The sequence below is a fragment of the Diadema setosum genome, chromosome 18, assembly GCF_964275005.1.
Source record: "Diadema setosum chromosome 18, eeDiaSeto1, whole genome shotgun sequence".
NCBI classification, from domain to species: domain Eukaryota; kingdom Metazoa; phylum Echinodermata; class Echinoidea; order Diadematoida; family Diadematidae; genus Diadema; species Diadema setosum.
Window position 1 is genome coordinate 13,753,025 of NC_092702.1, and position 144,179 is coordinate 13,897,203.

General features: G+C 39.2%; 5 protein-coding genes across 5 annotated transcripts; 3 read left to right on the top strand and 2 right to left on the bottom strand.

Moving 5' to 3' along the window:
• The first annotated feature begins 1,050 nt into the window (after positions 1–1,050).
• Positions 1,051–28,163, top strand: LOC140241345 (probable ATP-dependent RNA helicase DDX56). The gene is made up of 13 exons (XM_072321079.1): positions 1,051–1,120; positions 9,587–9,748; positions 10,686–10,766; positions 11,673–11,746; positions 12,928–13,189; positions 16,103–16,272; positions 16,736–16,936; positions 19,680–19,802; positions 21,666–21,760; positions 23,018–23,091; positions 23,882–24,077; positions 24,288–24,406; positions 27,187–28,163. The coding sequence occupies exons 1-13, from the start codon at positions 1,061–1,063 to the stop codon at positions 27,238–27,240; spliced, it is 1,671 nt and encodes a 556-aa protein (XP_072177180.1). The 5' UTR covers positions 1,051–1,060; the 3' UTR covers positions 27,241–28,163.
• An 11,876-nt stretch (positions 28,164–40,039) lies between these two features.
• On the bottom strand, positions 40,040–62,803 carry LOC140241704 (E3 ubiquitin-protein ligase KCMF1-like). The gene is made up of 8 exons (XM_072321449.1): positions 62,626–62,803; positions 57,370–57,537; positions 54,937–55,076; positions 52,626–52,727; positions 49,172–49,334; positions 48,725–48,888; positions 42,183–42,358; positions 40,040–40,612 (listed from the first exon to the last, which is right to left on the bottom strand). The coding sequence occupies exons 1-8, from the start codon at positions 62,639–62,641 to the stop codon at positions 40,363–40,365; spliced, it is 1,179 nt and encodes a 392-aa protein (XP_072177550.1). The 5' UTR covers positions 62,642–62,803; the 3' UTR covers positions 40,040–40,362.
• Positions 62,804–63,015: 212 nt separating this feature from the next.
• LOC140241603 (dihydropteridine reductase-like) lies at positions 63,016–78,216 on the top strand. The gene is made up of 6 exons (XM_072321338.1): positions 63,016–63,102; positions 67,157–67,346; positions 70,046–70,186; positions 72,510–72,618; positions 74,952–75,035; positions 75,658–78,216. Exons 1-6 carry the CDS (start codon positions 63,016–63,018, stop codon positions 75,755–75,757), a joined length of 711 nt encoding a protein of 236 aa, XP_072177439.1. The 3' UTR covers positions 75,758–78,216.
• Positions 78,217–80,436: 2,220 nt separating this feature from the next.
• Positions 80,437–96,633, bottom strand: LOC140242004 (UV-stimulated scaffold protein A-like). The gene is made up of 14 exons (XM_072321748.1): positions 96,497–96,633; positions 95,379–95,469; positions 93,352–93,591; positions 92,304–92,424; positions 90,381–91,160; positions 89,839–89,951; positions 89,026–89,278; positions 87,181–87,367; positions 85,325–85,477; positions 84,846–84,906; positions 83,722–83,844; positions 82,970–83,066; positions 81,309–81,549; positions 80,437–80,800 (listed from the first exon to the last, which is right to left on the bottom strand). The coding sequence occupies exons 1-14, from the start codon at positions 96,631–96,633 to the stop codon at positions 80,701–80,703; spliced, it is 2,697 nt and encodes an 898-aa protein (XP_072177849.1). The 3' UTR covers positions 80,437–80,700.
• A 20,043-nt stretch (positions 96,634–116,676) lies between these two features.
• On the top strand, positions 116,677–131,905 carry LOC140242164 (protein-lysine N-trimethyltransferase SMYD5-like). Its single transcript, XM_072321928.1, has 12 exons — positions 116,677–116,775; positions 119,497–119,745; positions 121,646–121,767; positions 122,465–122,534; positions 123,194–123,298; positions 123,737–123,799; positions 124,447–124,517; positions 125,960–126,066; positions 126,520–126,576; positions 127,380–127,474; positions 128,712–128,782; positions 129,310–131,905. The coding sequence occupies exons 1-12, from the start codon at positions 116,719–116,721 to the stop codon at positions 129,524–129,526; spliced, it is 1,284 nt and encodes a 427-aa protein (XP_072178029.1). The 5' UTR covers positions 116,677–116,718; the 3' UTR covers positions 129,527–131,905.
• The last annotated feature ends 12,274 nt before the right edge of the window (positions 131,906–144,179 follow it).

A 144,179-nucleotide genomic window follows, 5' to 3' on the forward strand; every position in this document is an offset into this window, starting at 1 on the left:
CAAATGATATCATAAAAAAGAAACAATGCACTTTGCCATGGCAACAAAAATAGTAAATAATCACAATGATGGAAAACAGTGTTCCACTAAGAAAGCCAAGCTTGTAAGACGTGGAACACTGGGACAAAACAACAACAGCACCAATTTGTTATACCAATAAAACAATAACAATAACAATAATAACAATAATAAAATAAAACAATAACAATAACAAATCTTATTTCTTTTTTAATTTTTTATTTTTTTTTAGATCAACGAACCTTCAAAATATTGAATCATCAGAATATAGAACTGTACGTCATTTTTTTTTCGAATAATGGTTGAGATACTGTTTTTTATGAATCGAAACTTTTTTGTTTTTTCCTTTATTTATTTAGAATGACCCTGTCACAGTAACGGAAGTTCTGTCGTCTTGTTCCTCTATACTACGGGCAACAGATCGAAAGATCTGTTCCGCGCGCCCTCGATTCTTGTTCCTCAGCCGACAATAAATTGCTCCCATGAAATATCTGCATGCTAAGGCTAGCCAGGCATAAATTCTACCCACAGACATTACCCGAACACTAATCATAATCCTCACATCAAACTAAATCTAAAACCCCTATCACAACCCTCACCCTCACCCTATGCCACTGGAGAAAATAAAACCGAAACAATATTGTCGCAGAAGCAAATGTGTCACCCCTCCGAATATGACAGACTTAAAATTTTCGGTCTAACATGACAAATGCCATGAATATTACTCTGCAATGACAGAGGGTAAAAGGAAATTGGTTGAAAAAGAAAAACATCTGTTTATCACTATATTCATCTTATCTAAAACAAGTACATTGTGATTATGTGGTTACGCAAAAAAAAAAAGAAAAAAAAAAAAGAGTGTTTCCTTCTCTGGAAATCTGTACCACGATAGTTAATTTGGTCGACATGCCCAATCGCAAGGGTCGGGTTTTACCACCTCCCTGGTTTTACTGAGGTCGAGTTGTCTAGCTAGGAACAGCTGGTTTGTATGTTTCCGATATTGATGCTGGCCTACTCTACACGTGGGGGAAGACGAAAATCAATGGAAGACAAAAAGAAAACCAGATTCAGAGATATGGGTCTCGACGACCGTATTCTCAAAGTAAGTAAATGTTTTTTTTTTTTCATTCCGAAGTGATGTGGAGATTTGACTATTGATTAAAACCCGTGATTTGGACGTAAAAAGACGAAAGCGAGTGGAGCTGGAGTCAGCGATGCCGATGGGATGATGATGTGTAACGTTAGTGTAGTCCCACCCATACTAAACTGTGAAGCTGAAGTAAAGTTAACCCGTTCCATACAAATAAATGTAGAAAATCTATAATTTACTGAACCTGGTAGTGGTAGTGGTAGGATTTTTGGCAATTGTGCACTTTACGGCCCTATATTATCGGTACCTTATTCGCCGTATGCCAAGGACAGGTGACCCATCATGTGAACAGCCACGCACTATAAGCAGCTGGCGAGCTTTTCTTGCTGTATGGAACACCGTTTGACAAGTGATGGTAGGCCCTAGGGTCACTAAAAGCCCACCTCACTCACTGCGCTTCTGCGGAGCCGACACAGCGAACACTGTGCGATCGCGCGAAGCAGGGAGGTGGCATGGCGAGGCTCGTGTGTTTGTGTGTGTCCATGTAAAGTTTAATGGCTGCCCGTAAATCGGTATACACACTTCGCGCGGCGTCTATCTGGTTGGGCTCGACGAAATAAACACTAACAGACGGACGAATTGGGATAAGATTTTGAGGGTTTTTTATTATAATTTCACAGAATGATTTCGCCAAGGCCACGAGTGGACATATGTCCTCTGAAATAGGTTAATTAGCACTACGGTTAAGCCATAGGGTAAAGGCACCAGTATTCGGTCAGCCCCCGGTATTCAGTCACTTATCACTAGTCACCAGCCAGTAAGTTCAGCTGTCACAACACACGCAAATCACATTAATTCACATACTTGCACTCTCATTCAGAACAATAAACTCCCTTAGCCCCCTCCAAAAATCCATCCAAAATCCCAAATTTTACTGTCAAAAGTGCAGAATCGGCTCTACTTTCCAAAAGCGCGCGCGGATAAGGCCCAGTTTTAAGAGTACGGGTCGCCGAAAAAGCGCTAAAAATTGAGAAATACACCATTCTCTCGCGGGATTTTTCGCCTATCGCAAGCTTGGAGTGTAATGGTATCCTCAAAAACGCAAAAGAAAAACAAAATTTCCGTACGTGCCGATACAGTGTCCCAACGTACAGGGGTTGAATGCAAGTGCCGAGACCCCAGTATTCGGTCACCAACGGTCGCCGCAATGTCCCCGATGCAATTTTGCGCCAACAAGGTAGCACGCGCGCACATTTTTCAGCTGCTTTGAACACGCATTGACTTTGAACGCGCACATCGCGTGACCAAATACTGGAGCCGGTGACCGTATACTGGGGAATTTTCAAGGTGAAATATTTCTTGATTTTGCGCAATTCTGTGAGATACTTAACAAAATGAAAGTTGAGATTAAAGAAATTTGATATATTTCACATACATTGCTGTAGATATGATGTATACAACTATGTATTATTTTAGTTTGAAAAATATTGCAAAAAAGCTTAAGTGACCAAATACTGGGGATGTTACCCTACACAGTTTAAGCAGCGCCTCAGTCAACACAGCGCAAGCGCAGATCCCCGACATGCATAATTCATGTCACCCCAGAACCCACTGAGAATGCCTGCCGCTCCACCACTCAACTCCCGATTGCGTACAGAATATCGAAGTCTCGACTATCGGCTGTGCGATCACAGCAATGAGAGAGCTTAAAATATCTTGGCCCCTTCTCTCTCGGGCTCTCTCCGCTCCGCGATGCGCTTGCCAGGTCTTACCTCCTTGCTGATTGGCTGAGCCATGACTGCATTGGCCATGTGTATTGTGAGCACTGTGTCTCGCTTGCTGCATCGCTAGCATGCACAGCGTGTGTAGTCACTGCATGCTGTCCCGCTCTCGTAACCCGTTTGTATGTACCCTGCAGCCTCGCAGCGCACCGCAGAAGTATCGGGTAGGTCGCTCATTACGGAAATCTAACATTTTCAACATTGATATATGCACTTCAAACATCCTCGCACATACCTTGCACTAGCCCGACCAGACGCTGTCAATACGCTACGCGAATACAGCGTCTGACCAACGAGCGGGCACCTACAAAGTGGGGAACCACAACACAACTACAAAACTTATGAAAATTTATACGTTCTTTATAAACAATGTACACGTTACCAAACGTTACTCACCTTAAGTGCATGCTTGTATTACAGAAGGTTCGTAAGTCCATTGAGAGCCCTCGTGATAAGTCCGTGGAACCAAAAAATGATACTTTCTGGCGGATTCCCTAACACCGTCAGGGGTCATCGTTGCAGAATTCAAAATGGCGCCTTGATCTCTGCGGAAATCTTTTGCGTGCGTGCGATGCGCTGCTTGAGTGTTGGTGTAGCAGCACGGTCGACAGCGCGACCTTTTGAAAGGGCATTCAGATCATGTGACCTCCCGGATATTGGAAATGGCCTGGCGTGAAAGACGATGTACCGTTCGTGAACCGTTCACACATGCTGCATATAACCATCATTTTAGGTAAGTTATCAAATCTAAATTTCAATATTCATAGCATAGATATGAAGTCTCATTATCATTTTGTTCGTCAGATGAGTTTGAAGTGACAAAAAAATGATCTAAAGTATCAAAATTCAATCCGATCGCATGCTATCGTTGGACCCTCTTCGTGTTTGGAGCTTCGTTGGTACAGCCCTGTCGCGCTACGTATGTACAGCGGCGACTGGGCTGTGTATAGTTAACCTTGCACATACTTGCACACGGAAAAAGTAGTATCAAAACACAGATAAATCGCTCAAGAATTCATCAGAAAATACCACGAGGATGAAAAAAAATTGTATCTATGACCAAAACTACTCCTTTTATGACATATTCCTAGCACAGATTGCCGGAAAATTCCATGATAGAGGGTGAAATTATACGGAAAATCTACATCATTTTCCAGTAAGCCACGGAGGTGTACATGGTATCAACGTAAAGCTTATGAATGGAAGAAAACGATGATGTCACTTTCGGAAGGCATTGTGGGAGAGCAAGTCGACCAATGAGGGAAAACCTTTCATAGTTGAAAGCGATAGCAAGCCGATTATTAACCGATACTACCTTGCCGTCGTCTGCTATGGTAGGGATCAACGGCATGGTGTGTGCAGTGCGCTGAGCGAGACATGACGTCATCGCTCATGAATGATGGGAGTGCAAACCGCAGTGATTAGTGATCCCCTGCTTAAAGGTAGGGAATCCCATTTGCATGCCTTAAATGAAGAGTTGTATAAACACAGTGGTATGTTGAAGAGAGTATCATTTTAGAAACTCCCATAAAGTATTGAAAGTGGAAGGAAACATTTAGTACATTTTTATTGACTGTTAGATTTTGAATTGAATTCTTTTCGGGGCTCACCGTAAATTTCAGTATATTACTAGGCTACCTTTGCAGACCCATGCACTGCATGTGTGTCCATCATGTATATTTTGTGAATAAAGTTCATCAAAATTTACAAACATTTCTATATACATTCTTGCCACACACTCTATATGTTATTATACCCCCGCCAAACGAAGTTTGAAGGGGGTATATAGGAATCAGCGGACGGTCGGTCGGGCGGTTGGTCCGTTGCAAATCTTGCGTCGCAAACTACTTCCTCAGTTTTCAAGTGATTCCCATAAAACTTGGCACAGATGTGTGCCTTGGGTTGTAGATGTGCAAGACATATTTTTTGACAGTACCCAAAAGTACGTTGCCATGGTAACGGCATATTATGGGCAAAAATGGGTACAAATCTTGCGTCGCGAACTCCTCCCACAGTTTTTGATCAATTTTTATGAAATTAGGTACAGATGTTCATCTGAATATGTTAATGTGCAAGACACATATTTCCGCAGTGGCAAAAAGTGCGTTGCCATGGTAACGGCATGTTATTGGTAAAATATAAGGCAAAATGCTTCATGGCAAAACTGCTTCATCAGTGTTCTTCCAATTCTCATGGAATTCATATTGAATGTTTGTCTTAGGATATAGGTCAGCATGACACATTTCTTGACAGTTACAAAAAGTATGTTGCCATGGTAACACGCTCACATATTATGAGCCAAAATGATGGAAAATTTTGTGTTGCAAACTACTTCCTCAGTTTTTGCCCAATTTCCATGAAACTTGGTACAGATGTGTGCCTTTGGTTGTAGATGTGCAAGACGCATTTTTCGACAGTACCCGAAAGTACGTTGCCATGGTAACGGCATATTAATGGCAGAAGATCAAGGAAAGATCTTGCGGATTTAACTACTTCCTCAGTTTTTTGACCAAAGCTTATGAAATGTTGTTTGGCGGGGGTATAACCAGTCGCTGTAGCGACATTTCTAGTTACATCAGCTCTTATACTTTTAGATTTGTGTTTATAGATAAAAAAATACAGAAGACTGCAACAAAAAGGCTTAAGTGTGGCTGACATACAGAACTACTGAGTAGTTGAGTTTTGTGCATTATTCAAATTGTAGATAACTGTTGACTTCCAAATTTCTAAGCAGTGGCCTGAACAAGTCCCCTGAGGTTCATATTTAATGTTTTGCTGCAGTTTGGGAGTTCTGGAAAAGGTATCCCCTACCTTTAAGATATAACGCAGAATTAGAATCATGATTGAAGCATGGAAGTTTACCGTTGCGTTCCGTTGTGTGCCAATGCACAGCATCCTGTTTGTTGGGGTCTGCTCGCGCTCGATCACGCTGCGCCTCGCAGCGAAAGGCGATTATAGAGCAACTGTGTGGCGTACCGTAAGTGCTTTCATCACGCACACACACACTGCATCCCAATGCGAAATCTCACACACATGATATGTACACAGTACAGTGCCTATTATTCACTGCATCGCGCGTGCGGACATTTTGTTTTTCTTTTGTGTTTTTGAGGATACAGTATCATCACACTCTGAGCTTGCCATAAGGGAAAAATATTGCGACAGAATGGCGTAATTTTTCAATTTTTAGCGCTTTTTCGGCAACCCTGATTCTTTACACGAGACCTAATTCGCGCGTGCTTTGGAAAAGTTGTGGCGATTCTGCGTTCTTGACGGCAAAATTTGGGATTTTAGATGGGTTTTTGGAGGTGACTCTGGCACTTTCCTGTGGTGAACGAGTTTGCCAGTGGGTGAAACGATGCGATATGCGTGTGTTGTGACAGTAGAATTTGGTGGCTTGTGATAAGTGATGCGTCCGGATTTTGGAGGCCAGCCGAATATTGGGGCTTTTACTGTAGACCTCTAGATTCTATAGGTTCTAGAGTGAAAACCCCAGTTTTCGGCTGGCCTCCAGAATCCAGACACTTCTATCACTTATCACAAGCCAGCAAATTCTACTGTCACAACACATGCTTATCACATCGTTTCACATACTGGCACACTCATTCACCACAGGAAAGTGCCTGAGTCACCTCCAAAAATCCATCTAAAATTCCAAATTTTGCTTTCAAAAACACAGAATTTGCGCAACTTTTCCAAAGCACGCGCAAATTAGGTCCCGTGCCTTGTTAAGAACTGGGGTTGCCAAAAAATCGCTAAAAATTGAAAAATTATGCCGTTTTGTTGTGAGCTTTTTCACTTTGCAAGCTCAGAGTGTGATGGTATCCTCAAAAACATAAAAGAAAAACAAAATCTCTGTAGGTGCCGATGCAGTGAATAAATGTACAGGGCTGAATGCAAGTGCCGAGTCACCAGAATTTGGACACAAACGCCAACAAGGTATGGCGCACGCTTATTTTTCAGCGGCCTTGTATGCGTATGTCCGAATTTTGGAGAGGCTGTCTGAATTCTGGGGAATTATCAAGATGATAATAATATTTGGGGATTTTGTGAAATTTTATGATGTATTTAACAAGATCAATATTGAGAAAAAGTAGTTTGATATATTTAACATACATTGTTATAGATATAATTTTGTATGTATTATTTGAGTTGAACAAATATTGCAGAAAAGCTTACACTCAACAAGCTTTGCTTTTTAGTAGGTTCCATCGTATTTCTCTTTGCATCCTTTACTTTGATTGAAAATGACACATCAACCGCTGTGTATTATGTTTGTATTCCTATTTCTTTATGTATGTATCCAAGCTGGACATTCTGTATTGTCATATTTTGTTATATCATGTATTCTTCATCGAGAAATACAAAAAAAAAAAAAATTGAAATTGAAATGGAAAAGTGTCCGAAAACTGGTGGTTTTACTCTAGTCAGTAGTCTAGTCACGAGACCGGAGTGCTTGCATTCGTGGCCAAAATTCATATCAAAATAATTTATGTTGTGTTGCCCAGAAAATGACTTTGATAGAGAGATTAGAGTTTCATCTTGAAAGTGAATTGAATTGAATTGAATTGAATTGATTGCTTTATTGTCCACAATGCGAAAGTGGAAATGCGCCTTCCACCAGCGTTACACACAAGAGGTACAAACAGATAACAATTGTTCATTGAACATATACGTCACAGATTACAAATAAGATTAAACATAAATGTTTTGCATTACTTGTTGCAGAAAAATAAAATAATAACCATTATATTCATAATACATATTACATATATCTCATTCAATTCATTCATTTATATAAATTCTATAATCATTATACTTATTATCAAAAATTCAACTTTCAACAAATCTTTCACTTCTAATCAATTTTTTTTTTCACAAATATTATGCCTCAAAACCATAGAAAAAAAATATATATATATCTTGCATAACTACACCTATAAATCATCATATAATACCAATTTCAATAATTACTAAAATACTATGAGAATCATTCAATCCACAAAATTATAATAAGATTATAATTATCATAACAATGCTTTGCCCGACAAACACCCGGCAAAAATTATGTGTTGCACATCTCATACCTCAAAACCATGATACCTACCAAATTTAATTTCAATTGCTTCAGAACTGTTGAAGTTGTTCATTCCACAGATTTCAGAAAAAAAAAAAAAAAACCCAACAACAACAACAACAACAACAACATGCGGTTACCATGGCCAGGGGCGGATCCAGGAATTCTGTAAAGGGGGGGGGGGGGGGGGGCGTGACTAATATTTCTGGTGCCACTTCCGGGTTTCATTTCATTTTCTATTTTTGTTTTCTTTGTTTTTAACGAAAATCATTCTAATAAAATTCATATTTTATGCTTTCTTTCTGAATGAAAACTGCATGTATAAAAGTAGGTCCTATTTGCCTTTTCTCCAATGTAGTGTGCAATTGTCATAATTGTTTTACTGTCCACTCTCCATGATGAAAAGAAGAAAAAATTATGTGTAATTCTGTCTGTTCGTTTTCATGAGGGGGGAGAGAACTTTTTGAACAGGAACCTCCCTCATGAGCGGATTTCCCAGACTGATGTATCCCCAACCACTGAAGTAATTTCAAATTCACTACATTCCCTTACACTCTTAACACTGGTTAGATACAATCATGTAGATCTACACTGTGGTATTGTAGTAATAGTACTAAATACTAGATGCTATGCCTGTATGGGAAGGCATCCTTTAGACTTTGGCACAACACTTAATTCTGTGTATTATGTCATCCATCATGTGTCGGCTCCTCTCCTTGTACCTTGATCTAATTTTCATTCGCTGGTGTGCCTGTCTAGACAAACTATATAGTCTAGTCTGTAGTCATGTCTCCTGCCTTTGGCGCCCTTGTGACTGAAACTTGAATTTTGACAATACTGTAAAACCAGAAACATTGTGGCATGAAACTTTGCGAATTGGAGCAGATGGCCTTTCTCACAGCATGAACTTACTTTCAACTTTCATTTGCAAACAATGATGGTGTACAGCATTGTAATGAAATTCTTAATTCCATGCTTTATGTAGACAAAAACTTTCTTGTAATTTTAAATTTTACTTTTGTAAATCATGACTCCTGGTGAAGTTCAGGAAAGTTTCATGCATGCAAAAATTTCTGGTTTTATAGTAGAGCCGTAGAGGGCTGATACTTTTTTCCTGCACTAATTGTGGAGCTAGGTACCTAGCACTAGTCAACACTGTTAGTGTTAACTGTTCATAATATTAAAATAGAAATGAACAGAAAAGTTGTCTTCCTTCCTGCCCTTCTTTCTGCAAAGACATTCTGTCCAATAGTATCTGTATAACATGGCCATAGTGTTGCTTAATTTGGCAAGACTTCCTTAACCCATTGAGGACCAGTCCTGAGGATACTGGGGCAGGTGTATATGGGAAATGCGTGTTGTAGCAAAATCAGTCCATCCTCAGTTGGTTAACCACCCCTCCCCCATCCCCCCCCCCCCCCCCCATGAATACCCAACCACTTGCCAAATGCATGCATCCGTGTGTACGCTAACAAGGGCAGGGTAATGCAGAGTGGTATCGACATTTTTTGGGAGGTGGGGAACAAACACAAGTCTTTCCATATATCCTTCATTTTCAATTACTGCAGTATCCCAACTTTTCTTTTGTCATTGATACACTGCCCATTCCTTGTGCTGCAGGCTGTGGCCAGGCTTGGTTGGTCAGAACCCACACTTATTCAGGAGAAAGCCATCCCCCTGGCCCTCGAAGGCAAGGACATCCTTGCGAGGGCCAGGACAGGCTCAGGGAAGACGGCCGCATATGCAATACCTCTAATCCAGAAGATTCTCAGTACCAGACAAGTAAGTCCTGAAGACATTTACAAGGCCTCTCAAATATCTGCATTTTTTTTCCAACTGGCATTTACAGTAGCTTTGCCTCTGGCTATGCTGTGTCTTTCAGTATTAATGTTCCCTGTAGTGGATGCTCATTCTTGTATGTTGATTTTTTTTTTTCCTTTTACAAGGCTCACTTTACTGGTTTTTGCTTTGCTTGTGTTAGAAATTTTAGTGTCTAGTTTTAAGGATAAAATACTTTGAGATTTCTGTCTTTTCGTGTAGTGATAATAAAATCTAGAACCTACTGGCTGTCTTATTGTGGCAGATCAGTGAAATTCACTGTAAAATCTTATGAATAACTGAGAAGGTAGATGTGACCATCAGTGAGTTTCAGAATGGTAGAGCCAGTGGACCTTTCCTATGGATATCTGCAGTCACATGCATGCGTGAGGCATCTTGTATGTACTGCTCCTTCTTTTTTGTCCAAACTGATCATGAAGTGATTATCATATTTCAACACAACTTGATGATGTGTTATCATAAAGTGACTTTATGTGTTTGTGAATGTACAATGTAGTTCATTATGATGAAATATGTGATTTTGTCAGCGTATGAACAGAGGGGAGATAAGAGGAAATGTTTTCTCTTGTTGTCAAGTGGAACACCTGAGTTGATGTCTGTCTATCATAAATCTCTAAGTACCCAAACAACTAACTTATCATATCATTTAGCATTAAACACTTGTGTGTGCAGTTTTTCATTTATCCTTCATAGAAGGTTGACTTATTGTTCTTTAGGTTTCAGTCATTTTGTGGAAATGTGGGGATTAGGGAAGGTTTTGCTGAAGTTCCACTTCACTTATTTCTGTATGCCACAAGAAATGACAGTGAAGCTACCGTATGCAATTGCAGTGTACATACAAACTGTACCTGTCATATCATTTAATCTGTTCATATCACAGACTGCAAGGGAGCAGGCAACGAGGGCGCTGATCTTAGTCCCATCCAGAGAATTGTGCTCGCAGGCCTACAAGAACATTCAGGTATTGAACAGGTGTTTATCCTGTGTTTGTTTGTGAGCTATGCTGCTATTTGAGAAGATTGCTGGACAGGTACACCTGTCGTTGCCAGCTGGTAGCTTTGGATACCTGTGACATACACTGCATGTTATCCGATATATGGTTTGTATCTTCCCACTGATAGATGTGCCCATTATTTCCCGATTGTGTTATTTTTAATCTTTTAGATTCTAAGCTTTCTTATGGCATACAGGTTTTCTAAATGTATTTCCAGTTAACCTAGTGTATGTATCTTCTTGCTAGGTAAGACCAATAAAGCTACCCATTATTTCCCAATACTGTTAATTTCAATCTGAGAGATTAAAAGCTTTCTTATGGCATATGCATGTACGTTTCCAAATGTATATCCAGTTGACCTAGTGTAGATCTATTTCAGCTCGTACAGTATCTATACTGTACGAGCTGAAATTTTTGCCTTTGAACCGCGAAAATAACAACACGCGAAAATAACAACGCACAAATAACTAAGTACAGTTAAACCCTCGCAATCGTGAAATTAACAACACGCCAAAATGTCCTCCAAGTAGCAATTCGCAAAAATATCTGTACGCGAAAATTTCAGCTTGTACAGTACAGCCAATGCTAGCCAACTTTGAGCAGCAGGCAGTTGTATGTTCTAGAAGTTGAAAGGATGAGCATATATGCTTATAATGAAGAAGGGTTCCTTTCAGTTTTAGCAGGCGTGATACTCTGTAGATTCAATGATTTCCTCTTTTTTTTCCTTCTCAATTCTGTACGCATTTTACTATTTCTATGTATAGAAATCACCAGAAAATGATGAATTCCTAAAAAACACACACAAAAGAAAACACCTCTCAATATCTTTCCTGTTTAAGGAAATCTGTATTACTTGTGTGTTTTATTTTGCAGGATATTAGCAAATGCTGCTCCAAGGAAATTCAGTGTGCTGATGTTTCAGGCCAGGTTGACCTGTCGGCTCAGAGGTCTGTACATTGCCAAATAATGTTGGGATTACCATCTGTGCTACAAGCATATTTTCTGTAGAACATCTCCTATCATCTCACTGTCTACTATGATGACAAGTCTGATTTCTGTTGAGTGATTTAAGTTGAAGAAAAAGAAAATATTAAAAATGATTAAGGCAAAATAACTTCTAATTTCTCTTATCATTTTATATAGTATGTCTTTATGTGATAGAGATAGGGTGTTCAGAAGCTAGAAAAACTTGCAGTTTGATTTAGTTTAAGGTTCATTTTGTATAATAAATGCCTGTGGTTTGAATGTATACACATTGGTTCATGCCTTTCCAGCATAGTGAGGGCAGAATATGAGAATTCACAGTTAAGTTTTAATGGATTATTTCTCACATACTGTTGTTGGCAAGTGGGAAAGTATATTCTTGTGTTATGTGGGTTTTTTTTTTTTACTTTGTCATCACATTCTTACATATGCATTTTGCTGGTAAGACTTGCCTATTGATAAGAATTTAAGCATCCTAAAGCTAGGTGCCAATGAATGCAATGAAGAAAAAAGTTTGACACACACATGTCCCATAAATGTTTTCTTGCTTCTACAAGAGATGTGAATTGTGGTGTGTCAGCATACCACAGATCCATGATTTCTTGTGGGTTCACATTCTTTCAGAAGACTTCTGTAAAAGTGGTTTCTTTCGAGGTGGTTTTATTTTCGCGCTTTGAGGTTGAACCGCGAATTTAACATCACGCGAAAATGTTTTGAACTCGCCGCTTGTTACAACGCTATTGCACACATGTACACACGAAGTTTCTGCGCATTGAGTAATACACTCAACACACACACAGCGATACCGCGCAATTAATGTAGGTACAAGCATGTTATAAAGTACTCGAGAGACGGGATTTCAGGTAAGCCTGCATTTTATTTTAATTTCTATTTAATAAATCAAAGAATAATTGGATTATTGTTTTGGTTTTCATGTGCAAAATAGAACAGTTTTTGCCGACTGTGAAGTCACAGATTTTGCCGACCGCGAATTTAAACACATGCGAAAAAGTCAGCACCGATGGAAACCGCGAAAGTATCAGTACCCGAAAGAAACCACTTTTACAGTAAAAATGATGATAAATATACATTGTGATGATATCCCCTCATTCAGCTGAAATGTGTGCACCATTTCATTTTTCAGGCCCCTGTTGATGGAGAGGCCTGACATTGTGCTGGGCACTCCAAGTCGGATCCTGGCCCACATCCAGGCCAAGAATCTCTCCCTCCGAGACTCCCTTGAGATCCTGGTCATCGACGAGGCCGACCTGGTGTTCTCCTTTGGCCACGAGGCAGACATGAGGGCGCTATTGGCCCACCTGCCCAAAATCTACCAGGCCATTTTGATGTCCGCCACTCTAACAGAGGATGTCAAGGCTTTGAAGAAGCTGGTATTACATAACCCTGTGAGTCATCTGCCATCCTGTCATAATGAACAGTAACAGATTTTTTATGCCTCCGCCACGAAGTGGTGCCGGAGGCATTATGTTTTCAGGTTGTCCATCCGTCCGTCTGTCCGTCCGTCCGTAATGAATTTTGTGGACAGCGTAACTAAAAAACCTTTTGAGGTATCCTAATGAAACTTGACATGTATGTGTATTAGGGGGTGAAGTTGTGCCTATCAACTTTTGGGTGCACATGCTCAAGGTCAAAGGTCAAATACGTAAAATTTCACTATTTCCACCATATCTATGCAATGCCTGACGATATTTTCTTGAAACTTAGTGTATACATGTATTACCCAAGTAAGATTCTCTGGTGAAAGTTTGGGGTCATGAGGTCAAAGGTCAAAGGCCAAAGGCCAAAAGGTCAAGAAAAAATAATAAGACTTCACTTTTTATGCCTCCGCCACGAAGTGGTGCCGGAGGCATTATGTTTTCGGGTTGTCCGTCCGTCCGTCAGTCCGTCCGTCCTTCCGTCCGTCCGTCCGTCCTTCCGTCCGTCCGTAATGAATTTTGTGGACAAGGTAACTATCAAAACCTGTTGAGGTATCCTAATGAAACTTGGCATGTATGTGTATTAGGGGGTGAAGTTGTGCCTATCAACTTTTGGGTGCACATGCTCAAGGTCAAAGGTCAAAAGGTCAAGGTCAAATACATAAAATTTCACTATTTCCACCATATCTATTGAATGCCTGAAGATATTTTCTTGAAACTTAGTGTATACATGTATTACCCAATCAAGATTCTCTGGTGAAAGTTTGGGTCATGAGGTCAAAGGTCAAAGGTCAAAAGGTCAGGGTCAAATACATGAAATTTCACTATTTTCGCCATATCTATTGAATGCCTGAAGATATTTTCTTGAAACTTAGTGTATACATGTATTACCCAATCAAGATTCTCTGGTGAAAGTTTGGGTCATGAGGTCAAAGGTCAAAGGTCAAAAGGTCAAGTAAAAATATCAAAACTTCTTTTTTTTCCCCGTGCCTTGGAAAATTGTTCAAGGTATCTTCATGGAACATAGTATATACATGTACTGACTGGAAGTGATTATCTAGAGAATGTAGGGTTCATGGGGTCAAAGGTCAGGGGTCAAAGGTCAAGTGCAACACTTCAAAATTTTACTATTTCCCTCGTATTTATGCAATGCCAGCAGGGTTATTATTTTTTTACACTTGATGTATGCATGTGTAACCTAATAGAAATTCTTTGGAAAGATTTTTTTTTTCTTCTTTTTTTGCCTCAAAGGTCTGAAGGTCAAAGATCAAGTGAAAGTGCTGAACTAACTTTTTCCTCCATATCTCGAAGTGGCTCAAGTTATCTTGAAACTTAGTACATATTATGCATGTTCTACCTGAAAGTGATTATCTTATGAATTTTAGGGTCAAGGGCCAGATGAAAATGGTAACAATTTACTATTCAATTCAGAAATTGCACTTTTTCTCCACACCTGTACCTTGAAAATTACTCAATGCCTAAATGTATGAATGGGTCAAAGTCAAGTTAAAGTCCTTAAATCCCTAGATACATGCTCTCCTATTCATCCAATTAAACCTAGGTCAAGGAAGGTGAACATTCAACACATTTGTGACAAACTTGTCATTTCAATATTTTGCCAATTTTGTGAAAATGTAATCACACATTGTCCACATGTACTATCTAGACCTATTGGGAAAATCATGCATTATGGCGGAGGCATACCAGTCGCCAAAGCGACATTTCTAGTTTCTCCATACCTTGGAAATTGTTCAAGGTATCTTCATGGAACATAGTATTTATACATGTACTGACTGGCAGTGATTATCTAGAGAATTTAGGGTTCATGGGGTTAAAGGTCAATGGCAACACTTCAAAATTTTACTATTTTCCTCATATTTATGCAATGCCAGCAGGATTATTTTTTTTTTACACTTGGTGTATGCATGTATAACCTAATAGAGATTCTCTGAAAAGTTTTTTTTTTCTTCTTTTTTTTGCCTCAAAGGTCAAAAGGTCAAAGATCAAGTGAAAGTGCTGAACTAACTTTTTCCTCCATATCTCGGAAGTGGCTCAAGTTATTTTGAAACTTACTACATATTTATGCATGTTCTGCCTGACAGTGATTATCATATGAATTTTACAGTCAAAGGCCAGATGAAAATGGTAACAATTTACTATTCAATACAGAAATTGCACTGTTTCTCCATACAAAGTACCTTGAAAATTGCTCAATGCATAAACTTATGAATGGGTCAAAGTCAAGTTAAAGTCCGTAAATCCCCAAATACATGCTCTCCTATTCATCCAATTAAACCTAGGTCAAGGAAGGTGAACATTCAACACATTTGTGACAAACTTGTCATTTTAATATTTTGCCAATTTTGTGAAAATGTAATCACACATTGTCCACATGTACTATAGACCTATTAGGAGAATCATGTATTATGGCGGAGGCATACCAGTCGCCATAGCGACATTTCTAGTTTTTTCTTAACTTTTATGAGAAAAAAAAGAGAACAGTATAACGAAGTTGGTTTACTGTGCTTTTGCGTGTCGTATATCTATCATTTCAGCAATCAGTTGGTTCAATAATCAAATCTGGGAAGAATCGCAATGTAGTTTTTTTCAACTGTGTGAAGAAACAAGACAAAAAGACCAAAAAAACACACAAAACAATAACCCATGTCAGTGCATTCTTTTGTTTGTTGTTTCAGTGCTAAAAGCATAACAAGATATTGTTAATGTTAAGCCAGTTTTACTTCTCATTCCAATGATGTTTGTTATTGTATGCCAGCCCTTTGATATATTGTCAAATAAATTGGTTATCTTTCAATCAGTGTGGATGCATAGCTATGAGTTCCAAATATTTACAACGTGTGTGTTTTTCAATTGGCATTGCAGGTCACGCTCAAGCTAGCAGAGTCCCAGTTACCCGATGCAGACCGCCTGGCACAGTATCAAATTAGGTGCCTGGAGGAGGACAAATTTCTACTTATCTACACACTACTCAAGCTAAAGCTAATACGAGGGAAGACCATTATCTTTGTCAACTCCATTGACAGGTCATACAGGTGAGTGCAGGAAATGCATTCCAGTGTTAGGCCCTGTGTCTGAAATCATGTCTTGAAGAAGGCAAAATGACAAACAGGCAGGGAAAGCAATCTCACGTAAGGACTACGCACAACAAGCACAGTCACTGGAGGGCTAGGGACACAGAACAAAGAAAACAAAAGGGAAGGGCTGGAGGTCATGGGCAAGGAGCCCAACAAGTATGGAGGGGATTAAAGCAGGAAGGTGGACAGACAAAGGGCAGAGGTGGGTGAGTGAAGACCCCAAGGATCATACGGGGCAACCTTTGAAGAATAAGGATGAATAGGGAGGCAACATCAAACAAGATGAGGAACAACAGAGGGATAAAGAAAAGGGAAAGAGTAAAATAGCAACAGCATGAGTGGAGAGGTGGGGGGTAGTTGATTTAAGTCTATGTCTGATGTGCGTCGAGGTCCATGGTAACATGTTGGTTGATTTCGACAGGTTAAAACTCTTCCTTGAGCAGTTCTCGGTGGCAGCGTGTGTTCTCAACTCCGAGCTCCCCGTCAACTCCAGGTGCCACATCATCCACCAGTTCAACACCGGCCTCTATGACATCATCATCGCCTCGGAGGAGTCATCGTTGTTTGAGACGGGCGTTGCGGTGGATGTGGAGAAAAAAGTCAAAGGCGGGAAAGGTCAAAAGTAAGCCAGTTTTTAATTACAAGATTGGGAAATGATAAATGAAAAATAAAACTGATAAAATGTAAACAGAAAAACAAGCCATACTTGTACATTATTACATTTGAATGTATAATTGTGACAATGAAGATAATATATGTCGCACGACGCCAGCTGGGCAGTAGGAGCTTTTGACCTGAGGTCTTCCTCAGCTCTTTTGTCTGTTTATACAAACATGGATGGATTAGAAGTCTTGAGCATAACAAATCGTATGGAGTAATGAACATAATGAATAGAGTGTGATTTCAGCATAAGCTAATGACTTCAGGACATATTTTGCAACATGTTTTGCAACTACAAGACATGACACTATGAAGGATCGTTACTGTCAATGAACATGAATATAATGGCATGTGTAATATACAGACATATATAATGGAAAATAATTAACAGATAAACACAAAATTATATATGTATATATATATATATATATATATATATATATATATATATATATATATATATATATATATATATATATATATATATATATATAAAATGAGAGTAAGGAGGCGGTAGGCGTTCCTTTGAATCCTCACAAGTGATTTTACTTCAAGCTTTCGGGCTTTCTGCCCTTTATCAAGACTGAGGACAAATCGGACAAAATGCAAACCATGGATATCATATACAAAAAATAATGATGATCAAGACAATAGTGAAAATAATAACGACAGTGATAAAGGCAGAGACGGCAGAGAATAAATATACAAATGGGAGTGTATGTATGCATCAATTTTACATAATATAACTTGCATACATACAATCACAAACAGGCATACATAATATTATAAGCATTTACAAAATAATACGTATGACTAAAAATCTGCGCACACACATGTACATATAGATACGGATATGTACGCACAAACACACATGTGAATCTCCTTGCGTATGTCAAAGCAGGCAACCATATAAACAATAACGGCAATTAATAAAATCATAATAGTAAGGAGTGTATGTATAAATAAACGGAACATAGGCACACACAAAAAAGGAAGAACAGAGCACATAAGTAGCGTTCTTAACCGGAAATAAGTGTATAATAATGTGTTTGACATCATTCAAGGTTACAGGAAGGGAAGAACAGAATCTATAGATACGTACGGTGTGAGATGCACACTTCACATTTTGCCCAGTTACATGCCGGCAGTCAGTTCGCAGCCGGTTGTAGGGAACCGAAACGTTCTGGTGGTATTGGAGAAAAAAGAAAAACGGGGGTGGGCTAATGGACAACTAAACAAAGTGACAACACTGAATATTCGGAACACTAAGGGTTGTTCTAAATAAATGGTGAATATGAAAAAAGAGGTGCTGATTGTTACTGTGGTGGTGGTTGGAGTTAGGCCTGCTAAGGTGAGTTGTTGTGTGTGGGCTAGGAGGGCAGCTCAGTGAGGTTGTGAGGCTGGTGATGGAGTTATTAGAGCATGAGGTGGGGTTTAGTCGGGTTGTGGAGAGTGTCTGCATGTGCGTGTGTGTGTACCTGTTTGTTTGTATGTGTGTGTGTGTGTGTGTGTGTGGTTTCATCTGCCTGCATCCATTTTTTTAGCAGCAATTACCGCAGTGTGTGTCGCAATTCCGGGAGGATGAACAGGCCAATGATCAGCTGACGGTGAAAGAGTGGGGCAAGGCGAGTCGCGTCGGGGGCTAGGCGGACACAGTGGAGTGCCAGGGGGCCGCCAATTGATGGCGTGGAGGGTGGGGGGGGGGGGGAGAAGGGGGGCGGGGAAACAAGGCTGTGTGGGGGTGGCTATTCCTCTACATTGAGGCCATTGGGTTGGAGGGTTTTGAGTTTGTTAATCCAAAATGATTCACGTTTGAGAATTGTGGGCCTTTATCTGATGTGGATGACTTCGATGCCACTGATAGTGAGATCGTTGATGGTTTGATCTGGCATGTTATAGTGCACAGTGTATGGGAGTGTTTTGCGTTGGGGAGTGTGGAAGTTTTTTATTTCTGACCGGGTGTTAGAGAATCTTGTGTAGAGTGAGGTTTCGGTTTTGCATTTTTTGCAGGTTATTCGATAGATTGTCCATTCCAATTTACAGTGTATATGGGTGGTGATGGGGTAGTGTTGGCCTGTGATGGAACTTTTGAATACGTTGGTTTCTTTGATGTACTGGTGCATGATGCAGCGCGTGGATACATTTAAAAAAGCCCAGGGTCCAGCGGTGGCGGGGGTAGGTTGTGGGGGTGGGTCTCTTGCTCGTACAAGGAGGTCACAGAGGGATGCACTTCTTTTGTAGGACACTATGGGGGGTTCAGGGAAGATGGCTTGGAGTTCTTTCGATCCGTGGAGGGTGGGGAGGGAGTTTCTCAATATTTTGGGGATTTTTGCTGTTGCTTTGGTGTGGGTGATTACGAGGGGAGTACGTTGAAGGGTTGTTTGGACTTGTATGTGAGGAGGTCCTCTCTGGGGATTTGTTTGGCGTGGTCGATTTGGGTCTGGGTCTTGTTAGGGTCATATTATCGGTTTTCAAGGTGGCATTTGAGGTTGTTGAGGTGGTGTTCTTCAGTTTCTTGTGTGGAACAGATGCGTCTACCGCCTCCTTACTCTCGTTATACACACTCCTAAAAGGTGCGACGGCCCAGGGGTTCAGTAGCTGAAGATGTACGACTCACACTATATATATACTCATATGTCACCAAAAACAGCCTGATGATTACAGAGATCTAAAATAACTGATGATTATATTTTTATCTTTCCCAGGGGGAAGCAAAAGAAAGACAAGGAGTATGGGGTATCAAGAGGAATCGACTTCCAGAATGTCTCGAACGTCATTAACTTTGACTTCCCAGAGTCTGTCAAGGCCTATATTCATCGAGTGGGCAGGTACGCTGTGCTACAAAACTGTTTTGTTAACTTTGGCTTTATGCATTCACTACCACCATTTCTAAAGATTTTCTATCAAATTGTCCCAAACTTATGACTTGTGAACTCTGGATGAATCTCTCTCTTCTGTTTAGTCTGCTGTAATTCACCTTTCTTGACATTATTTGTGTGGAAGTAATTTTTTTGTGTGCTTCTCCTGCTGAATTTATTTGGTTTTTGCTGCTTGAGCATTTTCATATCTCTCATTGTGTGTGGTGTGTGTATGTATGAGGTTTAGCATACAAAAAGGGACTTAGCCTTTAAAAAAATGTAATGTTCTTGGACAATAGCATGCTGGTACTTGCAATACAACGTGACATTTTGTTATGCCTCCGCCACGAAGTGGTGCCAGAGGCATTATGTTTTTGGGTTGTCCGTCCGTCCGTCCGTCCGTACGTCCGTACGTACGTCCGTCCGCATTCGTTTACGCGATAACTTGAGTAATATTGACTGCAATTTTACCAAACTTGGTCCAAGTATAAAGTATGATGGGGCAATTAATTGATTAGATTTTGGGTGAAATCGGCCAAAGGTCAAAGGTCAAGGTCAAATCATTAAATTGTATCTGTTTACGCGATAACTCAAGACTGGATTCAGCAAATTTCACCAAAATTTGTCTGAGGATGATGTATGATGGGACAATTACTTGATTAGGTTTTGAGTGAAATTGGACAGAGGTCAAAGGTCAAAGATCAAGGTCAAATCCTAAAATTTATCTGTTTACGTGATAACTCTAAACTGGATGAAGCAGCTTTCACCAAACTTGGTCCAAGGATGATGTATGATGGGGCAATTAGTTGAGTAGATTTTAGTGACATTGGCAAGAGGTCAAAGGTCATAAGGTCAAGGTCAAATGCTAAAAACATTGCTATTTCCCCCATATCCATGCAATGCCCGAAGGTATTATCTTGAAACCCATTGTAGACATGTACTACTGCATGAAGATTCTCCAGAGAGAGTTTCATGTCATAAGGTCAAAGGTCAAAAGGTCAAAGGTTAGGTGAATATGTTACAATTTCACTTTTCTTGCAAATGGTTCAATGTATCTTCATGGAACTTGATACATACACATGTACTGACTGGGAGGGATTTTCTAGGGAATGTAGGGGTCATGGGTCACTAGTCAGGGGGTAAAAGGTCAAGGTCAACTCCTCAAAATGTTACTATTTCCCTCATATACTAGTATATGCAATGCTTACATTATTATTTTTAAAACTAAAACTTGATATATACATGTATTCCCGAATGGAGATTCTCTGAGAAATTTCCAGCCAGAAGGTCAAAGGTTAAGGGTCAAAGGTCAGGTTTAAATGCAAATGTATATATATTTTATACTGTAATTACACTCTTTCTTCATACCTTGAAAATTACTCAATGCATAAACTTATAAAAGGGTAGGTCAGAAGTCAAGTAAAAGTTCTCAATTCCCCAAATACAGGTACCTGCACTCTTAGACAATTATAGCAAACCTAGTTCAAGGAAAGTGAACATTCAAGATATTTCTGACAAACCTGTCATTTCAATATTTTGTCAGTTTTGTGAAACTGTCATAACACATTGTGAAGACATTGTACCATACACCTATTGGGAGAATCATGCATTATGGCGGAGGCATCAATCGCCATAGCGACATTTCTAGTTACTTATCAAATCATCGGTTCCCATCTTGTCAAAGGTAGCAATGTCCCGATACTTGAGTGTGTGTATATTATGTATGTTTGTATGCATGTATGTGTGTATGTATGCTGTAGCTATATGTATCTTACTGTGTGATCTCTTTAATTATGTTATAATTTATTCTCTTACCCCTGTTCCTATTTCTAGGACTGCTAGAGGAGAAAAGAGCGGAACTGCCCTGTCATTTGTCAGTGAAAAAGAACAAGATATTCTTGAAGAAGTCCAAGAACAGCTAATAGGGGGTAGGTACAGAATCCAAAAGTCATTCCATTCTAAACACATGTTTGAATTCATGGATACAATGAGTGTAGCTCAGACCCATGCCAGTATAGCCAAAATGTATTTTGCAAAATTTCCATTCTTCATTGCCAAATCCCTTGTTAAGTTTGAGGGCAATCATAGTCAATGTCAGAGTGAGAAATTTGAAAGATCTCATGTTTGGTGTAGTTACGGATCATGTACTGTAAAAGTGGTTTCTTTTGCGTACAGAAACTTTCGCAGTTTCCATGGGTATCGACTTTTTCACGTGCGTTTAAATTCGCGGTCGGTAATGATAGCGTTGTAACAAGCGACGAGTTCAAAACATTTTCGCGTGATGTTAAATTCGCGGTTCAACCTCAAAGCGCGAAAATAAAACCACCGCGAAAGAAACCACTTTTACAGTATCACTTACACAGCTGAGTCTTTAAAATCGGGAAGTCTGATTTCTATGAGAAAAAGTAGTGAGGATATATAGTGTGTGATAAAGAACTGGGGAAAATATCTGATTAAAGAAATAGCGGTGTATGCTAATGGTTTTACTGATTTCCTTAAACAGTTCAAAAGATCACCAAATTCAAGAGGCTGCAAACTACGAAGGTTTGATCATTTACTAAACCATTTGTAGTTATCCTGTATTACAACAGGATAAAACTGAAAGCAGCATCAAGTATTAAATGGATCTTGGTGTATCCATACATTACCACTTTAAGATAAACTGAGTAGATGAAAGTTCAAGCAGTAAAAGGTTCCAGGAGTCAAACTATCACATCCTGTTATACAGTAGTCTCCATATAGTCAAGTAGTCTTGTACAGAGCATTTCTTACCCAATTAAGCTGTGTACCTGACTAAATGGAGCGCATGTTTTATTCATGTCACAGATAACAAATTCTAATTATGCACCGAGCTGTTTTACTCACACAAAGCAAAGTATATCCCCACAGCTTGATATACCCACAGTTCATCTGTCTGACACTAGTAAAGATGGAAGTCACACAACAGCCTTCACATAAACCTCAATTTCCCATGTGCAAGAATTAGTTACCTGCTAGGTAGATTAAAGTCATGGATAGAAAGGACCAAACATTGTAAGCTCAGTCACTGATCTTTTGAAGTATCCTGTGCCAATGAAGATAGAACTGCTGTTAGTTTTAAACGTGATCATGGTGGAGACAACATTATATTATTATGTATGTCAGTCTTGTCAAATTTAGTCTTAATTATTGTTTCTTTTCTTAAGATGATGGCTCTCCACTCATCAGAACCTACCAGTTCAAGATGTCAGAAATTGAAGGGTTCAGATATCGTGCTAAGGTGAGAACTCTAATGTATATATAGGCACCCATCCTGGTATATCTGCAGTGTAATGCATTAATGTTTGATATTACTATGTTATGGGGGGGGGGGGGGGGTTCATGTCTGTAGAATGTAGAACATATTGATGCAGATATGATGATCTTATAGTGATCCAGTGTGGGTCTTGTGTCCTGATTTTCTTCTTTGCTACATTCAATAATACTTTTTGACAAACTCCCATTTGGGGGATGGGTTTTTTTTCACTTTCGTCTAGCATACCAGATTTAAGTATATGCCTCTTGTAGATGCAGGTAATCCTGTTAGGTTGCAACATGTGAAACAAATTGTTTATCTTATGTATATATAGGGTTTATGATGTGCTGCATTTGTATGCATCCACAGAATGTGTCATTTTGAGTACTGTCTTGTAAGTAGTAACTGTGACAAAAAGTTGTAGTACAGTTGAACTTTATATGACTATTGGTAAGCTCAAGATTAGAGTGTTCACAGTTGTAGTGTATCTACTATTACTGATTAGATGGAGCAATTCATGATTTTCAATATTTGGTTTCATTTTTTTTTTTCAAATTTTGCAATGTATGCATTATCAATGGCATGCTACAATAATGGAGTGTATATCATCTGTTGAATGGGAAATCACAAACTTTGCTTCATGAATCTGGATAATATTGCATGACTCACAAGTCTCAACTACAAAGTGAATTGCTTGATATGTTCAAGAGAGTAAAAAAAAAAAAAGAACTTGGCATTCCAATTTTAGTCTGACGTGAGTCTTCTTGTTGACCAGGATGCGATGCGTGCGGTCACCCAGGTGGCGGTGCGAGAGGCCCGCGTCAAGGAGATAAAGCATGAGATCTTCAACTCCAAGAAGCTGAAGGCCTACTTTGAGGACAACCCACGGGATCTGCAGCTGCTCCGCCACGACAAGGTGCTCCACCCGGCCAAGGTCCACTCGGACCTCAAGAACGTTCCTGATTACCTCGGTGGGTGGTACATTGCCATTACTTTGCACCGCAATACAATACAATACAATGATTACATTACCATAGCATTCCTACAAACTGTAAGTCATTTCATAGTGCTTTACAGCACATCGTCATCTATCGTGCAGCTGCTATGTGTGACCCTGCATCACAAAACCACCCAAAAGTTGCCAGACATTTATATTTTGCTCTTTTGTACATTGCTTCCAGTCCCGAAAGCGCTGAGGGGAACGATCCCGACTACAGTCAGGAGGAGAGGCTCCAAGAGATCAGCTGATGGGGCGAGCAGTGAGGGCCGGAGGAGAGAGACCAGAGTCGCCAAAATCAAGGTTAGGATAAGTGCTACATGCCTGTGGTGCCATTTATTAATATCCATCTGTGATTGTTCTTATATGTATATATTTAAGAGTTTCTACCAATATATGTGTACATACATTGTATGTGTGTATGTATGTTTGTATAATCATTTGTATATCTGTGTGTGTGTGTGTGTGCATGCATGTGTATGGCTTTGTATGTATGTTTGTATATATGTATATAATACAAGAGACATGCAAGGATGAATGGATGGACATACTGTACATTGTTCATATATTCTTTATGTTCTGAAAACATCTGGGATCAAGAGACATTTCATGGATTCTTTTGTCCAGTCTTGCATGAAATTGTCTGTGACCTATCACTATAGAAAAGATAGAATGACGATTGAAGTCCCCAAACCCTGAAATTTGGAGGGCATTTTATGAAGCACTTTGTCAGATATTTTTTCTGATAAACTGTTATGAGCTACTGAACTCCTTGCATCTGATTGGCTTAGAGCAAATATGTCAGAAAAATATATCTGACAAAACACTTCATGAAATGCCCCCTTATTGTGGAATATGCACCTTGATGCTACAGCTTTCAAATGATCTTTGATTTGTTCCACTTAATTTAGAAACAAACAAGCAAACACAAAACAAACCAAAGCAAAATATAATGACCTACCACAGTAGCAGTAAGAGAGTTGGCCCACAGCCATTCAGGACAAATCTGCTTTGATGATTAGCTAAACTGGGCATTTAAACACAAAATGTTAGGAAATCAATATACAGTGAGTATCAAAAAAAAAAGTAATCCAACTTTGGAGGACTACTATATTATAATTGTCAGCTATAGAGAGCGCAATGTTGGTTTTGCGGAAAGGGGAACTCTTCCTCTTTCCATTGATACTTAATTATGTGGGCAATTGTCATGCATGACTGAGCACATCAACTTTAAAGACAACAGGGACAAATTGCACTTTTTCCAAGTTTGCATGTTCTTGTGAAGGAACAATGCATGTCTTACTGCATGGATGAGATCAGTCAATGAAAGTGGTCATGTCATCAGGCCAGCATGCATGACTCATCATGACAAATTATGACAGATTTGTGTTTAGGGTTTCATCTAACGGGCTTTAATGGTTCATAATCTTCAACATGGTCACATTGGTCCTTCCCATTAAATATTCAAGACATGGTTTGTCACTGGGGGCTATGGGTTGAATATGAACAGAGAAAAATGGACTGTGTAGGTTGACCTCTGTGGGAGCGACCAAGTTACTGTACGAGCTGAAATTTTCGCAGTGGTTTTATTTTCGCGAATTTTGTGAATCGCCTTTGAACCGTGCAAATAACAACACACGAAAAAAAAAAACAACGTGCGAACAGATAAGCAGAGTTAGACTCTCAACCGCGAAATTAACAACTCGTGAAAATGTTCTCCTAGTAGCAATTCGCGAAAATATCTGTACGCAAAAATTTCAGCTCGTACACAGAATCAGACAGAAGGCCATATAAAAGGTTAAATAGACCATAAAAATGTTAGAAGAAAACCTAAACACAAACCCTAAACTCAAACCAGCATTCATACAGGCTGGCCTATTTGGCAACTTTCATTGACAGATCTTATCCATGCAGTGAGACATGCATTGTTCCTTCACAATAACATGCAAACTTGGAAAAAGTGCAATTTGTTATTGTCTTCAATAAAGATCATGTGGTCAGTCATGCATTGCAATTGTCAACATAATTAGGTATCAATGGAAGGACGAATTCTCCTTTCCTCACAACCGACATTGTGCTCTTCATAGCCGACAAGTATGAAGTGGTAGCCCTTCAAAGTTGGATTACCTTTTTTTTGATACGCTGTGTAGTTTGAATGGTATGTAACATCTGCAAAGTTTCAAAATTTCAAAATATTTTGAGATGTCAGGGCACATAATATTATGAGTATGTCAAGATGTCTGACAATTTACTGTCAGTTTTTTTTTTTTTAAGAGAGTTTTTACTTTGAAGATACAGTACAATGTATTTGTGATTTCCTTTTTTTTTCTCCTTGTTGTTAGAATATTACTAATATCTATTCTTCATGAATTCATTCATTAATTTAGTCATTTTTAAAGTGTTTTTGTTTCTCATCACTGATCCATAATACTTGAAAAAGTTACTTAATGTAGTGATGGCACGGTAAGTGAACATAACATCAGCCACCACACAGAACAGACAAGTGTTCATCACCATTAATATGACAGGCTTCTTACATAGTGGTTCAGAATTCCTGTGAACCAGACTACATTAATGTATTGAAGTGAGATAATGAATACACCAAATATTTTGCAAGGCTTTTATTTTTTGCCAATTTTGCGAGTTGGTCGCTATTCAAGAATTTAAAAATGTGCCAAAATATTAACTCTGATCCCAACGTGAATGTGATGTGCATGCATACAATTTTTCGTTCAGTACTGTACTCCACAATCAGAAATTTAACCACTTGCGAAACTGTTGGGAACTCTTGATTCACAAAAAATTAGAGTCGCTAAATTTATGGCTTATACAATACAACAAAACTGATGAGAATTTTCAATCAGTTAAATTTTTTTGTTGATCCGTTTGATGCTTTAATATTTGTCTGTGCAAGGTGTAGATTTATGTTTTGGTCTTCGGCTTTCTTTGTTAATTGTCAGTTGGTCCCAACATAAAATCCCCATATGTTGTCAGTGTATGCTATGTTGTGAATGTAAATGTGGTAATATTGTGAGTTGATTCTACTGATATTTCTTTTTATGTTGCCTTCTCCATGTCTGCAGAGAAAACGTGAAGAAGACCCGCTGAAAAGTTTCAAGTACAAGGGCAAGAAATAATGGAAGATTGGATTCATGTTGTGCCGTCTCTCAGAAGCATGGGACACCTGTGAGCAACAAACTCTGGATGCATAAAGTCACCAAAAAGGATGACGATGTGGTGTTTGCAAAGATGGACAGACTGCATTTAGATGAAGCCACCGTGATCAGTTTTGACCACGTAGTTCTTTCTGACCTCTGCAATAGATGAGAACATACAAATAGACGAAGAGTGCTGCATTCTGTGAAGCAGCATGGGATCCCTGAAAAAAAGAAATGTCTGGAATGAAGATGTGCTGTTTGCAAGAGTTTTTATAATAGAGATCTAATGTTGTAAAAACTTTTGAATGAAAAGTTTGAACCTCAACTGCAGATTGACTGGGATATTTCCCATACAAATGGTGAAATAGGACTGCAATAATGTGATGAAGTATGCATCACAGGAACATAGAGCTTCTGTTCATCGCTTTCTGCAAAGAACTTGAATATATTGGCTACCATTGGAAACTTGTGACATTTCTTGGACTGACCTGCGAAGGACATGATGCTTGTAAAGAGGTTTTTGCCTTTAATTAGGAACACCGAGATGAAGGCAACTGATCATTGTAATAATGGCAAAGAGACGAATAATAAGAAAAGTGATGTGAATGGAAATATGTCTCTCAATGTGGTAAGATTAATGCTTGTTGCTCCCCGTTGAATACTGGTGATATGATATCCTAAAAGGGCACTGTTTGTCATTTCTTGTCAGACCTCGCATTTACTAAGACTTTAACTACAGCTGTACAGTACAAGGTTTACTGCAACTGATTAGCAAATTGCCCTTCATTGACATAAATAAACACTGATTATTAAGCATTTGAGTGGTAGCCATGATAAAAAATCATGGGCATACACACACAAGTACCCCAAGTACATACCATAATATGTATGCCCTTGATTTTTTTTTTATGCCTCCGCCACGAAGTGGTGCCGGAGGCATTATGTTTTCGGGTTGTCCGTCCGTCCGTACGTACGTCCGTACGTCCGTACGTCTGTACGTCCGTACGTCTGTACGTCCGTACGTCCGTACGTCCGTACGTCCGTCCGCTTTCGTTTACGCGATAACTTGAGTAATATTTACTGGAATTTTTCCAAACTTGGTCCAAGTATGAAGTATGATGGGGCAACGATTTGATAAGATTTTGGGTGAAATCGGCTAAAGGTCAAAGGTCAAAGGTCAAGGTCAAATCATGAAATTGTATCCGTTTACGCGATAACTCAAGACTGTATGGAGCAAATTTCACCAAACTTTGTTGGAGGATGATGTATGATGGGACAATTACTTGATTAGTTTTTCAGTGAAATCAGACAGAGGTCAAAGGTCAAAGATCAAGGTCAAATCCTAAAATTTATCTGTTTATGTGATAACTCAAAACTGGATGAAGCAGCTTTCACCAAACTTGGTCAAACGATGATGTATGATGGGACAATTAGTTGAGTAGATTCTAGTGACATTGACAAGAGGTCAAAGGTCAAAAGGTCAAGGTCAAATGCTAAAAATGTTGCTATTTACCCATATCTATGCAATGCCCGCAGTTATTTTCTTGAAACTTAGTGTAGACATGTACTACTGCGTATTAAAGGATTCTCCAGAGAGAGTTTCATGTCATAAGGTCAAAGGTCAAAAGGTCAAAGGTTAGGTGAAAATGTTGCAATATCACTTTTCTCGCAAATGGTTCAATGTATCTTCATGGAACATGGTACATATGCATGTACTGACTGGCAGGGATTATCTAGGGAATTTAGGGGTCATGGGTCAATAGTCAGGGGTTCAAAGGTCAAGGTCAACTCCTCAAAATGTTACTACTGTATTTCCCTCATACATGTATACTAGTATATGCAATGATTGCATTATTAGTTTTAAAAGTGTTTAATATATGTACATGTATTACTTGATGGAGATTCTCTTGGAAATTTCCAGCCAGAAGGTCAAAGGTCAAAGGTTAAGGGTCAAAGGTCAGGTTTAAATGAAAAAAAAAAATATTTTGTACTGTAATTACACTCTTTCTTCATACCTTGAAAATTATACTCAATACATAAACTTATAATAAGGTCGGTCAGAAGTCAAGTAAAAATTTTCAATTCCCCAAATATGTGTACCTGCACTCTTTAATAGACAATTATAGCAAACCCAGTTCGTGGAAAGTGAACATTCAAGATATTTCTGACAAACCTGTTATTTCGATATTTTGCCAGTTATGTGAAACTGTCATCACACATTGTCAAGACATTGTACTATACACCTATTGGGAGAATCATGCATTATGGCGGAGGCATCAGTCGCCGTAGCGACATTTCTAGTTTCTTTATCTAATGGTTGTTTATTTACCTTGATGAAGGGCAATTTGTCAATCAGTTCCATTACAAACAGCTTGACGCAAAAAATTCTAATTTAAAGAAAGCCTACAAGGTTTTCAGCAAAGACAATTAAGAAGAGTCTGCTACAATTAAGAATTTCTTCCATTTTTAGCAGTGTTTAAATTCCATATATGACAGTAATTTCTTCCAGAAACAGTAAAATATGTATTTTACCCTTTCCATCCGACACACTGCATATGCAGCATCTTTCATATGCAGTAATTATAAAGAGATATTTAAGGCTTTACCAGAAGTACTTGCAGTGTTTTCTTGTCTTTTTGTCCCCGCCGAACGAGTTCGAGCAGGGGACTATGAAACGGGCTCCGTACGTGTGTGTGTCCGTGTGTCCGTCCGTCCGTCCGTGTGTCCGTCCGTGTGTCCGTCCGTGTGTCCGTGTGTGCGTCCGTGTGTGATCAAAATCTTCAATTTGCTACTTCTCTGTCATTTATGAGCCAATTTTGATTCTGTTTGCTTTATATGATAGCACTACATGGGAGCTTTGAAACTTCTACACAGAATTTCAGTCGTGACCTTTGACCTTGACCTTTGACCTATATTGTACATTTTGCTACAAAATGCTACTCCTTCGCCATTTCTAACCCGATTTCGATTCCGTTTGCTTTATGTGATGGCACTAGGTGAGGGCTTCAAAACTTCTACATAGAATTTTGACCTTTGACTTCTTTGACCTTTGACCTTGATTTTTGACCTATATTGTACATTTTGCTACGAAATGCTACTCCTTCGCCATTTTTAACCCGATTTCAATTCCGTTTGCTTTATATGATGGCACTAGTTGAGGGCTTCAAAACTTCTACACAGAATTTTGACCTTTGACTTCTTTGACTTTTGACCTTGATTTTTGACCTATATTGTGCATTTTGCTACAGAATGCTACTCCTTCGCCATTTCTAACCCGATTTCGATTCCGTTTGCTTTATGTGATAGCACTAGGTGAGGGCTTCAAAACTTCTACACAGAATTTTGACCTTTGTCTTCTTTGACCTTTGACCTTAATTTTTGACCTATATTGTACATTGGCTACAAAATGCTACTCCTTCGCCATTTCTAACCCAATTTCGATTCCATTTGCTTTATGTGATGGCACTAGGTGAGGGCTTCAAGACTTCTACACAGAATTTTGACCTTTGACTTCTTTGACCTTTGACCTTGATTTTTTACCTATATTGCACATTTTGTTACAAAATGCTACTTCCGGCGGGGACATATGTTACGCACCGCGTAATTTCTACTTTTCCTTGTTTGTCATTGATTTAATTACAGAAACTGTGTTGCTAATTGGGGAGACTATTAAAAGTGAATTAATGAAGTCAGACACACAAATACACACAAAAAATAGTACGTAATTTACTTTTATGTAAGGTCTGTTGTGGATAGTATAAACCTAGTGAGAATATAGGAAATGACTGCTATACGAGCACTTACCACAGAACAACAGAGAACATACAGTCTTCTCTTACAACCAAATGATTCACAAACACAACGTGTCATTTGTTTTGAATTTCATATCTTTTTATAACATATCTATTTAATGCAATGAACAATGGGACAGTTTTCTCATCAATTTTATACAGTACAGCTGACATATGGCTATAATACGTATCTCGCAAGAGTAATTGTATATGTCACTACTGGTTGAAAAGAGGAAAATAAAAAATGAACTACTTTTATAATATATCCCTTGCTAGCTGACTTTGACAAGATTAAATGTACACATAGTACATACATAGAATACCTAGTCTTAACAATGTTGTAGTGAAAGAGATTACAGTTGAATCATGTCAAGACTTCAGACTTGTGAGACTGCACAGCATCTGGAAATACATAGGCATTGGACTTCACTTATGTCTTTCTTTCCAAGCAATATTCATTCAGACGGAATCATTCAATTCTGAGACAACATTGGGTGAGGAGAAAAACATACACAAACTTTAAAAAGGGGTGGAGTAGTGGGGTACTGTACTGGGGTTAATTGAAGCCCAATACTTGCAACAAAGTCATGATGTTTCAAATTTGTTGAGTATCAGCCATGTGAAGGTGCACATGATGAGGATTTTGTGATCGATTCTTACACAAAAACATGTTCAATCCCTGGTAAAAGCCATATTTTCGATGTTTAAACTCTGAAATTCAGACTATGGTCTAGGACCGCCAGCTCACTTGCCAATTGCATTAACCGTTTTCATTGCGGTCGTGACGGAGAGATCCATCCATGTGGAGCTACATGGAATCATGATTGGTACATGTAGCTTTCCACACACTATCAAGAACTGCACCCCAAAGAGATTAATGTGAGAAGCAATGGATGGGTGAGGGAAAACAATCCAAAGACCACACACATATATGTGCTCTTCTGTTAGAGGACGGCAACTGCCATTTGTCAAATGCACAGTATGTGTGATAACCTTTCCCCTTTAGTTGTGGTCACAAAGATTTCAGTGAATATAACTCCACTTCTAAAAAAAGAAAGATCTCAAACATACTGTACCCACTGGCTGGTGACGGGCGACATACCGATGCAATAACATACGTGTACACTTCCCTCTGGGTTGTTCTTTTTCACACACATTACATGGTTGATATATCCTTGCCTTCCTCTCACAGATGAAATCATTTCACACTCCACACGAACCAAACAAACCATGAATGCTAGTTCAGGCAGTGAATATGCAGACCATAATCATCATCTAGCAACATACAACTGTATTTGTATGACCCCCACACTTTGAGGAGTAAACTGCAGTTCTTTCAGCATGACCGCTGCCTCTGCAACAGGGCCGTTTCAAGTGTATCACTTGGCACATTTTATGCTGACAAAATGCAGAGCAGCCTCACCTTAATTTACTTCTTTACATCTTCTGAGTAAAATTTTGGCCTTGTTGACAGCAAAATTTTGATCACTGTGGCTCAGTAGCCCCTGGAGGTGCAGCTGGCATTGCTCTTCTGGTTTTGAGAACTGGGGGGCATTTCATGAAGCATTTCGTCCAACAAACTTGTCGGACAAATTTGCTCTCAGCCAATCAGATACAAGGATTTCTGTAGCTTGTAACAGTTTGTCAGAAAAATATCCGACCAAAATGCTTCATGAAATGCCCCCCTGATCATCTTGCACTAGGAATGGTTACATAACGTGCAAGACACCAGAAGAGCAAGATGGGCCCCAAGTATTAAAGCAATCCTGAGATCTTTCAACTACTGAGAGCAACATACGCTGTCCTGCCGTTCAGTAATGAAATGTGTCTCTGCACATGTAAAACAGAGGCAGAACTGCTTTTTAAGTACGTCACAATAGGGGTCATGTTGGAGGTGGTACAGTGAAACCCCATTATAACGAGGTCCGTGGGACCGGCGATATAACCTCGTTATAACCAGTACCTCGTTATAACCGTACGCATCAAAAACAAAGAAAAACATAAGCATGACGTCATACCCGTCAATCAAACTTAAGAACATCCTTTGGGTTGTTATTACACAATTATGGATCATTATTATTGAGACAAAAAAGGGAAATTATTTGTGAATTGATACATAAAACTAGAAATGTCGCTACGGCGACTGATGCCTCCGCCATAATGCATGATTCTCCCAATAGGTGTATAGTACAATGTCTTGACAATGTGTGATGACAGTTTCACATAACTGGCATAATATCGAAATAACAGGTATGTCAGAAATATCTTGAATGTTCACTTTCCACGAACTGGGTTTGCTATAATTGTCTATTAAAGAGTGCAGGTACACATATTTGGGGAATTGAAAATTTTTACTTGACTTCTGACCGACCTTATTATAAGTTTATGCATTGAGTATAATTTTCAAGGTATGAAGAAAGAGTGTAATTACAGTACAAAATATTTTTTTTTCATTTAAACCTGACCTTTGACCCTTAACCTTTGACCTTTGACCTTCTGGCTGGAAATTTCCAAGAGAATCTCCATCAAGTAATACATGTACATATATTAAACACTTTTAAAACTAATAATGCAATCATTGCATATACTAGTATACATGTATGAGGGAAATACAGTAGTAACATTTTGAGGAGTTGACCTTGACCTTCCCCAGATAATCCCTGCCAGTCAGTACTTGCATATGTACCATGTTCCATGAAGATACATTGAACCATTTGCGACAAAAGTGATATTGCAACATTTTCACCTAACCTTTGACCTTTTGACCTTTGACCTTATGACAGGAAACTCTCTCTGGAGAATCCTTACGCAGTAGTACATGTCTACACTAAGTTTCAAGAAAATAACTGCGGGCATTGCATATAGATATGGGGGAAATAGCAACATTTTTAGCATTTGACCTTGACCTTTTGACCTTTGACCTCTTGTCAATGTCACTAGAATCTACTCAACTAATTTTCCCATCATACATCATCCTTGGACCAAGTTTGGTGAAAGCTGCTTCATCCAGTTTTGAGTTATCACATAAACAGATAAATTTTAGGATTTGACCTTGATCTTTGACCTTTGACCTCTGTCCGATTTCACTGAAAAACTAATCAAGTAATTGTCCCATCATACACCATCCTCCAACAAAGTTTGGTGAAATTTGCTCCATACAGTCTTGAGTTATCGCGTAAACGGATACAATTTCATTTGACCTTGACCTTTGACCTTTGACCTTTAGCCGATTTCACCCAAAATCTTATCAAATCGTTGCCCCATCATACTTCATACTTGGACCAAGTTTGGTAAAATTCCAGTAAATATTTCTCAAGTTATCGCGTAAACGAAAGCGGACGGACGTACGGACGTACGTACGGACGGACGGACAACCCGAAAACATAATGCCTCCGGCACCACTTCGTGGCGGAGGCATAAAAACGGAAAAAAGTAGGGGATGAAATGCATTTATTCTTTATATTTCTTCCAAAATCTCCTCGCATAATAGTTGTACATTACTGTATACACCATATATTTCGCGAGTCTAAATTTTCGCGAATCAGGAATTCCCGACGATGTCGCGAGTGGTTAAATTCGCAATTGTGGAGGCCTGTACTGAACAGGGAGAAGTGTACACGCGTACGTCATGTTCACCTCAGGATCAGAGTCAATAATATTTTCGCATGTCTTTAATTTCGCGAATAGCACCTGCCTCGCGAAATTCGCGAACATAAAAACACCACGAAACATTTGGTGTATACAGTATGTTCTTGAGAAGTAGGCCTACTTGGCAGATCATATTCGTGATTCTTTCTACACCTATCTCTTCCTCTTGTATCAAACCATTCTGAAAGAATGTTTTTTCGTTTGTGAAATACAGTGTAAAGTGTAAAATGACAATGAACAAAATCAGATTGTATAAAATGTGTTTAAGTTTTTCTAAACACCAGTGCAAATAGAGTAACATACATGCGTTTTTATCGTAACTTGCGTTGGTGCCCAGCGGGAATGCGATGATTTCATGAAACATTTCGGCTGTAATCCTATACAATGTATATATCGTTGTGCCCGAAGGGATTAAAAAATGCGTTATTTTCTTGAAATTAGGTCTTAACCAAAACTATACGAAATAACAGGAACATCGGAAGGTATTTCTGTGTCTTATAGCGGGTTTAGAAGAAAACATGAACTACTCTGCAGTACGGGAAGAGACATGGAAAGCGTGAATTTGGTTTTCAATGTTCCGTTTGTCACGTGTTTGAAAGCGGCAAGTCAAGAAATGGAACCTCGCAAAAAAGAAAATGGAATGATAATGATTATGTTATGTGGTTTAGAAGAAACATGGAAGGAACGGTACTCGGTTATTCGTCACTGATAATGGGCGGTAAGGCGGTAAAGAAGGATAATGGCGGGACTGAAACATGTTTGTTTCTGAGTCTTCCCGCTTCAGATAGTACACGTAGAGATTGAGACGAGACGGGCACTTGTGCAGTGTGTTACTGCATTCTACACAGACTATGTAAAACGGGGATAGCGTGAATTCGCTTTTCAATGTTTCGTTCGTCACGTGTTTCAAAGCGGCAGGTCAATAAATGGAACATCATTGTATCCGATCAAATTGCTTATGTTTTTCTTTATCTTGATGCACCGAAAATGTCCTCGTTGTGACTGGAATCTCTTTATAACCGATTCGTTCTGCCATAGGTTTACACGCAAAGGAAAACGGGACCCACGCGATCACCTCGGTATAAGCGTTTCCTCGTTATAACTGAACTTGTTATAACGGGGTTTCACTGTACATGTATTACACTTCCTCTTTAATGCATAAATTTGGAATTTTTTGTGTTGTTGCTCCTATATTCTTTCTGTACACAGTCTTCCTTACAATATTCTGGCATACACCTCTGATAGACATCAACATCAGTACCAATTTTCTCTTTATCTAAGTGCACACTTCTGACTATCCCATTAATTCCAGTGCCTCTTGCATCAAATACATGAACCAGTCTCCAGACTGATGATTAAAAAAATAACAAGAATAAGACAAAATTTGTGGACAAGATACGTTGTATGCTCATTGAAGACATTAAGAAGTGTATCAAATGAAAAACAAATGTCTTATGTGTGAATATCGATTAGCAAAGTCTGTTCTTTCATTCATTTCAGACATTCTTTGCAGCACTGAAACTGAATTGTAATACAACACACAAGGCAGGATAGTCAGATTGCTGTTCACAGCTGTCACATGAGCATTCTCTTGAATGTGTCGTATTTCTCTTCAATTTCCACTCCTAACACAAGTCTCATGTGAGAAGAAAAACAATCCATCTTGTGAACTTTACAGAAAGAAAATCGGTCATTTTTTTTTCACTCTGAACAAAACTTAGTAACAATACATTTGCTCAAGGAAAGAAAGTGACAAATCAGCTTTTTTCAATTCTGAACATTTGTGAGATTGTACTTGTTATGAGACTGCCAAGTGTTTTTAGTAATAACAATAATAGTAAAATCTGTCCTAGTACCAACCAAAAGGTATTTACATCAAAATTGCAACATTGCACTGATGTTAATGCAAATGACCAGACACATGTTACATGTATGCATGAAATGTCACTTGTGTCCCTTTTCTTCTTTTGCCTCAGGTGGCTACCAATGGCATAATCATTTCCTGACCCTTGCTCTCACAGCAAACTGGCCAATGGTAATACACCCCATCTGGAAATCTTCTATACCCATACAGGATAAGTCAAGACATACTATGCCCTATAAAACATAATGTGGGTACATGTAAATGGGACCTGTATCTGCTAGACAAGTGAATGTGTAGCCAGAGAGGCTAGAGTGGCCATTAAGGCCAGAAAATCTGACAAAACAACTGGAAGAGCAGCCTATTGAGGAACATTTCCCAGAGTGACTATATGCCTCTTTTCCACAAAACAGCATATTCCGATAAAATGTTCACAAAGTACGAATTGAGTGGCTAGGATAATAATGTATGTTATCATGGAAATAATGTATGTTTGTTTGAATCTAAATTTGTAAGGTGGAAAAAGAGACTTGGTGATTTGGGCAATGCAGTACATCCTTTCACAGAAATGGATTTGATGCGCATAGTTTAAATAATGATGATGATAGCAAATTGTTCTGCAGCGCATTCACAATCACGGGAGATGTCCATAGGCTCTAGAGACAGAATGACACAACCAACAAAGCAATCACTTATTCACAAAATTGTACAACACTTCTACGAGGAAAAGAGAGATCAACCAGCCTGAATGGGAGCGAGTCCCAACGCATCGACATTAGGGAGCTTTCAATTCGGGATGGTACGGCATACGGGACAGAGAGTTAACCCACTGTGCCCCTCTTGCTCCATCCTGGATTGTTGGCCGTTTTGATTTCTGGGGATGGGGATGCTTGCATCCATTGCACTATAAAGCTGTTACAGGTGTGCACGCTGTACCTAAACATACAACAGCTTGCCACTCCTTCCTTTTTATAGACCGAATGCTATTTCCATTGTGAACCATCCTAAAAATTAACATGAGAGATATTCAATTTTGTGCATGCACATATCAATTTTATGCTCTACCTACTGTCCTCCTTCCCTACCATCCTGAAATTGAAAGCTCCCTATTGCCTTGGATGGCACGATACTCAAAGGGAGAGGGAACAGTGCAAGAGAACACCCCTGTTGTCCCGAATGATTCTGCCATTGTTCATTTCTCCCATCTAGGAGGTTTTGCCACATAGAATAAAGGGATGCCCAGGGAGGCATGGTGCAAGAGGGAGTCCCACTCATAATGGGGATGTGTTCAATGGATTGCTGGAAATATCACAAGATTAACTCGCAGCCACTGTACTTCCTTGAGAGGGTGTATTGGTGGGGGGGGGGGGCAGGGAGGGAGGGGTTGTTAACGGAAAACTCACTGAGTATGCTCTACACTAACGTGAAGGACGAAAACTTTAGATGGGATGAGAACACGACGCCACTATATTTCACAAAGCCTTGTACACACTGAAGTTTGCATTGGAATATATACATAAATCAAACATCACACTTCTTAGTCTGTGCTTGTTCACAGTGTTAGCAAGATTGTTTTTCCCTATTGAATCAATTATGCACATAGTATTTGTTTAAATACACATGATGACATCAATTGCCATCAAATTTCTTCAACAGCAGCAGTCAGCTCAAAGGCCTGGGCAGTTTTCAAATGCCGAAAGGAATGTCATCAATTTAGTCTCTGTCACACGACATGTGAGCAGAAATCGAACAAAAAGTATTCTCATTGTTGACACTGCTTGATTTGTGGTATACTCATAACCTACCCTGGTCAATTGGATTTTGTTGACATTCCAACCTGAACAGGCATAAAAAAACAAAATAACCCTCAGTCTTTGAGCTAACTGAGCCTCGATCTAATTTAAAAAGTACTTTACTGAATGTTATGGTGCATAAAACACACCTTCAATCAATTTAGTATATTCATCTGCACATTAGACAACTCTTGTAAATTTCCATAATTTTCTCATCTTCTTTTTTTCCTCGTAAACATAACATCTCCATTCAAACAACTTCAAGGCATTTCCGTAATGTCAATATACAATACACAGGTAAACATGTATAACATTAGAAATGGTATCCTTTGTCAGGGAGACTTCAAAGTTGTGAAACACTGTATGCACAGTGCAGCACAAGTATATGCTAACTATGGACTATTGCAAGCAAAGGGAAATCTGGTCTGATACGTTGGTTAAGGAAAAAAAAAGTCAAATTTTTACTATCAATGTTGCACTTGCAAAAAATGGATAAAACCTCAGTATTTCAGGCTACAGGACTTAGTAATCAACTATGGAAAATTGAGGTTACTAACATAAGGACATTCTCTCCATTTTTGAAATGCAATGTTTTTACCACAGCCATTATTTGCAAAGAATATCCCCATTTTCTTTTGTGGGTCATTGTGTGTGTGTGCTCCGATACAAAACTGTAAAATGTAAGCTACTCATTGTGGAATTAGTTTATATCATAACTTGTTTAACCTGTATTCTCTTTTTTTATATCTCTATTTTATCTTATTTTATTTTTCTTGATACACAAATATCATATCATAAATATATTTTCATTTGGGGAAAGAGAGAGCAATCTCATCGACAATGAATTAACACGATTGCCTCCTGCCCTGCCCCTACCCCTCACTAACAAAACGGATAAAAGACTGCATCAGTGATATAGTCTTCACTGCTTTGTGACCGCAAAGACGTTGGCTTGTTCATGAACTCTGACAGCTGTGTCAGTACTATTTGCTCAAAATGACAGGTAAAAATAAGACAGAGATGATGGGATTGATATTCATCATCGGTTTTGATTCAGTCTGTGTGAAAGAGTCGACTGAGAGAGCGGGAATGGCATTCTTCTCATAAAGATGGAGATACCTCATTTATCCCAACAGGGGGCATAAACTTGATTGTCTCACATCCATAAAGAGAATGTGTTGTAGAGTGCAACACGAACCCAACAGATTTTCTTTGAGAGAGTACTAATCTCTTCGCTCCCCACCTCAAAAATCTCCATTGTGGTCTGACAGATAACATGGGTATATTCTGGCCTAGACTGAGATATACAGAGATTGCAATTAGGATGTTTGTGGGCCCAGATTAGCAAAAACATTTCTCTTGTGGCAGGTCTGCCAAGGATGGCTAAAAGATAAATGTAAAGGATTGAAATATGCATTTGCAGAAACAGAGTTACTATTCAGACCTAAATGAATGCTCCTTGACTAATTCTGAGCTAGTCTCGTGTATGCCCATGTCTTGGAAATTCGATTACAAAGTCATGCAGCAGACTTGAGATGAACAATATTTCTTGTGCCTGCTCTCTCTCTCTCTACATATCTTACTGTTGTCTGAGCTCTGTTTTCCCCTTGTTCTAGCAGCAACTCAAAACATTCTGCAAATATTGATAGCTTCATTTATCTAATTATTTTTTTTTTTTACAGCTTTGTTGCAAATCTCACCTTGATGTGGCCATGCACAAAATCACAAGAGGAAAGAGTCTACAGAGGAAATCATTTGGATTCTGCATAAAAAAGATACAAAATAAAACAGAACTATATCATTGCAAAATCTGTCAAAGTGCCACGCATCGCAGAATTCGCCTGTCTGTTTTCCCCTGTTAAGACTATGTAGTATTTCTACGATCAGATATGCTGTTTGTAAGTCATTAATATCAATATCATATACAAGAATGCACTGGTAATTGGTTTCTCATCTCCTTGTTTGCCTACTGTTTATTCACAAAACACACAAGACCTTTCACTATGTGCTATGCCGGCCCCTCCTTCTCTTTCAAATTTAAAGATCCTAACTTTAGAAGGGTCTGCGTTGCTATCGTGGCGCCGTCCGCTGGACTGCTACTGGCCAGGCTGCCCTCCACGTTTTCTAAGGAAGTGTCGGATTCCTTGTCAGATTCGTTGAGCGTGGAGAGGATCAGGTCCTGGATGAAGAAGCTGCGGTCGGCATTCTCTATCTCGGTGACTTGGAGGTCTGTTTCAGACAGGGAAGGCTCATTTATCCTGGAGGCAAAACCATCAAGAGTCACAAAGAGAAAGCAAGGATTTAGTTAAAGTGAAAACAAAGTTCTAGTAAGGGCCTGAGAACCCGTCTGGCATATTTCATATTTGCTTGCAATATATCGAAAGAGTCTACAAAGAAACTTACCTGGCTGACGCGGTTTGCCGGAATGATGAGTCGTTTTGGAGTATTTTGAGAAAAATAATAAAAGTCGGCCAGACTAACTCGGTCTCAGGGAAAACTCGACCCTATTTCAGACAATTTACAAACAGTTCGTGATCGCCATGTTCATCAGTACTCTATACTACGGGTACCAAACGAGGCCTTGATGAGCAGACAGGAAAGTGCGTGCTAATCCTGTACAAAACAAATGGACAGCGCGCGGTCCTCAAGCCTACTAGTATACGCACATCACCTCAGTTGCTGAGACGCACGGTCTTTGAAGTTTTTGTTGTTGTTTATCAGGCGTCTTTGATTGTTTTTAGAGGTGCTTGAGAGGCGCACACTAATTTTGCATGCGCGCCAAAGAGGTTTTTGATGCGGGCGTTGTAACAACTCGGACCACTACTGCGAGTAGCCAGAACGCTACAATGTAGTTTATACAGGCCGCTCCCATATGCATAGTACAACGCTGTACAATCCAGAGGGACAACCAATACAACTCATCCCGCCGTCAAGCAAAGCGAGGCCGAGTTATCCCCGAGTCCGAGTCTAGCCTAACCCCGTTCGGGTAAGTTCTGAGACTGAACGTTTTTGGTTAATATTTCCCATTTTCGTCGTTACCCATCGAATATCTTGTTATTACAGCGTTATTCCACACATTTCCTAGGCATTCGTTCACATTTTGGAGCAAAATTTGACATCTTTTGCAGGCGTACCAGAACTTTGTTTGGGCTTTAACTGTATGAATGTCACAAGCAGAATACTAAACAACATCAGGACAGCACATACAAACGAAAACAAGAAACAAACTTCTCTGGTGTAAAATTGATGAAATACAATCAACCATCTGGAATTAAACCAAAATAAATAGCATAAATGATGACCTAAATTCCACTGCATTTGTGGAATGACATCTCCAATAATTCCTCAAGAGACATGCATGTCTTGTAGGTTTGATCATTTCAACTTTCAGCATGATCCACGAACATTCACTATTAACAAGTCTTACCGACTACAAAAGGATTCGCTATTTGAGATCAAAACTCACCTACAATGACCTCATTCAGTTCCTAAGTTCTCAACATGCTCAGCTGACTAACTCCTAAACACTGTCACCACAGTTGATCTATTGGTGGATTTCAACATCAATGAACACTTCCAAATCAAAATAAAAGGTGTACATTTTTCTTTTTTTCATTACATACTCTGAATTTGTAGTATATGAAGTACACTGGGAGTTCTTTCACAGAAGTAGAATATATATCTGTATAACTGGCCCAGTAGCTTCTGCCCTTTGAAAATTTGCGTGTCAATGCGTTATCATCACAATTTCATGGCAAGTGAAAACATCACTGGTATTGAATTTCTTCTGATAGTCTCCTTCCTACAAGAAGCCATTGCCGCTGTTACCTTGATAATAGGTACTGGGACTCGGGTTGGTTGGTGCTGGTGGATAGTAACGTGGACTCCACAACACTGCTGTAGTTTGGGGCTCCATGCCCAGGATTACTGTTCGCAGACGCAGATGTTCCCGTGGGTCTCCTTGGGGGCGGTACTGTCAGACTTTCCACTTGTCTTCTGCTTCCCTGTATACACAAGTAAGAGATACAGACAGTGCGTTGGGTATGCAAAGCAAACAAACAAACCAGCAAGGTCAAAACGATTTCTTAATTGCCCCCAAATACATGCCAACACATATAGACACAAGCATACACTTAGTCACTCATCTATACACACACACATGCATACACAGCCATTCATGGCTTTAACATGCCACAATAAGCCCATGACAATATTGAGCTGTGACCTGGGGCACAAATGTTGGTCTAAAGCTTGATCACTAGAGCAGAGTTACAGGAAAAAGAAACAGAAATTAACAAAAATACTGAGGTGATAAAGTCATCCCTTTTTCTTTTTGTTCAAAGAATAATGACTTCTACAAGAAGAACTCATAACCGTAGGAATGAGAGAGAGAACTTAAAAAAAAAGAAGAAGAGAGAGAGAGAGAACTGGTGAGGGTGAAGGAGGTGGTCTGGCCCCTCCCCCAAAGAGGGGACTTTCTGCTCTCCCTGCCCCTTCAGCTTTCTTTATTGTATCACTTAAATGAATTCTACGAGGGGAACAACGTACTAGCAGGTGCAGGTCCTGATGAAGTCAACTGACTCAAAGTTGGAAGATCAAATACAAATGCAGGCACATGACAATATTATCAAAAGTAGTCTTGCGGTCAGTACATGTACGTATCACGCATCACTGATCGATCAAACATGTAATATGCAAACATGTACACGCATTGTGACACTGTACTGTGCAGTGTGTGCACTATAATTTACACATCATGTATGTACACAGCATCGCTACGCACTGAAAAGATACTCATTACCTTTCACATGCATGCACATACTACTAATCTCTTATCGCACAAGCATTATCCATCAGTTAATACAGTACTGTGAGATATGATGTTTTTGTTTTTTATTCTATTTCAAAATCTGCAGAAGTCCAGAGATCCAGGGGAAAATATTTTGCCTGCATCGCTCTCATAAAATCATTACACCGTTGTAATGATTCAAGATCAAGTTATTTCCTTTTTTTTTTTTTTATTGATAAAGGCCTCAGGGTGCCTACACCATGAACCACATGAAAATTTATGAAATGTTCATGCACAAAGCAATGTAGGTCTTGTTTCTAAAGGACAAGTCCACCTTCATATACATGTGGATTGAGTGAATGCAACAGTATTAGTAGAACACATCAGTGAAAATTTGGGAAAAAGCAGACAATCCGTTCAAAAGTTATGAATTTCTAAAGTACCTGCGCAGTCACTGCTGGATGAGAAGACTACTAGAGTGTATGATGTCACATGCATACAACGATATAAGGAAAATAAAAAGAGAATTTCACAAAACTTTACTTTTTGAATAAAGTGCACATTTCTTTGACTTGTTACTGACGTATGTTAGTGGAGCGGCATAGCCGAACAATTGTGCATTTTGTGATAAAAGCACCAAATTTCGTACACAGGTTGACAATCACGTTCAGATTAAATTTAGATATTGGGCCATCGTAAATAGCGCCCTCAACGTCCATGGCAGCCATTTTTCAAAATGGCTGCCATAAATGCCATGTTTTCGTAAAATTTGCTAATTTTAGGAGAAAAAGTAAACAAGATTTTGGTTACAAATGGGAAATTACATTCAAAATAAATCTAGATATCGAGCCATCGAGCCATCGAAACGCCCATGGCAGCCATTTTTCAAAATGGCCTCCATAAATGCCATTTTTTCAAAACATTTGCTAACTTCAGAAGGGAAAGCCAGTAAGATTTTGCAAACAAGTGGGAAATTACATTCAAAATGAATTTAGATATTTTGCAATTGTTAACTGCGCCCTCAACGTCCATGACATCCATTTTTTACAATGGCTGTCTAATGTGCCACTTCTTCGATGATTTTTCAAATTTCAGAAGGGAAAAGTAAATAAGATTTTGCCCATAAATGTTAATTACATTCAAAATAAATCTAGATATTGGGCCATCGGAAATTGCTCCCTCAACGGCCATGGTAGCCATTTTTTCAAAATGGCCGTCATAAATGCCAGTTTTTGTTTAAAAAATGCAAATTTCAGAAGGGAAAGCCATTTTTTTTTCTCTTTTGTGCAAACAAGCGGGAAATTACATCCAAAATAAATCCAGATATTTGGCAATTGAAAATTACGCCCTCAATGGATATGGCAGGCCATTTTTTTTTTTTAATGGTCACCATAAGTGCCACTTTTTCATTTAAAAAAATGCTAATTTCAAAAGGAAAAGTCAATGAAATTCTGGTTATAAATGGGAATTGGCATTCAAAATAAATCTCGCTATTGGGCCATCGGCCAACGGTCATGACAGCCATTTTTCAAAATGGCCGCCAGAAATGCTATATTTTCGAAAAGATTTACTAAAATCAGAAGGGAAAGCCAACGAGATTTTGCAAACAGGTGGGAAATTACATTCAAAAGTAAACTTATTGGGCCATTGCAAATTGCCCCCTCAATGGCCATTCCAGCCATTTTTTTCAAAATGGCCACCATGAATGTCTTTTTTTCGTAAAGTGTTGCAGACGTCAATCAGAATTTCCACAAAGGTGGAAAATTACATTCAAACTGAATTTGATAATAGGCCATCCAAAAGTGCACCCTCAACAGCCATAGCAGCCAAGTTTCAAACAGCTGCCATGGATGCCCCCCCCCCCCCCCACCATTTTTTTTTCCAAAAATTTGCCGATGTCAGATTCTAAGGAAAAGTCAATAAGACTTTGCAAACAAGTTGAAAATTCTGCTCAAAAATAAATTTAAGTATAAGATCTTCTTAGAAGGCGCCCTCAAGGGCTTTGCTGACCGCCATGGATGTCTGCTTCTTTTTTATTTTCTTTTTTTTTTGGGGAAAGATTTGCTAATTTCAGAGAGAAAATCAATGAAATTTGTACATATGTTGAAAATCATATTCAAAAGAAAATAATATATGAGGCCATTACAAATGGCACCATCAACGACCATGGCAGCCATTTTCCAAATGGCCACTATAAATGCTATTTATTTCTTGAAAATATGATAATGCTAGAAGACAATACAATTTCTTGTGGAAATTGACAAAAGACATTCAAATAAATTCAAGTTTGAATTTGAATTTGAATTTGAAATGAAGATATTGAGCCACCACTTAAACATCGTCCCCAACGGCTATGGCAGCTCTTTGTCAAAATGGCTTCCACACACTCTTTTTTTTTTTATTTGCCTATTCCAGAAGGAGAAAGCAATAGAATACTGCTTAAGAGCAATTATATCTAATGCAATCTGGTGTTCAAAAACATTTAAATTAAAAAAAAGGTTTCATTGACGGGTTAGTTCTAAATTCATGTTTTCAGTTTAGTTCTAATTGCAGTATTTCGCGTGTGACGGCTAACAGTATGGATATCAAATGTATGTGTTTTTATGGAAGTATAGCATAAAGTAAATTAACTTTTTTCGTAAAATGAAAGGCCATTAAGAATGTCTTAAGAATGTTTAGGAAGTTACATTTTAGAATAGATACACGTCATATAGTCCCATATATTCAATGATATGGCGTTACTGTCAAAGTTGATACATGGCGCCATTATCCCTGGATATTCATATTACTCTTTTTCGGAAATTTTTCATGTTTGCCACCTAAAATATGCATACATCATTGGTGAGATATAATCGCTAAGCATTTGCCTTGTTTATTTTAGTTGTTCCTCAAATGATTTCTTTAACACCATATTTCAGATTACACAATGTCTCTGTGAGTATTCTACTGTCTTCTCCTTCTAAAGTTAAGCAAATTTTCAACAAAAAAGAAAAAGAAAAAGAAGAGTGTATTGTAGCCATTTTGACAAATAGCTGAAATAGCCATTGAGAACACAGCTTATGATGGCTCAATGTTTAAACTTCTTTGTGTGTAATTGTCAACTTGCGCAAAAAAAGTTTATTGTCTTCTTCCGGCATTAGGACATCTTCATAAAAGAAAAATGGCATCTATGACAGCCATTTTGGAAAATGGCTGCAATTACCGTTATTAGCATTTTTTTTCTTCTTGAAAATTAAATTTTGCGAAGGAACAATTTTTAGAGTCAGTGCAACCTGGATATATTGTTTGATTTTAAACATGACTTTCAATTTATGTACACATTTGTTGACATTTCTTCCTGAAATTACCATTTTTTTTAACAAAATGATTATGACAATTGCAGCCATTTTGGAATATGGCGGCAATGGCCGTTGAGGGCAGTATTATAATAATCTAATACAAATATTTATTATAATAATCTAATACAAACATTTATTTCAAACATGATTTTCAAATTGTGTGCAAAATCTTATTGACTTTTCCTTTTGTGAAATCAGGAAATAAAAAATAATGGAATCCATGGTGGCCATTTTGAAAAATGGCTGCAATGGCCATTGAGGGCGCTATTTACAATAATGTAATACATAGGCGCAAGACATATTTCAAACGAAATTTTTGAATTGAGTGCAAGATCTTATTGACTTTTCTTGCGGAATTAGTAAATTCAGAGAAAAAAAATGCATTTACGGCGACCATTTTGAAAAAAATGGCTGCCATGACCATTGGGGGCACAATTTGCGATGGCCCAATATCTAAATTTATTTTAAATGTTATATTCCACTCGTTTGCAAAATCTTATTGATTTTCCCTTCTGAAATTTTTAAAATTTTACGAAAACTGGCATTTATAGCGGCCATTTTAAAAAATCCCTGTCATCGCCGTTGAGGGCGCAATTTGCGATGGCCCAATATCTGAATTTATTTTGAATGCTATTTCCGACACATTTGCAAAACCTTACTGAATTTCCCTTCTGAAATTTGTACATTTTTAAGAAAAATGGCATTTATGGCGGCCATTTTGAAAAAAATGGCTGCTATGGCCGTTGAGGGCGCTATTTACGATGGCCCAATATCTGAACTTATTTTGAATGTTATTTCCCACTCGTTTGCAAAATCTTACTGGTTTTCCCTTCTGAAATTTTTAATTTTTTTTTCGAAAAATGGCATTTATGGCGGCCATTTTGAAAATGGCTGCCATTTCCGTTGAGGGCGCAATTTGCTGTGGCCCAATATTTAAATCTATTTCAAATGTTATTTCCCACTCGTTTGCAAATCCTTATTGATTTTTTCTTCTGAAATTTGTAAATTTTTACGAAAAATGGCATTTATGGCGGCCATTTTGAAAATGGCTGCCATGGCCGTTGAGGGCGCAATTTGCTGTGGCCCAATATTTAAATCTATTTTAAATGTTATTTCCCACTCGTTTGCAAATCCTTATTGATTTTTCCAACTGAAATTTGTAAATTTTTACGAAAAATGGCATTTATGGCGGCCATTTTGAAAAATGGCTGCCACGGCCGCTGAGGGCGCTATTTACGATGGCCCAATATCTGAATTTATTTCAAATGTCATTGTCAACATGTGTGCGAAATTTGGTGCTTTTATCATAAAATGCACAATTCCTCTAATTTTTCAAGCTATGCCGCTCCACTATGTTAAGGGTAATATTATTCCCCCTGCCTTCTGAAAGAGAGAAGACGAGTATTCTTTTGTTATGCAAGAAAAGTGAAAATATCTTGATTTTCCTTTATTCTTTCTTTATATTGTTGTACACATGTGACATCACAAGCTATAGTATTCTTCTCATCCAGCCATGACTGAGCACAAACTTCAAGAATTCATAACTTTTAAATGGATTGTCAGATTTTCCTCAAACTCTCACTGATGTGTTCTACTAATATTGCTGCATTCACTCAACCCACATGTCTATGAAGGTGAACTTGTCCTTAAGTTACTTGTTGATGACAGTTATACATGCCTTATACACACATGTTCATACGTTTACCTACATATAAATGAAAGGATAAAAGGAAAAGATTAGTAACGCATTATCAACATCCAACAAATTTTGATGGTTGCATCAAATTGTCAATGTATCATGCATCTTCTTCAGGGTTTCAACTTCTCATCACCAGGTTTATAAAGTACAGTACCTCAAGCCAACATTTTCACTAAGTTGAGGATATCAATCAGATTTGTAAGGTAATTGATTCCATGATGGATAGGCAGTACAATTTGCAAACTCTCAAGTATGTGGCAGTATGTTGTATTTTGTTGACTTCACAAATATTTCACAACTAACAATACTTAAAACCTTTGTGAAAATAGCAGTATAAGTTATGGGTGTAAATTCATGCGTGTATACATGGAACACAATGCATCCTGTTAGATGTATTTAATGGTAGCAACTTGGAAAATTCACAAAAAGGACAACTTCATGAAAACAAAGGAGGAAGAATGCGGATCATATGTATGACATGGAACACAAGGCGACCACTCCTGCCAGCATCGCCTGCCCGGCCCTCTGCCGATGTGTCACTCACCATGCTCCTCACCTGGGCATTCTGCGACTGCTGCTGCTGCTGCTGCTGCTGGCGTTCCAGCTGCAGCTGCATCATCTGCAGCTGGTGCAGCTGGGAGGCCGTGGAGGAGTGGCTGCCGAGACCGCCGGCTGACCGCCGGGCCCCCGACAGTTGGGACAAGAGTTCTGGGATCAAACGAAAAAAAGGTGAAACACATGAGAACAGGTAAGCAGTGTATTTACATGGGTATTCCAGACAATTTATATAATTTCACATTAGGTATAATCATATTGCTTGCTACTGATGGAAACCAAGCTATGTCTTAAAGTGGAAGACAATGCGCAAACAAAAATTGGAAATTTGGAAAGATTGTTGCTCATAATCTATCATGTCCATAATGCTATCAAACAGTAAAGTTAGTAGTTGTGAAAGATTTCAAAAGGTTAGAAAACATGAAGCAGCACATACCGGCTATGGGGTCCATGGCCTCCCTGTTGCCTGGTGAGCCTGAACTTTGACCTGCGGAGAGTCCACCGCCACTAAAGTGCATGTTGGTTCTCCTCGGTCGCGGACCAATGCCCCGCCCTGGGTGGAACATTCGCCTTAGATGCCTAACATTACCAGCTTCATCGTGGGAAATCAGCAAATTAAGGAAATGACAAAGCTGTGCATGATAATACAATACACAATTGCAATGACAACAACAGCAACAAAACAGCAACAACAACAACAACAACAACAAAACCACCACAAAGTTTTTTAAACAATACAGAGCGTATCAAAAAAAAAAAAGGTAATTCAAATTTGGAAGGCTACCACTTCTTAATTGTCAGCTATGAAGAGCACAGTGTTAGTTGTGAGAAAAGGGGAACTCTTTCTCTTTGTATTGGTACCTAGGTAATTATGTTGACAATTGTCATGCATGACTGAGCACCTTTAAAGACAACAATGACATATTGCACTTTTTCCAAGTTTACATGTTATTTCAAAGGAACAATGCATGTCTCACTGCATGGATGAGATCTGTCAATGAAAGTGGTCAAATTATCGGGCCAGCCTGCACGACTGCAGATTCGTGTTTTAGGGTTTCTTCTAACGTTTTATGGTTCATAACCTTCAACATGGCTGTGTTGTCGATAACTTGGTCCTTCCCATTAGGGCGTAACCATTATCCATTTTACTGTCTTCATATTCCAGACATGGTTTGTCACTGGGAGCTATGTGTTGAATATGAACAGAGAAAAATGGACTGTGTGTGTTGGCGTCTGTGGGAGCGACCAAGTTATCGGACGAAAGGCCAATTTAAAGGTTATGGACCATGAAATTTTTGGAGAAAACCTAAACACAAACCCTTAACACAAATCCTAAACACAAACCTGCATTCATACAGGCTGGCCTACTCAGCAACTTTCATTAACAGATCTCATCCATGCAGTGAGATATGCATCGTTCCTTCGCAATAACACGCAAACTTGGAAAAAGTGCAATTTGTCATTGTTGTCTTTAAAGTTCATGTGTTCAGTCATGCATGACAATAGACCGGTTTACTAATATATGCACAGATCTTTAATTTTACACACGGCCACAACCTCGGGCAAACAAAGGATACGAGGCTGCAACGTCGGCTAATGCAGCCGTCCCGACACGTCCCCACATGTAGACTTACGTGTATGTTGTGTACATGTGTGCGATGCATCAACTTCGACTTTACCTCCTGGCATTTCGTGTGGCTCTAAATCAATTCCCAACCTTAGATGAGGGATAATTCTGCTGTGATCAAACACAATTTGGACTATAGTTTCGATTTTGTTGAATTTTGGTTTCGATTTTGTCTTCAGTAGTATCTGAAAATGGGTGGAAAACATTGCTGCTACGGAACATGCAACAGTATGACCGCCTCAATTCATACTTCAATGATTTTAAGCATTATGATTGATTGTAAAATCTAAACCTCTCAGAACTTTTTTTTTTCGGGGGGGGGGGGATGTAGACAACGAATCTCTCATAATCGATATTTTCAAAGGATTTTTTAAAGTTAGACTTAGACTGATTAGACTTCATGAAATAGAATGATGATTTTGACCCATTTTTCTATTAACAATAACAGTTAGCTGCCTAGCCCTATATAGACTAAGATCTAGAGTAGATCTAGACGTAGGATAGACCTAAAAACAAAAACAATGATAGACCTACCCTCCCTGACATTCGCAGTAGGCAACATTTATTTCCCCCGTTGACTTATTCATCACGACCCAGGTCTGGTATGTTGGTTTGTTAAAGGACAAGTTCACCTTCATTAACATAAGGATTGAGAGAATGTAGCAATATTTGTAGAACACATCATTGAAAGTTTGAGGAAAATCGGACAATCCGTTCAAAAGTTATGAATTTTTGAAGTTTTTGTGCAGTCACCGCTGGATGAGAAGACTACTGCAGTGTATGATGTCACATGCGTACAACAATATAAGAAAAACATTAAGAGAATTTCATAAAATTTCATCTTTTGAAAAAAGTGCACATTCCCTTGACTTGTTACTGACATATGTCATGGGTAATATTATTCCCATTGCCTTTAGAAAGAGGCAAGTCAAGTGCTCTTTTATTATGCGAAAAAAGTGAAAATATGTTGAATTTTCTTTACATTTTCCTTATACTGTTGTACTCATATGACATCACAAGCCTTAGTAGTCTCCTCATCCAGCGGTTCCAACACAAAAAATTTAAAAATTCATAACTGTTGCATCGATTGTCCAATTTTCCTCAAACTTTCACTAATGTGTTCTACTAATATTGCTGCATTCTCTCAATCCTTATGTTTATGAAGTTGAACTTGTCCTTTAAGGTATGTCCGGTCCTTTTGCGTCGGCCTAACCTCACCAAGGAAAACACAAACAGGGCTCGTGTCCGAAACCTCATTGAACTTCAGGCTTGAAACATTCCCATCCGCGAAAAGACGGTAGTCCTCAAATGACTTGTATCCCTTTAGCTTTTACCGGTCATAGTTAGCCCGATTGATGATCAGGTAGTTGAACGCGTCAAAGAGTCCAAAATCTGGAATACTCTCGAAGTTGGGTGTAAACCCAGCGAGCTGGGGAGGATCGGAGAACGAGCAGCCTACACGAGCGAGCTTCTCCTGCAGCTTCTCCGGCGGAGTCCGCCCGGGAGAGGTCGGGATCGATGAGCAAATCCAAATCGGCTACGGCAGTTGCAAGTTTGATGAGTTTCTCCTTGTTGTAGCCTCTTGTGCTCACACCTCCATCCCTCAAATACTCAGTTAAATTCCTTAACTGTCCAATTCTTCCATGGCTTGCTCGAACTTTGGCTAGAACTTGAAGCTGACGCCATCACAAAGCAAGATTACAGGAAAAGTTGTCGGTTATTCGCAGCCAGTAACGTAATGTGGCTTGCGCGTCCGCGCTTATTTCGCTTGCCCGACATAGTTACAATCACTAGGGTCGCGTGGGGTTGACGTCATTATGCATATCATTAGTAAACCGGTCTATTGTCAACATAATTAGGTATCAATGGAAAGAGGAAGAGTTCCCCTTTCCTCACAACCAACATTGTGCTCTTCATAGCTGACAATTCAAAAAATGGTAGCCCTCTGAAGTTGGATTACCTTTTTTTTTTTTTTTTATAAGGTCTGTATAATATAAACAGTATACACAGGGCAAAGGAAATATGACAAGAATGTTCTGTCAAGGATTACTTTATATGGTTTCAATTATGAAAAATTCACAAAACACATAATTGTACGAGGTGCATTCATATACTCCATACTGTGCATGTTGGAACTAGAAGACTAGAAGCAGAAACAATTTGCAAATATCATGATCCTGAAATCAAAGAAGGAAATGTTCACTCGGCCAAAGGTCCTCTAATGACATTACTTCCTGGCATTGTAAATGCTGAAAAAGGATATTATTTCTCGCGATGATCTGTGTTCTAACGTAAGGTGAGCCGCAAAGTCATCTGTCACGTGATTGGGATCACCGCCGGGTGACGCTGCGCACACTGGACATACCTATTGAAAGAACAAAACATGTGTGTCAGGCACTTCGTGTCAACAGAAAGATTAGGGGATATCCTTACGACACCACATGCGAATTGCATTTAGTCTTTTCCAGAGTGGTCGGTCTCTGCCCAAGTTTGGTACAGTACCATCATATATTCTCTGGGTGCATTAGTCTCGAGGGATCTTATTGTTCAGTCTAACTTATTTTCAGCAAAGAAATAATGTTTGTAAACATGTCAGTTCTACTGCTCTAATGTGGCAGAAGTTAGATTTGAGTAAATTACAGACAATACAAGTGATTGAGGATCTGACAAAGGTAAATTACCACTTTAATTTACCTGAAAAACATGAACCTGAACCACAACTGAGCATAGCCTGGCTGAATACAACAAAGATCTGTTATCAGTCTATCCACATAATCTTTGTTCTATAGGCAATGACTGCACTGGTGTTGTGAATCTGTTGTTTCTTTGATACAAGTATTGAATCACTGCTGCCTACATGCTACATGTAAATGACAAAATAATGGTACAAACTTGTATTGAATAGAGTTTTAAAACATAATAGTGCCACATACGATCTACAGTACAATCATTTTCATTTTCAGTTGTAGTGTCAAAACATACAGTATGGTAGCCCTACTACATATCGACCACCCTTATTGAAACCGACCGCGTATAATTCGCGCACTGAACACTTATTACGCACTTCTCTGCGCGCAAAGCACATAAAAATGGATTGGCTTTGAATGTAGATGAGGATGGTGTGGGAAAACGCGATAATTCACTGTTCATTAATGGTTTTAATCAAGGACAAAATTTCGAATGAATATTTTCACCGAATCGTAATGACAGCACAATGTAATGTCTATGGAAGTTTCTAAAAGGCTTCTAAAAAGCTTCGTACAACACGATGTTCAATACAACTCGGTTTGCGTGCATTGTCAATGCAAAAACAGCGGTCGATCCTAATAACGCGATTTACCGCGGGGAGCTGAAACGAGGCCACACAAGTTCGTCGGCGATTTTTTTTGCACTGAAACTTCGAATCGAAAAGGGAACAACGGCATTTGATAGAGCTGCATTTTCTCAATCACGTAGGTCAAGTTTTTTACGTGAACTTTAGTGTCAAATATTCTTATCAAGCAAATAAACATTAGGCGGTCGATTAGTAGTAGGTCCAACCAGCATGTGCTTGAGGGGTTTTTTGAACAACAGAATGACATGCTTGGTAAACTCAAGGGCCCCCTCATACAAAAACCCAGCTTCCTCTTCCTCCAACATGAAATGACAGAGAATTACATGTATACAATGTACTGGCCATCATATGTAACTGTGCATAAAAGGATGGCACAGTTAGTTTCCATCTTCTACACGAGTACATAAATTGCTGGGGAAATCATGTTATCAATTTATTATTAAGTTCTTCATGCAGTCTTTTGTTCATTTTAATACATACAAATGCACTCAATGCAAGAATTAATAACAAACAAACAATTAATAAAAAAAAAAAAAAAACCTGCAAGTCTAGCACTTATCTAAGCATTGCAAGTTCAACTTTCACACATTCTTGCATGCTATTACTTAAGAACATAGCAAACTTGGAGTGGGGCTTTTGAACCTCCAGGGGAGCATGGTGATCATATCATGTACAAATAGTATGTAAATTCTACCACTCTGGCAATGATACCTGCCAAATTTGGTTAAACTTTGTCCATGCATTTTCAAGAACATGATGAAAATAAGAAAGTTGAGCCCCCATTTGGTTTACATAGTATGACAATGTAGATATAAGTTATGACACAAAAGACTGAAATGCAGTGCAATTCAGAAACAACCAATAAAAGAGCTACAGCTGGTTAAGAGATGATCTGAGCTCATCTTTCCTGCTTACACTGTAAGTTCATTACAAGGATTATCACTGTTGTCAGCATCACTGTCACCATCAAAATCGTAATTTACACATGTAGTGTCATCGTCGTCATCAACATTTGGTACTCCCTCATCATCAGCACTATAGATCCAAACATCAAAATCATCCCCATCACTTGCATCATCATCCTCCTCATCATCATAATCATCATCCTCATCATTCTCATCAACATCAGCTTCATCACAATCACCATCATTACTATCAATCTCACAGACAGCATTACTGCCCTAATCAAACCAACATCAATGTCAGCATTAACTCTCATCTTCAGCATCAAGAAACTCACCACTTCAGCATTTGCATCGGAGTGCTCTGAAGTGACGTGCTCCTGGAGGGTTGCCTCTGTGAAGCCCATCTTTCCGCAGTAGGTGCACGTGAACGACTGGGCTTGGTCCAAACTCACCGCTTCTCCACCATAATATAAATCTGTTAATGGGATCCCAGGAAGATAATATATTACATACAGTTTGTACGCACAATGAAAACAAAGCAATGCATGTTATAATATTGTGTCCACACACACAAACACAAAAACAGAGAAATTAACACACATTGTATCATTGGAAATGCTACCTGTAGTTGTACACTGTATACTGAAGTAACATTTAATGCATATTGTGTATTCTGTGCACACACAAAAAAAGAAATAATCAAAATTATAGCTTCACTACAATAAAAAAGTACCAAGTGCCACTAATATACTGGACATGATCACGCACTGTTTACGATCTCTGGACATGAGGGATGTTCTGATAACATTTCATGACTGCTCCAAATGGTTAATCAGGCAAATGTTTGATTCCACAGGCTACATACTACACTTGTGTTCAGTCTACATCAATTGTCAGAGACAGTGTTTTGGATGCACCACACAAGCTGGCACATGGGGTCAGGGCACCCTGATTCACAAAAATTCACCTCATCATTCCTAAGATATTGACCTACAATTAAAGTGGTGTCACGTTGATAGTCTTTCCTGACTTTTACTGGCCATCTGTATGAACCACCTGCGGTCAACATCATTTGCCCTTTCTCTAGCTGTGGGTTATGAGACAAGGACACTACACTGGGTTTGCATCTTGCTCTTTGCAAAGGTACATATGTACTTTCAATGGATTTTTGTTCACGTCTGCACTGAGACTCGGTCACACAGAGGACCTCCATTTTATGTCATATCCAAGGGGCAGAACAATCTTTGCCTCTTTCTAGAAGGCACAGCAAGGTAACACAAAATATTGTTGAAGTTGGACTTTAATCCAAGTATCTCAATAGCAGTGTGTAACTATTGACTGAGCCACTTGCCATCCTCAAAGATGAACCAATAACACACATTAATGTATCGGGTATTCTTCAATTAACAATACCGCTTGGACATTATGATACTGATTAATATTGTTAATTTACATTTGGTATGTGCATGTCTCTTTCAAGGTACAATAGGGAATAGAACCACACCAACCATAAATTGCACTATGCCAATGGATACTTCGGTGCTCCAGATATCATGTGTAAAAACTAGGGCTGGGTAAGTGTTGTTTGTCAGTTTGTGGACCATTAGGCCAAAAAAAAAAAAATTGTTGCATTGGCGTAACCCGCCCGACCCTAAAAATTCCGCCGACCCCATGTTTTTATATATTTTTTTTTGTTGCTATCGATATCAAATATCTTGTTGATTGCGATCGCGATCGCACAAACCCGGAAGTGGAAACGGCTCTGGGGATATCGGATGTACGAGGGAGAGATCTAGCGCCTTGCATAAGCCTTCCTTGATCGTACGTCATCTGTTTCCAACACGGACACGTACTCTAACAAGATTTATTCAGTGTATACGTTGCATTCAGACTGCGATGTATTGTGCACAGTTTTGCCGTAGGTTTCTTGTGTGGAGAACTTACACGAATCTGTATATGTGGGACTGTAATAGAGATCGCCGTGTGCGATGAAAAGATCGTACATATGGGTCAATTTGCATCTATCATATCTAAGTCAAAATAGTAAAATATGAAGTGAAAACATTCAGGATAGGGATTTCAACATCTTTAAATTCTGTGAAGGGGTATAATTCCAGTAATATCGGCCTCATAAATGATTTGTAGAATAGATGAACACAGCACATTCGGTGCAACAGTTGTAACTGTTTACTGAGCTGAGCACGAGTTTTACACGTAAAATGCAGGTAGCGAAAAAAAAAAAAAAAAAATCCGCCCGACCGACCCTATTTCAAAATCACATGTTACGCCAATGCAACAATTTTTTTTTTTGGCCTTAGCATGGAATACAGTATCTTGCTAAACGAACTTCTCTCATCACCCTCAGTGTCAATTTCCAAAAAGAATCCACAAAAGTTCTTGTACTCTTTTTGACCTCATCACTGAGATGATTTACCATGTGAAGCTCACTGGTCAATATTACTGAAAATGCCCTGGATACAAATACAGATTTTTTTTTTTTTATAATTATCATAATCATTATGACGAGCACAAGAAGTGGGGCTTGTTTACACTGTATGGTGTTTCAAGTAGCTACAATGTATCATCATGACAACTTTTTTGTGGCCATTGTCAGTAATATCAATGACAAATCTTACACACAATCAGTGATAACCATCTCAAGGAGAGAGGCTCTTGGAACAATTGCTTTTACCTACTAGTATTCTCCAGTCAACCAGCATTTCAACAATCTGAGTAATTCAAGAGATAATGCGGAGAATCCATCTTACCAAAATCTGATCGTGTAAGTATGCACTGCATCGGATGCTCTGCTGTGTGACGAGTTGTAGTTGCTCCGTTTTCGTAGCAGGTTGCACAAAGGTCATAGTCGTAGCAGATGAGACACTTGTACCTTCTGCCCCGGAAATTACTTTTCAGACAGCAGTCACAGCTTACACCTACATGAGGGGGGTGGGTGGAACACAAATGTTGGGAGTTAATTTTATGAAATCATCACTGTGAAAAACATTCTGGAGCCTTGTACAAGCAATCGCTGTCACACAGGCTTGCAAGTTGTACGAAATGTTACAAATGTGTTGTTTTTGTGCACCAGAAACTCATAGACAGCATTCGATTGCCTTCATTTTTAAAAGATGATATGAAGCCACATGCCTGCATCCATAGATCTCAGTGGATGCAATCTGAGAAGACACACCCACACTCTAGGTGCTCATAATTAGGATATGCATCACTTCAAGCATTACACTGTGCCAATAGCTATCGCACACTGCCTTAAGTTTACTAGGGCAATGCGCATCTTTTCACTCTTGTGCTCTGCTGAAAACATCTACACAATGTGTAATAGCATCGCACTCACTGTTTCAATATATTATTCTTAGTATTAGGGTAATCATCATTCATCACAGAATGTTGTTATTTCAAAGTAAGTACCGGTACATACAGTCTGTACCGGTACATGTAATGTAAGCAGGGACAAAGCTCACATCAATGAAGACTGGCGGATACCTTTTCTGCTTTCTTTAAATTATGTTATCTACATGTAGACTGCTGCATGAGCACATATTTATTACTAAATTTGATTATTATTACCTCCGCCAAGGGAGGAGGTTATGTTTTCGCTACCGTTGGTTTGTGTGTTCGTTTGTTCGTTTGTTTGTTTGCTTGTCCGTGTGCAAAATAACTCAAAAAGTACTGTAGTTAACGGATTTTGATGAAACTTGCAGGAAAGGTTTGGAATGATAAAAGTAACAGATGATTAAATTTTGGTACCGGTAGTGATCCAAGAATTTTGGGGAATTTATGAAGGATTTTTGATATTTTGGCAGGTAGGGTCAATGAACTTGGGAGTTCAGGCTGCGTGTATTTGAGGTTTGCATGCACGCACTAAAGTGCGTGCTCTAGTTTGTGCTAGGGAGAGGCGCGCCGTGCAGCTGAGGGTTTATGACGTAACAAAGGCTTCTAAATTGGGAAATTGGGCAACTTTCAGCACAAGTACGTAGGGTGGAAATCACTGATATCTCTATGGAAGAACAAGATCAGTGGTGGAAATGAGCTGCATGCTTGGCGGAGGTCTGTGCTCTCAGAGTGCTTTTCTAGTTGTTAATGCTACAGAATGCACTTCAAGCTACAGTATATCATTGGGCATTCCATGTTGTTCAATCTACAACCTGTATGGATGACAAGAAAGTTTGTAGAGTGATAAGACATGTCCACTGAACAAAAATGTGGGCAGTTTTCACTACACTGTCAATAAATGTTTACTACACTACTCGACATTTGTAATTACTACAGTAAATACAGTGGTACTTGTACATATTCTTGTGAATGCCTGTCTGAGTCACACACAAAAAACAAAAACAAAAACAAAACCAATCAGGAAAAATATCACTTTACCTTCTTTGAAAGTTACTCATATGCAGGGAAAATGCAATGCTTGTATCACTTTATCTTGAAATGCGATTATCAGTGCATTTCTTTCACTACCCGTACAAAAATGGTGGTCCATAAAATGGCCCAGTTCCATTCATCTGAATAAAAATCATGGATTAGGTACATGCAGAACCTGACCCCTGTTACAACCTTTGCTTTGAGTACCTGCTTTGTCAAATCTTCAACATCAGCATAAACACATTCACACACAGGCACATGATACATGTACAAGATACATTCATGTACAAATGTACATACAATGTATATGTGGGGACTAGTACAATTATGTATGTTCATGCTTTACAACAAACTATAACTAAATTATGGTTAATCAAAATGGGATGTCACATGTATCACAAGGACAAGTGGCAGTTGCCTAAGTTGTACCAGGGAGGTCTCTCTTCCACCTCCCTGGTTGTACATGTGTGTACGAAGATAAAGAGACCCTACAACTTGAGGCAAAAGATGTATACTGAATGCATTTGAAGAACTATAGGATGTCAAAGGAATATCTAGGTTTTGCACTTTAATGCCAAACAGCCATGTTTCATTGTTACCACAATTCCTCTTTGGCTACTACAGGTAGAAGTAGAGGGTGGGGATGCAAAATGTGTAGATTCCATCATCTTTACACACATCAGTATACACACACTTTACACTGTACATTTGATACAAACTACTACCGGTATTTGTTTATTACTACTGATAGGAGCTACATACAACACAAGCTTGACACTGGACATTAATTACATTGTGATATAACTGGTTTACAAATCATACAACTACATGTACATTGCACACTAAGATGTTGATCTAAGGTATTTGCTGTTTATGCTATTTATGAGATTCCCATGGTCTAGGCCCCAGGAGGTGTGCAGTAGGCATCAACTTCAGCTTGATGGACACCAAGCTTGATCAGGAACATCTTGAAAATTTGCATGCATTATCTTGGCCACGTTGCCAAAAAGTTGTTTAAAAATAAAAATTGAATCGACAAAATCCAGAGAAACAAGCATCCGAAAAAAGGGTAAAAATCATATCCATTCCCACAATACGCAATGTGCACATACACTGTAAAGCTCACAAGTTTGCAAGAAACTTCAGCATGAATTGTACAACTCTGGCTGCTAAATTTACTTTATACAAAGGGCAACTCTAAATTAAATAGAAGAAAGGGTGAGGGAAATATCTGACCTAAAATGTTTAATATGAAATGATGCCCTGTCTTTCTAAAAATCAAGTCACTGATCAAAGTGACATTTTGTTAATGCCAAGGATTAAACAGACAGGCACATAACATTTGTGCATTGTACACAATTGTACACACAGTACTGTATGTCCAATTTAAGTGCATGACACAGATGGTCTTCAAAATGGTGAATTAGTGGTATCAGTTTCAAACTATATGGAGATGGAGGAGAACTAGAATAGTGAGTCCAGCATCTATGATTGATGATTACATGTCCCACGTGTACCAGGAAATGATCAAGCTAAAGCTCATTTTGGATCTGAATACAGAGGCATGTACAGAACACCATACAAAACAGTGCAAACCTGTGTATGTACAGTAAGAAGATTTGTACAGTTCTTGTAATGTAATGTTCAAAACTTTATAGAACCATACAAGGTACTGTACAAAGTGTAGGTTTTCAAAAGGGTACTGATTTTTCGAATGTAGAAGAAATCTCCCATGCCAACATTATATGTGGTTGACACATCTGCGAGTTTGTGTCAGTGTTGGGTAGATTAAAGATTAAAGATTCTACCTTCAAAACTACACTGTACACGTGTACATGTATGAGTAAACTAAAGGGCACTCCTGTTACAACAAACACAGTTGTAATGAATTTCACACACTTTCCAATATTTAGGTACAAATTCTGGTCCAAAAATGATCATAATTACAGTCTAAGCTGAAAAATTCTCTTCAGTTTAATATACAGTCTTACTGAATGAAATTTTGATATTTCAACATAACAGAAAACTGCCAGTCCGGAGGATTTTGTTATAAGAATTTTAAGACATCTATACATGTAGATGATCAATCCTTTGTAAGTTATGCATTGTTAGAGTTGGCCATCAGGGGCCATGGGAATGATTTGGACCCGAGGCATTTACAGTGTACAGCACATGTATTCTACATTGTAGTACTTGTACAATACATGTAGTCTAGGCTTGTATCCTAGATAAATAATCTTCAAGTGGAAGTCTTTCATATATTAGTCTGACTGGTAAAGTTTATACCATGTACAATTTGTATACTCAATCACATGATTTTAAACATCAAAAACTTGGTTCTACACACCAAATCTACTTCTACGGTATGCATGTTCTACAATGTAAAGTTAGATCTGAAAGCAAGCTGCCCATAATTTGACCATAACGCGTAATCGCGTTAAAGGTACTAGCCCACATTTGCAAACCCCCGAAAATCAAAACTGCATAAAACAGGTCCAATATGACTTACAAGTACAAGTTATAACAGTAACATACCTCACCTGTCGCTCTTTGTCTATACCATTCGATAAAAGAGAGAAAATCATCGTTTTAAAATCAATTTTCAAACCGGGTCAACTCGACCCAAAATCGAATTATGAGCGCGGGCTATACGTACACTGTACATGTAACATGTACGTGGACCGGAGCTAGCGAGCGTTATACGCATGCATACGGATTACGGTGCATTTTCATTTATTTTTATGAAAGTAATGGACTAATTGGAACGAAATTTTGCACAGGTGTTACTGCAATCATACCCACACTCCATGCTAACTATGAGACCAATTGCTGCAGGTTTACAAATGTGGGCTAATACCTTTAACGCCATCCAACATTTGACTTTACGTTTTGGCATGGGCAGATGGGAGGTTGAACCTTGGGGCAGGTTTTTTACCATGTTCAGATTTGAGCATCACCATGATTATTCTTTATTGCCTTCTTTGGCTTTCAAGACCAAGTGTGAGGTTCTCCCCAATCTACAATAGAAGTATTAGAACAGCCCAGTCGCCGTAAAAACGCTTTGCACAGCATCGCATCTGGTACAGCTGGTCGGGCTATCCCCAGTCGTTTTGGTTCTGCATTTTGACTTTGAGAGACGTTTCATGAATTATACTTCAGTGTACCATGTGTACCCATGCAGATACAAGAGGAGGGCACCAACAACGCATATCATTTGCACATCAATGACAATAATCAACATCGCAAGACTTCTCAAACAAGTCAACATGGTCACTCAACATGCTCAAGCCAGTCAGTCAAGTTGCAATTTGTTGCCCAACATTCACAAGCAATCTTAAGATTCGCCATTGAGACCTCTACATACGGACAAGACGCTCCTACCTTCCCCTTTCACTAATTAACATAGTGCACACACAGAACATTGGACAATCTAAACCGGGATACAATTTACAAATCGTGCCCCGTCATGTCAGAGACACCCCTACTCTTGTGTGCAGCATTCGAGCTGGAGTCAATCCCTCATTTGTGCAAATCGTGATGCATGCATGTCGTGTCTCGTTGCTGCCTGTACGATGCGATGATGTGTGCGAATCAGCGTATCTAGTGCAGACATGTTCCGGTTTCGGCAATATGCTTACCTTCATGTCGGGACATCCTAGGCGACAATTCAGCCCCACCTTGCACACAAAATCCATGCACCACTTCAACTGACGTTTGTGAGTTATCTGCACCATTTACTTGAAATTTCAGTTCTTCCAATGCAAATAAAATGATAGTTTTATATTAACTTGTCAGTGGCATATTACACCAAGTGCAGAAGTACTCAGCCCCATGAGCGTGATGTCACAGTCTCGTAGGAACCAATATTTCAAAGAGTGTCAAAATAAATAAATATTCTACACTAAAAACAATGGTTTGCCAACAAAATATTTATTAGAACTTTATTTAATTTTTTCCATGTATTTTTAAAGGTGCACATATTAATCCTAAAGAAATATCAATATAATATCTGAACTTTCGACATCAAGATGGCTGCTACTGCTCGTGTTCTCGTGTACGGTGGAAAAGGAGCCCTTGGTTCACAATTAGTGAACTTTTTCAAAGCAAAGAATTGGGTAATAACTTCTATATACAATTGCTAACATAGCGATGTGACATGTGCTCCACCCGAGTCGTGGATGATGCCAAAAAAAATTAATAATAATTTATACTTGTCAGTTTTAACCCATTATATAGTAGGCTTAGTCCCAACTATTGCCATTTTTGCTGGATTTGTGGTGGTTATTTTGTTGTTGTTGTTGAATCTATCTTGTTTCCTGAGGATACTGACTTGTCTTGACTCGAGGATTACATGACAGGAAAAGCAAGAATGGAGGACAAATAACGTTGATAACTCGTACCGGGGGCAGTCATGTTATATGGACAGGAATTTAATAAAGATTACAGTCCTCAATAGCTCAAATATCAAATTTGGGTCAAGTTAAGACAAGTTCCACTTCCACTAACCTAACCGCAGCAGCGACCCCAATATAATACGTACTGTAACTGTGTACAGTATCCCACTAACCCAGCTCCAGCTTGCACTTTAAGTTTAAGTTATGAATTTAATTTTACAATTAGTTCCAACAGTTGCAGTCAAGAAGACCACCAGAGGGCCGAGGCGAGGGGGTACAAATCCACTCGGTCTCAGAGTGACAAAGGAGCACTGCCTGAGGCTAACAGGCTAAGTTGGAAACTGTGCAAAAAAAAAGAAAAGAAAGAAAAAAACCCACCTAGCTCCATTTTCATAGTGTGCATTGTTCACATGATTTAAATAATCAGCACCTGCACCAAGGTTCGAGATTGACCGACAAGTATGTCTAATTCCGCAAAAAACTTCTCATTTATAGTAATGACATTTGCTGGGTCAGTTTTTCGCTTCTTAGACAGACACCATTGATACATACGCCATTGCGACGTTTCCACCATTCTGGCTGAATGCAACTTCGACCCGGCCCAGTTCCCCCCGCATAAAAATGGTTAAATTTTTTCCAGCTTGGTTTTCAAACCAATCTGGAAAAAAATATATATACAGGATTAATCAGTAAACATTTTGACTCACCTCTTCCACTATTTCCTCCTGTTTTCTGGTTGTTTCCTCCACTTCTTTGCAGCGCTCCCCAATTCATCGCCGCCTTCGTTTGAAAAATGACGGCACGAACGTCTATGATGGCATGCCAAATGCTCATTCACAATATTACAAAGTTAAATTTAGTGCTCGAACAACTTACTAGTACTTCAGACAATAAATGTAAGTGTACTGATATAGTGATTGTATGGAGCATTTGGCTTGCCATAGCCGTTCGTGCGGTCATTTTTCAAACGAAGGTGGTGATGAATTGGGGAGTGTCGCAAAGAAGTTGAGGAAACAACCAGAAAACAGGAGGAAACAGTGGAAGAGGTGACTCAAAATGTTGACTGATTAATCCTGTATATATTTTTTTCCAGATTGGTTTGAAAACCAAGCTGGAAAAAATGATAACCATTTTTATGCGGGGGGAACTGGGTCGAAGTTGCGTTTCAGCCAGAACGGTGGAATCCGTCGCAATGGTGTATAATGGTGTCTGTCTAAAAATGAAAAACTGACCCAGCAAATGTCCTTACTATAAATGAGAAGTTTTTTGTGGAATTAGACATACTTGTCGGTCAAGGTTCGAGCGTGCGCAAAAGCATATCTAATGTTTAGGTTTCTACATAATACGTGTAAAACTTGTATCAATTTACATGTAGCCGGCAGTCAAAAATTTTGGACGGCATTGCCATTGTGGTTGAATCATGGGTGGCTTACATTTGTCAACCATAACTTTTTGCTGGATCATGCATGGACTTATCTTTATTTAATGTCTAGCCATATCATGTGTTGTACATCAATGCTCATAAGGCATTAAGAATTCAGTATCGCCAACAATAAGTGCCATGCACAGAGCAGCATTTTTAGGTGCATTATGGGGTATGTAGTATCAGGGGACAAACTTGCCCTGATTTTGACTGCATATGCACTCGGGGTCACATTCCATTTTTATCCAGGGATATTTTTTGTTGTTGAAAATTTCTTCACTTTTCATGATGTGACCAGCACATTGAAGCCTTGCAGTCGTAAACCATGACTTGTGACTGCAAATCAGTATGACATTAAAATTTTGAAATTTAAAACTCTTTTTTTTTGTTGTTGTTGAGGTCTGAGCAAAGAAAAAAGCAGCAGTGAAAGAAAAGCAGATGAAAATTGCATTGAATTGCATGGGAACTAAGACAACTGGAAGCGACAATGGCACTGAGGAATCCCACAGTGCATCTGTGACAGGGCAGAATTTTTCTGCGAATTGGCGACACCGAGAATTACATAATTAGCTCCCTAATGGGGAGGGTTCAGGGAGCTGGGAGGATGGAGTTTCCCCCATCCTGAGTAAAGCACAGAAGCTCTGACGTTCCTTTGTCATTGTTCCTTGTCCCCTCTCACTCCTCCTGCGTTTTCATACTTCTTTTTTTTTTTTTTTTTTTTTTTTTTACAGGAGGGGAAGGGTTACTGCCCCCTGGCTACATGGTTGTGCACTAGATGTGAAAAATTCTTTTTCAATGTGAGAAAATTATTTGAGAGATGCTGTACCTTGTTGCAGTATTTTGATGGAAGATTTGTTCCAGGTCTCATCACTGCACTGTGCTTTTAAATGTCCCTAGAAAAATACAAAGAAATCTTGTATGCCTAGAAAGTCAGGCCAGTAACAAAATATTGTGGCCATGAACGGTTTGATTTTGAAAGGGGCATTCATGCCAGTGCAAGGGGCATGGCGGCAAATTACTGATGTTGGGTATTTTGAGCGCTTAAATTAGCAAGGAAGGCTGCAGTAGAAATAGATCCTGCGAGATTCTAATATTATACATCTAAACAGACCTGGGCCATTTTACATTCTGATAAATAAGATTTGAATTTGTTTAGAGCCTATTTTGTCTATATAGACCTGGGTGTATGATAAAGAGATTAGTTATCCCTGTTTGTGACAGGGTGCCTATTTGTGGCACGGGTCATTTCATTCGTTGATGAAAAGACCCAGCCAGGTGCAAGAGTACCCTCACTTCCCATAACAGTTGCAAGTAACTCCCACTTTATCTATAGATAGGGGATAAGAATCATAGACTTTCAATATTTAAAAGAGGATACAAATCATTCCTTGTTCATAAAGATATACTATAAATTTGAAGTTTTATGCAGTGTACAAGCACCGCACTGTGATTACTCTTGCCTTCTTATATGTATTGTGCACTTTTTGTAGTATAGTTTTTCTTGTGTGTATTGCATCAATGTAACTATTCTTTGCTGTAGCATTTGGGATCAGCCATAGAAAGACCAATGGTCTATGTTGATCCCCCCACAAACTGAAATAGCTGTTTTTATGTTGTGTTTGTCTGTTGTAAAATCCTTGTAAGTTGGACTTATTTTTCTTGTATTGTTGCAATGTCCTACACTGTGTATGTATCGTTCCTGCATTTTGTAAATGCTTTTTATCAGGATGTGGAAAATAAATGAAATGAAATGAAATGAAATGAAAATAGGCACATACACACACACACACATGCAACTACCAGCAAGATAGGTCTACAGCATTTGTTATGATATATGATACATTGTATATGTCTACAGGCTCTTCTCTGACGTTACCATGAATGATTGAGTGGTTTTGAAATTTTATCACAAAAGTACATTTCAATCTAGATTTCACATTCTGTCTCTGTCTGTGCTATATATATTATTTTTATCTCTTGACTCATAATTATTCCTCTCAAAACCTGCACATATTTCTTCTTATTCAGTAGCACTGCCCAACACCCCTATGCAGTGGCCAACCAGACAGGGGGGTGCTAATGTGGATGGCACGGAGAGAACTGTCAGAAGTTATATTGCTTGTTCTTCAGTGCAGTGGATGACTGCAGGTGTAAAACATTTGAATATTAATGTCATGAAAAGTCATATTAGAAAAAGAAAACTGATGTTCACAATTTTAATAGCAATCTCACTCCTGCAAATATTTAGGTGATGGAGGAAGTTACAATGTTTGTTTAGTATTACTGCCTGTAAATGAGGCAGTATTTGATCAGATTCTATTGAGTTTGTTTTCTGAATTTCTACTGATACAGTGGGTTCTCTCAGCTGACCTGGCACCAAATGAGCAGGCAGATGCTAACATTATCATATCAGAGCTGAATGCATGGACGCAACAGTCGGAAGAGGTTTACTCCAAAGTGGAGGATGCCCTTTCTGGAGAAAAACTGGATGCCATCCTGTGCGTGGCCGGTGGCTGGGCTGGAGGCAGTGCAAAGTCTAAAGGTGCACAATTACCCCTTTTAGGGAACACGTTTTAGGGAACACGTTGATTATGCATAGTTGATTATGCAATGTTTTCCTTCATATAAATGTGGCACACTGAGTATGTTTGCATATAGTTTAAATCCCCAACAAGTCAATACAGTGTATTTTGTGTGATGTAGGCTGAAGACTTTATTTCCTCTTCCTTTATATATAGACTTTGTGATCTCTTATGCTAGTCTAGTAGTTTGATAGAATCCTCTCCCCTGTGTTTGTATGTGTGGGGTTTGTTCTGGGGGTTTTTTTTTTTTTTCTTTCTTTTTAGGTCTTAATCTAGTCTCTGTAGTGAAATAAGTTATTTAATGCCTCATATAACACACAGACACATTATAAATTGTAGTTAAATTCATCTTTCTTCTTATACTGCGGTTGTGCACAGTGCAAATAGACAATGTTTTGTGGTCTACCAATAATATTTGCATTGAAGAGGAGATATTTTGATACCATTGTATGGCAATGTTAGACCTATTCTAATTGGCACAGTATGAACAGTATGATCAGATCAGTATTAACTAATGACAGTAATGATGATGATGATGATGATGATGATGATGATGAGAAGAAAGAAGAGGGAGAAGGAGATTAAAAAAAGGAAGAGGAAGAAAAATATGACCTGGGTGTACTGTAAGTATGAATAATGATGCTCATTATTGTTAAAGGGATGGTACAGTTTGAGTTGAGATGGGGATTCAGGTTTCCAACATTTTTTGATGATGATTTTTTAGCTCACCTGAGCCAAAGGCTCAAGTGAGCTATTGCGATCGCCCTTCGTCCGGCGTCCGTCATGCGTCGTGCGTCGTGCGTCGTGCGTCGTCTGTCGTGCGTAAACTTTTTACATTTTCATCTTCTTCTTGAAAACCCCAAGACCGATTTTCATCAAACTTGGCAGGTAGCATCCCTAGGGGGTTAGGAACTCAATTTGTTAAAATGGGCACCATGCCCCACCCAGGGGGCCCCCAAGGGGGCCCAAACCCCCCAAAATTAAGGAATCTGTAAAAATCTTCTTCTCTAGAACCAGAAGTGAGCTAAGTTAATAGAGCTAAGTTAATAGAGCTAATAGAGCTAAGTTAAGTTAAGAGCTAAGTTAATACTATGAGTTAGTACATTGATGACTATAGTTTCAAGTTTGTTCATGGCAGGATCAGGGGTGTCCCCCTTGGGACCCAGGGGAGGGGGGTGGGGAGGGGTCCTAATGGGGCCTAAATTGTACATTTTCATCTTCTTCTTGAGAACCCCATGACCCATTTTCACCAAACTTGGCAGGTAGCATCCCTAGGGGGTTAGGATCTCATTTTGTTAAAATGGGCACCATGCCCCACCCAGGGGGCCCCCAGGGGGCCCAAACCCCCCAAAATTAAGGAATCTGTAAAAATCTTCTTCTCTAGAACCAGAAGTGATAGAGCTAAGTTAATACTATGAGTTAGTACATTGATGACTATAGTTTCAAGTTTGTTCATGGCAGAATCAGGGGTGTCCCCCTTGGGACCCAGGGGAGGGGGGTGGGGAGGGGTCCTAATGGGGCCTAAATTGTACATTTTCATCTTCTTCTTGAGAACCCCATGACCCATTTTCACCAAACTTGGCAGGTAGCATCCCTAGGGGGTTAGGATCTCATTTTGTTAAAATGGGCACCATGCCCCACCCAGGGGGCCCCCAGGGGGCCCAACCCCCCCCCCCCAAAAAAAATGAAGGAATCTTTAAAAATCTTCTCTAAGATAAGCTAAGATAATAGCATGAGTGAGTACATTAATGACTGTAGTTTCAAGTTTGTTCATTGCAGATCCAGGGGTGCCCCTCTTGGGGGCAGGGGGGGGGGGGGGGGTTGGGAAGGTGAAAATGGGGGCCTGAATTGTACATTTTCATCTTCTTCCTGAAAACCTCATGATGGATTTTTTTCAAACTTGGCAGGTAGCATCCCTAGGGGGTCAGGATCTCAATTTATCAAAGTGGGCACCATGCCCCACCCAGTGGGCCCCAGGGGGCCCCAATGCCCCCAAAATAAGGAATCTTTAAAAATTTTGGACCTTATTGTACATTTTCATGTTCTACTTGAGAATGCCTGGTCAAATTTTAGTAAAGCTGTGAATAATTTAGATTAGTGACTGCGTGAAAGGTGAACTTGCGATACTCAGGTGAGCGCTAGACCCGCGGGTCTCTTGTTTTTTTTTAGATATTGAAAAACCTCTTGAAATAAAGAGAATATAATTTCAAGAGGAATTCAAAGTATATTTGGTGAAAATTGGTTTTGAAATGGCTGAGATAAACAAAACAATTTGATTCTAATAAATGGAGGGACCCACCTTTCATGAGAATCGCTCTGATTTACTTTGTTTTTTGATGTCTCACCCATTTCAGAATGGATTTTCATCAAATAAACTTTGAATTCCTCTTAAAATTGTACTCTCTGTAACACTTCTTGAAGTGCTTTTTAAACCCATTGAGGACGGACTGATTTTGATACAACATGCATTTCCCATAGACCCCTGCCGGAGTATACTCAGGACTCATCCTCAACGGGTTAAGTATCTTGTGAAAAATTAGAAGCTGAATCCTCACCTCAACCAATACTTTAACCTTCCTTAACCTTTTGAATAAAGTGTAAGGTATAACTTACAGACATAAAGTGAATGACCAAAGATTCTCTTTGTCATATTGTGTAGACCTTGTGAAAAATGCTGACCTCATGTTCAAGCAGAGCTGCTGGACTTCCACCATCTCAGCCGGCCTGGCCGCACGCCACCTTAAAGAAGGTGGGCTGCTACAGCTGACAGGAGCTTCACCTGCTCTGGACGGCACACCAGGTATTGAGAAGCAATAACTCCTGGGTCAAGTCCATTGATAGTTAACAGTTCCGAGCCACTACACCATGTTATGCCTGTCACATGTTTCTGTTATGAGAAAAACATTTACTTTAATCTGGCCTATCATATGGAATATTTGCTGTTTGTAATGTAAATAATGTTTTATTGCACAGTTACTTGGTAGTGTCCTTATAGACACTATGGGTGACTGTCTAACTCTTTGCGCTTTTAAGCTCTGAACCGATCTGGTTGTGTGATAAAGCCCTCTCATGACACACAGGAAATTAAATTAGCAAGAACTACGAATGAAGCAAAAAAAAAAAAAGAATTTCCACCTCAGAAAGTTTAACCCTATTTTAACTGGGCTAATTAAGACCAAGTTTTTACTTGGGGGGGGGGGGTCAATTTGACCCCCCCCCCCCTTCAGATCACGGTTGCCGATGGCGCGATCGCCCCAAAATTTTGCCTGAAGATAGAGCCGGATGTCAACTACAAGATTACATGGTCATACAATAGAAAAGTATTGATTTTCTATTTTTAGTATATTAATTATGTAAATTAATGCATGAAATTTGTATTTTCACCTGTAACTCCATTAAAAAGACTGAAGGATTGCTAAATTTTTGTTTGAGAATTCCTTAAGAAACAGCAAACAATTTCCTTGCAAAAAAAAATAGCACAATCAAAATCAATTTCTTTTGTTTTTTATTGTTTTTAAAATTTCTTATGTATTTTATTGTTTTTTGACCATTTGTTTTTTTATTGGTTTTTGATCAAATTTTGTTGCAGGCACTTTTTCAAGCTGATCTACATTAGAATTAATTAATCTTGATGATTAAAAGTGAAAATAATCTAATTTATATCAATTTAAAAAAAAAAACAACCCACAATTTGCATTATATTGCACACGATATCGTGAATTTGAGCTGTTTTTGGGTTGACATGCATATGCAAATTATTAGTCAGGGGGTCAATTTGACCCCCCCCCCCCCCCCCGTTAAAATTAAGCCTCTCATACAAATTGGCTATTAACTACAACAACAATACAGTAGCATCTGTCAAACCATAAAATGCACAAAGAATACTTTTGAGTTGGAATGTAGGAGCCACTTTTGGGCATTTAACCTGATGCCTTGGGATGGACTAATGTAGCGTACAATAACTACCACTAGAGCAGTTAAATACATTTGGAGCTGCAATGTTTGAGGTCTGTCAGGTGTATAAGACTTTGTGTTTTAGGACAGAGAGTGCTCAAACTTTGCTGAGATGCCACAGAATGAGAGGTAGCTGTAAGATCACCCGTACCCCTTAGAAGAAATGAAGGAAAATAATAAACAAATACATAAATGGATGCATTCAATTCATAAGTAAGTACAAAAGTAACCACAAATGAAGATGGTGGGCAGATGCAATGTTGGTGGCATGATTCTTCAATCTGCACTTTGATTTAATACTCTTATGATTTCCACTCCCAGTACTCGAGTCTTTGTTGTCAGACGTTGGTTGCTGTCCTTCGGCAGAGTGGCCAAATGTGTCTGCGTACGTGTTATCAGACGCTGAGAACTGCCCACCGAGTTATTAGTACAACTTGTAATCTAATCGGGAGCCTTTACACTTGTACCTCTTGCAAGGAATGCATGATGTTTCCTTCCATAGCTTATCCTTGAGACATTTAACTCTTTATGTGCCATGGTGGAAACTGCCTGTTTGCCACATTATTCTGAGACACAAACTTAGTCATGCTTTGAGAAAACATTCTGGTTTTCAAATTTATGTTACTCCTATAGATTTCTGTTAAGCTTGACAAATAGTGAGGAAAACTGTAGAGAAAATGCCCAGCTTTGCTTTGATGTAAATTTTATGACAAGTCTATGATTTTTTTTCTTTCAAATCACCAGTAGCTACATTACTGTAAAAGCATGACTTTTTTGTACACAAAACAGTGACAGAAACTTCGATTTTACGTGCAAATCCAGTAAGGAACACCGCTTAATCAATCACCACATAAAATGCAAGTTGTATGCGAAAGGAACGAAAGTGTGAGAAACACTTTCAATGCGCTGTCGCATTTGGCGATTTATTGATCGGTTTGGGCGGGTTTGTGCGTTTGAGCAGAATATGCGAAGTTGGCACGCCGTCGACTGACTCAGACGTGCAAACGTGGCACATAAAGAGTTAATCGGCAGCATAATGGAAGATGAAATATGTAAATTTGTCTTGAAAGCATATGCAGTAGAATTGGCTGTGATTCAGTGATACTTTGTGTTAAAGATAAAAGGTTGGGGGACCTGAAATAATCTGTCATTCTCTGGTTCTCAAACAGGTATGATGGGTTATGGAATGGCCAAAGCAGCTGTCCATCAACTGACCAAAGGACTTGGGATGGAGAACAGTGGGCTTCCGACTGGCTCAACTGCTGTTGCAATTTTGCCGTGAGTTGAATAGGAGGAGTTTGAAAAGATTAGGGGAAATGATTCACACAGCAGACTCGATCAGGTGTGAACAGGCATGAAGACTCATGCATACTATATATATTTGATTCTATATCTTGGGTGAGCCCTGTATTTCTCCTTTTAATCATCTCTTGCCTTTGAATGTACAGGAACAATAATTCCTCAAGTGGACTAGCATTATGATATGTTATCACTGTTGAGGAGAATTATGCATCTGACTTGTGCCAGTTGTGTCATTGCAATATTGCCTTTCCCTTTCTTCACGAAAGTCAAAGCCTTCAAAAAGAAATACAACTGTCACTGCAGCTCAAAATCACCACTTATTTACTCTATATGCCACATATTTTGCAAGCATGATATTTCATAAATTGGGACTTGTGTGGAGGCAATTCCGTGCAGAGTTGACTTTGTGAGTGAGCAACACAGTTGCCAAACATGTCCTGCCTTCTATATGAAATAAGAGTTATTTAAAGTGATGGTATAGTATTGGTTGAGGTGAGAATTCAGCTTTTAACTCTTTGCGAGATACTTAGAAATCACTTCATGAATTGTTGAAAAACATACAATTCTAAGAGGAATTCAAACTTTATTTGGTGAAAATTGGTTTTGAAATGGCTGAGATATCCAAAAACAAAGTAAAAACAAAGCAATCCCAATAAAAGTTGGGTCCCACCTTTTATTATACCCCCGCCACACATAGTGGGAAGGGGGTATATAGGAATCACCGTGATGTTGGTCGGGCGGGCGGTCGGTCTGTTGCAAAATCTTGCGTCGCGAACTCCTCCTACAGTTTTGAAGCAATATACAAAATGAAACTTAGGGTAAATGATGATATTGAGGTATAGATGTGCAAGACATGTTTTTTGTGTTTGTCGGACAATGCGTTGCCATGGTAACCATAATTTTACCAAAACCTTGTGGATTGAATAACTTCCATAATATTTAAGCAATCAATTTCAAAATTGGTATCTGTGATGATCTATAGGTGTAGTTATGCAAGACACTCTTTGTGTTTGTACTTGACAAAGCGTTGCCATGGTAACCGCATGTTTTCTTCGAAATCTTGTGGAGTGAACAACTTCCACAGTTTTGAAGCAATTGATATCAAATTTGGTAGCCATTGTGGCCTTGAGGCATAGATGTGGAACACATAATTTTTGTGTTTGTCGGACAAAGCATTGCCATGGTAACCATAATTTTACCAAAACCTTGTGGATTGAATAACTTCCACATCATTCAAGCAATTAAGGTCAAATTTAGTATGTATGATGATTGGGAGGTGTAGTTATGCCAGACACCAATGTGTTAATATAAGAAAAATGCGTTGCCATGGTAACCACTCATTTTTGTGTCAAATTGAACCATTTAATCTATGAAGGTAAAATTTGGTGTGTATGATGCTCTTTAAGTGTAGTTTTGCAAAATGTCCTTTGTATTTTTATTGGACAATGCGTTGCCATGGTAACCGCATGTTGTTGTTTTTTTTTAATCGTGTAGAGTGAACTTCTTCCACAGTTTTCAAGCAATTGAAACCAAATTTAGTAGGCATTATGGCCCTGAGGTATAGATGTGGAATGCATAATTTTTGTGTTTGTCACACAAACCGTTGCCATGGTAACCACAATTTTACCAAAACCTTGCAGATCGAATAACTTTTTCATCATTCAAGCAATTAAAGTCAAATATAGTACCCCGGTATGAATCATGATCTAGAAGTGTAGTTTTGCAAGAACCAATGTCAGTGTGTTAGTTTAAGGAAAATGTGTTGCCATGGTAACCACTCATTTTTGTATCAAAATAAACCATTCAAGCTACACGTTATATGAAGGTCAAATTTGGTGTGTATGATGGTCTTTAAGTGTAGTGATGCTGGGGGGAAGCATGTTTCCATTTGCTGTAAGTTTTATACTCAGTGTCAACTCTGTAATTGTACAGTAAACTAAAATTATTCTGTTTCCAATTTGACAAGTGCACAAACTTGGTATCAACGTCATTGCCGTCATGACATCACATACTATAAAGCAACACTAGGGGCGGGGGTATTAATCACCTTCAGTGATAATTCTAGTTAGTATTGTTTTGTTTTTGATATCTCAGCCATTTCAAAACCAATTTTCATCAAATAAACTTTGAATTCCTCTTAGACTTTTATGCCCTTTCATATTTCATAAGAGATATTTCATTGTCTTAAAAAAAAAGAAAAAATCATCAATAGACTTTGGAAACATCAAGCCCCATCATAACCAAAACTGTACCATCCCTTTAACAAGAGATGACAATTATTTCTAGACTTTCTCCCCTTTCCTCCACAGTGTCACTCTGGATACTCCCATGAACAGGAAATTCATGGCCAATGCCGACTTCTCCTCATGGACGACCCTGGAGTATGTGGCGGAGTAAGTAACATCAATACAACGACAGACAGAATCTTTAGTGGGGGCCCTCAATGCTTGCCTGATTTTCCTCAGTTCTGAGATTTCTCCAATGTTTAGTTTTAGATTGTGGTCTTCAGTCACTAAGTATAATGTGAGACTCATTGGAATGCTGTATATTCTTTTTATCAGCTAAAGGATCCTGGGGCAAAGCTCCCCAAACAGTATTTTTTCAGTGAGCCTGATTATTTGGAAGATTTAAGCAGTTGTAGTATTATCAAAAATATACTCAAACAATAAGAAATATACTCAAACAAAACAAATTGCTCACAGAATTGATGGATTTTATAATTTCCAAAAATGCCACCATCAATTGTTCACTGTTTTTTCTTCACAGAAATTTTAGCCATGCATCAGCTATTTTATTAGCATGTGTTTTTAAAGCAAAAACAGACAAACAAAAGTCTTCCATGGTATAGAGGTCCCCTGTAAACTGGAATTTCTCTCCAAAAAAAAGTCTGTTGCCCTCACATGTGAATTCTGACATATTCTGCATCAAAACTTTGTGGATGAGGATTTCATACACACACAGAGATACACACAAGCATGCATATGATGCTCATGTGCTCTCTCTTTCTCTTTGTAGACTCCTCTTTAGGTGGTCGCAGGGTGAGGAACGTCCAGCGTCTGGCTCTCTTGTCCAGCTCATTACCAAAGCAGGGAACACTGAACTGGTCGTGTCTTAAGAAATGATCCCAAGCTGTGCATCCGGTGTGTCTGCCACCTCCACTCCATGCAACTGAGCGTGTCTCCCTTCCAAGTACCATTGTTACCTCTGACGTTCAACTTGTACGATGTCTGTCGGTAATAGTCATGTCAGTATTTTCATAATGGAGAGTCTACATTTTGGTTTCATCTGTGCAAATGGGCGTGTTTTTTTCTTTTCAAGTACTACTGTTAGCTCTGATGGTCAACTGTTGTGATGTTTGTGGATGATGGTTATTTTGGTATTGTCAAAGTTAGAATCCACAGTTGTATTTTAAGACACAGTAGAGGTCATGAACCTTATGTGTAGAAAGTATGATATTTATGATCCACCAGAGGCAAAGTCTCTCATCTGTTGATGTGCAAATGCACAAGTGCTGATTATAAGAATGTAGTTCATGACCCAGTCAACTTAGAAAAGATTTGACATATGTGTTCAAGGTAAAGTGGGCAGAGAATATGAATAGTAAATGTAGCAGTTGCTATTACGTGTGTTGTATTAACCCCTGTGGAACACTGGGTCTTTAAAGGTTACCTGTGTTGTACGTTTAAATATTGTATGTGTGTTTTAGGATGGAACATGGCTAATCAAATTGTGTGGAATTGGTTTTTGATGCATTATATGATTTGATTTTAAATCATTTTTAATTACGAGTTGAAATGCATGAACACAAGCTATGACTTGTGTCAGTGGGGAAGACTGTCAAATTTGATCACAAAGATGGGTATCAAATAACATTATCACTATGTGATAGAAATCTGAAGATGCTGCTATCTGTTCAGATATGTATTTTGATTGTTCATTCCAGAGGTACACATTATTTTCTATTGATAAACTTTTATTTTTTCAGCATAGGTACTTTTGAGTGTTGTGGTTGCTACATATATGATTGCAGTGGAGAACAGATTTTGTAGAAGTTTATCTGCAGACCGTATGCTCTGCAAGGTGTAGCTTATTTAGTGACACAAAGTAATCAGTTGTTCCAAATTTGAAGAAAAAAAATGCTTATTTTTTAGCCAGGGCTATGTTTTTCCAAAGATATAATCGATTTTAAATTTCCTGAACACAAAGGCTGCCATAGACTTATGATAGAAATCAACTTTATAACCAATTTTAACTCTTCATAAAACAGGGTCCAGATCTCACGATGTCTGATTGCATTGCCAAATTTCCATGTAAATCGATACCTTCCCTTTAAAAGAAAATCAGATAAGATGGAAAATTTCTTGCAGTTATTGTGACTTCTCAGGCTCTTCTTACTTGCAAGTTTAATGAGATGCGAGATCCCACAGAGGTTAAAGAGCCATTCATTGTTGTGAAATTCAAACAGAAATCTCGAGTACTGTATACGTAAGCTGTTTTCGCAAGGGTGTAATTTTCGCAAATTTCGCATATCACAGTTGGACCGCAAATTTAACTACATGCGAAAATGTCACCATAAAGGTAGTAGTGCGCTTATAGAGGCCTCTGTGTCAATTTGTGAAAACAACATTTCACAAAAATGTTCGTGACCTCATTTGCAAAAATATCTGTATGCGAAAATAACAGCATGTACAGTAAAAGATAAGATGTGTCCTGTTTGAAGGGATAAATACAGAAATTGGGTTAGAGGTCCTGCAAAACTCTCTGTACAGTTTACATTTGATGTACAGATTGCAAATTTGCAACAGAAGAATGCATGAATTCCAGTTGTTACCTAATTGTACATTTACAATGTCCCTATTTCAGATGCTTATCTTAACAAGTATTCAGTACAAATTGTATCAAAAGGATTTTTAATCAGTTGAGGACGAGCCGATTATATCGTAACATGCACTTACAATTGACACCTGTGCAAGTATACTCAGGACTACGCTGTAGTCTTTGATGGGTTGGCAAAGCAGCACTAGAACATGTCTGATTGACAGTAAAATCAAGAAGTGCAGACAATCATGCCCAAGTGTCTCTTACCAGGTGTGTTGATGTGAAGGCTCAAATCTGCTTGCCATTTCCATTTTAAAAAATTGTCAAGCACAATCTATTTGCACTATATGTAATGTATTCTTGTTCACGTTATAGCTGCAATGCATGTTACATGTCCCTGTGTATTCAATCTCTGTTTTAGAACCAGCTTCATTTGCATTCTATTTTTGTTCAATCTCTTGTGCACCTCTGAAATGACATGTTTCTTTTCCTAATAATTTCTGTTTTGTATTATGTTTTATTTTAATACCCCGTAATCATTTGATGGCAGCACTGTATTCGATTGCACATCTTACTGTGCCCTTTGCAGCCATTGGAAACTGTCAATCATGGAATAGTGAGCCTCGTAGATTGCCCTATGTTGGAGAGATTCATGTTGTATGAATGCTATTCATATCTCTATCCCCTTAATATGAAATCATGTCGCCAAATGGAAATCACTAATAAACCATGCATTTTCAATGCCAAATGTGTGTTTCAGTGACCAGTCGTCTAAAGTAAAATTTCATTCCCTTGGTACTGTGCTTGTGTTCCTGTCAGGCATATGAAGGGAACGGATTCACATAATTTATGCATGTATTAAAAAGAAAACAACATATACAACCTGTATTTACTTGTACATACACACACACATACAATGATACATACATGTGTGGGTATATATATTGTATAAGAATGTAGAGGCACATATACTCGTAATGTGCTTGACAGCATAGAGTACATGTACAACTAATGAGATTGCCATCCAAAAAGAATTTCCATTTACAGCAACAACCAACCTTTCATAAATTTATCTCTAGCAGCTCCTCTGTCATACTTATAATATTAGGGTGGGGGGTCAGTTTCACTAATCTGCATCTGCACACACATCAAGCGCTGGACTGCTCTGTGGGCAAGGAAGCCTGTGGAAACATCCAACCAATTCTTGATGGCTGTTATGGACATCGCCCAGACAGATGGAGGGTTGTGCAAATGTGTGGAAGAACAAGGATATGAAAGATGCAGCAATAGTGATAAGTACCAATAGGTCTGATTTTTTTTACAGATGGGAAAACAAACAGAGGGACAACCTGAATGTATCTCCTGCACCCTTCGGCCAGGAGGAATAAACAATCCTGTTACATAATGTGGTTAGATCAAGAAGTCATTTATTGCACATCATACAAAAAGATAGACTTAGCCCTGTTGCAATGCCTACAATTATTTCAGTCACCATGGCAACAAGTAGAAATCCCACATGATAATTGATTGTTGCAGTGATAACAGTAGATGCCATTATCACAAATTCTCATGGTATGGTATATCTTTCTCACAACGATCTCTTCAGGATTGAAATGAAAATGCTTGCATTGCATGAAATGTTGCAGATTTACAAACTGTCTGCATAACCTGCATATCATCACTGGGGTGACAAGACCTCGTATTTGAAATTTTGGTAAAAATGACTTTCGGATTCATGGTCAGATAATCAGTTGAGTGATGCCCTGTCCAAATCCTAGCTGTCTTACCCCAAAAATGAAGCCACCACGGCATGTGAAAGGAAAGGCTTTCCCATTTGATATAGTGCTTTGGCTGCCACGTTTTTTTTTTTTTTGCTCTCCTGAACATTTGACATTATTTTTTGTAGATATAAGGTCTTGTCGCCCCAGCGACAATATATAGTTTAAAGTACTTCATCTATAAATACATTTATGTACATTAATAAAACTCCATGTCACTGATGTTTTAAATCTTTGTCATGTACATAATTATGTAGTACATGTATTACATTTAAAATAATGATTTATAAAATAGCTCTGGAATATTTCATCTCTCCTTGGAAGAGAGATCATTGTACTCTGTGTTATATCCGAATAATTGTACAAGGAGTATCGTTTGTCAAATGATACAATGTATTCACATGATCAATGACATTCCCCCAAAATGCCTCCTGTAACACACAAAATACACTTGTATCATCTCCCATGGGGGAATTCTAGTTTAGCTATGGATAACACTTATTTGAATATCACATTTGCCCAGTGTGCTCACAAAATGTGGCACTCACAAAATATCTCAAAATATAACATACAATTTATACAGTCTGCTGCACTAGCAGTAGTATAATATGCTGAGGTAGAGATTATAGAGAGAGGGAAAGAAACAGACAGATAAATAGACAGACAGAAGGAGGAAGACGAACATTCAACAGCCTTACATCCAGAGTAACAGAAAAACACTAGTGCTCGATCAGAACAATCATAGTCTGTTTGTGACTCACATAAACTAATCAACAAATTTGTTTCAAATGGAAACTACTCATACCACATTCACAAATTTCTTTCATTCTATACATACTGTGTACAAACAAAGAGTAACGTGATGTTCTATGTGAAGGACTTTCAGAAACTTCCCTTTTCTCATCTTGCCTGCTGGAGCAGGGTGGTTCCAAAATTATGTTCCTGATTGTGGTTATGGAGGAGGCACATGACTCATTTTTAACAAAGAAAATCACAATATGTACAGACTGACATCTCGTACATAAAATTCCCAACAGTAGATAGGCAAGAAACAATTCTGCCAACATTTCTGAATATACATTGTACAAACAGGAGCATCCAATGTCATAAAAAAGTGTACATTGGACATCCTACTTAGAAAATTTGACATAAGGAAATATCACAAAATGTATGTGACTTAATTCTTAGTTCTCTTGCAGTCTATTTTGGGAGAAACGTAAGACTTAAAATGGAAATCATGCTCAAAACAAACAAACAAAACATCTCTGTGAGTCTAGGTGCTTTCATTGTGGTCAAAACAAAAAATATCAAGTTGAAGAATCTCCATGTAAGTACGAGTTTCTCAGAGTATAGAAGACCAGAAAGATGTGGAGTAGAACTAGCTCTGCATTCTCATGGCAACCAAGCTAAATTGCCAGTAATGGGGGATGCAAGATAAAAGCTCAAGCCAGCTGTTGGTGGGTCACTGTTTAATGGAGTAGTTGAAGTTGTTACCAAACTTGTCCATGTATCTCCTCTGGTCTACCCGGTTCATGGCTGCAGCGACTCTCTTCATGGCTTGCCTGACAATTTTTTTAAAAAATACAAAAGTAAAATGAGAAAAAGAGAAATGGAATACATGGAATCTACTTTACAGGCAGTCATTTCTATTCATAAGCATTGTCAACAAAAGCGCACATTTGTCTCAATTTGAAAACGTGGCAAATAACACTTGAACAGAATGTGCACACAGTGCACTACCAATGTTGGTATCACATCATCCACATTTCCTCAGATTCACTCTAACCAAATTCTGAATATGTCAAATAAAAAGTAATCCTGGCAACATTGCAAAGTGATCCACTGCAATGACATTGAAAAGGTTTAAAGCACTGCAAATTTAATGTCTCCACATTTCGTTAATATTCTAAAATGAGAATGTGTCTCTTCTTGGCAGAAATGCATAGTCACTCCAGGGGAGTATAACCCCCAACACTGAGTCTTCTGGCACTCAAAAGTAGAAGTGTTACTGAGGTAGGCCCATACTACTATCACATTTTCACTCCGTGACAGGTCAAGGTGCAGCTTTACCTGCTCAGAACACGCTTTTCCAGCCGATTTCTGGATGTGTTCTCAATTTTCCTGATGTCAGTCAGGCCCGGGTACTTTTTGGCCTTTCCTTTGCCTTTCTTTCCGGAGCCTTTCCCTTTCCCTCCTTTCCTGGCACCCCCGGCTTTTCCCGAGGAGGAGGAGGACGATGAACCAAGGTCCAGTCCCGTGGCACCCTCGATGTCTCGTAGCAGTTCTGGATCCTGCCATGCTGCTGGATGTTCTAAATTTGACAGCGAGTTATCAGAACCAATATCTGTTTGAAAAGTGCTAGTAGCACACAAGCTCTGGTAATTCTGTCTGTGTGTCTGCTCTACAACACACTGCACTCTCACATTTTACTGATACAGTCCACTATACATTATGTTCACATAATAATCCATGCATAAATGCATAGACTCCAACTCTCCCGCCGAAAGCCCATTTTCGCAGAATCTCCCGTTCTCCCGCTTGAGATTTGATTTCTCCCGCCCTGGCTCTGTGTCTCCCGGTGGAAAGGATTTCTTACTTATTGCTATCGTATGTTGAAAAAATAAGCCTTAGATAGCACCAGAGAACATCTAGAACCCTAGGAACTTCACGTTTCGCACTCATCAACTTGAGGTCTCCCGCTTGCTAGGGGTTTCGGGCGGGAGAATCTCCAGATCAGAAGTTGCTTGGGGTTGGAGTCTTTGTAAAAGGTGTATTGAATTTCAGACCAGCAAAGACCACTTTCATATTTGTTGTCTACAAGCAAGACATCACAAAACATAAAAAAAAAATTGTAGTTGATCATCTAACTTCTTGGCAATCACACTTTATGAAACAGGATTCAACAGGGCCATCAAAATTGCTCAAGGGGACAATATAAATATTGTCTTTCTCTTCTGAGTATACATTATGGCCCGAATTCACGAAGGTGGTACAAATGAAACCATGGTCTAAACCACGGACAAAAACCATGGAGCGCCAAGTGTCGCATGAAATATTTCGTCACGAAATCAGTCATTTCGTCGATGAAATGATTATTTTGTTAAGAAATGACAACATTTTGTAACTAGATGAACATTTCGTCCACGAAATGATAATTTCGTTAACGAAACGGTCATTTTGTCGACGAAATGATCAATTTCGTAACGAAATATTCCGTGCGACACTTGGCGCTCCATGGTTTTTGTCCATGGTTTAAACCATGGTTTCATTTGTACCACCTTCGTGAATTCGGGCCTATAAGTTGAATTCAAGTTTGAAATATATTTCCACATCAGAAAAGAGTAAATTTGGTGTCTTTCATTTCCAATCATTGCATTGGTACTCCATAATAATGTGACGCCTACTTGTCCTTTCATTAATGGGAGTTCTTCAGATATGACCATTAGTGACTAAGTAGCCACTAACTCACAGCAGAAAGCCTTTGCCTTTTAGAAGGCAAATGGGAGTTGCCCACTGTATTCATGAAAACAGAAAGAAAGTACATTTCCAGTCATCTACAGGATACTGACTTGATCTACAATGCCATACTTCATGTTGTTCTTAAATGCAAATGTGAGAAAATTGTGCATGGAAATTGAGAAAAAGTGCCAAAAGAGCTACTGCCATTAACATTAATACAATACACACTAAACATAATATACATTATATAACAAAATGATTATCATTTGTACCTTGTGCAGTTGCTTCTGACTTGGGTGTGTCTGATGGCCTGGAGTCTTGAGGATTCCCAAGCTCATCTCGTGGTATTATTTTCCCATGGAAAGGACACTTGACAAAAAACACAAACAAGCAAACAAATTACTAGTTTATGTGCAATTTTGATTTGCTTTGGTGTGTTGACTTTGGCATTTTAACATAAAACAGAAGGAGAAAGTCATATTCCATGATATAAAGAATCTAGTGGTACTGGGTGCATACCGCTGGTTGCCAGGGGAGGAAAAGGCAAACTTAATCACCGAGGCTCAAGGCCTTCCTCCCCGATTTTACCACTGTATTTGTTTTCATCTCTACACAAAGCTCACCTAAAAATGATTTCAGCTTATTGATCAACAGTTCTCCACACTCACTAAATATTGGGTATTGGATTAGGGGTTAGGGGTTGGCAGTGGTGTTTAATATCCAGCAATTGGTCAGCATCCAACCCAGATAAAGCCATGCACATGCCACAAAATTTCACAAACACACACACCTCAGCACAAATAAAAAAGCACTTTATATGAATTTATGCATTACGTAAATGTTATTTTAGCTTTGTTTTGCTTCTTTTATTAACATTTGGGCCTAGAATTGACTCTTTAGGGAACTCCTACTCATGGTAGTTTGCATAACCCTTAATGGCCTCTTCTTTTTTCTTTTCTTTTTTGTAGAGGCCATCACAAGCACACTTCAGAGGGTCCCAAGGTGGTATTTTTCCCACACCAACCTTGTGTCTGTCCATCCTCTCGCACAGCGAACCATTGGGGAGGGGGGCTCTGCACTTCCACTTGACAGGTTTGAAGGAGCCGGTGAAGTTCATGACTCGGGTCTTCAGGTCATCCTTAATGGACTGTGTGTTCATGCCAACAAATGAATGAAATGCAAACAGAGATGACATCAAGATTGATGTCACTAAATATTCTTCTGTTGCTGACATCTTGGAAGACATTATTTCACCTTTCCATTCAGAATCCAACCACCCAAAATAAATCAACAGTTATCTTTAAATCAGTTATACTCATTTTGGAGAAATAGGCTCCTTACCAACATTGTACCTTTTTTCGAATTTTTTTTCTTTCTCATCTTCCTCATAGTTTTGATTGTTTTAACCCGTTAAGGACAGACTGATTTTGCTACAGCACGCATTTCCCATAGACACTTGCCTGAGTATACTCGGGACTCGTCCTCAATGGGTCAAATTCATCAATCATTTGCTACTGCTGCACTTAGCATTTTATTTAACTCTTTATTGTTTGTTGTGCTGTGTTTGTTTTAAGAATGTCTTTCTTGCCCTTGGCAATCTTTACCCACATTTTTATTATTTGACTTGTTTTCTTCATTTTAACATTGTAAATGGTATCTATGAAAATACGCTTCACCTGAGTGATAGTGACAAGCAATCTATATATAAATGTAAAACTCATGAACAATGAAATGATAATAAGTCTACAAAGAAAATTATATCTAATAGCATACCCCCAGGGTACCTTCAATTGTGACAGCAGCAAACACTACCTCAAAGAAACAGTAGCAAATGAAATCTTGTTTTCCCCTTATTTCTGTTACTTTACTTCTCTTTGAGAGCTGCAGTCAAGGTTTCATTTTTTCTTTACTCTACCTTATGAAATGCCAACAATGAATAGTAGAAGTCAAAATAAACATCAAACCACAGAAATATGGGTCTCTTGGAGTAATAACATTTTACATCCAGGAGAAATCATGCCAAAAGAAGTGCTAATCAGGGAAACAACATGGTAAGGAACAAGCACAATAAGGCTTTCTTTATTTCCTGCCCAAAGCTGCATAAGTCACTCTGTAAATCTTGCTGGAATGCAGATATTTTGGACATACCTCGATAACAACCTCCTCATTGTCAACGTGAGATATCCACGTTCTTGCATCTGTGTCAGGTCTGGAGAAGGGGGAAAGGCATTCTGTTAATCAAAAATACAGACACACAGACAAACAAACAAACAGACACACACACACACACACACAAATATAATCATTCATCTTTAACTGATTTTCTACTAACTTGTTAGACATCCTTAGTAGCTACAATACTTCACAATATGTTACACACGAATTAATTTCACCTACTCAATTACTGATACATGGTTGAATTGAGCTGTTACATTTATTCAATGAAATGTAACCTTTGTTTTGATGACAAAATAAAGTGCAAAGCCTTGTTAACAGCACATTCTTTCTGCCATTTCCAAAATCTCATTCACTTTTGGCCCGTGGGATGATCACTTCTGTGAATACTGCTGGAAATAAGAAAGAGGTGGCAGCAAAGGTGGATGACAATGCAGTTAGACTTGACTGACCTCAGGATGACCGGGGCCTTAATGTCCTCCGGGTTTGACCAATAGGCAAGGTCAGTTCCAAAGGACACCACAGGAGCCCTCTTCAGGAGCTCCGCCCGTTCCTGTTCCTCTGCCGTTAGCTTCTTCTTCCCCTTTGGAGGAATGACGTAGGTCCTTTGATGGATGGATGGATGAAAATTGAGTAAGCCAATATCAGAACAAAGAACATCACAATTGCTACCCATAGATTCAATGCATATGAATGATGCACGCATTGATTTACATCCATTATGGTTTCACAGGAGCCTACTTCATAACCACGGCTAAAATGAAGAGAATGTGTCATCTTCGTTCACTGCTTATGTTAACTTTCCACGAATGGACTTGGAAAAAGATATCATATGGAGCTATATTTGCAATCAAGAACAAAAGCCATGGTTATGAATGTAATTGAGTTGCTGACTCATTACTGTGTTTGGTGCAGGCAGTAGGGCCTACTTGATTCTAATCAATGATGATAAAACCACAGTGAACAATATGGTAATATACAATGTAACAAAGTAATATAATTTCATTTAGTTATACATACTGCATGATTACTTCTCATACCTTTGTTAACACTTCAGATTCTCATTTTTAACAATCCAACTATTAGACAAACTTATTATTCTGTTCACACAAATGTTCCAAGTTGCTTCTTTCCATTGTGCATGAACAATTAAAGAAATGAAAATGATCAATTCACAATGACTCCTGGGTATTAGAAAAAGTGTTACATGGTACTAGGATACATATTTTTGCAGCTTATCTGTATACATATCCATATTACATTGATTAATGAGCTGTCAGTGACACTGTAACAGGTGATCAATGCATTTGACATTGATTCTTCTTCTTCTCTTATGGCACAATGTGACAGGTTGATACCATTCGTTGATTATTGCAAGTCACTTGGGGCAAACTCCAGGTAGGATCAGTATCATTTATCCCTCGCTGGTGTGGGTCTGTAGGGCGAACCATTTCACAAAGGTTTACACCCTACTCTTTACTAAGAGGTGAAGTGGGATTTACCAGTATTACGTGTTATAGTTATGATTCCCTAGTACACAGGACCTGCATTTAAAGGGAAGATAAACCCCAAGAACAATGTGGATTGAGTGAAAGCAGCAACATTAGTAGAACACATCAGTGAAAGTTTGAAGAAAATCGGACAATCGATGCAAAAGTTATGAATTTTTAAAGTTTTGGTGTTGGAACCGCTGGATGAGGAGACTACTAGAGGTTATGACGTATGAGTGGACTACAATATCAAGAAAATATAAAGAAAATACTACAAAAATCCATTTTTCATGAAAATTACAAATTCCATCAACTTGATATTGACATATGTTAAGGGTAGCAATTATTCCCCCTGCTTTCTGAAAGCGGTTGGTCCACTGCTCTTTCATAATTCTAGAAAAGTGAATTTTTGTTGAATATCCTTTATATTTTCTTTGTATTGTTGTCCACTCATACGTCATATCCTCTAGTAGTCTCCTCATCCAGCGGTTCCAACATCAAAACTTTAAAGATTCATAACTTTTGCATCGATTGTCCGATTTTTCTCAAACTTTCACTGATGTGTTCTACTAATTTTGCTGCTTTCACTCAATCCACATTGCTCTTTGGGTTTGCCTTCCCTTTAATACCTGACCCAAGGGACAGTATGCTTTTGCCTCTTACTAGATTGGATGTAATGATTGCACATGAATATTGCTCGGTTAGACTTAATAGGACTTCAACCTGAGCTTTTGCACAGCAGACACTCTGCCAACCGAGTCCCCTCATCGCCCCTGACGCTGAGTGATGATCCCAGGAATGCTCTATGGAGGACTCACCCAGGAGGAGGCTGCCTCTCATCCCGAATCTTCTTCAGTCGCTCCTTCATGGCCGCCACGCTTCCCGCCTGGGAGGTGGGATCGAGGAGATTGATGTCCGCATCTCTGTACGGATGCCAGCTGGCACTGGTCCCCGCCTCCCCCTCCTCCGTCTGCTCCTCCTTCTCCTTCTCTGCAGGCCTCAGGTCTGAGCGGATTATAGTTACATCAAGATCAGTCAAATTCATTCTCAAACGTTTTGAAACAGAAGCAAAACAAATGAACAAACAAACCTCACAAAAATAAATACTGCAATGTATTCACTGCCAATGGTAGCTGTTACTTTAACATCACATTGGTGTGTGGTGAGGTTTTCTTAATAAATTGTGGCCCTCATGACATGCTCATGTGCAAAAATTACGCTACATTGTAATGAAATCTATTCTGTACTCTATAGTTTGCATTGAGAATAATTTGAAGGGTGAAGCTCTGTTCTGTATACTAAGAATCACACAAAGTTGAATAAAACATGGACACAAGATCCCTGAGATTTACTGAAGAAAGCACACTCTAAAAGCTTTCCACACAATTTCAGTTAGCTGGATTAGTTATTGTAAGCAAGATTTATCATTGAAAGAAAGATACTATTCAGAGGGGTGAAGGCTCAGGTTTGAGTTTCTTCAGTTTGTCTCCCTCTACAAATGAAAATTTGTTAAAGGGGAAGGCTAGTAACTGATCAGTGGGAATCAGTGGAAATGCTGGGAGATGATTGTTCCAATCCTTAAGGGATTCATTCAAGAGTTCATTGTATATCTATTGTTGTGTGAAAATGATTTGCTTCAGAACGGTCTCATATTCAAGTAATGTGCAGATTAATGCTCCGTCACTGACCAGGGACGCTAACCTGGAAGCATTAAACTGCACATTACTTGAATATGAGACCGTTCTGAAGCAAATCATTTTCACACAACAATAGATATACAATGAACTCTTGAATGAATCCCATAAGGATTGGAACAATCATCTCCCAGCATTTCCACTGATTCCCACTGATCAGTTACTAGCCTTCCCCTTTAAGATCGCAACTGCTGATCTGTAAATTAACAAACATGTCGGAAAAAAGGAACCAGTGGGACTCGAACCTGTCATCTACTGCTTTCCGGGCAGCGACACTACCACCAGGCTGTCCCTGGTTGCCGGCAGTGACACGATGAACATGGAACAAATACCAAAGCCCCGAAATTCCGACACTAATATGTTAAGTAGTCCAAGGCGGACAAGGCATAGGATAAATGAAAGAAAAATATTATTCAGAGGGGTGAAGGCTCAGGTTTGAGTTTCTTCAGTTTGTCTCCCTCTACAAATGAAATATGTTAAGATCGCAACTGCTGATCTGTAAATTAACAGACATGTCGGAAAAAAAGGAACCGGTGGGAATCGAACCTGTTATTAACCTGGTATTTGTTCCATGTTCATCGTGTCACTGCCGGCAACCAGGGACAGCCTGGTGATAGTGTCGCTGCCCGGAAAGCAGTAGATGACAGGTTCGAGTCCCACTGGTTCCTTTTTTCTGACATGTTTGTTAATTTACAGATCAGCAGTTGCAATCTGAACAAATTTTCATTTGTAGAGGGAGACAAACTGAAGAAACTCAAACCTAAGATTTATCATTGTTTATGTTTTTGCTTTCCTGTGTGTTTAAAACAGTCATATCAGATAACTGGTTTCTCCTCTAAAGCTTAACCGTCTACACAATACATGCCTTCTACTTACCTTTGTTTGCAGAATAAATGTAGTACACAATGATTTGTCTTTAAAAAAAAAAGGAATTTCCCATTCCGGTCACAGGTAATGAAATACACTCACCAAATTCCCGTTTTAATTCTTCTGGGATGTCCGCCTCATATCCCTCTTTCTCAGGGACGGCTTCAAACCCGTCGTCGTCATCGTCATCGTCCACCGCTTCCTTCTTCTCTCTGCTCTTCACTGCAGTACCCCTCCTCTGAGGCCTTGACCACTGCACACTCAGCGTCTTAAATTTCTCCTGACTGGCCAACACCTCCCTCTTGAGGTCAATCAATTGCTTGACCTTATCAGACTGACCCATTTTGGTGAGAGACTGGAAAGAAAGAACGGAACTGTCAATATTCAAGGTTGCTCACTTTTTACATTTGTACAATGTTCACCCTTCATCTCTTTCTTGTTCTTGATTGTCCATCCCCACAAATAAGAAAAACACCAAAGATCTACTATGCACCCCAAGGTACATAATAAGTATGAATACAATTTCAACTGCTCTTGAACCATTATTGCTGTTTTTGTTTTTTGCTGTTTTTTATTATTGGGAGTACTTGATGTTATGTGTGGGCATTCAAAGATGACCATAAATCAAAAATAAACATTGTAGAAAAGAAAAACCTATAGATGCAATTGGTTACATAAATGAAAGCAGGAATTTTTTTGAAAGTTGTAAGTTTCATATGGAGATCTATATTTAGTTTCCAAATCACACCTCGAACAATTTACTAAAGAAACATTCACACTTTAGTAAATAGCATCTTCCAGTACTCACCAATGAATGCAGCATTGTTATATCACAGAAGAAATATCACATTCCCTTACAGTTTTCAGTTAATAGGCAGTGGTTAATGTGTATCTTAGTAAGAATCTTCTGCTAACCTCCATCCAGGCATTGATGTTGGTCAGGTATCTGGTGCCCAAGAGAAGTTGCTGGTCAGTTAGGCTGGTCAAAACATCAGTATTGTCGACATCCTCTCTGATACTTAATCCACCTTGCCAAATGAGAAATACAAGAAATCCATAGTTCTACAACATTCTTACTGTTTTGTTAGCAGTGACTGCATTACTCAGATTTGGCCAAATGCTTCATCGATCAGATCTGGTACTGTCTGAATCTCTAGAGGAGTAGAGTGTGAATGATCAAAGAAAAAGGAGGACGATTCCAGGATACCTTGATTTCATCAACAAGATCACATCTGGATATTATGTCAGATATTTGGCATTGAATCTAATCTCAAAGCTGGATGCAGTTCTGAAATATTCTCATATACAGCTAAATTCAATTATTTTCCTTTTGCATCAATTTTCTATCAGATAAAATCTAGGGCATGAAAGACAATACTCAACATGGAAAGATCACTCAAGTTAAATCTCGCTCAAAGCAAACCTTGGAAAACTGCAAGAAGTAGGCATCTTCTCACCTGCATCCACGTTGATGTTGATGTTAATGCTAGTCCATGAAGGCAAGCCGTGATGCTTCAGGTTACTGCTTCCACCTTCAATGTCATCCTCATACCCCTCTGTCATCTCAACATCCTCCCTATCCTCCTCTTCCTTTTCTCGTTCCTCCTCCTCCTCCTCCTCCTCCTCTTCCTCCTCTTCTGGTTCATCCTTGCTACTGTCACCATCATCTGTTCCTTGAAAGTTATCAGTGTTGTCTTTTGTACAAAGCTTGGCACTGTTGTCTCCTCCCGTTCCAGTCTCACTATGGCCGTTACAGGTACCCCCTTGGGTCTTCCCCTCATCATCTTTCCCTTCTCTCCTCCCTGGGGCTGGATCCTCCTTGCTCTCCAAGGTTTGTTCACCATCTCCTTTGTTTCTATTGTCCCTTTTTGCCTCACTATGCCCAGTTACATCTCCAGAGGACTTCCCCTCTGCTGTCATTTCCTCATCCAAGTCAAATATGCTTGTTCTTGCAGAGTCTGCAGGGCTGATCTTAGACGTGGTGTTGCTGTGGCTCATTTTTGTCGTTGGGTCCACTTGTTCTTCTTTCCTTTGGTCTGCACTGCCACTGGTTTTCCTTCTTTTCCTTTTAGTGGTAGATGGTTGCGGTGATTGAGTTCTTTCATCTCGTTTGAAATTTTTCTCCTGCCTTGCCTTGTGAGAATCAGGGGAGTGTTCTGGTTGTGCCATGTTTGGCAGCAAAAGCTGGAAACAGTTTTCACACTGCGTGAGACACTCTTGGATCTCTGGAATGAGTTCTGCAAGAGAGACAATCACATGAAGCAGTTTAAATAGAGCAATATCTCAAATTAACAGTTACACTACATTGAACTTGGTTCTTCAATATAGAGTAACATGAAACAAACAGAACAGTTGAAGATTCATTGAGGATGGACATGAAGTACGAAAGCTGTGGAGTTTCACAGTTTTAAAAATGTTTTCCGAGCAAAGCTGCAATCCTCACATTCATATCCAAACTAGATAATATCACAAGTCCTGGCCTCACAAGTATCCCTTTCCCATACACTCGTACATAAATCTTCATCCAATTTCCTCATTTTGACAAGAAATCAAAAGGAAATAATCATATTGTTCACATCAAGTTTTTATTGAGTTGTAAAGTGTAGTAATGTTAATTTCGTACAGGGGAAGAGTTGTACAGTTGTTGAATTATTGACAAAGAAAAAATAAAATGGCCATATTTTCATGTACATACAAGTGGGAGAGTAATGAGGTGTCAACATCATTACATAATCAAATTGCACAACTTTGTCTGTTTTTATTTTCCATCTATCAAGATGGCTGGACAACCCTTATTTAGCTGCTCTAGCTGGTCTTCCATGGGGTCCAGTTGTTTGCACTTGGGGCAAACCATTACAACAGGTTATGCATCCTGCTCTTCACGATGAATGAATGAAGCAGGATACATGTGTGAGTCGTGACTCTCTCACACGAGACCTCCACTTTTTGTCCTATCTGACGGACAGAGTGCTTCGCCTCTACGCATAGGAGAGAGCATGATAACACACAACACTGCTCAGTAAAACTCACTTGGATCCAAACCCATGCCCAAACTATAGAATAGCTATATGACTGAAATGCAGATATGCTAATGTCTGAGCCACCTCACTGCATTCTCACTTTTTTTATTTCATTAGTGTCAAATTCTAATAAAACTTCCACTGTTACCACTGTTCCATCCAGCTGATTGTACTCTTCTATCTTCTCATTAAAGTCAACCAGGGCTGAGAGTGGTCTTTCCCTACAAAAAGACATAGTACTGGCTCCATTTCCACTCACATGACGTTTGGACACAATTTTTCTTAACATGACCAGACAAAGAGCGCTCAGTATCTGGGGATTTGGGGCATCATTGAAGAGGGTTTGAGATACTCGCTTACCACTCATCTCTTCTGTGATTTTGTTGAGTTTCTGGGTGCGGGCCAGCTGCAGACGCCGCTGCCTCTCTTCTTCCCTTTGCCTGGCAGCATCCGACCTGGCCTGGATGTTGACAAAGTCAACCTGGAGCAGAGACAACGCAAGCGAAGAAATCTCTTTCAGGCTTAATAAACAGCTTTCTACCTTACATACATTACATTAGCCAGTTTTGATCCGGATGTGGCAAGATTTACCTTGCTCTAAAAGCAACTGCTCTCACACCTTCTTGTCATCTAACCAAATTTTGGGTATCCTCCTTTCTAAAGCCAACCTTCTCAATCTCCTCCTCTACCCATCTCTTCCACATTTAACTTTGCTCTACAGGCTTCTACCAGCCTACTACAATGTATATGTCCCTACTGACAGTGTATGCTAGACATTTCAAGAAACACATAAAATATTGGCTCCCACATCACTATTGAAATGTATATCATCTCCAGGATGGATAAATCACTAAGTTTGCTTCTTGGGAAGAGATAATACTTCATTCAAAATCCATAGCTATGGTTTTTATCTTGATGGTATTGCAAATTTAACCACTTATGATACTTCAAGTCCTGATTCACAAAAGATAAGGCATAAAGAGTTTCTATCTGTGTATGTACAATCCCTTGCTTTCTCTATCTCTGCCTATCTATCTATCTATCTATTCGATCTGTCTATCTGTATTGGTCTCTGCAAGTCAACTTCAGCTACACATTCATTATACCAAATCAATGGATACACTCTGTAAGATGCCTAACTCCTCTTTCCCTCCCTCACCTAACTCTCAGTTTGGCCTATCTATTAACATGAAATTACACAAAGAAATTGATAAAAAAAACTAAAACTAACACCAATACTCACTTCCTTTTCTAGTATTTTGTTATATATCTCTCTCTTGTTGTCTCTCCTGTCACAGCAGGAAACATGGGTGACAGGTGGATAACGGAAAGAGAATTCCGTACTTGCAAACACTAACTGACATGAATTCCACCAGGCCAACGGTGGTGCTTGCAGGAATTCACTAACCTTTTTGCAGTTCTTCAGGAAGGTGTACCCCAGACCCAGCTTCTTGTACGCCTTGCCAAACTTGTTGTGCCACTCCTGCATGGCACGCAGGGCCTGCTCCTTGAGGAGCTTGGCAGCAGGCTTGGGAGGAGGAAGGGGAAAGTCTACGTTGGTCTCCACGGTCAGCTCCAGGTACTCCTGCATGTCCGCCACCAGGAGCTCGCGGAAGCGGTGCGATCGGCTGAAGAGCTCGTTGATCACCTGATAAGCATTTACAGAGAATGGTGTGTAGTGCATTCATTGTAAAACCAATGCCAAAACCAAATGTGTACTTTGTGTTGGTTTGTATGTGTTTGTTTTGTATTGTACAGTACATGTATCAATACCTTGTGTTAAAGCCAAAACATAGTTCCGGTACGCCTGCAAAAGTTGTCAAATTTCGCTCCCAAATGTGAATGTATGCCTAGGAAATGTGCAGAATAACACTGTAATAACAAGATTTGAGATTTGAGATTTGATGGGTAACGACGAAAATGCGAAATATTAACCAAAAAGGTTCAGTCTCAGAACTTACGCGAACGGGGTCAGGCTAAACTCGGACTCGGGGATAACTCGGCCTCGCTTTGACGGCGGGCTGAGTTGTATTGGTTGTCCCTCTTGACTGTACAGTGTTGTACTATGGGAGCAGCCTGTATAAACTAGCGCTTCGCGTTCTGGCTACTCGCAGTAATGGTCCGGGTTGTTACAACGCGCGCATCAAAAACCCTCTTTGGCGCCCATGCAAAATTAGTGTGCGCCTATCAAGCACCTCTAAAAACAATCAAAGACGCTTGATAAACAACAACAAAAACTTCAAAGACAGCGCATCTCAGCAACTCAGGTGATGTGCGTATAGGCTTGAGGACCGCGCGCTGTCCATTTGTTTTGTACAGGATTAGCACGCACTTTCCTGTCTGTTCAGTTAGGCCTCGTTTGGTATTATACAGTAGAATATGGCGATCACGAACTGCGTGTAAAATGTCTGAAATAGGGTCGAGTTTTCCATGAGACCGAGTTAGTCTGGATCCTTCTGGAATAAAAGTCGGTTTTCCGACTTTTATTATTTTTCTCAAAATACTCCAAAACGACTCATCATCCCGGTAAATCGCGTCAGCCAGGTAAGTTTCTTTGTAGACTCTTTCGATATATTGCAAGCAAATATGAAATGGTGCCAGACGGGTTCTCAAACCCTTACCAAAACTATGTTTTCACATTAACATTGTTTTGATTTGTATGTTATATATGCGTGTGTTTTTTATCCTTGTTGAAAGTTTAAATAAGATGAAATGAAATGAAATGCAATAAATTGAAGGCATATTTATCCTTTGATAACAGAGAATGGTATTGGTATACCATCTATAGTAAAAACATAGTCATAATTACACAAGTTAGCCCAGTCTCCAGTCTGCACTAATCTCTTCAGCAGGTTTCTGTCCTGCTATTACTACTACCCAGAACCACACCATACTTATCTTTTTTTTTTTTCTTTCCTTCTTTTTCTTTCTAAATCTTAGCAGAGACAGTCTGCATGAATTTAACATTATGTTTTTGGTTATGTGTTCAGCAAAATTTGAAACCCTTCTCCCTAAAAATCATCATACCTAGGGTTTGACAGTACAACAATTTGAAGGAAGGCATGAAAGTTTTTCTTTTCATTTTCAAGACAGGATATATGTAGGAGATTAGTGTGCAGACTGATAAGAGAGAGAAAAAAAAATAAGTCACTGGCAATATGAGTTCATCTCATTTACACATGTGGTTGATATCAATATTATCACAGTCTTTACAAAACATGTGAAAGTCTACAAATTCTATCCTTTTCTATTGTGTGTCTGATTTTTCATACAACTTTATTTACCAAGTTATAATCTTGAAAATGGATTGTCATTGCAATTGATTTCCTGATATTTCATCGATAGGCTATGTCATGACTTACTTTCATTATACACCACTATTACATGTTCTAATGACTTTTTAACATATGGGACTTGGAAAAGGTTTTAACTTACCTGAAAGGCTGAAAGTCGAATTTCTGCATGATCTTCCTCTAGTTGAGTGATTATTAGATGGAAACAGTGCTCAACATAAGCATCTGACATTCTAGAAATGAGTGGATGAAATGTAACAACAGAGTTAATACCAACTTGCATCTTGGTGATTGGGTAGCATTTCTGACAAATGCGCCATGAAAGGCTGTTTATTCACTTTCAGAGTTTCATAAATCTAGTATAGCACATTACGGGTAATTATGAAAGAAGAAATAAATGTGACGCATCAATGCATATTAATAATAGATCAGTGATTTTGCATATTTCATGAACAGAACAATCTAAGAGAGAACTCACAAATAAAATCATACCATCTGTTCTATGTTGATCAAATTTGTTTTCTTAAATACACAATTTAAGGACATTCATTGTATCGTCAAATTTAAAGGTAGCACCTATCAAAAACATACTGTAAAAGTGGAAATTTTCGCGGTGTTGAAATTTTCGCGCATTTCGCACAACCAGAAACTAGCGTGAAAAGAAAAGCACACAAATATTTTTGCTTGCCATACATTCCTGTGCGTGATGTCTTGATTCCGCGGAATTAAAAACACTCGAAACTCTTCTTACCTGGCCAAGCGCGAAAAATTAGTCACGCAAAAATATCCACTTTTACAGTAGGTACTAAGTTAGCTAATTCACCTTCAATACAAAAGTTCATGCACATTGTCATTTAAGTAGCCATCAGACGACACTCCAAATGTTTTAAGGCTGCAGCAGCAAAAGACACTGCAAGATCTCCCATGGGCCTCTAATAAACAAGACAGAAGATTTCAAGCATTCCTACACAGTCTATCAAGAAGAATAGTATGATGGTGAAAGATGAAGATTAATGATAAAAAGTGGTCAAAGGAAGTGAGTAAACAAACTTACTCAATCAAACTATTGAGGGTAGAAATAACATTTAACTATTCATCCTTGCAGCAATTATAACAAACACCTACAAGAAAAAATACGAAAGAGAAAATCCCAGAGTTAAATTGCACTTATCTATACGTAATGACTGTAATAGCTTGGTAAAATCTGCAGAAGATTTGGAAATTAAAGAGAAAAGTAGAATTTCCTTCCTCTAAACTCACTTGCATATCTTCTTGAGTTGTTTCATTATGTCTTGGTCAAGGGCAGGTTTCCCTGTAGTTGTCAGAGTCTCCACCAGGTTGGCCATCTGCTGGCACAGGCCATGGTCAAGAGAGGCTTTACTCTCTTCAGTAGCCATGACCCACAAATTTCAGAACTTCTGTACCATGAATGAAGAGCACTTTGGTGAACTATAATGAGAAAACAAAAGTAAACAAGCAAAACTAATGTCATTTTGATTTTCATATATTCAGACAGTGTCATCAGCTGGGTTAACCAGGCACACTTGTGGGATGACACAGTGTAACTATGATACATTGTCTTCTTGGTTAGAATGTGCTTTTAGAATAAGACTGCTGGTATGCAAAAATGACAACAATAGAAGCACCCAGCATAATGACGTATGGGTAAACCCCAGGAAGAAAGTTTTGTGTGCGTATTTGTGTTGTGTGTGTAACAACCTCTACTAAATTGAACTTGGCTAGTACAATGTGATGTTGAATTTGACCCAATACTTGATTAATAGCCATGAAACCAAACTGATAAAAAGTACATCGTAAATTTGTGATGATGAGCTGTCCACATGCAGAAATGACATGAAAATCACAAATTGACCAAATTGACTGTGATCAAATCAACATTAACAACCATGCTGATTTATATTTTCACTAGTAAAATCCCTAGAATATCAAATGACCTCTACACTGCACTTGTTCTATTTCAACATTCTCACACTCAAGATCACTGCCTCAAGATGCCCTTGGTATTGTGCAGAAACAAGTCACACTCTAGGTCACAGACTGTAACAAGATGGACAAGTCTTGTTGCTCTTAACACTCGCTGTTAAATTTTATTCTGAAGCAATAGCTTTATTAAATCAACCAAAAAAGCAACACTTTGCCCATCACTACATGTATATCATAGGCTGTGGAATCAGTGAAAGGTACAAAAACTTTTTACAAGGCGGAGAGAGGGAGCAACTCTCCTCAGTTTTCTACCCCACTCCCTTTTTATCCCTTTTTAAATATCCCTTTAATACTACACGTAGCTCTTTCTAGGTTTAGATCTAGTAATAGTATCCTACTTCCTTTTTATCCCAATTTTTTACAATCACGGAGGAATCAAAATTGTTGGATTGGAAAACCATAAACAAACAGTCGTCTAGGCCCTACGTCTCGATTTTATCAGACGTGCACCAACCCATGGCCGTGCATCTCTCCGAGAAAATGCTTTACGGAATCTAAAAGTCTAGCAGACAGACACTATAAAATTTACGTCAACACCGTGCATAGCCGATACAGACCTAACTATACACAGCCCAGTTGTATAATTTTCTATCGATAAACACTACACAGCCCATGATGGCATAATCCCAGTCGCTGTAGGCCTATACAGGCTACAGCGCCTGGCCACTGGTCGGGCTAATACTAGTTATACAGACCGAGCCCAGGCCTAACCCCGGGGCGCTGTAACCAGACGTAAGGCGGCAGTTTAATGCCAATGGGCTCGCTGGTACGGTTAGTAGGTGACCGGCGAGGCGAGGCCGAGCTTTGACGTTGCGTTGTTAAACACTAACAGTTAAACGTCAACATGTTTTCCGGTTACTGGGACTATTGGCACTTCTAATAATCTAACGTTCTGAGGACGCCACTCAAAATCTTTTGTCTGTGACCATAAATCACTCCCACAAATCAAAACAAGTCACCTAGGCCAGCCTACTTACATCTTGCAGATGACCTTTACACAGAACGGGTAAAAAACGAACGAACATACAAACAAAGAACGAGTGTTCAAAGTAAAGACGTCTCACCTGTACCACTACCAGCATAAATCGAGTGGTGGTATGGGGCCGCACTCGGGCCGCACACTGCTAGCTATGCTGCTACCGCTAACCGCCCGCCGCGCCCCCGGCCGGAGCATTTTACTCGAAAGACAAGCAATCCTGCCAGCTGCAAACTGTACGCAATCAGGATGAATTGCGCCATCGTAGGTCAAGAGTTTTCTACCAGAACTGTTAAAAGCTCCGGACTACAGTAAACTGCAGATTTACAGATTTATTGTTTTAAAGAAATTATCATCATCGAGGGTCGTATCAGGGAAATTACCCCCGGATTAATATTAGTTAGCTGATATGGTTAGAGTAAAGATTAGGGCTAGGGTTAGGATTAGGTTCAGGATTAGGATTAGGGTCTGGAGAAGGGTTCGGGGTAATTGCCCAGGGGTAATTGCCCTACACCCTCGAGGGTATCAGCCTATGTTTTATGTTTGTTGATTTGTTTTTCAGCTATAATATCATGCACCTTTTGAGCTTTTCAAGCGTCAGATGTCAATGATGAAGTCTAGAGTCTTTGACTTTTTGAAAGAATTAAACAAATTCTTTGTCTTTTTGTCAGAATTCTCTGTCTTTGGCACAATATAGGTATGGATTCTTACCAGTATTATGTATTTCTGACATTGATATTGTATTACTATATATCTCTTGAATGTAATTGTCATGTATATGTTTCTATCATCTGTTCTGTATGCATTCTGGTACCAATATGCATGCAAACAAAACAAATTTCCAGAAATGGACAATAGAATCAAATTGTAACACCTTTATTTTGTAGTTGATGTTCTTCGATGGCGTAATCGGTGTTACATTGGTATTAAATGTTTTCTCGACGCTCCAAAGAAAGGACCAAGAGACCAGTTCATATAAGCATCCAAATCCAGGCTCTTTATTTAGTCACAAGAGGATATAACGCTTTACAGGAATATAATATATTAATAGGTACTCCCCATCAAACGGCCATATATTGCCCCTAAAGAGGGATGGCAAGGGAGACCAACGCTTTGTGTCTTTACCCGAAGAGGGTGAAAGAGAGAACTCTTGACCAAAGCACATGGTCACTTTTATAATACATCTATACTCGAAGGAGGGGCTTAATCTACAATATTCAAATATTCAAAATAGAGGGATTCAGATTATAATAAAACAAAGGAGTAGGTTAGTAATGACCACTGTCAATCCATGGGTCACTGACACCAGTGACTCACATTTTACATGATGGGGATGATGGGGGAGAAACTTAGCACTGGTAGACAATGGGGAGACAAGTTATCCAGAAATGTTTATGGGAGAGGTTAGGCTCCTAAGGAGGTAGGGTGTGTAGACTGACCACAGGATGTGATGACCAGTCGGGGTGGACAAAATTCTGGGAATAGCAATGAAGGAGTTTTCCCTCATGTCTGTAGTGGTTGAAGCTTGGTTTTGCAGCGACAACGCTCCTACATTTGATATATTACATTACTTCCATCTTTCAAAATGAAACGTCCTCGTTTCAAGGAGGTTTATTACAGTGGGACAGGTGACCTAAAAAGCAACTGAGAGTATTCTCCAGTGAGAAAATGAGAGAGGGGACTGGATACAAAATGTAACTTATGTGTACAAAATGATAAAACATACAGAATACTACAGCATGACTAAAGGAATGAAAGAAAGTGGAAAGAGGTAGAAGGAAACAAAAGAACATAGAAATATCAAATTCAACATAGTGTTAACATTACTACAAAAACATCAAATGAAATCATAGTTAAAAGGCAATGAGCACATGGGAAAAATCATGAAACATTTTCCTGTTTCTGTGTTGCAATACTGAAAGTTGTAAAACCGAGGCAAAAATCAAAGAATCGCATAAATACTGATTCAAACTTTGAGGAAAAAAAAATGTGTGCACAGTGAATTTAAACAACTAAACAAAAACCAACTTCATCTGAACAATATATACGAAAACTACAATATTGACATTAATCCAAAACAACTAACTCCATGTGTAATAGGGTGTAACACATGAAAAGGAATAAAAATTCCAACAAAATAGAATAATAACCAAAGAGAAAGTGATTGCATTGATCACCCAAATTCAGCAAATAACTGGTCAATAAAATAAACACATCTAGGTATAAATATAATTAGGTCCATGTCTCGAATAAGCAGGAAAAATAAAGCCAACTTTAAAGATGGAATGAAGATGCAATAGACTTGCATTTAAAAAATTATGGAATGAAAAACTTGAAACCAGGATATTGTTAGCATAACATTATTTAAAGAAAAACACCTTCAAACAGATATTAGAAATAGGCCAATCTAGGTATGGCTATAACGTCATATGAATACGTGTGTGAAAAATAGAGCCCTCACAGAAATGTGCAAAGCTAAAGAAAATTTAGTAATTGGTCCACATGAGGCTGTGGACAGGCAGAAATATGTTAAAAGCATCATGACATAGAGAGAGGAGGAAATTCAAAAGCTGAGGAGTCAGAGAACGGGCAGAACATAAGAAAAATCAAAGCAATAGAAAGTCAATGATTAAAACTTAAACTACATAACACTCGTGTGAAATATGAGCAAGACATTGTTGGCTTGAAAAATAATCACACCTGAAATTATAGCAAACAACAATGTTAAGGCAGTAGTCGATAGGAACTACGCTTGTCCATAAACGTAAATCATGACCTGCATTAACTGTCTGATGGTCATGAAGAAAAAATATATACAAAGGAATGGCATTATAGGGGGCAATACCTCCTTACTTTGCATTCAGAAGTCAAACGACAAAAACATAAAGTGAACATAAAACATATGATGTGATAAACTTTCAAATAGCAACAATCCTTAATTAAGGTTGTCTGAAAGTCAAGTTTACCAAGGCCTAATCGAAAAAAAGAGGTGAAGTCTGAGGAGATGGGGTTACCGTAATAATCAGGAGGGTGTACAATCCGGCCGCTTCGAGTGCGGTTCGGAGGATCATGGTTACGTGCATGGACATCATGGGATGGTGAGGGAGGGGGGAGGCAAGTTGGGGTGACTGGGAGGGGATGCAACAAGTAGAGTGGGTCGGGAGGGAGGTGGGGGTTGAAGAGATGGTCGAGGAAGACTTTGATGTAGTATGAGTGGGGTATTCGTTGGCCATTGTTAGAAATTATGGTTTAACCAAGTCAAGAATGAGAAAGAACCAACTTAAAAAAACACCTTACTAGTATTGATTACACAGGAGAGAGAGAGAGAGAGAGCGAGAGAAGAGAGAAGAAAAAGAGAGATGAAGAGAACAAAAATATGAAGATGTGAATAATTCACCCTATGCAAACATAAAAAAAGAAAATAAACAAACTTATGCCCAATCAAGCATAAACTGACATACAAAACTAGCAATATATCATGAACCGTAATCAATGTAAAAAAAAACAAGTAATGTCATCAACAAACAAACGCACGTCACACAATTACAATTGAATACTTATATCAGCATGCATATAAAATGAAAGCAAAAATAAATTGTTAAAACAACGGAGTATAATGAAGCTACGTACCAACACTCAGCACATAAAAACAAATCTCATAAAAAGAGGACAGGATTAAGACAAAAGAAAATACTATGTGTAAAAGAGTCTGTCCGAATTAAGTAATTAATGTTCAGTGAAAAAGGAAAAACTAATATGAATAAGAAGAACTCATCCAGATCCCTCGTAGATGACCGGTAGCGCTGTACAGTCCATGTATGATGTCACTGGGTGAAGACGACTGATCAATGAACAGGAGTCACAGCCGGGTACAGCACAGGTTGACTCACATTAAAATAGCAGGAGGCAAACAGTACAAGTCAGCGATGAAAGTAGATCCCCAATGAAGAAGAACAGCTCATCCAAGGTGATAAAGGTTGATTCTCCAGCAGTGGCGAACAGCTTACATGTACATTACAACACAAAACACTCCAGCAGGTGATGATGCCGTGATGGTGAATGAGGAAAGTGATGATAAATATAGTTCACTGTGTAGATTCACTTTCAACAGTGGGGAATTATTGTGTCCACAAGCAGGGTCGTGCCTTCTATAATGCACAAAGGCTCGAATTCAGTTCCACAGACAACTGTCTCGAGATGATCCAAAGTCGAGAAACAAATGGTATAAACAGTCCACAAACTGCAAAATCCAGGGTGGTATAATATGGAGATGGGCTCGTCCAATCCCACCTGCAGAAGAATGGGCTCGATTACTCATCCCACCGCTGCCACCAGAATGTAACACCTTTATTTTGTAGTTGATGTTCTTCGATGGCGTAATCGGTGTTACATTGGTATTAAATGTTTTCTCGACGCTCCAAAGAAAGGACCAAGAGACCAGTTCATAATAAGCATCCAAATCCAGGCTCTTTATTTAGTCACAAGAGGATATAACGCTTTACAGGAATATGATATATTAATAGGTACTCCCCATCAAACGGCCATATATTGCCCCTAAAGAGGGATGGCAAGGGAGACCAACGCTTTGTGTCTTTACCCGAAGAGGGTGAAAGAGAGAACTCTTGACCAAAGCACATGGTCACTTTTATAATACATCTATACTCGAAGGAGGGGCTTAATCTACAATATTCAAATATTCAAAATAGAGGGATTCAGATTATAATAAAACAAAGGAGTAGGTTAGTAATGACCACTGTCAATCCATGGGTCACTGACACCAGTGACTCACATTTTACATGATGGGGATGATGGGGGAGAAACTTAGCACTGGTAGACAATGGGGAGACAAGTTATCCAGAAATGTTTATGGGAGAGGTTAGGCTCCTAAGGAGGTAGGGTGTGTAGACTGACCACAGGATGTGATGACCAGTCGGGGTGGACAAAATTCTGGGAATAGCAATGAAGGAGTTTTCCCTCATGTCTGTAGTGGTTGAAGCTTGGTTTTGCAGCGACAACGCTCCTACATTTGATATATTACAAAATCAAATTGAACTGGGTTAGATTGAACTGAATTATTTATTATCATTAATAGTCGAGGACCGCCCTTGTTTATTATGTTTGTTATGCTAATAAGTAAAACGTTCAAAAAGGATCATAGGAGATCCCTCAATGCTAAAAACAACAAACAAACAACACATCTGAATATAAATGAATATATATATATATATATATATATATATATATATATATGTGTGTGTGTGTGTGTGTGTGTGTAGGCCTATATATATGTATATATATACATATATAGGCCTATAGGCCTATCAAAGCTAGTGGAATGCTTGGAATCTAATTGCGATGCTATAGAATCTAGTAACCTTCATAAATGTGTACATATTGCCTCGGATTCCACTCCTTTTCTAATATAACACCTCCCTGACGGTTTCATCTTTTCTTTTCTTTGGCATCTTGGACATGTGTTAGTTCGTAGTTATCAATTTCAAGCTGTATTTCAGAAAAAAACAAACAAACAAACATTTGAAATCCTGTATGGAACTTTGTGGTTAATAATGGCGTGGAACAATCAATTTAAATCTTCAAATCTTAATTCTTGATCGTTACCTCAGGTCTGAAGAAAAAATCAAATATTAGTATGTATCTCACAGAGAGATTTTTCTCCTCTATGAGCTCTTTTGTATCTCACAAAAAGTTAGCATCTGACCATCTGGGGCATGCACATTAATTTTGTGCATTGTATTCATCAGGTTTGCACTTCATGCAACAAGAGCTACTAACAAGACTCTCACCATTGGCAGTTTTTCTGATGGGAAACTACTGCTCCTGAAAGCATCTAAATTTGTTCTGTGTTCTGCAACTTTTTGTGAGTAGTTCATCATGTAAACATTGTTGGGACTATTGTAATCCACCAGGAGACGGCATATCATGATATTGTTTTGCTGTGACTGGCCCTAGTTGGGCAGTAACTTCTTGTACCATTTTGGACCACAAGTATCAGAAACTGTGCCTCGGTCCCACATGCTCACTTTTTACGCTGTTTGTTGGAGTGTTCTTTGACCGGTTGGGATTTTGAACCGGCACTTTAATTGCTCCACGCTTTGGCTTTTGAGGTGTCAATACTCTAGTGAGCAACCTCTGGTGGCATCTCATTGAGCTTGATTGCCTGCTAATCCCCAGACAATAGACAACCATCCTCATTCAGGACAGCCCTTACGAAAAAGTCCTGTGGTACTCCTGTGGTAATTACCACAGGACGGTACCACAGGACAGTACCACAGGACAGTACCACAGGAAAGTACCACAGGACAGTACCACAGGAATTGTCCTGTGGTATTTTGGGACATACCACAGGACAGTACCACAGGAATTCCTGTGGTATTTTGGGACGTACCACAGGGAAGTACCACAGGAAAGTACCACAGGACCGGTACCACAGAACAGTACCACAGGACAGTACCACAGGAATTCCTGTGGTATTTTGGGACGTACCACAGGGCAGTACCACAGGACTAGTACCACAGAACAGTACCACAGGAACTGTCCTGTGGTATTTTGGGACAGTACCACAGGACAGTACCACAGGTCGATCATTACCACACAGCATTACCACAGGGCAGTACCACACAGCATTTCCATGGTACCACAGGAGAGTACCACACGGGATAGATCGAAAAAAAAAATCTGGGAGAATTTTAGCCACATATCAAGGAATATTCGTGATAGGTGAGTGATGGATTTCAGGACAAACATGGCCCTACTTAATACCTTGTCCTACTCCTAACATATAACCTCAAACGAGAGTCTAATGGCCAAGTGCCAATCTAGTCCTACAATAGATCTATATAGTCATATTCTATTCCTAGGTAGCCATCGACCGTATCAGTACACATATATATGGCCGTCTATCCGTAAAGCATTAAGGCATGGTTACTAACTCGATTATACTTTATTATCAAGATATGAAATTACACTTTCATAACGATATCTATGATATTGGGAATAACATAACATAATTAGACAATCTTTCATAAAGTTCAAAGTAAGTTCCATCATTAATACTTTGACTTTTTAAGTCATATATGTATTTTCTAAAATCTAGAGTGCTTTTTATGAATATTCATGAGCTATGTAAAAATTTGTACCACAGGAGTACCACAGGAGTACCACAGGAGTACCACAGAAGTCCTTATGAAATTTCTCATGCTTTACATCAGCACTTTCACTAAATAGGTAATACTGTAGGAGTATAGGACAGGACAAGTAATGGCAAATCAATTGTTATAATTCACAGCATAAGTCATCTATCAATTGATTGAGGAATATTAATATGTGCTTTTTTGTTTGTATTTTTGTTATAGATTTCAGTTGAGTCTGCCTTACAATGATTTTCCTGTGGAATTTTGGACAGTTCCTGTGGTACTCTCCTGTGGTATACATCGAAAATTACCACAGGAATTCCTGTCGTACTGTCCTGTGGTACATCCCAAAATTCCACAGGACAATTCGTGTAGTACTGTCCTGTGGTACGTCCCAAAATACCACAGGACAAGTCATGTGGTAATGTCCTGTGGTACTATCCTGTGGTACTTTCCTGTGGTACTGTCCTGTGGTACTGCCCTGTGGTACTGCCCTGTGGTACTGTCCTGTGGTACGTCCCAAAATACCACAGGACAAGTTGTGTGGTACTGTCCTGTGGTACTATCCTGTGGTACTGTCCTGTGGTATGTCCCAAAATACCACAGGACAATTCCTGTGGTACTATCCTGTGGTATGTCCCAAAATACCACAGGACAAGTTGTGTGGTACTGTCCTGTGGTACTATCCTGTGGTACTTTCCTGTGGTACTGCCCTGTTGTACGTCCCAAAATACCACAGGACAAGTCGTGTGGTACTGTCCTGTGGTACTATCCTGTGGTACTTCCCTGTGGTACTGTCCTGTGGTACTGCCCTGTGGTATTGTCCTGTGGTACTGTCCTGTGGTACGTCCCAAAATACCACAGGACAAGTCGTGTGGTACTGTCCTGTGGTACTATCCTGTGGTACTGTCCTGTGGTACTGCCCTGTGGTACGTCCCAAAATACCACAGGACAAGTCGTGCGGTACTGTCCTGTGGTACTATCCTGTGGTACTTTCCTGTGGTACTGTCCTGTCGTACTGCCCTGTGGTACTGCCCTGTGGTACTGTCCTGTGGTACGTCCCAAAATACCACAGGACAAGTCGTGAGGTACTGTCCTGTGGTACTATCCTGTGGTACTGTCTTGTGGTATGTCCCAAAATACCACAGGACAATTCCTGTGGTACTATCCTGTGGTACTTTCCTGTGGTACTGTCCTGTGGAACTGCCCTGTGGCGTTGTCCTGTGGTACGTCCTAAAATACCACAGAACAAGTCGTGTGGTACTGTCCTGTGGTACTATCCTGTGGTACTTTCCTGTTGTACTCTCCTGTGGTATGTCCCAAAATACCACAGGACAATTTGTGTGTATATTGTCTTGTTGTACTGTCCTGTGGTACTGTCCTGTGGTACTTTCCTGTGGTAATGTCCTGTGGTACTGCCCTGTGGTACATCCCAGAGTACCACACGAGCCTGTGACACAGTACCACACAGTTCCTGTGTTAACATATATTTGTGTGGTACATTGTGTGGTACCAACCAGTACCACAGGGAGTACCACATGAGCCTGTAAAACAGTACCACACAGTTCCTGTGGTAACATTTATTTATGTGGTACATTGTGTGGTACTGACAAGTACTACAGGGAGTACCCTACAAGCCTGTGGTACAGTACCACACAGTTCCTGTGGTAACATTACAAGTGTGTGGTACATTGTGTGGTACCGACAAGTACCACAGGGAGTACCACAGGACTTTTTTGTTAGGGAGTCTTTGTGTCTTCCCACCATGTCATCTGGCGCCTCCGTTGTAAGTTAAGACCAGTCAATAGACCGGAGTGACTCCGCCCTTGTGCAAGAAGTCATACTCGAAGACATAGTTCAAAGCAAGAGTTTCCTCTCTTTGGTGGAAGGAACAATCGCCAAGCGGGTCAAAGCCATGGAGGAAACTATGGAAAAACAGCAGGCACTGATCATGGAGCTGGAAGTCAGCAATAATGAGAAATCAAGGCAGATCGGCGACCTCCAAAGGGACCTTGATCAGCAAGCACAATGACAGGCTTCATGCCATCGACTTGAAAATAGATGCCCAGGAACAATACTCGCGGAGAAATTGTGTCAGGCTCTTTGGTTGCCCGGAAAAACCAGGGGAAAATACCGACATCACTGTGCTGAAAGTGGCTAGCGAGCATCTTCAAGTTGATCTGAAGTTGGACGACATCGAGCGCTCCCACAGGGTTGGCAGCAGAAAGGAACATCCCAACAATGACAGTCCAAGAGGCATTATCATCAAATTCAAGTCATACAGAAAGCGACAAGAGTTCATCTCAAAGCGACGTAAACTGAAAGGTCAGAAAATGGCAATTGTCGAAGACCTCACCTCCAGAAATCAAAAGCTGTTGAATGACACTCGGTCAAACGCAAAAGTGGACAAGGCGTGGAGCAAGGACGGACGCGTGTATGCACTGCTGAAAGGAAAAGACAATCAAACAAAAGTGATCCATAACAATGATGACCTCAAAAAGTTGTAGATTATGATGTCGCTAATAGGGCAAGTCCAAAATACATGTAAGGTCCCCTCAGAAGGCAAAATTTCATCTTTGCTCAATACTGACATGTTTGGTATCATTTTTAAGCTTATGAGTTGAAGTTTTGATTTCCATGGAGGAAAAAAAATGATGTAATGATAAAATGATGTAAATTTATGCAAATTTCAAGGGCTTCATTTGCATAAATGTAAAATACAGCGTTACGTATGGGACATTTATAAAAATTCATATTTATTCAAAGGAAAGCAAATGATATTTGATTAATATGTGGACATAAGAAGTTCATCAAATAGTTTAACTTAACAATTGGTATGAAAATTTAGGGATTATACAAATGATTATGCGAATTAGCTCGTGTCCTATCATGAGATGTCCCATACGTAACAAATTGAGGTCATTTTTTAGGTTTTCTCTGAAATTTCTAAGGTTATTTGAATGCCCTTTTGGAAAGTTCTAATATATTGTTTAGAGAAGTTAGATACCATTGAAAAAAGAAAAAAACAGTAAAAGAAATATTTTTTATTGGGCAATTAAATAATGTTACGTATGAGACAAATGCGTTACGTATATGGGACATCCTCATACATATTGCATGTGAATGCATGTAGCTAGCTGGGAAGGTCTCACAGTATACACAAATGGTTAATCATCCTGAAGAAAACATCTCAACTTTGCAGCTACTTTTGAGTTATATAGACACTTGAAACAATACATGTACTTTACTGAACAATTTTCAAAAAGGGGGAGGGGGAGATGGCAAAATACAAAATGAAAATCAGCATTAAAGGGATGGTATAGTTTTTGTAGAAATGGGGATTCAGTTTTCAACATTTTACGAAATGATTGGAAACCAATTATATGAATTATTAAAGAGCATGCAATTCTAAGACTAGAGGAATTCAAATTTTTTTGATGGAGATCCAATTTGAAATGGCTGAGATATCAAAAAAAAAAAGTAAAATGAAGTGGTCCTAATAAAAAATGTGACCAACCTTATGTTAGGACACCACGTTTCTGGATATCTCAGCCATTTCAAAACAGATTTTTGTAATGTCAACTTTGAATTCCTCTTAGAATTGTATGCTATTTAAATATTTCATAAAAGAAGTGCTAATTATCTTGTAAAAGTTGAAATCAGAATTCCCATCTGAACCAGAACTGTACAGTCCCTTTAAGTAGAGACCTCTGGGTACTGAAACCAAATACACAAGTAGATTGAAGAATTGCAGTTCAACTACAAGTATATTGGGTACTGTTCACCACACAATGTAGAGCTCTAGCCACATTGTAGCTGCATTGTATAACACATGTATGTGATGATAATGAAGATGTTACTTAAAATTAGTGTTTTTTGTATCATTTTTTTTTTATTGCAAGTGATAAACAAATTGTCCTTACTAAGTTTTCAGTAAGTAGCCATGACAAAAATCATTGGTATACATACCGAGGTATGACTCGAATCAATGATCTGATTGCTAGACAGACATCATATATCCACTCGATTACTGGAGTTTCACGCAGCAGGTATTGCATATAAACTATATCTATTAAAAAAAATATGTCTTGTGTCAAGTTGTTTTTCATTGAAACTGAATGGCAAACTGTCCTTCATCAATGGAAGTAAACACTTAACTATTCGATTTTTTAGTAGTAACTATCCTGATAAAAATACAGGGCATACATGATACAGGTTGGTCATGAAAATATAGAATATGATTAAACATTATAATGGTAAATATTTGGGGAATATTGTTCCCTTGACAATCTGGATCAGTATTTGAGTAATTTCAACTGATTCTACCTCAATAATTATGCAAAAATTTGTTTATGGGTATTTTGCAAAATAATTTTGCAAAATACTCATAAACATGGTTCTCCACACACTAAATGAATGGGGGACAAAGGGCATGCATACTCAGGTTGGTCATAAAAATATAAAAATATGATTGAATATGATTATAATGGTAAATATTTGGGGAATATTGTTTTCTTGACAATTTGGATCAGCATTGAGTAGTTTCAACTGATTTTACTTTAATAATTATGCAAAATACCCATAAACATGATTCTCCACACACTAAACGAATGGGGGACAAAGTGTCCCATTGTAACTGTCCCATACGTAACACGTCATGTCTGTCTTTAATTAGAACCTGTAATTAGAGCTTTTTGCCTCATGACATGAAACTTACCTCTGATAATCTTGAGTGTTGTAACTTTCATTACATTGAGTTACAAGTTGTAAAATTAAATACTTTCAGAGAGTTTTGAGGTTGAAAAAAATGTTCAAAAAAAACAAAATTTTTCTGGTCCCATACGTAACGGCACATATTTTCTCTTCTAGAATATAATTGTGAAGGTCATTTTTCTCCACTTTTTACATGATTATACTTCTCCTAGATATCAATCACCATGATAAAGTTCAATATGATCAAAGGCCATTAACACTATTTTTCGGGTCATAAAAGTCTCTCAATGTCCCATACGTAACGCGCGCGTTATCTTGGACTTGCCCAATATCTCAAAATTAATGTGAAATTTCTGGTGGATTTTGTCCCCCACCAAGGTTAAGGAAAACAGGTTGATTCACTTGACCCACTTTTTACCTGTTCTCTCATTTTTCTTTCATTTTTTTTAATACGTACTTTCTTTTTTGGTTTATCTAAAAGCCTGCTTATGTTCTTTACTCTGTGAATACCATTGTTTATCTGTTTTTTTTTTACAGTTTGTATTGATCTTTGTGTAGCTAAAGTTTGTACTATGTTGTGTTTGTGTATTATTAATATGAATGTAATGTTTTGTGTATCTGGAAGGAGATCAACATATGTTTCACTATCTCAGGCATGTTGGTACCATGTGACAAAATTTCTATATTGTAATAATTGCACAGATTTAGGAATTCCATCAATTGAATCGTACTTTTTGTATATTTCTAATGAGTGAAACTACAGAAGATATAGATCCTGATGTGAACATTTTGAATTCCTGCTACTCTTACAATTGTTACACCCCAAGTGAGTTCAATGCTCATTTTAAAAATACTGCTGCTTTTAGTTTGATACATTTTAATGCTCGAAGTCTCCAAAGAAATTTTGAGGAAATTACAAATTTGTTGTGTTCACTGAAGCATTCCTTCTCCATAATTGCCATATCAGAAACTTGGATTTCCGGCGCTCCATATTCCTTTTGATTTAGAAGGATACACTTTTGTCAATTCTAATAGGCATTCTGGGCGAGGGGGTGGGGTAGGTTTATTCATATCAGATGGCATCAGATTTAAGATAAATAATTATGTTGTTCAGACAGAAGAAGAAGAATATTGTTGTGAATATCTATTTATCGATTTTTGTGTAAATGATGTAAAACATACTGTCGGGGTTAGCCAAAGGCTTGTGCCGAAAGGGTGGGTTGGGTGGTGGCGCGTCGCGTTAATGGGAACACCACCCTTCGTCCAAAGCCCCCCCCCCCCCCCCCCGTTTTGCCGAAAGGGTGCGTTGGGAGCGTTACTGGGTCGCGTCGCGTTGACTGGAACCCCACCCTTCGTCCAAAGCCCCCCCCCCCCCCCCCCCCCCGGTTTTGCCGAAAGGGTGCGTTGGTACTTTTTCTCATGTAATATTAAAAGACGAGTTTTGAATTTATATTTAACCTTCAAACAACCATTTCAAAGAGGCTATCGTCCGGATCGGTTTACTTGCACTCTATTACCACTTGGTCTACAGCCAGTTGGTCTAATAACCAGTTGGTCTACTAACCAGTTGGTCTAGTCATCATTTCGTCCAATTACTGTTTGGTCTAATTGTTATTTGGTTTAATTACTATTTGGTCTACAGTCAGTTCGTCTGGCTGTAGACCAAGTGGTAATATAGAGTGTAAACCGATCCGGACGATAGCCTCTTTGAAATGGTTGTTTGAAGGTTAAATATAAATTCAAAACTCGTCTTTTAATATTACATGAGAAAAAGTACCAACGCATCCTTTCGGCAAAACGGGGGGGGGGGGGCTTTGGACGAAGGTTGTGGTTCCAGTCAACGCGACGCGACCCAACGCTCCCAACGCACCCTTTCGGCAAAACCGGGGGGGGGGGGCTTTGGACGAAGGGTGGTGTTCCCATTAACGCGACGCGCCACCACCCAACCCACCCTTTCGGCACAAGCCATGTATAAAAAGCCTGGTTGCAATAATGATGTTTTTCTTAATTTTTATGATAAAGTACTTGCTGCACTTCTGCATGAGCGTAAAAATGTGTATATTTTAGGGGATTTTAGAGATTCTTTACTTAAAGAGTCTTTAGATTATGTTGGACGCAATTTCCTTAATCTCAATTCATCGTCTGGTTTATTCCCTGTCATTGATTCTCCAAGTCGTATCACTACTGATAGCGCATCACTCATTGACAATGTTTTTACAAATGTTATGATATAGAAGCTCAACTTGATTGTGGTTCTTTTGAGGGTGATATAACCAACCATTTATCTATATTCTTACTTAGTCCTACTAGCATGTCATTATCAAAAAACAAGCAAAACGTGACGAAAATTACACGTGAGATATCAACTGAAAGTCTTAATATCCTTAATTATGAATTTAGTCATGTTAGTGTAGACTGGTCTTCTGTTTATACATCTGATGACGCAAATGAGGCTTATAATAATTTTTCATTTTTTTTAATAAGTTTGTTAGATAAGTATATACCAGTTAAGAAAATTCATTTACGGAAAAAAAAAAATATAAGGAAGCCATTGGTTACTCCAAAACTTTTGAAATGTATTAAGCGTAAGAATAAATTGTAATTGTATAAAATGTTTTTTAAAAAAAAAAACTCCTTTGAGTGAAATGAAATATAAAAGGTATCGGAATAAATTGAACAATTATTTTGCGTTATGCTAAGAAAACATATTATTTAGATAAAATAAGTCAAAATAGAAGTAACATTAAAGGTACATGGTCAGTTATAAATGATATTCTTAGAAAATTAAAGAAAAGTATTCCAGAATATTTTGTTTGTGATGAGAAAGAAGAGGACGATCCACAAACTATTGCTGATAAATTCAATTTTTATTTTGAGAATTGTTGTTCAACTTTATTAGAATCAATGACTCCTGTCAACAACAATCATAATGTAACCATTCAAATTTATCTTTCCGACAGTTGTCCAAAGTCAATTTTTTAAAGCCCATAACAGAATTTGAAATATTAGAAGTTTGTAAATCATTAAAGAACAATTATTCATTTGATTTTAATTATATAAATGTGAATATTATGAAGCAAGTTATAAATTCTATAGTTAAACCATTGGTTTTTATTTTTAATACATCATTAGAAACGGGTAACGTTCCAACCAAACTTAAAGTTGCAAAATTAATTCCTGTTTTGAAGAAAGGGGATTGTCATATCCTTAAGAATTATCGTCCAATTTCTATTCTCCCATGTTTCTCAAAGGTGATTGAAAAATATTTATTCAATGGAGTGTATACTTTCTTATGTAATAATGATATCATTTGTAATAGTCAATATGGTTTCAGAAAACATCATTCCACTGCTCATGCAAAATAATTTCATCTATTAATAAGAACAATTTTGGATTAGGAAAATTTATGGATTTGTCAAAAGCGTTTGATATTGTTGATCAGATTTTGTTGCTTAAATTGAGTCATTATGGTATTCGAGGAATTGCTTTAGAGTGTTTTTTTAATTATTTAGATAATCGGTCTCAATATACATTTTTTTGCTAATTACCACTCATATCACAGTCCAATCAAGCGTAGTGTACCGCAAGGCTCGATTTTGGGACCCCTTTCGTTTTTGTTATATATCAACGATTTAACTAGATCTAGTCAAAATTTGGAATTTGTGTTATATGCGGATGATACAACTTTATTTTACACTCAGTCAGACACTTTAAGTTTAAAAGAAAATCTAGAATGTGAACTGAATCAAGCTGTAACATGGTCTAAAGTAAATAAACTGATTGTTAATTTTGAGAAAACATATTATGTTCCTTTTTATAATAGATCAAATGAAGTGAGTAATATAGTAGAAAATATTACTCTTATTGATTCGCACAATATTTGTAAATCTGATAGTGTTAATTTTTGGGGTATGCATATTGATAGGCATTAACAGTGGAATTTACATGTAGAATATGTAGATAATAAAATTTCAAAGAGTATAGGTATTTTGTACAAACTTAAATATCATTTACTACCCTTTTTATTTTGTATGATTCTTTGGTATTTGTTATCTTACTTATTGTATCCCAATTTGGGGCAACTGTAATCAGTCAAAGATGAATTTATTATTGAAATTACAAAAGAAAGGAGTACGCATATGTACAGGCAGTCACTATCGTGCTCACTCTGCACCACTATTTAAAAAAACTGTGTATTTTGAAGATTCATGACTTATATATCATTCATACCGCAAAACTTGGGTTTTCTTACTTCCAAAACTTATTACCTGTTAATATATCAGAGATGTTTAGTATAAATACATGTAGTATATTCATCATCAAGGGCGCCGGAAGCGGGGGGGGGCAGGGGTGGCACTTGCCCCCCCCCCCCCCCCCCCCAAACAAAATGTTGGGGGCGCAAAACGAGTTTTTGCCCCCCCAAAGTGCCCCCTGCAACAAATAATTAATCACTGATTTAAAGACCAAAATGAACAATAAAGGCATATTTCTTGTCTAAATGTAGTAATTTCATAACTGAAAATGCAAAAATTTTCGCCCCTAACGGGGCGAAAATTGTAATACACTAACAACATACAGTATTGTATCTATACACTAATAGGAGCTTATGAGTAAATTTAGTGTATAGATGGTAGCCTTAGTCGTGTCCTCGAGTGTGCCCGCTGAAACATACCTTTAGTAAACCTTACATTTTTCATTTTCTTCTTTGTTTTCTAGCAGTACGTTGTATAAGAATATTTTTCATTGTTCGAACGATGCGATCACGTTTAAGCTTTTAATGAGTACATTTCAGGTAAATTGCAAAGTGAAAGTGGCTCGCTCGTTCTGCCCGTACTTATAGTAAAATGAAAAGTTTTCATAAGTTATTATCATAGTCCTTCGCAGTGATTTCTTTTACTATGTTTAATTCCTCAAAAATTTGATTTAAAATGCTCTATAAAAGCGACTTTTATACTCTGTTTTTACAAAAAGTCCCTACCGTGGGAGGGGGTATCTTCCTCCCACACCCTCCCCCGCTCGGTCGCTTCGCTCCCTCGACGAGGATCTCACACCATCACATAATATACCCCCGTATGTTAAAATCATAGTCCTTCCAACTGATTTTTTTCAATATGTTAATTCCCTAGAAATTTGCTTTTAAATGTTCTATAAACGCGACTTTTATACTCTGTTTTCACAAAAAGTCCCTACCATGGGAGGGGGTATCCCCCCTCCCACACCCTCCCCCCGCTCGGTCGCTTCGCTCCCTCGCCGAGGATCTCGCACCATCAAATTATTAATGTACTCCCGTATGTTATGATCATAGTCCTTCCGACTGATTTTTTCAATATGTTAATTCCCTAGAAATTTACTTTAAATTCTCTATAAACGCGACTTTTATACTCTGTTTTTACAAAAAGTCCCTACCGTGGGAGGGGGTATCCCCCCTCCCACACCCTCCCCCCGCTCGGTCGCTTCGCTCCTTCGCCGAGGATCTCACACCATCACATTATTATGTACTCCCGTATGTAATAATCATAGTCCTTCGCACTGATTATTTTTCACTATGTTTAATTCCTTAGAAATTTGCTTTTAAATGGTCTATAAACGCGACTTTTGTACCCTGTTTTACAAAAGATCCCTACAGTGGGGGGGGGGGGATCCCCCTTTCCACACCCTCCCCCCCCCCCCGCTCGCTCGCTCCGCTCCCGCGCCGAGGATCTCACATCGCACATAAAAATGTGCCCCCGTTGACATTTTGCCCCCCCAAAACCAGAAGTGTTCCGGCGCGCTTGTTCATCATTATAACACCCGGCGCATATGTAATGATTTTCATTTGTTCAAAGTTGATTCGGCGTACACAAAAATATTAAGATCTCTTCGCTTTACCTTTCCCATTGTTTGGAATTCCATACCAAGTGAGATACTTTCATGCTCAAATTTACGGTTATTCAAAAAGTCTCTCAAAAATTTTCTCCTGCTTAAGTACTGATCATTTAATGTCTCCACTATTTCCTCCAGTTGTTCGTGATATGATCTGTGTTCTGTATCGTGCATGTGTTAATGTATAGTTGTTGATTGTGCCTATATTATTTTGTGTATAGGACTTTTCCCCCACAAGGCCTCTGAGCCTTTTTCAAGTTCTCTGTTTATTTCACATTTCACTTCGACTTTAAGCAAAGGCGTAATTTCAGATTGTAAGAAAGAGTTGATTACAGTAAGTTATTGTATGCATTGTATTTGTTGTATTTTTTTATATTTGAAATGGAAATAAATAAACGAAACGAAATGAAACAAATATTTCTTTTTTCTGTAGGATTTATTAAGTCATTGACTGATAATGCTCGTTTAATACCGAAGTTTAATAGGCCTACTGTGTTTTAAATAGAAGTGAAAAGTTTCTGCAGCTGATACTAAGTACCGTAAGCAAAAAGGTCTTCACCGCAAAAACTATTTTTCTGTAGTCCCTCTTCCAGAGTAAAAAAAGTGGGCCGTTCCACCGGCCCTGGAGATATCCACACCCGTGATGTCGAGCGCAGCCTCCCTGCCGCCCCCCCCCCCCCCCCCCCCACCCCAACTCACGTTGTGTGGTAAATCCTAGCACTGTGTGGCCTAGGCCCTACTTGGGAGCAGCTAGCAAGAAGCAAGAAACCGCGGCGATGATGATGAATATCGACAATGCTAATTGTTCGATTCAAATTATAGACGAGCACAAGGTAAATGCAATGACCAGAATGTGTTTGAATTCGTGAAACGAGATAGATTATCAAGATACATATTTCTTTGCGCCCTAAAATTTCTCAATTATAGTCCCACATATTCATGACTATGTTGGTTAGAGACTAACCGCACCAGCGCCAGCCAGCGACCCCGACACGTTCGCGCCAGCCCCGCGTCGGGGTTAGTTAAAGACAAGCTCGTGTCCGTGGATGATGCGATGCAGCATGCAGCTACAGGCAGCTTGGCAGAAGCTAGCCAATGCCTTTGTGGCTATGCAGTGATTGTTTATCAGTGAGCACATTGCTGACAAGACTTGATAAAACTTATAATAATTGGACTGTTGTCTGGTTGTGAAATGAGAAATACCAAGTAAATTTAATTTAACTAGACGTCTAGGTCGTCTAGTCAATTTTATTTATGCCTAAATTTACTGTTTAAAGCCCAAATAAAGGAAAGAACTTAGTATTACTAACAGTTAGACATAGTCATAGAGCAAAGTCATTGATCACTGTTTATGTTAATTGAATGGTTAGGACCTAGGGCTATAGGCCTACTAGTATGGTTGGACTTACTAAGTTACTAGTACTAGTACTACTAATCGACCGCCTAATGTTTATTTGCTTGATAAGAATATTTAACACTGAAATTCACATAAAAAAACTTGACCTACGTGATTGAGAAAATCCAGCACTATCAAATGCCGTTGTTCCCTTTTCGATTCGAAGTTTCAGTGCAAAAATATCACCGTCGAACTTGCGTGGCCTCGTTTCAGCTCCCCGCGGTAAAGCTCCTTATTGAGATCGACCACTGTTTTTGCATTGACAATGCACGCAAACCGAGTTGTATTGAACACCGTGTTGTACGAAGCTTTTTAGAAACTTCCATAGACATTACATTACGATTCAGTGAAAATATTTACTCGAAATTTTGTCCTTGATTAAAACCATTAATGAACAGTGAATTTTCGCGTTTTCCCACACCATCCTCATCAACGGTCAAAGCCAATCCATTTTTATGTGCTCTGCGCGCAGTGAAGTGCGTACTAGGCGTTCTGTGCGCCAATGTATACGCGGTCGGTTTCAAAAAGGGTGGTCGATATGTAGTAGGGCTACCATACTACTCATTGACTGCTATTACCTTGTATCTTAGAAAATGTTCCTCAGTTTCCCCTTAATTTCATTTTACCATGGCAGAAAATACTGCCGATTATATCCAGGGCCGCAGGGGCTAGGGCTCAAATTGTTTACTCATAATAACAGTCATATCGTACGCGTGGAATTCTTGGCGACAAACGAAAGTGACAAATTTTGATTTTTACTTTGCCTTGTGCAGGCTCATCATTTTAATTGACCACCAGCTCTCCTCCTTGGAAAAAATGGAAAAACTGGGTCCTACTGGTCCAACAGACATGTCGGACCAGTAGAAAAATGGGATGGCATGTAGCCCTGATTTCTGTTCAAATATTCCAGCTTACTACACCCTGTCCCACGCTTACTTTTGATTTTATATGCAAGAAAGCCATTGCGCGTAGATGGTCGATCTAAAAATAGATGGCCGATGAGTAGTAGACTTACTACATATAGTTGTAGATAAAAGCTCTAAGTGTATTTTCATTTGAGTGTTTTACTGGGGGTTTACTACAGATCTCATCCAGACATCACTGTACAGCATCATTGTCCAGAGATGGTGCTTCTTTGTGATGTGGCTATGCCATTTTTTTTAGTGCTGTTTGAGATTTACATATTTGATTTTATTTTTGTTGCCATTCACTTTACTGTATAGACCACACCTATATATCATGTTTGTCTGCTCTCCTTTTGTTGTCTGTTCAGACCTAAAGTTGTAATTTGCATTAGTTTTCTTTTCAGTGCTGCCTTGCAGTCTGGCATTAATTCAGTTTAATACATTAATGATATTCAGTTGTCATCTCCATCACCACTGCTCCAGATACATGTACCTTTTCTCATGTTCTGTTTTGTCACCTTCACTCTTTCTCTATTCAGGTGTGTTCACTTATTTCATTTCACACCTAATTCTTTAATTGAGCCCAGACAGCTCCCATTATTATATGTGATCATCCCCACCTACTTATGTCACCTCATGTCGTCCTTTGCCTATAATATTGGATAATTCAATGAATTGGATTGCTGCACTTCATTCAAGAGTTCTCCATTTCTTTTATTTTTATGAATTCTTGTTTATAATTTGAATAATATGTAAATATTGTTTTTGTAAATCATGTTCATGTGTAAATTTTGCCGAGGACAACAGCCTCAGAATAAAATCAAAGTACTACCAGACCTCTTCCTGATGAGTTGATCTTTAATCGTGTCTTCCCTAAGATGTCCCTTCTTCAAACAGACTTCAATTAGAGGATTGGCTACATTTCCTTTAGAAGCATATTTTACAACATTAATTTGGACACACTATAATAGTACAATAGTAACAAGATAGCTAGTAGTTATTTATATAGCTTAAATGATTTATTGATGTAGCTTTCATTGAACAAGTTAGTTAATGCATAGCTGTCAAACATTATCAATGTGATCATATGAATCTGCTTAAAATTTTGCTTGTCTGTCACATTGGAATCAACAGTGGAGATTCAAAATTTCCTCATGGGCTCTTGCTTCAGCTCTGGTCATCATTCCTGGCCTTGCTGCTGCTATTGTTGTTTCATTGTTGATAATCTTGTTTTGTTTTTTGTTTTTGTTCAGGGGCGAGGTTTAGTTGCTGCATGTGCCCTCAAGGTCGATGATGTCATCTTTGAAGAGTCCCCCCTGGTGTGTGCCCAGTTTCTCTGGAACGAGTTTTATCACTATGAGGCTTGTGAATTCTGCATGCGGTCACTGGAGAGTGCAGTGGAGATGGCACGGAGATTGTCTGGAGATGCTGCACTGGTTCTGCCTCACCAAGAATGCTGCACTGTGGAGAAGCAAAGTCATGTTGAATGTCCTCAGTGTAGGGTATGAAAATGTCATGTATTATATAATTATAATTATGTATATTGTGTTAGTACATTGTACATACAAATGCCAGGGCTGGGTAGGGTATACACAGTATAATAGCCAACTTTCACATTACAAGGTTCCTACTTGACTTAGAAATGTGCAAAAAGCTTTCAAATTTTGGGACATTGTCATCTTGAGAGGTGGTCAGAAGACTGAATCATGAAGGAATTGTATAAGCCTTTTATTAAGAAAATATGATAGGTCTAACAACATAATCTGTACAGCATACAATGTTTTTGCCAAATGATTTATGCTGAATGTTTGTAATTTGATGATAATTGAAAATACATGTACATGGAGTTGTTGAAATCCTTCACAGGTGCAAAGAAGTTTGCAGAACTTTATTCACAGTAAAACAGAAAATTCCAATATAAAATTTTTTTGAAAGAACCAAGCAATTTGCATTTGAAATGTGCTGGAGAGAAGGAGGGAGGGGGGAGGGGGACCACCAAAATAATTACACTTTTACACCAAGCGTGGAGATATCTAACGATACCAAGCCCTGTAGCTATTCACAAGTCACAACAGGGCTGTACCAACCGTGGTCGAAACACCAGTCTACTCGTTATGATGATACAGATTTTGAATTCATCACATTATATTTGATACCTCAGACCAATATATATCTATCTTGAGCAATTTAGCTACATATTGGTGTTATCGATATTGATGTACACAATTTACAACTTACCAGAAACGAAGATTTAATGCTTCATCTGCGCACTGCAGATCACATTTCTCCGCATGGTAATTGCTTGTCATGCCATCGGGACTGTCATCACAAATGGCCGCAGTGTGCACGGTGGTATGCGCGGTAAAAGGTTTGTGCAACACTTTCAAGCACATGCTGCATTTGTTACAATTATACGGAGCACTGGCCATTCATGTCAAAACTGTTATTTTGAATTAGTGCAGCGATGGTCAGGCTTTGCGCTTAGAAATTGAAATTTTCACATCGCGCAAGGGCACACTATGGATTGATACTCTAGTCCAAACATTTAATTCCATGTGAGCATATATAACGTAAAATTTGTGGTAGAATGTATACATTTTCAGTAGTTTTGTAGCTGTGTTGAGAGTCTTCCTATAAGAGTGGGGTGCATGTCAGACACATCTGGTCGGGCTAGGAGATATCATGACTTGCAATGACGCACTGGACTTCCTGTTTTTCTTTTCTGCACCTTTTTCCCTAGAATTTGATTTACAATTTAAATCTTTATGCTCTCACAGATGTACATAAATTTTGTGAAACAGGCAGGCACTCTTTATTCAAATACATTAAAGGGTGTGTACAGTTCTGGTCGAGGTGAGTATGTAGCTTTTCACGTTTTGTGAGATACTGTATTCAGAAACCACTCTATGAGATGTCAAAGAGCATGCAGTTCTAAGGGGTATCAAAAGTTTATTCGATGAAAATCGGTTTTGAAATGGCTGAGATATCCAAAAATAAGGTGAAACAAAGAGATCCTAATAAAGTTGTGGCATGTCGCCTTTTATTAATAGCACTTTTTTTGATATCTCGGCCATTTGAAAACCAATTTTCATCAAATAAACGTTGAATCCTTCTTAAAATTACATGCTCTTTCATATTTCATAAGAGGCTTTTCATTGTCTCACTTAAGAATGTTCAAAACATGAATCCCCACCTCAACCAGTACTGTACAGTCCATTTAAGTTTTAGGCCACCTGTACAAGTAGCAAAGACAGCAAACCTGCATATGTGCCAAATATGTTATCCAAGCACAGAAGTGTTTTTAAGGAAAAGAAAAAAAAAAACAGAGGGAAGGCTTGTCCTGCACAGCACATGTAACCTTTGAAAGTCTTTTGTTTTTAAAATATGTCTGTTCTCTCCCAGGCTCCATACTGCAGCACAGAGTGCCGGGACCATGCACTGGCCCAGTATCATCAAGTCCTGTGCCCTGGTCAGCATCCACCCGACCCAGACCACCCCCTGTTCATCCTTCAAGAGGCCTGGAAGTGAGTTAGCTGCCATGTGGACACTGCCATTATTGCAGCAGTAATGTAGGACTTGACATTAACAGTGGCCTGGTGGCCCAGGGCTACTAAAAATTGGTGTTAGGCCACCCAACTTCCTAAAAGGTTATTTTTGGGTGGCCCAATCAGGCAACTAAAATTCAAAATTGATTACTATGTTCCCTTTTATTTAGAGTCACCACATTTCTTTTTTGAGGCACTAAGATTTTGAAATTACTTTAAAGATTTTAGTGGCCTGAATGGGCTACCAGAGAAACAAGTTAGTGTTGAGTCCTGAATAATAGGAATTATATTGTGCACGATGTATCAGCTTAACAGTCTACTATGTGTATGCAGTGCACATTGTGAACTTGTGGTAGATTGCAAAGTTGCAAAAACTGCTACCTTGCAGGAGTGGTAGAACATTATGTGTGTGTGTGGGGGGGGGGGGGGGGTAGTCCTTGTGGTTGCATAAGGTTGGGTCAAGGGTCAAGATGTAAGATAAGTTTTGCTTAATTTTTTTCTAATTCTTATTGACAAGGACTTCACAAAGTTTCTTTCAATAAGATATCCAAAAGGCATCATGTTGTAAGGTGATTTTTATACCACCATTGTGAATTATTGCAACATTTTGATGATTCTTTCTCCCACAAGCTGACCTCAGCAAACACATTTTCAAACTTCTTCCCGTCGATATCAGGACAATGCACTACCCACCCGAAACAGCAAGCATCATGTTGATTGCCAAGATGATTGCCACCATTAAACAGGTAAGGCTGGTGAACTGGGAAAATGATGTTTGCATGTAGTCACAATTGCATGACCAACAAAGTAATTATACAGATATCATGGTACTTTCAGATGACTTTTATGTTTGTTTTTTAGGCCTCACTTTGTATACTTCGATGATTTTGTGGCATCCAATATGTTGCCTTCCTACACATCCATCAGTGTACCTTTGTGTGTGTGTGTGTGTGTGTGTGTGTGTGTGTGTGAATGCGAACCTTGTGGCAATTCACTGCCGAAGAATTAGAGGATTAGACAGAGTAAACAGATCTAGTTAAGCTACAAATGTAATTGTGATGCTATGTAAATGTGCGGTACATATTGAACCAAGAGGTGTATCTTATGTTCACTAGATGTGTTTGATATGTCTGTAGAGCCTATAGATCACCTCAGCATCCCTGTGCTCTACATTCTCACATGATACCATCCAGGCAGTAGAGATTTTACAAACCTATTCACTAAAGAAAGTGGAAATTCTCGGTATGATGTGTGTATATCCATATTAAGAAGATGCAGTTTAGAAAATAAAAGAATGAAGTGTAAATCAACGCTTAGAATAGTAATGAGGAAAGAAAAAGCAATGTTCTTCCTGTGTCCCATTCTCTCTTTCCCTGTTATTTGGCTGTGAATTATTTACTTTTAGGCCAAATGCGAGGAGGAGGTTATTGCAACGTTTCAGCAGTTTTGTCATGCACCGAGGAATGAGGAACGAGAGCTGTCTCACAAACTGCTGGGAGAACAATTTAAGGTAATGCCACCAAAAAATTGTGTTTGAAGTGCAAAATAGTTATCAGTGTCCATTGTATGTCCATCAATAACGGCTGACTTTATTTGCCACTGGAGTCCTTTCTTTGCTAAATGGCAGGTACATTGTATCTTGTAAATAAATGCTGATGATTAAAGATTACCTAATTGCCTTAAATCTGTATTTTGTTATCATTGCATTCCTCTAGGACTGAGGCGCATTGTTATAACTTAGTGGGCTGGGTAACCTACAATTATGTCAAGTTTGGAGGAATTAACTGAATGCTATTGAGAGATGTCTGGGTGTTTATTTATGCAGATTTTAATAGGTATATGAAGTGTACTGATATTTTGTAATTACTAGACTTTTATTGTAGTGGTAATATAAGTTGCCTAATTTGCTAATAACTCAAGGTATCATATTTCCTTCATCTGCATACAGGGACAGTTTGAGACACTCCAGTCCATCTTACTCGATGCGTTGTACGAGGAAACAGTATCACAGGTAGTTACTTGTACTTGGAGTCACTTTTTCCTAAAACAGCATGTTTAGGTAGAGAAATTTCATTTTTTTTTTCTCTCAGTTTCAGGTGGATTTATCTCTGCAAATTTCCATTTCAACCCATCAAATACAAAACAATGATAATAGCAATAATCTGCTTACATCTACCACTATCATTTATTGCTAATATTTCATAAGATCCATGTAGGAAAAATTATTGTTTTTCACCTGTACCCTACTTTGGGTATAACGTTAGTTGTCCTGATTGCAGAATCATCTAAAGCAACCTAATCACTGAATTCACAGCTGATCAAGAATGTAAAAACACAATTTAGAAGATTAGGGCTATTGTTATGTCTCATAATGGCAAATTGTCATAAATTTCTTATCCATTTTGTGCAGAGTGAATTAGTTTAGCCTGTGCCATGTTATCTTTCTTCAATAAGTGTAACATATGCTGGAAGTCCAATTGTTGAAATTAACATTTTCTTCTCTTTGCTTGTTCAGATATACTGTCTTATGCTGAATCATGTGAAGAAGACATATGTATATTGCTAATTTGTGGGGAATATATTGTTTTCAGTGCATTGACTGTGTGTAGTAAGTGGATATATAACATAAGATATTTGAAGTCATATATTTATTTGTAGTGGTTTACTAAAGATGGTCTGGAGTCTCTTTTTGCCCTAATTGGCATGAATGGACAAGGTGTTGGGTCAAGGTAAGTCTTAAGGTTATCTACTGCAAGGCATAATAAATCGCTTTGGTTTCATATGTCTCATTTTAATGCAAGTGTATGTTTGCATCATCTATTTCTCATAGACTTTCTTTTGAGCACTAAAATGTACTCTATGGTAGAATATGCTATACCCTGTCATTAAATGTGGTTGTTTGTTTGTTTGTCATTTTTTGTTGGTTTAATGGGTTTGCATGTTACTGTTATTCAGTTTATAAGATGCCTAATAATTTCTCACTGACAGGAAGTGCTAAACCCGTTGAGGACGAGTCCCAAGTATACTCATGCAAGGGTCTATTGGAGATGCATGTTGTAGCAAAATCAGGCCACCCTCAACGGGTTAACTTATTCTCAAAGATGTGAATATTGCAAAGAAAAGATATTGATGCTGATAACTTGATTTCTCAGATGGGAGTTACATTACAAGGGTTCAATGTAGGTTTCTAATACTCTCTGTGACTTCACCATTCATGATGTATTTTTACTTTAACCCTAACTAGGCCGGGGGGCCTCCGAGGCCCCCCCTCAACGTTCCGCGCCATGTATCGCTATCGCGAAAAGCTATCGCCCCGACGTTTCATGACTTTTTTCTTTCGAGTCTCCCGCATCTTTTGACACCAAATTTGCGATGCCCGGGCATGCGGTTCCGAAGTTGCGCATAAATATGTACGTGCATGTCAGACCAAAAACTGCTCAAAAACGTGAATTCGTGTACAATTTCAATGCAAACTGTGCTTACAAGCAAATTTCATAAAAGCATGATTATTTTGGGGTTTTATTGATTAAAATCAATTAATAATATATTTTCTTGTTCAGAACAATGTCGCAGACAAATTTCATCGAAAAAACAATGAAAAACATAAAGTCGAAAAGACAAAGAAATACATAAGAAATTAAAAAACAATAAAATACTTCAGAAATTTTTTCTGATGGCACAATTTTTTTCTCTTACATTTGCTAAGGACACTAAAAAGAATATTTACACAAAAAATGTGCCTGTTTTGAGCTTTATTTAGTGATTTATACCAAATTGTCTGATTTCATGCATCATTATGCATAAATTAGCATAATTTAACATAAATGATAATTTTTTGATAAATTAACTTCACGGTACTCTAGATTACGCGGTCGACGGCCGATATCTGGAGGGGGGGCCTAGGAGGCCCCACCCCCGGCTCTATCATCTACCTAAATAGCCCGGCCTAGTTAGGGTTAATACTCATGTGCTCTTCAAACAAGTTAGGCATGTGCAAATACTTTAACTCCACAATGCACTATATGAGTTAGTCTTGTTTGGCTTGTCAGTAGTACTATGAACTGGGATTCCCTTGAACTAAGACTACTTATGATAACCTCTACCCACCCCCTCCCCACCCCCACATCTGAGATGGACCCATCATGCATTCCTCTTATGTTTTATGCTCCAGCTCTCTGAGTGTGTATGTACACAACTGTGATGCTTTGGATCTGCCAGAAGAGGAGAGGGGAAAGCTTGACCAGTTCATTGACCAGCTCTACGTCGCCATGGAAAAAGGTATTGGCTGTCCATTATAATGTTGTGCTAACCTCTGAGCTCGGGAAATGTGAGGTTGCTGTGTGTCGATCATTTAGGCCTACTGATATTCCTGATGTAATTTGAACTTTGTTGTCGTTTTGGCTGTTTGATATCTTATGATGACCAACAAATCTTTTTTTGGGAGGATGAATTAGTTCAGAATCTTCCTCACCACATTTTAAATGAGATCAATGATGTGATGAACTGTTGAATAATATAATTAAGCACAGTGATGTTAATCAAGGTCACACATGAGATATTAGAAAGGGCTACAATATGAAATACCATTTTATGTATAATTAAGTGAAGATTTCACTATAGCCATGGTTACAATAAGTAAGTGGCTGTAATTCTCCATTACAATTGGCTTTGGGGCAAGAATTTGAGTTTATTGCTACTCTTCTGCCTTTTGTCCTACGTCATCACATTCAGAATCTGGTAGCTTTCTGAACTGCGAGGGCTCTGCACTTTATCGACTGCAAAGTTGCTGTAAGTACATGTAGCTACCAGATGCAATTGTAGACTCCTATGTCACAGTCATTGGTTATGAATTTAAGAGAGGAACAAAATATACAGGCCCGTAACTAGGATTTTTAGGGGGGGGGGGTCAGAATTAGAAAAAATAGACCGCTTCCGGGTTTAATCAGCTGACAAGCAAAAAAAGGCTCCCCCGTGCAATTTTTTTTGTTTCTTGTACCACTTCCGGGTTTCATGTGCTGACTAGCAAAAAAACGAAAAAAAAACCAAAAAGGCTTTAACGCAATTTTCTGGTGCCACTACAAGCCTCTTTTCATTTTGTTTTCTTCATGAGGGGGGGGGGGGGGGGAGGGGGGGTCCACAACTCATTTTTTTCTTTTCATTTCTTTTATTTTTTGGCTGCTGGCAAACGGGGGGGGGGGGGTTCATGGTATCTAAACATATGTAATCACAAGAGCAGTTGTATGGAGAGAATGGGAAGGGGAAGATGGTGGTCTTCGTTCAACTTTGTTTGTCAAAGGTGGTGTTCAAACACAACTCCAATTCCACAACTACCATGTCAGGATATGGTTCACTATAAGTGAGTGAATGAACCCTTGCCCTTGCGATTCATGAGATGCAAATAATTTCCTCTACTTTCACCCAGTAGCAATGGTATCTGCTCTGCTCGCTTTGTGTGTCCGTTCTGAGATGGTACTGTTGCATGGTTTTCCCTTTTATCTTCTCTTTTTCCCCCTTCCTCCTTCATCATTGCCATATACTCCTCCTTTTCCCATTTATCTCCTTGTCAACCTTCTTCTTCTTCTTCCTTGCAGGTAATCACAGTTGCACACCAAATGCAGAAATAAGATTTCTTCACAACAACTCCACGTTGAGCCTGGTTGCAGTAGCAGACATAGCTGAAGGGGAGGTAGGCACTCGTCAAAGTCTTGTACATGATGATTTAATGAAGCTTTTGTTTTTCGTAAACACATACATTATAGGTCATAACTTTTGATCCATAACTCCATTTGTGACTAAACTTGGATGGTAGATGTCCCTTGGGGAGTGGATGATCACCACAAGGTCAAAGGTCACAAGCAGGGTTCAACGAACTTTAAGAGTCCAATGTGAAGTTTTTATGGCGCGTTTGTATTATGGGTCATAACTTTTGATCCATATGTCCATTTGTGACCAAACTTGGATGGTAGATGTCCCTTGGGGAGTGGATGGTCACCACAAGGTCAAAGGTCACAGGCAGGGGTCAACGAACTTAAAGGGCCCAATGTTAAGTTTTTATGGGACGCTTCTTTTTTGCCATAAATTTTTACCCTTTTATATCTCTTTTTATCTGTAATATCTCTTTTTTTTTTAATCTGTTATATCCCATTCGCGTACAATTTCTTGTACGCTAACAGGTGAGACACATTATGGCACTTGCCTTGTTCTAAAACCTGTTTGTAGTTATACATATAGGTATCACTTGGAGGTCCCTTTTCATTTCTTAAAAAACCTTGTACATCCTCTTCACTTTCAACTCGAATAATTTTTGAAAGGATGATGCTATTGCTTTGAAAACTAGTATTAATCATGGATAGTATGTGTTGATAGAGTGTGCAAAATTTCAGCTTAATCTTGTGATCCCTTTGTTGTGGTTACTAAGGGGTTTTACATTCTGTTTTTTTTTTTTTCCCTATTCATTACACAGAGCCCTGCGTGGTGAGATTAACCCATTGAAGACTAGTCCCCAGAGTAATCTCGGGCTGGGGTGAATGGGAAATGTGTGTTATAGGAAAATCATTTAACGTTCAAAGAGTTAAGCACTTAAATAGACGCTGAACTTCAAAGCCTCTTTTCTCAGTACCACATGTCCAGAGTGTGTACTTTCTTTCCATTATTTTGATAGGTGAGAAAAGTCCATTTGTATCGAGTTATACATTATTTTGAAGCTTAGGGTCTGCATTTTTAGAATCTGCCTTGAACTGAAAATCCCTGTCTAAGACTTTTTGATGGTTTTGTGATGCAGGGTCATTAAAAAAGAGGAATGCGTTGTAGAAATGCACAAAGTTAAGCTTGGCATTTATACTCGTTCAGATTTGATTGCTTTTATATTTTTCTCTTTGTGTGTGTGTGTGTGTGTGTGTGTCTTCTTCTTCCTCTCCGTACAGGAAATCCTGATAAGCTACCTGGATGAGTGTAGTAGGGAAAGAAGTAGACATTCCAGGCAAAAAGAACTCAGGTATAAACTATGTGTTGGAAAACAAAGAAAGTTGATATTACTGACCATATTGTTATGAAGGGTAACTATATACCATGTAGAACACAATTGAGCACCACTCAATGGGGGGGGGGGGGGGTTCAAATTGAATAGGTTGATATGGGTAGAGCAGCTACATGATTAGTTAATTTTTCAAAATGTGTCACTTCTCAACCTAATGGACATTACATAAACCATTTTTTGAATATTTCTTCCTCATGTGTGTAACAGCATAAAGTAACTTAATTTGTTACATGTATTTCTTAGACATGTTTGCATGTTTTTCATCATTTATTGAGTTATCTTTCATTTGACTTATTTGGTTTAGAGATCTAGGAAGGGAATTTTCATTGTTACATTGTCACAAAGCAATTAATTGTTAATGCACACAAAACAAATTTGATCAATCAATCCAACCCGTTTGACTTTTTGTTGTTATTGTTGTTGCTGTGAGATACGTGAGGAAACAGCTCTATCCCTAGATGTGCTTGATTGTGCTCTCATTGCAGGGAAAACTACTTATTCACATGCAACTGTTCAAAGTGCCTCCAGCAGTGCGATGACCCTGACATCACATCCAGTGAAGAAGAGGACGATGATGACGATGATGATGAGGATGATAATGGTGGAGGAGATGACGGTGGGCAGGAGAAAGATGGAGAGGAGGAGCGAATAGGAGATAAAGTTGGAATGGACACAATGGACTGGAAGGAAGGGAGAACATGAGAAAAAATTTGGATTAGATGGATGATGTGCCTTTTTTACTGTGACTTTGCCAGTCAATTTCTCACATTTCCTGGAGGTAAACTCAGGCAGACTTGTGACAAAGACACTCTGCGAATCAAATCGTTACATGGAGGAGAGGGGATGCTCTGTGACCTCAGCTTTCTGCCAAATCTAGTGTTCAGGCACCTTGTTAGTCAAGTTTTCTCACCTAAACTTCTTGAGTACACCAAACATTGTTAAACAACCACACCAAAAAATAATGAAAGGATGTTTTCATTTTTAATCAAGGCAGATTTTGCTTTCATTATTGCATCATGAAATTATGATATAAATCCTCAGTTTTCCCAATTTTTGTCTCACCTGCATAGCAGAAGCGAGACATAGTTGTCACTTTTCCGTCAGCAGTGCCAGCACTCATTGTCAACAATAACTTTTCACAGCTTTGAACTATGACTGCTAAGCTCTCGCCACAGGCATATAGCCTAAAAATGCTGGTCAAGTTCGAATAGGGCTTAAATTAGAGGTCAAAGGTCAAAAGGTCAATGAGCTTTCCCTGATGATCACTGTTCTCATAGTGCTGTGCTCTACTCTGAATAAATTTCCACAGCCTTGAGCTATAACCACCAAATTCACACCATAGGTACATCACCAAAAGATGCCAGTCAAGTGTGAATATTGGTGAGGCCAACAAGGTCAAAGGTCAAAAGGTCAATAAACATTTCCAGATAAGCACTATAGTCATAGTATTGTGTACTTTTAATAACTTTCCACAGCTTTGAGCTACATTTGTATGACCATCAAATTCACACGAGAGATGCTGGTCAAGATTGAATGCCACTCCAGTTAAGTTCAACAAGGTCAGAGATCAAAAGGTCAATGTGCTTTTCCTGATAAGCACTGTACTAGCAATATTGAGGTGTGCTCTCAGTAGCTTTCTACAGCTTTAAGCTGTGACCATGAAACTTGCACCAGTGGTACATTACCTGAAGATGCTAGTCAACTTTGAATATTGGTGCAGTCCCACAAGGTCAAAAGGTCTAAGAACTGACATTTATAAAACACTTTTATCGCAAATTGCGATGTGCAGGCGAGACATTGCTTAGCTTTTGCCTTGTACTACATGCCAAACATATATTTGAGGTAATGCTGGGTTTTAGAAGTACCAAGTAATGACATTTGTTGATGTCTTTGTTTTTGAGCATAGGCACTAGCCCTTGGTCAGAAACAAAGGGGGATCATACAAGTTGTAGTGTTCCCCCCTTGTGATTTGAATGGGTGTTTTAATAATGCCCCAGGTCTAACAAATCAGAAATGTGCACTTCTACAAATTCTTTGTGCATATTCCTGAATTCGTGAATGAAGAGCATTTACAGCAAAACCTAGCAACTGCTATTTTGGAATTTTTCACTGAATAATTGCAGATAACCACAAAAAGGTGATATTTTAGTTGATCATGCAAATGTTTTCATCAACGATGTTGTTAAAGGTCAAAAGTAAACAAAATTTGACCCTGCCTACATTGTGTAGCACTTTGTTACATGTGGGGGGTTACATGAAATGTATCATGTTAATTTGATATTGAAAACAGTGCAGACATGTGTACTGCTTTATGCCTGTTATCTTTATTTAAACATCCATTTCAAGTGTTAGGACTTTTTTTCCTGATAGGTATATACAGAATTAAAACAGTGAACTTGATTATAATTTACTATTAATTTGACCTTCAAATCTCAGCAGAGCACCTTTTGGATCTTTCAAATTTTAATGAACACATTTCAAGTAAGCATTTATCATAATATTTACCTGTGTGTATGTTGTAAGTTTTCAGTGTGACTAACTTTGTGATGCATTGAGACTTCAAATTATCCCATCCACATTTGCCATATATGTTTCTCTCTGTTGGTGACATCAACAAAGCTGACATTTTTGTTTTTAATGATAAATCTATTACATTCATGATTGATGTTGAGTCACTTTCAGTGTCACTGTCCAACTGTAATCTGTTAAGGAAATCTTTTTCACAAACTTCACTGTCACTATATGAGGATCAGAATTTGACATGCAAGTTTCATCTCCTTTGCTGGGAGATGTGGTGAGTCTGGCGATGCGATTCCTGACATCTTTGGTGGCGTCCCAGGAAGTGTGGTACTTGTGGAGTCACTCAAATAAACAAAACATCAGGCCTTTTCTGTGAGGATAGTTCGAGGTTTATTCTGGGTAAACATGGCTCCGGTGTCACACGCTTTTACATATAGGGGTAAGCGCCCTCTATAGTAATAAACATTATAATGTGCATATGTCTTAAACACAACATATTTTCCCCCTTTTAAAGGCAGGGATATATATATTCCAGAGAATAAAGAGAGTCCAAATGTTCAATGTCCAAAATAGCGTAATCAATTGTTCATGAGTCCAATAAGTGTCCGATAAGCCTGAAATCTATTTTTTGAGTTTTCTGTATTTAGCGTGAATCCTAAAGGTCATGCTGCATTATTTGTTTGTGGTTTTAGTTCACCAATAATCATTCAAATACCGGGGCCGTCGTCGTTGTCGTTCTGAGCGTCGTGGTTGGACATCACCGCGCTCATGTTGTCGATGATCTTCTTCGACCACGGGGAAGGGGAAACCGACATCGTTGTCAGTTTCGCTTCCAGGTTTGCTTGCTACTAGACGTCTCGCGTTCCACTTTGTGTTGTCGCTCAAAAGAAACACATTGCTTCCAATCAGCTTTTTGATTCGCTTTGGAGGAGACAGTGCTGATGCGAGCTTGTGCTTCCTAAAAGGCCGCGCGACACGAACCCAGTCTCCCACTTTGAATAGTGGTTGTCGTGCGCGTCGTCGTTGATCCGTATACGCTTTCACTCTTTCTTGGCGTGCTGCGATTTCGGATGCTTTTTCCTTCACCTTGGCAGTTGGTGGGGTCCTAGGTTGCATAACGTTCAACCCCAACCGAAGATTCCGATTTATCATCAGTTCTGCCGGCGTCATGCCTGTAGTCGCGTGCGGTGTCGACCGATACGTACGGAGGAAGATCTGGATTGCTTCATCAAATCTCTTCCCCTCCGCGATACTCGCTTTGATGCTCTCCTTCAGGATGCGATTCAGGCGCTCAACACCACCGTTCGCTTGCGGGTTGTATCGCGATGTCAAATTGTGACGGATATCATATCCAGCGAGGAAAGCTTCAAACTGGTCCGAAACAAACTGCGGACCGTTGTCAGTGGTGATCGACTCTGGTAGTCCCCATCGTGTGAAGATTTTCTCAAGAATGTTGATGATTGAGTGCATAGTGACTGTACCAGTAGTTGCAATTTCCGGCCACTTACTATGCATGTCATGCACAACGACCAGAAATCGTTCGTGGTGTGGAGCGGCAACAACTTCGCCGAAGATGTCGACCTGAAGTGCTTGCCATGGTTTTTGCGGCCATGGTACGGTTTGTAGAGGGGCGGGCCTTGCGCTGCCTGCTTTTTCGCTCAAACAGCAGCTTTTGCAATCTTTGACGTGTTGTTCAATGCGTTTGTCTATGCCCAGCCACCATACCGCTGTGCGACATTTCTGTTTCATCCTTACTATTCCAGGATGTCCCTCGTGTGCTATTTGTAGCACTCGCTGCTGAAGCGTCTTTGGAATGACCACTTGTGTTCCGCGCATGACTATCACATCATCTGCAACTGAGAGTTCATGTCTGACTCTGTAATATGCGCTAAATGCGTCCGAAATTTCACTGGGCCATTCTGTTTGCAGGTACAGGTGAACCCTTTGCAGTACATCGTCTGTGCGCGATTCCGCTTTCAATTCCACTTGCGTGACAACCTTAGCGATTGCGTGCGTAATGATCGCTTGCACATATTCTTCCGCGTCATCACTGTTGCTCCGCTGTGTGTGTTCCTGTGCGTCTGCTGTAGCGTGACTCAGCATATCCGCTACTCCTGTTGCGCGAACCGGACACGTACTCCACCTCGAAATTGTACTGGTGAAGCCGGACTGACCACCTGTATATGCGCAAGGGCCGATGACCCGATCCTGATGTGGCGAGGAGCGTTGTCAGCGCCTGGTGGTCGGTGCGGAGTTTGAATTTGCGACCGTAGAGATACATATGCCAATGCTCGCATGCAAAAATACATGCCAGGGCTTCGCGTTCCCCTGTAGAGTATTTGCGCTCTGTTTCCGTCAATGTACGCGACCGGACGTTCAGTTCCCGTGACAATTTGCGACATAACAGCGCCAACCGCTGTCCCCGATGTGTCTGTTGTGACGAACGTAACCGCGTCTGGATCAAAATGTGCGAGAACGGGGGAAGACGCGATCTTGTCCTTTAGCAATTCGAAGGCGTTCTGCTGAGCGGGTGTCCAAACCCACTGTGCGTCCTTGTGTAACAGCTGCTGGAGCGGTTCCGCGATATCCGCATATTGTGGTACGAACTTGCGGTAGTAGTTGGTGCTTCCCAGGAATGAACTCAATTCCTTTGCGTTTGTTGGTGCCTTCAATTTGCGAATCGCTGCTACATTGTCGTGCATGGGCATGACTCCTTCCGCGGATACTCTGTACCCGAGAAAGTCGATTTCTCGAGCTGCGAAAGTACATTTGTCCTTGTTGAGGGTCAAATTGTGCTTTGTCAGGCGCGACATCACTTCCTGCAGACGTTGGTCATGCTGAGCCTGATCATTCCCATAAATGACCACGTCGTCGAGCAGGTTTACGACTCCCGGGATTCCTTTCAAGACAGATGAGACAATCTTTTGAAATGCGCTAGGGGCTGAGCTTAAGCCGTACGGCATTCGTCGGTATTGATACACGCCCTCGTGTGTGACAAACGCCGTGAGGTGTCTGCTTTGTTCTGCCAGGGGGACTTGCAGGTAACTCCGTCGCATGTCCAATTTCGTGAAGACAGTCGCCCCATGAAATTTAGCTGATAGTTCATTTAGCGTAGGGAGTGGGTATTTGTCAGGAATGACCGCTTTATTGACTGCCTTGAGGTCCACGCATAACCTCAGTTCACCAGTTTTCCTCCTGGCAATGACAAGGTTTGATATCCAGGAAGAGGAATCAACTCGCTCGATGATAATGTTCGATTCCAAGCGTTTGAGCTCGTGTGAGACTTCCTTACGCACAGAAAAGGGAAGTCTCCGCAGTCCCTGCGAAACAGGCTTTACACTGGGGTCAATCCGGGGGGCATGGCAATAGCCAACGCATTCACCAAAACCATCAAAGGCGGACGGATACCTTGATGTGTAGTCTTCCGCTACTGTCTGAATTTGCTCACCCTTGGGGTCATGCAGTTGGAAACCGAGTTGATCAAACAAGTTCACTCCTATCAAACTTTGTCCATTTGTCACGTAGAATGTGAAATGCTCTAGTCTAACATGCTTGTACTGTACCGGGACTGTGACTGTTCCAAGCACTGAAATTCCAGTGCCATCATATGCCTGAAGTGACACAGTTGTAGGGTTGAGCGCGTACTGCGATAAGTTCTCATGATAGACATGTTCATTCAAGATAGAGACCTTCGCCCCAACATCAATGAGAAGAGGCAGTACATTTCCCCCAATCTCAACATCACAACGCTTGAAGTTCCCTGAGTTTGCATTGTTATTGATTGTGTAGACACTTTCTGGATAGGCAGGTTCATGACTGTCAACATGTTTCACTGGTTTTTGCTTGTTCTTTGACCTGCATACTTTCGCGAAGTGATTGAATTTCCCACATGCTCCGCATTTTTTCCCTTTGGCGGGACAGTCAGCCTTATGGTGATGTGATCTACCACAGTTCCAACAATTACCTTTGCTATTGTATGTGGGGGTCTGTCCTTTTTTCTGTAGGCCTACCCTGTACTGGCTGCCCTTTGCTAGAGTCGCTTTGCGTTTGACTCCGAGCAGCATTCAAACACGAGGGATTGAAGTTTTTTTCGATCAGATGATCCCTGACCATTTCATCTGTTAATTTGTCAAACTTGCAGTCCACTACAAGGCTTTTCAGAGCCGCTACGTACTGGGCTATGGGCTCCCCAGGTCCTTGGACACGTTGCCTGAATTTATACCGTTCAATAATGGTGCTTGTCTTGGGCCCGAAATGACTATCAAGTGCTTTGAGAGTCTCACTGTAATTAGTACACGTACCTGCAGGGTCAAGCTGCGCGAAAATCCGCTGCCCTTCTGTCCCCAGGCAATGGACGAGGATTGCCTGGCGCCGCTCATCGCTGACGGCTGTACCATCTAAGCCGCAGGCGATCAGGTAAGTTTTGAAACTGGAAACCCACCTTGGCCAACTCACTGGAGGCTCACCCGGCGTCGACAGGAAAGGTGTGGGTGCAGGAATACTTATTGTAGCCATCTTGTCGCCAATTTATGTGGAGTCACTCAAATAAACAAAACATCAGGCCTTTTCTGTGAGGATAGTTCGAGGTTTATTCTGGCTAAACATGGCTCCGGTGTCACACGCTTTTACATATAGGGGTAAGCGCCCTCTATAGTAATAAACATTATAATGTGCATATGTCTTAAACACAACAGTACTTCAACCTGATTTCCTCGCAAACAAGCCAACACCATTCACCCAAGGGCTTCCATGAGAAGTTTGTTTCAGTTGTGGTCTCATCATATTTCTGGGGGATAAAGCTCTCTCTGAGGTTGTAATGGCATTTCTTAATCCCCTGTTCCACTATGCCTTTCTTCCCATGATTTGATAATTTTTTTCAGATCGGGAAGAATTGGGTAAAAAATGTGCCTGTCTGGACACAGTATGATGTTAGAACGCTCTAAGAACAATGTGTTTATGACCAACATGTGCTTGATACGCTCTTACTATCTAATGATTGTGAATGAGACGCTGTAGTTACGCTCTAGAACGATGTAACTATGCTGTAAGTGTGATGTTGCCGATGTTATCCAATCTGTGTATGCTGTATTTACGCTCTGAATGATCTACACAATGTTATCACCCTGTTCCCCTGTCCAGAGAGCTGAAAAGTACCGATCTGCCCATAAATACCCTGATTCGGTTGCCGATCCTCGGTCAATCTACTCAAGAGACGTCCCAGTCTGGTGCGGATGGAGTCGTACCAGATCTTTATTTCTTACACTGATTTGCCCAATTTCTTTGCCTGATCTTCCCAAAGCTTGTTCTTTATGTCTTTGCTTTTGTAGTCAGTCTTCTTCCTGTTGAAGAGGATGTCAATTCCTCTTAAAAATTCCATCATGTCCTCTTCTTCTTCCTCTGTCAACATCACATGCAGCCTCTCTTTCTTTGCCCTCTCGGGCGGCTGCTTTGCTGTTTCCTTCTCACTCTCTTCTTTCTCTCCATTCTCTACTATCTCTTCATTCTCTGCTTTCTTTTCATTCTGTTCTTCTTCATTGTATTCAAGGACTTAGGCTACTTCTTTGTTTCCTATCTTAACAACTACACTGGCGTAGACAACATCCTCCTCAATATTTTTGCTTCTCGACCTCTTTGATCTCCTTCTGGTAGACATTTTGACAGCAAACTGTCCAGCATATTGGCTGTGTCGATTTTATATTATTGGCGAGAGTGGAAGATGTGTGTTATTGAGTCTGGGAAAGTGTAGGACAGCATAGCTAAAGCAGAAACAGCATGACTGAAGCGGGAATAAAGTGTTCTGAGAACGACGTAGGAACAATCCTTGATTCTATACGATCTATCGATTTAGGGGTCTAGTTTATTTCCCATTCTTGTGCCAATGTTACTATGCTCAGAAAGACCTTGTTACGCTCATCCCGCAGTGTTTACACTGTCGCTATGCTCTCCCTGTTTGCTTTACAATTAAAAATACATGTAGGTCAGTTTTGATCGGGGAGATCGAGAAGAAATTTTGAACAGGTTCAAAATTTCTTCCCGATCTGAAAAAATGCGTGCTCCAACTCCATCCTCGAAATGCTGCTGGTATGATGCTTCCGATCCTTCTACGCTTTTGCCACTCTCTCCCGATCGGTCCAGATCGTGATAGTGGAACGGGGGCTTTAGTAGAAGTTGGAAACTGGACTCTTTATCCTAATTTGGGTATACTGAATCAGACAAATCCGATTCACATAATTTATAACTTTTGACTATCTACTTTGCATAAACAAAATAGCTGCTGAATAAATGAAAATGTGCAATTAAGAACCACATTTTCCAGGCAATCTGTAAAGTATTGATTCAAAGTCTTTATATTGTACATTGAATGGCATTTATAGTTTGATGAACAAACATTTCTAAGGTTCTAAATCGTTCACATGTTTCAATAGTATGCAATTCACTGAGACAAGCAAATTACAGCATACACCATATTCAGTATCTTTTCAGGGTTAGCAGAAATCCAGTTATCATTGTTGTTAAAAGATATGATATTCTAATATGTATGTGTTAGGACCTGTTAGGATTGCAGGCTTTACCCTTTCAAGACAATAACTTGGATATTTCCACTAATGTGCCTTGCAGTATTCATCACTATTAGTAGGTATACACAGAGTCCTCATTCTCTTTAAATTTCCTGTATCAGTAGAAATGTGTTCTCAGACACAAGGCCACTGCCCCACTCCTCTGCAGTAGGCAGGAATGTAATGAATGGACAGTTCATAATGTGCCTCTTGTTTTGCAATTCACGATTTGGCTGCATTTGGGGATGAACTGCTTGTAGTATCAAGTCAAACCAAAAACAATTTAAGCTCTTTAGCTTTTGTGAGCTTGGGCCACTGCTTAACAGCAGACACTTGGGGGGGGGGGGGGGAGGCTTGTACTAACCCATCTCTAGAGACCACATGACTAAGGCAGCTGACTGATGTCCTGAAGCAGCGTTTTTCCAAATGGAGTTTAAGCCCAAACTCCTTTAGCTGAGTAAGAACTTTGTTCAGGCTCAGCTAAAAAGATGTTCTTTGAAGGAGGGGGAGAGACCAGGAATTCATCGACATACACCAAGACATCCATCATTGCCATGTCGCACACAATACATTTCTCTGGTTGGTGTTGAAACATGGATGGTGCATTAGTGTTGCCTTGTGGCATCTTGTTAAATTTGCAGAGGCCAAGGGGACACCAGGAGGTAGTCTTGGGCTTGTCCTCCTCTTCCATCTCAGCTTGGTGATAGCCAGATTTTAGGTCCAGGGTGGAGAACCACCAGACTCCAGATAGGATGTTGAGTGTGTCTTCGATCTTAGGATGTTGTACTGGTCCCGTATGGTGTGCTGGCTGACCCTATGGTAGTCTACACAGAGCCTCAGATTGTCATTCTTCTTGCATACTTGGAAGAAGGGGAACGCAAATGGACTGTGTGAATTATGGATGATTCCATTGTCCTTCAACTCCTGCAAATGGCGACAGGTATCAGCATAGTCAGCAGGTGGGATTTTTGTCCTACAATCAAATGCGGTGCTTGATTGATTGATAGATTGATTGATTTTATTTTCCGTATAAAAACAACAACGGCTGGCTGGCCCATATTCAGCGATGCCATATACAGCGATGCCAATATGGCATCGCTGGTCTTCCATGGGGTCCAGAACATGAAGTTATGAAAATACAAAATGAAATTATGAAATACATAACTTGTAAACATGGAAATATTTGAAATACATAGATTGTTAGAGAAAAAACCAACAACAACATATTACAGGTGATACAAGCAAATAACAAAAGAAAAGGATACAAGGGAAAGAGAAGGGGAAAAAAAATAAATCATAAGTTATAATAACCTGTACTAATTATAACCAATTCAAATAATTTAGTAATAGCTCTTTCTCATTAAAAGAAAAAAATTAATGGGGCAGTGACCTTAAAACATACTTATTCTAGATTTGAATAAATGAACACTGGGGGAAATCTTCGTCGGTTGAAAATGATAAGGGCGTTAAGTTGTCACAAAACCCATAGTGTTCAAGATAACTTAATGCCCTTCTCATTCTCAACAGACGACTTTATATCCATGGGAAGTTCATTATATTCCTCAGTATATCTATATTTAAATGATTTCTTCAAATATTCAGTTCTAGGTTTTGGAAGTCTTAATTTTTGTCCAAAACAGGAGGGATAGGAATGAGTTACAAATTAAAATTCATCTTTTAAATACGAAGGGGTTAAATTAATCATTATCTTATACATAAAAGAAAGGGAGTGATGATATCTTCTTTGGTCAAGAAGTTGCTAGATTAGGGTTGTGCATTTTGAGAACAGAAACATGAGAATCAGGTTGTAATCTTAATGTAATTCGACCGGCCCTATTCTGTAATTTTTGTAATATATCTAGGTGTTTCTTAGACGATGACCCATATATAATGTCTCCACAATTAAAATGAGGAAGAATCAATGACTTATGAATTAATTTCAAAATCAATTCACTGACAGAGTGTCTTACTCTACTTAGAAAACCTACCATCTTTCCCATTCTTATCAACATACTTTCAATATGAAATTTCCAGTTTAAATTTTCATCACACCACAGACCTTATATGACAAACTTGATTCAGAGGGGTGTTGAGTAACGAGAGTCGTAAAACATTTTGTTTGGACATCATGTGGTTGCTTCCAATTAGCAGGCATACAGTCTTCTGACAGTTCACACTTAACTTATTTTGACACATCCAGTTATACACATTTTTAAAATCCAAATTAAGAGCAAGTTCAATGTTCAATACTGAAAAATGAGAAAAATATAAAACGGTATCATCAGCATATGATTGCACTTTACAGACTTTGACATGTTGTACCAAATCATTGATATAAATTCTAAAGAGCAGTGTCCCAGAAGGGAGCCATGAGGGACACCGCACGTTATAATGGATTCGGAGGAAAGTTTGGAGTTGACCACTGTTTGGCAGACTCTGTTCATCATATAACTTCTCAGCCAAGCACCGGGAGTACCGTTAATGCCTACTTCCCTAAGCTTCTTCATTAGAATATCACAGTTCACTGTGTCGAAAGCTTTTCTGAGCTTTCATAACTGTGCTTGACATAACTGTCTCCCACCATCACAGTAATCTTTACTGTGGACTCATTGGAATCACTGACATGCATCCACATATCAACGGTCATGGAACACTTGCATTCTTCATCAGGGTAATCTTTTTAAACAGCTTGTAGTAGTATCTACCTGCAGAGACCTGATCCATCGATCAAAAGCAACCTCTTTCCTTCTTGCAAACTCCACATGGGTGTCCCCTTCATGCGATCTGATATTGCGAAACTGTTGCCAATATGCTTCCGGCACCTGTTCATACGACTGGAGAACAGCATCTCTCATTGCCTCATATAGTCAAATGCCTGCTCGAAACTCAAAGAAGAGAAAGCAGCCTAGGCCTTTTGTGTTAGCACCTGTTGTACCAGCAATACCCACTCATCCCTTGGCAACTCTTAACTTAGTTGCTACCCTCTCAAACATGACGAAAAACAAGTCCGAGTCATTCTCATCAAATTTTGGCATTAGTTTGACTCTACTTGACAAATCAAATTCACTTGACATCTGACTTCTATTCTGCACGGAATCTCTGGCGGCCTGCAAATTCATCTCTTCCAATCACATCATTTTGAACTCAAGTCTTTTCCTTTCCATCTCATGATCATGTTCTGCCGCTGTGAGCTTATCTCTCCGCTCTTCAATCTTTAACTTCTCCTTCTCACTCAAGTCCTCTGTCTGTGATTTGATATCACCATCATTGTCTGAAAGTTCAACAGTAGGCGCAGTGCTTAACATCTCATGCTTTACTTCAGCATCAAATATTTCTGCCTTGCGTGTGGAACCAGTCAGATATACTCCTAGCCTATTACCTACATTCCTCAAATTGGTCTTGACCAGCCTTTTAAATGCGGTCACCGTCAAATCCTGACTAAGGAATTCTTCAACATCAAAATCGGCTTTAATAACTACCGGTACTGTGTAATGCCATGGCTATGTAAGTATGACTGTACGAAATGCACATCACTGAATCGAATGCCAAAGCAAACGAAAGGCAAAATGAAACGACCACAAATGGGTCCGGGAGAATGAACAAATAGACTTAGTCACCAAACGTCAACCGCAAAATCTTTGCAGCAAGCATGCATACAACCAACTCCAGGTCATAAAGGCTTCACTTTACTCGAGAAATGGAGGCAACAGGTGTGTGCATAGTCGGCAGGAAGGATGTGTCTGCAACTCTCATGGAATGGCGTGTTGTCCTACAACCAAATGGGGTGCTTGACAGCATCATGTTAACTGTCATCTTGTCCTGTGAACAACCTTTTGATGCTGATTAGTCTTTGCATTGTGAAGATCTGCTTCCAGAATCCCTTTTCATTGGTGACAATGAGAATGGTATGCAGAGCACTGTGTAGGTTTGTGCATTGTACCACAGTTCTTGCATGCTTGACCCATGTGCATAGCGTGCGCAGAAGTCTTATGCAAACAGCTTAGTTGGCTTATGTGTGCTGTACTTTCTCATGAGTTGGGGTAATGTTCAGGGCTTCTTCCAGTGTCAGCTTTTCATCTCTACTGAGAAGTATCTTCTGGACCTCTGGATGTCTTATGCCTGCAATCAGGACCTCGATCATGCATTCTTCTATGATAGCTTCTGTCTGGAACTTGCACTTCACAGCTTTTGTCCTGTATCTCAGCATGAAGTCATCTATTTGCGTATTTAACCCTTGTCGATAATGCTGAAGTTCAAGACGAGGGATCTTGAAGTTTTCTTGTGGTTCTATTTGATTAGAGAAGACATTCCAAACATTTACTTGATCCTTCAGTTCATCACCTGTCAATGTCCATGTATTAAACATCCACAACCCTTCTTTCCAGGCAACTTGATGATGTAGGTATGCTGCTCTACATCCCGGATTTTCTTGATTTTGAACCTCATATCATCCAATGGTAGAAATTCACAAAGTGCTTGAACCCTGTCTGGGTTTGATCAATCCATGGTTGGTGTAGGTGATGATGCTGATGCCATGGTGTCTACACTGCTATTCCGGGAAAATCAACAAAATCTTTATCTGCAATCAAAGTACACTTTACACTGTACATATATTACACTCTATACCTACATGTACATGTGTATGCAGTCAGGTGACAAATACAGTGCAAGCATAACCCAAATGTGTATAGTGCTATACACTTGCAGATATTGCTTAACCTACACACTGTTGTACATGTAAGTTGTATGAACTGGTACTGTCTGCAGTCAACATGAAGATGTGTACTAAAAATACACAATTCACATGTACATTCATAACATGCAGTAGCAGGACATTTCCATGTTCATATCCAACCATGACCATATGCATGCACCCAACACATCATAAATACATCATCATAAATGTTACACAGACTTGGTGCCAACGAAGGGCTTGAACAGGGCCTTGATGGGTCCAGCCTTGGTTATAGATGGGTAAGATTCCATGTGCACTACTGCCACCAGCCTATTGGGGGCTCTCCTTGAGAGTGGCCACTGGTTAGTGATCATGAATGAACAAAGTGGCAATGGACTGTTCTCCACTATCATCCTCATGCAGGCTCTCACACAATCAGCTCCAGAAAAAGAGATATGTGTTGGGTTGCCGGGACGTCTAGAGATGTGTGCAGATGTCTATCTCTCTCCATTTGCCCATGGCCATTTCCCTATGAATACCTTTCAGCCATGTGTTTTTGGACCAGAGTTGCATTGGTCTCTTAGGAAAGTCTCTGGGTCTGGGCTTCTTCTTGCGGGTTGATTTTGAGTTGCTGTTGTAGGTTGTTCACAACATCTTGAACTTGTTTCAACTGCTCAGACATTGGGGACTCTTCGTCCTTGACAGCGTGGGTGTACACTGGGGTTGTTTGTTTGCTCAGCTTCTGAGCTGCTTGGTACCTGTCCTTCTCTGTCTGCTGCTGCTTCTCTGGGAGGAGCTTTGGCTATATGCAGGTCAAATGCAACGGGTAAAGGTACAGTGTACACCCTTTGTTGAACTGGTTGGGCCAAATGGTGTCTACCCTCTGTTTTTCTATTTCCCCCTTTTTTCTCTGCTTTCAATAGAAAATCCTGTAGCTGAAGGAGGAAGTCTAAGACCACTTTGCCATTATGCTGAAAACAGGAGCACACCTAGAGATAGAGGCCCTCCACAACTGTGGTGCTTCCATACGCCATCTCAAGTCCATCTAGACTCTCCCTTGCAGTAGTATAGCTGGGCCCAGTCCCCAGATGACCTTACTGACCAGGTGAGGAGTGCTTCACTGAGCAGCAAGCATTTCTCAGATTCAAATCAATCTCAGTGAACAAGTACCTGTCGGGCAGGTCGTCTCCAGCTCTCAAAATCTAGTTCACTACTGGGCACCAGGATTCCTCCAGAAAACAATTCTAGCTCTTTAGAGTTAGAATTGGCATCATATGATGTGAAATTCTCTCACCTTTGTTCCAACCGTCAGATCTCCATCCTTCTGCTGATTTTCACCACTTGATTGAAGTCACGCTTGGCTGAGATTGTAGCATCCAGAAGCATCTTTATCAGTGCCATCAAGCTAGAACCTATTGACAGAATAGGCAACTGATGAGTACGTAATGTCTACTCTCTTTGTTGGGTTGGCCACCCTTACATTTTTTCAGGGCATCATCTTCTTGGGAACTTTGTAATTCTATACTTACAAGAGGTAACAAAGTATTTCCTCACTGAAGAATAAAACTCATCCTCTCCTCATCACTGAGCTATCCACTACTGA

Excerpts from the sequence above, each read along its gene's own strand:
- LOC140241345 (XM_072321079.1), top strand. The coding sequence starts at position 1,061 with ATGGAAGACAAAAAGAAAACCAGATTCAGAGATATGGGTCTCGACGAC. Across the intron at positions 13,190-16,102 it reads AGCTGGTATTACATAACCCT|GTCACGCTCAAGCTAGCAGA; the intron begins GTGAGTCATCTG and ends TTGGCATTGCAG. Across the intron at positions 24,078-24,287 it reads GAACGTTCCTGATTACCTCG|TCCCGAAAGCGCTGAGGGGA; the intron begins GTGGGTGGTACA and ends CATTGCTTCCAG.
- LOC140241704 (XM_072321449.1), bottom strand. Across the intron at positions 48,889-49,171 it reads GGCCATGGACCCCATAGCCG|AACTCTTGTCCCAACTGTCG; the intron begins GTATGTGCTGCT and ends GTTTGATCCCAG. Across the intron at positions 40,613-42,182 it reads TCCCAGTACCTATTATCAAG|GATAAATGAGCCTTCCCTGT; the intron begins GTAACAGCGGCA and ends TTTTGCCTCCAG.
- LOC140241603 (XM_072321338.1), top strand. The coding sequence starts at position 63,016 with ATGGCTGCTACTGCTCGTGTTCTCGTGTACGGTGGAAAAGGAGCCCTT. Across the intron at positions 70,187-72,509 it reads TGCTCTGGACGGCACACCAG|GTATGATGGGTTATGGAATG; the intron begins GTATTGAGAAGC and ends GTTCTCAAACAG. Across the intron at positions 72,619-74,951 it reads ACTGCTGTTGCAATTTTGCC|TGTCACTCTGGATACTCCCA; the intron begins GTGAGTTGAATA and ends TTTCCTCCACAG.
- LOC140242004 (XM_072321748.1), bottom strand. The coding sequence starts at position 96,633 with ATGGCTACTGAAGAGAGTAAAGCCTCTCTTGACCATGGCCTGTGCCAG. Across the intron at positions 95,470-96,496 it reads CAACTCAAGAAGATATGCAA|AATGTCAGATGCTTATGTTG; the intron begins GTGAGTTTAGAG and ends ACTCATTTCTAG. Across the intron at positions 80,801-81,308 it reads GAAAAGCGTGTTCTGAGCAG|GCAAGCCATGAAGAGAGTCG; the intron begins GTAAAGCTGCAC and ends AAAAATTGTCAG.
- LOC140242164 (XM_072321928.1), top strand. The coding sequence starts at position 116,719 with ATGATGATGAATATCGACAATGCTAATTGTTCGATTCAAATTATAGAC. Across the intron at positions 121,768-122,464 it reads ATCCTTCAAGAGGCCTGGAA|GACAATGCACTACCCACCCG; the intron begins GTGAGTTAGCTG and ends CGTCGATATCAG. Across the intron at positions 127,475-128,711 it reads CAGACATAGCTGAAGGGGAG|GAAATCCTGATAAGCTACCT; the intron begins GTAGGCACTCGT and ends CTCTCCGTACAG.